The sequence below is a fragment of the Chanodichthys erythropterus genome, chromosome 13 (genome assembly GCF_024489055.1).
Source record: "Chanodichthys erythropterus isolate Z2021 chromosome 13, ASM2448905v1, whole genome shotgun sequence".
NCBI lineage: Eukaryota > Metazoa > Chordata > Actinopteri > Cypriniformes > Xenocyprididae > Chanodichthys > Chanodichthys erythropterus.
This window is the reverse complement of record NC_090233.1, coordinates 26,592,903-26,737,081: the sequence shown is the minus strand read 5'-3', so window position 1 is coordinate 26,737,081 and position 144,179 is coordinate 26,592,903. Positions and strand designations below refer to the sequence as shown.

The 144,179-nt window shown below is 37.2% G+C and overlaps 2 protein-coding genes across 4 annotated transcripts in view; both read left to right on the top strand.

The window, feature by feature from the left end:
• Window positions 1-37,877: 37,877 nt before the first annotated feature.
• On the top strand, window positions 37,878-128,581 carry lamc3 (laminin, gamma 3). The gene is made up of 28 exons (XM_067406359.1): window positions 37,878-38,564; window positions 48,986-49,290; window positions 74,120-74,250; window positions 75,035-75,201; window positions 84,739-84,927; window positions 85,580-85,697; window positions 87,979-88,077; window positions 88,543-88,679; window positions 90,131-90,247; window positions 97,580-97,778; window positions 99,744-99,847; window positions 103,856-104,089; window positions 117,177-117,374; window positions 117,603-117,854; window positions 118,409-118,562; window positions 119,777-119,919; window positions 120,363-120,541; window positions 120,944-121,136; window positions 122,059-122,300; window positions 122,402-122,478; window positions 122,565-122,699; window positions 122,802-123,054; window positions 124,963-125,106; window positions 125,343-125,445; window positions 126,228-126,430; window positions 126,750-126,893; window positions 127,163-127,262; window positions 127,694-128,581. The coding sequence occupies exons 1-28, from the start codon at window positions 38,195-38,197 to the stop codon at window positions 127,942-127,944; spliced, it is 4,941 nt and encodes a 1,646-aa protein (XP_067262460.1). The 5' UTR covers window positions 37,878-38,194; the 3' UTR covers window positions 127,945-128,581.
• A 1,121-nt stretch (window positions 128,582-129,702) lies between these two features.
• aif1l (allograft inflammatory factor 1-like) overlaps window positions 129,703-144,179 on the top strand; it is a 19,041-nt gene continuing 4,564 nt past the window's right edge. The window contains exons 1-5 of one of the 3 annotated variants that reach the window (XM_067407962.1): window positions 129,703-129,836; window positions 130,036-130,097; window positions 138,561-138,627; window positions 140,790-140,831; window positions 143,687-143,849. In XM_067407962.1, coding sequence (XP_067264063.1) covers window positions 129,812-129,836; window positions 130,036-130,097; window positions 138,561-138,627; window positions 140,790-140,831; window positions 143,687-143,849 — 359 coding nt within the window. In that variant the 5' untranslated portion in view covers window positions 129,703-129,811. Of the gene's footprint in view, window positions 129,837-130,035; window positions 130,098-133,090; window positions 133,101-138,560; window positions 138,628-140,789; window positions 140,832-143,686; window positions 143,850-144,179 lie in introns of those variants that run through there. The other 2 variants (XM_067407964.1, XM_067407963.1) reach the window with 2 other exon arrangements.

The window sequence follows — 144,179 nt, the reverse complement described above, 5'->3', positions numbered from 1 at the left end:
TATGTGTGTTAACACATATTTAGCCATTTTTTATTAACCTAGAGAAAGCTGTAAAAATGGGTCAGTCTCTTTCTGCATCTGTTGAAGTTGCTGAGATTAAAACATCTAATGTCTCTATATCCACTTTATTTAGCCCTCAGTCTTCATTTTAATCTGTTTTGGGGTTGATATTTCTGCAACATATTACGTTGTTTGTTGCACAGTTTGGAAATTAAGTGCCGTAAAAAGGTTAATTATGTAGCACCTACAATAAACCCAACCCAGGCTGATAGGGAGAACATGTCTGCGTGACATTTCTACAAAATTATATTGTGTTGCGTCTTGCATGTTTCGCAACACTTTGAGTGAAAGGTGCTAAAAACATGTAGCATTTTATCTGACAAAGATGAACGTGAATCTGGCAATGTTTTATAACTTTCTTATTCTTGTTTGTATGGTGGCAGTTCTTAATTAAAACACATTTGTTGAAGCAACTGTGCCATTTTAGCTCATTTCTACAAGTCTTGGATCTCTTTTGTCATGACTCGTGTTTTACAGTACATGTACATGAGCTCCCATAACTTTGTGTGAAAGGAATAAAAGTTTTACAGCCTCTAGTGTTCATTTCAGCTGGAAACTGCAGTGATTTGTACTGAATGTATTTATAAGTTTTTTGAGTTTTATAAAAATGTACGAAGAGGCACCAATTTTTCCAATGCAAGTGCTTCACATACTTTCAATTCTAAAGTTAAAAAATAAAAAATGAAGGCATATCTTAAACACTGATACAAGTACAGTTCAAACATGCACAACTTTCATCCAGATGCCCTCTCACTTTGGGACCATCATTTAACCTCAAATATTGATGTAGGCATACGAATTTAAATTGTGCATTGCAAGAAGAGCAGCACATCACTGAAGCGGAAGATCAGAAAGCTAGTGCGTGTCTCAGTTATTATGAGGAGACAAATGAAGAATATTGCTTTTGATCAAGTCGTGACGTGCATGCATACACACACATATGCGCCGCTCTAAGAGCACTTTAAATGCTTTGACCCATAAAGAGTGTTGCTTTCATCTGGGGGGCCGTCCAGCACTAAAGCCTCCTTGACCTGTATACAATTCAGACTGACATATCTTTCATGTGGGACGATATCGAAAACTATTTTTTCTCTGAAAATTCAAAGAGAAGCAGCTTGGCTTTTATCTGAGATTGAGTTCAGTATTTAAACCCCTCTCACCTTCAGACCTGCTCTTGCATGTTACTTTGATCTCTAACGAAGTTTCTCATATACATCCAGTTTCACCCGAGGCCGTTTGGAGAAGTGGACCTTTCATTCATTTCAGACTCAGCCAGCATGCTCTGGTTGAATAAGTAGAAGCAGATCAATTTGAATTGCTGCTTGTGTCCCTCAAGAGCTTCAGCTGTTAACTTTTCTGTATGTTTCTTAGCATTTACATTAGTACTTTTTTACTAAGGATTACATGTACTGGAGAAATAAAGGGTTACACAAAATATAAAACGGTATGATTCCAGGCATTGCATAACTATTGGAATGGTGGATAATGTGAAAGCTATTCCTTGCTGCACTCAAATCACTGAAAATCACTGCTGTAAATGTGAAATATGGCACTATTTTGTCTATAGACAAAGACAAAACAAAATAATGAACCAGTCTTGAAACTATACTATATAGGGAAGAAAGTGGTGACCGTTCTCTTGGCCCCCAGCTTTGAACTCATAACATAGGATTGTTATAATATACTACATATGTACATAATATACTATTGTGACAATAAATACACATTTCCTTAATACTTTTAGAAGGCACCTTATCTCATAATTATGTTTATATATATATATATATATATATATATATATATATATATATAAAAATATATATATATATAGATAGATAGATAGATAGATAGATATAGATATATATATATATATATATATATATATATATATATATATATATATATATATAATGAATAAAAAAGAATCTAATTCTGACCAATTATTCACTTAATTATTTTTCTTACATTAAATAAAACTGTCAAAGAAAATGACGATAATTTCACCAATCAAACTGCATGTTAGACTTTGATTGTTTGACAAAATAAAAAAAAATTAAAAACTGGTATTGTAACATTGAAAATGTTATATAAATGCGGACATCATCATTCTATGAAATAAACTCAGCTCAGAGCTTGTTCATTACAACACAATAATATATTTTTCTGTGAATGATTATAAGAAAAACACTGCTGATGGGCTACGATGCAATACTACTGGCGCTTAACATGCTTGGTTTGTTTACTTATTCCAATACATTATGCATCTCATTTATATTTTGCATTTTATGCAAAGTAAGCCCACCAATAGCACTCTAGCTATTCCAATTTTGCAGGCAAACTAACAGAAAAAGACAATGAAACTTTGAGGCTCTCTGGATATTTTTTTCCACTGTAGCCCTGAAGTGCAAAAAACTCCCCAAATCCCAAAACAAACCAGAAAATAAATCAATTCCACAAACAGAATACCAAATTTCATGTTCATATTTATTATGTTTAGCACTTAGGTACCACCATATGTTTTACTTACAGTGGTGTACAATCTTGCTCCTGTAGGGTCAGCGTCCTGCAGAGTCTGGCTCTGACCCTAATTAAAAACACACAAACAAGCTAATCAAGGTGTTTAGGGTTGCTAGAAACTTCCAGGCATGTGTGTTGGAGCAGGCTTAAGCTAAACTCTACAGGACCTTGGCCCTTCAGGAGCAAGATTGGACACCCTTGTTTTACTATGTCAAAACTAGCCAACCGTATAGCTACTTGTTAATATGCCTGACACTCCACATAATGGAAGAGTTCACTTCCACTATAATTGTGACCATGATAAAGCTTGAACAGTGCTGACTATTGAACGGTTTAATTGGAGTTAATCTATCAAAGTCTTCTCTACATCCGCTAAACTCTGTCACTAAAGTCCATATCACATGTTAATATTTTATAATGAACCCCATGGAGGTTTTAACTAGATTGGAGCTTTGAGGCACTGTGGCTTAGCTTTTCCTGTCACCTGCTGATTTATCTTGATCGCTCCATTCATGTTTATCTTCATTGTTTACAACTGACTCCTCGGTTCCTTTAGCTAATTATACGAGGAGGCCACTGATATCAGACTAATTATAGGAAGAGGATTATTGTCATTATTAGTTATTTAGTGTGTGTGTGTGTGTGTGTGTGTGTGTGTGTGTGTGTGTGTGTGCGCGCGCAATGTGTTGTCTGTGTCTGTGAAGGAAATGCCCTCATTCATTTTATGTTGATGTTAAAGACAAGCTTTAAGTGTGTCCTCTAGAGGGCGCACAGGACCTGGCTTCATTGAGGGAAGCTTGATCCATTCACATTTACATTAATTAATTAGCAAAAACCAATTTACAAAGAAGAAAATGACAACACAAGCGATTTATCCTATGGAGATGGTAACATGAGAAAAGCTGCAATGCAGGGTTCCATTTTGTTTTTAGTTAGTATGACCTAGTAAATTAGATCAAAGATGTAGATGTAACACTGTATGTAATATAGTAAAATAGTGGTGTTTTAAGTATTGTATTATTCCTTTTTAATATAATTGTTATGGCCCGATTTAATATTTTTTTACTTCCAAAATGTGACTTTTTGCCTCACACTTTGACCAGAATGCCTTAATAATAATAAGCTTCTCAGGTCTTAGCTGTCTCTCTGCTAAATGTAGGATGTTGTGTTTGTTGCCTATCATTCAATTAAATATTAAATATTGTTTTGATCATGTAAGCATTTCTTGCCTGTCTCCCATTTTTCAAGAGTTCTTCTGCCTATTTCAGATTGATTTTAGTAGGGTCTGAATGAGCTGGTCATCTTATTCATTCAAATATTTTGACACTTTTTATCTCTCCATTTTGGTGAGAAAGTATCAACCTCAGGGCTGTAGTTTTCTTTTGATGTTGACCTGACTCAAGACTACGTCAAAGATTAAAGAGGTTCTTTAAAGTTTCTTTCACCCCCTTAACCGTGGAGTCTGATTCTCTTAAAGGGATAGTTAATCTAAAAATGATAGGCATCATTTACTCACCCTGAAGTCGAACCTGTATGACTTTTTTTTTCTTCTGTGAAATTGTTTGGAATATATTTTAAGAGATGCCTCAGACTTTTTTTTTTTCCCCCCATACAATGAAAGTCATTGGTCACCAAAACTGTTTGGTTACCAACATTCTTCAAAATATCTTCTATGGCAGCTGCAATCCCATGTTACAGGTAAAAGAGCCAGTCAATTGTTTAGAACGTGCATAAAGGGATAGTTCACCCAAAAAAGAAAATTATCTCAGGATTTACTCACCTTGAAGCCAACCTAGCTCTATATGACTATCTTCTTTCAGGTGAACACAATCTGAAATATTTAAAAAAATATCCTGGCTCTTCAAAGCTTTATAATGGTAGTGTATGGGGGTGTGATTTTGAAGCCCAAAAAGATGCATACATCCATCATAAAATAATCCATACGGCTCCAGGGGGTTAAAAAAAAAAGGCGAAGTGATAGGTTTTTGTAAGAACGATATCCATATTTGAAACTTTATAAACTATAAAAACTACTATCCGGCAGACAGCCATGCGCATTGATTTGCCGCGGAAGAGTAACCCCTGACCTGACGTATGATGTAATGACGAACGCAGAAGTAAAGAGAGGAAAACAAAACACTAAAGTCTAAAAACAGACATGTTGCACAGCCCTATTTGTTTGATCTATGTGTCTATCGCATCAGGAGTTACTCTTGTGGTGCAAGGTGACTTGCGCAGTATGCGTACGGTCGTCTGCCGGAAGTTAGTTATTTTACTTTATAAAGTTTGAAATATGGGAATTTTCTTACAAAAACCCATCGCTTTGCTTCAGAAGGCCTTTATTAACCACCTGGAGTCGTATGGATTCTTTTTGTGATGGCTTCAAAATCATGCCCCCCATTCACTATAATTATAAAGCTCGGAAGAGCCAGGATATTTTTAAATATCACATCATATACACCTAGGATAGCTTGAGGGTGAGTAACTCATTGGATAATTTAAATTTTTGGATGAAGTAACCCTTTAAGCTGCCTTAAAAAAAAAAAAAAAAAAAAAAAAGAATTATATATATATATATATATATATATATATATATATATATATATATATATATATATATATATATATATATATATATATATATATATATATATGTTTGATACCAATGTTGATTTAATTTGATTTAGAATATCTTATGCATTTTAAAGAACATTGGTAACCAAACAGTTTTGTCATACAGTTAAGTTTTTCATTTTTGAGTGAACTATCCCTTTCAGTTAATGTTTGACTGAAGTTAATGTGCTAATTAAACATTTCTTCACATGATGTTGCTTCTCTATATTCATTTATCTGAGTGTATCTCACTTTACTCTCCCTTCATCATCCTTCTTGCATTCCATTTCCAGTGTTGAGTGTGCAGAATTACTTGAATGCAATAACATCAAACCAATTCTGGCTAAAACATTAGCATTATACCTACTCCTGTGTGCCACTTTACAAAATAATTCCTTTACTTGTCCATTGCAGTCACTGAAACATGTTAGATCCACAGGTGTACAATAAAATGGCTTTAAAGAATCTCAGAGGCATGACAGCCTACACTCATAGAAAAACAGGTTCATTAGGCATCTATATTGAACCATTTCTTCTAAGAGTGAAACATGAACCCTCCACCAAATTGAGGTGAGTAAAATGATTACGTATGTTAAATAAGATTAGGTATTTAATGCCCATGAACAGTCCTTGCAAAAGTGTGGAAAAAGCAAGTTATAAGCAGTCTCAGCACAAATGTAAGCTGGATGCACAGCCTCATAGAGGATGATGTGTCTCAGAGGTGGCTGGGAAGAGAGAAATGTTTGAATCAGAGACTGCAGAGTGTTCAGTAGGCTATACACTGTTTTCCAAATTATTATGCATGTGACATATCAGTAAGATTTCAGTAGAATAAACATTTAGATTTTAGTTTTTATAAGAAAATGTTTGTTTGTTTATTTCTCCATGTCTTTTTAGATAACTGGTATCAATCTCAGACAAAATCATTTGCCAGGTCTATGGAAACCCTACTTGGAGGTTGTTCCACATTATTAAGCAAGTCACAGTTCTCATGCAATATGGGGAGGAAGAAAGATCTTTTGAAGATGAAAAGCATGAAATGATGCAATTTTGTGCAAAAGGCATGAAAACAACTAATATTTTGGTAAAACTGAATGGAGATTATCAAATTATCATAAGATTTGTAAGTGATTTAGAGCACAACAGCAGAGATAAAGGCTTATTAATGAAAGTTCATGTCAAAAAAATGTATTGTAATAAAAGGGCAGCTATCATCAATTTTTAATTTTTGGGTGAACTATCTCAAGACTTGTTAACAACTGTAGTCTTAATATCTGTACTGTACTGGCAGATTTAATTTGCATTTAAGTTATATTTAAAACAAGTTACCTACAAATTTACTGGTTTTGACTCAATACCAAGAAATATGTGTCAACTGACAGAAAACACACAAACACACACACACACACACACACACACACACACACACACACACACACACACACACACACACACACACAAAAATTAGAGGAGCCTTATTTTATACCTTAATAAGAAACCTTATTTTATCAACACCAAAGACGATTGTTAAAGCTAAATATGCTAGTATGACAGTGACACTTCTTGCTAACCTAACAATGTAGAAATAACACAAAGAAGCAGAAACAGTATAACAGAGAAAGTTTAAAAGTAAACATATGAATGGATGAAAATATAATGCTCAATATGGTAGCTGCAATCCCACCTTACAGGTTAAAGTCTCACACAATCTAGGTAGGAGCTGCACCTAGAAATAGCAGCCATCATGAAAATGGCCGCAGAGTGAAGAGATTTGCCTTGAGCAACTTCAGAGTGAGTTACTGACCCATCATTGTCAAGCTCAGTGAAATTGTGAGAAATGTTCTCGTTATCTTCTACATTTCTTAACGGGAGCTAAATATCGTGCCTCATTCAGGGTCAGTTGAAATCAGCCGGTCATTAAGAAATGATTTACTCTTTAGTCGTTTGAAAAATGGGCAGTTGGTGAGTAGCTCATTTACTTTCCCTGTCAACGGGATATGTTGTTCTCTCTGTATGAATCCTGAAGGTGAATGATATATATAAATGTAGGTGGTTCTTGACAGCTCTATAAACGTAATAATCGTAAAACACCCGTAGAGCACTCGTTGGACCTCATTGAATGGTTTCATGGCCAAGAGTTCTTAATCTGTCCATGGGTGTTATTAAGCTACACATAAAGATTTACAGTATATCATGCCAGTCTAATGCACCTTGAGCCTTTTGCATATATACTACTCCTACACACCATGACAAATAATAATGAAAAAAATAAAAAATCATAGGTATACATAGATATATACCATTTTTTAATGTTTTGGAGGAAGTCTCTTATGCTCATCTGTGTTTATAAAAAAAAGTAAAAAACAGTAATATTGTGAAATATTATTATGATTTAAAAAAAAAGTTTTCTCATTTAATATTTTTCAATATGTAATTTTTGATCAATTTTTGATCAATTTAACTTTATATAATATATATATAAAGTATGATGAATATGTTAGTATTTTATCAAATAAAATTTGGAGTAAAATGTAGTTTTTATACACCAAAAACCAACTGTCCACATATGTGGACGTTATGCAGCAGTGGAGTCAGATTGCATAAAGTCTGATTTCCGTAACCTGCTAGTATATCTACTCTATTTTTTGAAAGATGTTGTGAATTGTCTTATATTGCAATAAAACAGATATTTAACAAATATATCAACATAAATAAAATGTAAAAAAAAATACATATTACAGCATTAAATGGAAACTTTACACATACATATGGAGACAAATTTGCATTTTGCCTTCCAAACAGGGACAGCATAGGTCAAGGACTCAGTACAGATATAATAGCCTAATATATAATCAGTTGCTACAATCAGCAGTGAATCTTTTCCATACTGGGTTTCTGCATATATATGTAACTACCGTTATAGTTCCTACAATATGTGTTTTATTGTTATTATATTGTAGTATTATTGTTTTAATAACTGATCTGATATACATAGTATAACATGCCATAAAAAAAACTCAATATTCCATATTATCAGTTGTGGCTTTATGTCACATTTTAATCCTTTGATGCATGGTGTCCACATACATGGACAGTTAAATTATTTTTAAATAAAACTGAATTTTGTAAAAATGAAAATGGATTTCAATTTTAGCATCATATTAAAGTAATGAAAAGAATCTTAGAAATATATATATAATTTATTCTATAATTCATGCATGAAATGGTTAATGCTGGGATAAATGTATTAAATTTTAAATTATAACAATGTAATAAATAATAAGAAATAATAATAATAAACATATATATATATATATATATATATATATATATATTATTTCTTATTATTATTATATATATATATATATATATATATATATATATATATATATATATATATATATATATATATATATATATATATACACAAAAACATTCTTTTCTGCCTTCTCATCTGGAAATTCAATTTTCCTTAAAAGTGCACACGTGGTATGTACACTCGTTTGATAAATGTTTAAATGCATCACAAAACAAGTATGTATTGACGTCTATATGGAAAATGTGTAAGTGAAGGTGTGTGGTTAACAGCAGTGCTGACTTGCAGTTGGAGATGGTATACATCTCATTTAGCATGCAGAGAGCCAGAGCGCTGACTATATAGTCGTGTTTCTCAGTCAGAGGTAATATAGGGCACATGGCACACAACCTTTTGAACCCGTACTGAAGTTTTTGTGAGTGTGTGAAGGGAAAAAAGTGTGGGGGAGAGATGAGTTTTGGCTGCCCTCAGGCTGTAATCTTCCTGCCTGGTCTTCTTCATTGAGTGTGCAGACGTTGCCAATGCAAAGGAACGTCAGACATGAATGCATTTAATTAATGTATGGCTACATCCCAAGAGGAGTGAGCTAAGGCAGAGAGTGCAAATACAATCTACTTTACTTACAACCACAATATTTACGGTCTAACACATGTTTATGATAAAAACAGACAGAGATAGGGTAAAAAACAATAGTAGAAGCACAATGTGGCAACAAACACCACAGAACCCCATGAGCCTGGTATTGACAGTCCACTTATTATTCTACAATTAACGCTCCTCTGGGGAATTAGGTGGAAATCTCATTACTACACAAAAACCATAACTCCACATGAGTGATGTTAAACAGTGCTCAGTGCTTAGGGAGAGCTGATGACAGCGACAGCTTCGCTTTTTCATTCCTTATTGACACGCTGCATGCTTCCTGCACAAGTCGTCTAATCGCAGCACACACCCCATAAATCATATTATGGTTTTTAAAGGCCCTCTGTCAATTGAGCATGTTTGATAACAGTGATTGAATTGAGGACTGGGTTATTTGCATAAAAGTTAGGCTGCATAATGGAAGACTGCTTTGCTATATTTTACAATTCGGACTGAAACTGAATCATGTGTGTTTGGTAGATGTTTGAGTTTTGAAAGGGCAGTGTGAACATCACTATTTTTCCATCCAAGTTGTGAGCAAGATGTTTTATTCAGTCTCGTGACTTTTTTTGAGAAATGTACACTCTAAAAATGCTGGGTTAAAAACAACCCAAGTTGGGTTAAAAATGAACAAACCCAGTGATTGGGTTGTTTTAACCCATTAATTGGGTAAAAATGATTGCCCAACATGCTGGGCAGTTTTATTTAACCCAACTATTGTTTAAAAATTACTATATGGCTGGCTTAAAATGATGATGAAATCAGACTTTAGCAACAATAATAATCGAAAGGTAAACATTTATTAATAAGCAATTTATTAAATGTTTAAAAACATTTAACCCAACCGCTGGGTTAAAAAAAACCTATTCGCAGAGTAAAAACAACCCAATCGCTGGGTTTTGCCATTTTCAACCCAACTTGGGTTGTTCCCTTTCGTTGGAACTATCGACCCTACATCGAATGACGTGATGGGAACCCTCTGCATTTTGTGTTCGTGAAGCACCTCTGTATCCAACCAATGAGGAAACGTTACGTCAGAGGCGGGTGACGTCACGGACCAGGAAACTATAAAGCATACCCAGAACAAAGAACGCTAGCTTCTGTTGTCTTCAGCAAGCGCTCTCTGTATCTTGTGTGTCTTATTTGGTGTTGTTTGTCTTATCACATATAAATAATCACGATCTCTTCGTCTGAGGACAAGAGTATCTCACACCAATCCATATATTTATATATAAAAAAGACACGTATTATGGCGAGAAACAGCAGTGAAATGGGAGTGAGTATGCCCAGGCAGCTCTCCAGGGAGCCGTCTGTGTGCACTGTAAAAACTCACTCTCAGGACACTGTGCTCCAGTGTTCCCCGCAGATCGGGTCTCGCTTCTGCTGAGGCAGGGCAGAGTTTTGTAGCTCCACTCCTGTTGGCTTTATTCTCGAGGGAATAAAAGTCTAATGCAAAGCTCGGATCTAGCGCTTGCCGAGGCAGCGCGTGGATTGGGTTTTCATTAAAGAATATATGGCTTGTATCTCGCATTGCCGAGGCAGCGCATATATCACGTGTCCGTAATTATGCATGTGTGTGTGTATTTATATAGAGTCTGGGAACGTGACGTCAGCAGCGCATTGCATTCTGGGACATTAGGTCACGGACAGTACAGTAGAGACTAGGAAATAGTGGAGGAAGATGTTAAAATTTATATTATACAGTTAAAAACATATTAGAATGGTGAACGCTGGCTGTGGTATGAACTATATGCATATACTGACCAGCGTGGAAAACGAATGTGAAATGGAGCGCCATTTTGTCCCATTTTCGAGACATTCTAAAAAGCTTAACGTGGCGTAATGCAAGTAAACATCATAATAATAGCCCAGAATTTGAACGCAACGCGTTTAATTTCACGTTAAACGTTTTCCTCCCATAGAAACTGTAAGTAACAGTTACAACAAAGCAGATATGAGCCTAGAATATGAACAGAACCCGTCTTATTACACGTCACTGTCCATTAACTGTTTTCTTTATGGGAGGAAAATGCCTGTGTTAAATGTGCGTTCATATTCTGGGCTCGTCTGCTTTTCTGTAGTAAACACCAAACTAATAAAGCATTAGCATTAGTAAATTAAGCCACGTTAAGCTTTTTCACGTTAAGCATGGTATAATGTCCCTCATTTTCTGCCTTCCGGCTTAGAAACACAAAGGTGAAAGTGAAATTTGACCAAAATTTGGCTTTGTCATTTGTATTTATTACAGATTAATAACTTCTGATCCGTTTGAATATGTACGTGCTCACGCCATGAATAATGTACGAAAACACGTTTAGAAATGTCATTGTGATATAGGCCAAGTTGCGATCACTCTCCGTGTTGATAAAGCAACACCTCTGATTCATTGTTCAGCTTGTCTCTGTAAGAAATCATGCATTTATTCCATTTAGGTCCAGTTAAACTTACTTGTTGTAGCGATTCCACAATATAATTAATTTCAGAGCTGCATTACAGAGGATAATGCTGTTATGTTATCCCTTAATGCTTTAACATGAAGAAATCAGGGCGATATGATGATATTCTGGCTGAGATCAATCTATATTGTGTTTATTTTTTTATCTGGCAGATATATCGGTGCCACTTAGTTATTAAAAACTGAAATGGAGAAATCTCTTTTGTCCTGTGTGTGGTCCGATAGAAGGCATCAGTATGATTTCTATGTGTGTATATATCGTGTCCTGGCCACACGACTGAGCGATCGAATGAACACAAGAGATTCAAATATTAGTCAATTTATTTTCAGTAAGTACAAGCAGCTCTTTAAAAAATGAACGTAAATAAAGTCGTTTTTTCATTTGGTGATTTGTATTTATTGTCATTGTACGCTCCTGAGCGTGACATAAAACATGGCGGCGACTACCCAGAATGCAACGCGCAGTGACGTAGTTTGCCAAGCTCTATATATATATATATATATATATATATATATATATATATATATATATATATATATATATATATATATATATAGGGATCTGAGCAGACGGGAGTTCCCTTTCTCTCTTTCCCTAAAATACCTTGCGAATTATTACGAGCTATAATTCTTTTTTGTATTCTAAATATATTCAGTCTGTTCAAAAATATATATTTATATAAGAACTGGCTGCATTTAATTTGAGGATTAAATGAAATATTGAATACATAAAATTCTGAGGAATTTAAAAGAAAATAAGGGAGACCGTTCTGCCAACCCTGCCACCTCGTGTGCTTCAGGGCGCAGTGGTTTCCAGTCTTCCTCCAAGAAAGAGGAGGATTGTAGAAAGGTCAGTTCAGATATTCCCTGCTGGTTCGCCGTTTCAGGGCACTGGTCTGACCGTTCATCCAAAGAAAGTGTCGCCCCCCTTGGTGGGGTAACACAGATCTGCGGACTGTAATTATCACCAAGAAGGCTTCAAAGAGGTCCTGATGCCAGTGGCGTGGGACATTGGAGCGCAGCCCCCTCCAGAGAGGGTTGGGTATTAAAATACTTGGTACCCATCCCTCTTTGGCACTATCAGGGGGCCGTTCTGCTAACCCTGCCACCCAGTGTGCTTCAGGGCGCAGCGGTCTCCACCGATCCTCTGAGGAGGGCCGGTCATCACTTGATTCGGCTGTTCCTTGCCGGTTCGCTGCTTTAGGGCGCCGAGTCAAGTGCTCAAAAAACACCAGAGGCCAGTCTCGAGAGACTGGTTCCCCTTTGTAAATAAGGCAGAATGGAAACTTCTCCCAAATATTTCAAAATGGATGCTGCTCACAATAGAAAAGGATTACAAATTCGGGTCTCGCCCGCCCCAGTTTAATGGGGTCCTTCCCACAGTGGTGGCCCCCGAGCAGTCTCTGGTAATGGAACAGGAGGTTATGACGCTCTTGCAAAAAGGAGCTATAAGGGGAGGCTCAATGCCAAAAAGAGTGTGCTGGTTCCGAGTCAGATTGCAAACTATCTAGGAGTAATCTGGGATCCTACCACGATGCAGGCGCGGCTGTCTCCTGCTCGTGTGAATTCCATTTTCGGTGCCATGAATGGGGTGAAGTTAGGCCAGTCACTCACTGTAAAACAGTTTCAGAGACTGTTGGGTCTGATGGCAGCTGAAACACTTCCTCCCAGACCTGAGGGGCCACCACGTGTTGGTCCGTACGGACAACACGACGGTGGTCTCTTATGACCAGTCACTCACTGTAAAACAGTTTCAGTGACTGTTGGGTCTTATGGCAGCTGCGTCCAATGTGATAACTTTTGGCCTTCTGCACATGAGACTCTTACAGTGGTGGCTCAGGACCAAGGGGTTTTCTCCGAGGGGAAATCCTTTTCGCAAGATCATAAGTGACGCAGCGATGCCTTCATGCTCTGGTCATGTGGAAAAAGCCTTGGTTCCTGTCCCAGAACCCATGTTGGGGACTTCTCGTCGTCGCATAATGCTTACGACGGATGCTTCCCTCACGGGCTGGGGGGCGATCATGAGTGGTCGCTCAGCTCAGGGTCTCTGGGAGTTCCTGGCACTTAAATTGTCTGGAAATGATGGTGGTATTTCTTGCAGTAAAATACTTCCTCCCAGACCTGAGGGCATTAAAATGTGGGAGCAGACGCCCTGTGGTGGCACTGAGGTGTGGAGCTCACTTTGGAAAACTTTGGTCGAGCTCAAATCGACCTATTTCGAGACGTTTTTAACCCAGCATTTTTTAGTAGGAATTCACTCTGTAAATGTAAATGTGTTTCCGTTATTGTTTATGCCCATTGCCCAAGACTAATTCTAGCTCAAGTGACCATATACGATTCTTAGAAACATATTGAAATTTATTCACAACTTGAATGTCAAATTTATTCACATCCATAAATAATACAAATTATTTTTATTTATTTATTTTTGCTAGTAGCCAATCCTGGCCACTAAAATACTATTATAGTTCCCTTTCAGTCGGTCACATTCAACGTATGTCAGTAGTGACCCACAAATTGGGATATCGCTAGAGAGCCCTATCACCTTCGAGTGTAAACTAAATGAGCCAATGGAAATTGGTGTGTGTGAGTAATAGCACCTGCTCCGTCCTGCAGTGCAGGTATAAGTACGGATGCAGATGCACACGCACTTTGTCTTTCGCTTTGGAGCCAAGCATTTGTTTTCCTGCAAGATCGCCTTTACTGTGTAAAGCTACAAGTCTTTTAGAGAGAAGAAAGCCTTCTTGTGAAGTCTGTGCTGGTGTAGCTGTGCTGCCACTTACAGCGGCGGCCGCGAGCTACAGAGCTCTCAGTTGCTGTTTTTACAGCAAAGCTGTCTTTGTCCGGTCAGTTTGCGATTTTGGGTACCAGTTCTTTCTCTGTGTGTGACTGTAGGTAATCAGTGTGTACCTGCAGTCACACCACGGTTGATCCCCTGTGTGCTTCAGCACAACACAAAGATCTGTCTCTTTCCCCCTCTAAAAGAGCTTCACAGACGGACAGTACTTCTTTTTCAAGATGTCATTCCGTCTGTGTGTTTCTGGAGGCAGTTGTTTCCTATCCTCACTGACGGCCACAATCACTTTCTCTCATGTCTGCTTAGCATGCTGAGACTGTGTTTGTGGGTGGTTCATGTTCTCTCATGAGAGCATGCCCACGTCAGCTCGTTGTTCATCTTGCCTTTTTCGTGAGGGCTTGAGCGCTCAGCGCGCTGTGTGCCATCGAGCTGCCGGCTGACAGCGTGGGTTGTCATGGCAACCCAGCGCGTTGTTCGGCGCTCTAGATGTGTGGTCGAGACTTGAGTGCCTCAAACGAGGTGGAGTCCCCTCATCTATTCCCCGATCTAGTTTCTTTTTCTGAATCAGAAAAGTGCTACTTTGGTGAATAAGCCAGGGTGACCTGAGGATCACAGTGGGGCAATACCCCACATATCTCCGTGGGCCCCCCACTACTCTAGCACATCACAAACATGTTGTGACTGTGTTCATGGGTCGTTAGATGGCCACGTTCACTGTCCCACATGGCTGGTAGCTTCTGGGGGGATTGCTGGTCCTTCTCATGGGGGACCTAGCGTTTCAGTCAGGGCTCCAGCAGAGGATCAGATGTCGATTGCTACACTGGAGAGAGGGTTGTTGGGCTCTGAAAATGAAGATGAGGCTGAGGGTGTGGTGTGCTCATGCTGAATCAGATTCACAGTTGACAATCATGCTTTCCTGGGCCCCTGGGGCATGGTGTGATGAGTACTCGCCTTGCCCCGCCCCCTTTTTTTAGCCTGGATGTACATTAAAAACTTGCCAGTATGGAAGCCTTTTGGTTCCAAATATGGAATGCCAAAAGGGCCATAATCTGCATTAAAAGTTTTTCCTCTCTCTCTACCCTTGATGGTGGGGTGGCAGTGCTACAGGCACACCACCTTCTCCCTGCATGTGTCTTGGCCCCCGATGAGTCTGTGGAAGGCCAAAGCCCTCATTGCATGTGGGTAGTTCTGAGTCAGGGTTGAGCTATGTGTGATGTCACAGCGCAGGCCCCTGGCCAGATGATGTCCACCATGGTGGTCATGAAACACCCCTGGCTAGCCTTGCAGAGGTGTGAGAGGTTGTCAAAGTGCACTTTCTCGATGCTCTTATCTCACAAGCTGGCCTAAAACCCAGCCTGCTCAGCCTGCAGCCAAGCCAGGTGGTTAGCGAGAAGCGGTCCGGAAACGGGCGACCTGGAGCAGAGGTAGACGGTTCTTCAGGAGACGATGTCCGCATTGCTCCCTCCCCGTGGATAGAACGCAGAGCTTTAGGACCTCAGATCAGCTCTTTGTCTGTTACGGAGGCCAGCAGAAGGGAAAGGCTGTCTCCAAGCAGAGGATGGCCCACTGGATAGTGGACACCATCACCTTGGCTTATCAGTCCCAAGGTGTGACTTGCCCGCTAGGGTTAAGAGCTCACTCCAGTAGAGGAGTTGCCTCTTCCTGGGCGCTGGCACACTGCGCCTCACTGACAGATATCTGTAGAGCCGCGGGCTGGGCGACACCCAACACATTCGCTAGATTCTATAGCCTTCATGTGGAACCGGTATCTTCCTGTGTACTTGCTTCCAGTAGCTGGTAATGCAAAGAACCCTGTGACGAGCAGGGCGGGCGAGAGCCGTGAGGGAACGGCGCGAGGCCGGTGACGCGAGTGATAATGAGCGTCACCTGCGAGGCGTGCCGGCCTCGAGTCTCTCACGGAGGAGCTCCGGAGGCATAAAAGGAGGAGCGACTACAATGAAAGACGAGAGAGGACCAGGCCTGGACTTTATTTTATGTTTTGTTATGTTTGTGTGGCCGGCAGACGTCCGCGAGGGTCTGCCGGCATTACTTTCGTTTTGTTCTTTGTTTATTTTACATTAAAAGTTACGTTCAATGTTCACCGGTTCCCGCCTCCTTCTTCCCATATCTACTAACCTCGTTACATTGGTGCCGAAACCCGGGAGGAAGGAGGGACATGCTGTCGGAGAGCCCTCGCTGCTGAGGGGGATCGCGGTGCTGCGGAGTTCGGGCAGCGCGGGAGTGAAGACCGCTCGAGGCTGCCCGAAGCGGTGGTGCTGGAGCCTTGTGAAAGGTGGGACGGAGAGCTCGAGGCCGTGCCCCTGGGACGAGGTGGGGTGGCTGCCGTCCAAGAGGGAGCGGAGGAGTCGCCGCCGTTCGCCGTGGGCCGGAGCCTGCTGCCGTCCGCCATAAAGGGGAGGAGCAGGGAACGGGGGACTCGCTGCCGGCTGCCCTCAGTCGGAGGAGCCATCGCCGGCCGCCAGGAGGCGGTCGAGGATCGGGCCGTCCACCGAGCGTCCAGTGCCACCGCATGGCACCGCGAAGAAGAGCCTCTCGGCAGGCTGAGGACCAAGCGGCAGTGTGTCGGGGAACCGGACCAAGAATTTTTTTTTTTTCTTTTTCCTCTCTCCCCTCTCTCGTCCTGTCGCTCCCCTTGCTTCCGTCTCCTTTCTCTCGTCTCGTCTGTCCTTACCCCCAGGTGCTGCGGCCGCCGAGACAGGCCCCGGGGGGGAGTAGAGCGCAGTCTCGGAGGTACCCCCCGGCCTGCGAGGGGCGTTGGGGGTATGTGACGAGCAGGGCGGGCGAGAGCGGTGAGGGAACGGCGCGAGGCCGGTGACGCGAGTGATAATGAGCGTCACCTGCGAGGCGTGCCGGCCTCGAGTCTCTCACGGAGGAGCTCCGGAGGCATAAAAGGAGGAGCGACTACAATGAAAGACGAGAGAGGACCAGGCCTGGACTTTATTTTATGTTTTGTTATGTTTGTGTGGCCGGCAGACGTCCGCGAGGGTCTGCCGGCATTACTTTCGTTTTGTTCTTTGTTTATTTTACATTAAAAGTTACGTTCAATGTTCGCCGGTTCCCGCCTCCTTCTTCCCATATCTACTAACCTCGTTACAAACCCGTTCTAGTGTCTGCTTGCTATGCCACTCCCGCCCCCTGGGCCGGATACGTGCATCCATTTGCTCCAGTCGAGTTCCCTGCTTGGCGAACCCTGTCGAGTTCCTCCACCACCCCTTGCGGCTTGGACACTGCGGAGTTTTTGATGCTAGGCCAAACATTCGTCACTGACATTGATGTTTGGATGGGTGCCATATGTGGTGACCCCTCTACGTGAGTGGTCCCATATGTCCACGGTTAAACTCTGTATGGTGAGCCCATGTCTTTCCCTTAGCAGAGTCAGCTCTGCTGTCACCTGTCAAATGAGTCTCCCCCTATCTCAAGGCTAGAGCCATCCCAAGGACTCCATATGCGTACTGCCCACGGCCAGTCCGTATGTGTATTCCCACGTAATTCCTCCCCTGCAGGGTAAGTTGTGGGTACGCTTCCCCAGTGTTGCCTAAGTCTTACTGTAGTAGGTCTTGCAGAACAGCATTAGACTGTCTAAGTGTAAGCACGCCCCCTTCTCAGCCGGGTGGCTGGAGCTTACGCTGGGCACTGGAAAGGGTCAGTAACTGTGGCGTTTTATTTTGGATCCCAATTCATCGGTTACTACTGACATATGTCGAACGTGACCAACTGAAAGGGAATGTCTTGGTTACGTATGTAACCCTCGTTCCCTGAAGGAGGGAACAGAGATGTACGTCCCGTTGCCACAGTTCCTGTGCCTTCGCTGTAGTGCAGACTCATGCTTGTCTCCTCAGTGAAAAAGAAAATGCATGTTTGCTGCATCCGTACTTATATCCGTGCTGCAGGATGGAGCAGGTGCTATTAATTACACACGGCAATTTCCATTGGCTTGTTTAGTTTACACTTGAAGGTGTAAAGGTCCCAACATTTCTTAAAAAATATATTAAAAAAATTGCCATCTAATATTTTATTTTGGCTTTATTTCAGTTACCAAAAACATTTTTGAATAGTTTTAGTTTTATCATCTCCCAGATAGAGAAACAAATTTGTTGATTGCCCTTTTTTATTTTTTATTTTTTTATTTTTTTATGCCATTTTATGACTTGGTATTCTGGAATACTTCGCTCTGATTGATAAGTTGCTGATATTTATAAGTTATTTTATTTTTGGTAAGTTATTTTTACTTATGCACAGTTGCTCTTTGCACACCGCTGAGATTGAAAACTTAAAGGACAACTGTTCAATTTTAAGTACTTAGAAAGAGAAACAATAAAAAGGAAAAGCAGACCGTGAGCATGAGCATTACTGAGTGTGTGAGAAGGTTACGTGTGTGAACGTGTTACTGTGTAAGAGAGTTACAGAGATGCAAACGTCCACCTGAGAAGGGGATAAAGATAGTCAGGAGAGACATATGGACGAGTGTGAGAAGTACAGCTCCTTCAGTCTGTGTCTTATCACAGAGAACGAGCTCTCTCTCTGATTGACTGACTAATCTCCACTTCTGATGGCAGAACACCAGTGCGTGCGTTTGTGTGTGCGGCAGAGAAATACATATAAAGGGCACAAAGGAGCAAACTGATGAATAAATGCACAATTGCCCGAGGCAGCTTGCCTCAGGGAGCGAGAAAGAGAGAGAGAAGTGAGAGTGAGAGAAGCATAGATGGAAAGAAGTGAGGAGAATGAATTCTGACAGCTCCTGAAGAGGAAGACACAGAGCTAAAACAAGGATTACAGAAGTCTGAGGAAAGATAAACACAAATGCAAGCACACACACTGTGAGCAAATAAATAAGGCAATGATTGTCCTGAGGTAAGACAAGGGGGTGGCGTACATAAGTTATGCCTGTTGTGAAAGGCCACATTTTTTGAAAGAACACATGCATAGTTGCAAAAATAAAGAGACAAAGGGAGATAAATAGTAAATAGAAGGGTTCCAAAGCATTTTTTTTAACTCTCAAAAGCAATAACTTTTGAGAGTTTGAAACTTAAAAACAGTGAAGAAACAGCAATACTGAACACCAGAATGGAAAAAAGCCATGAAAACATTTTAAGAAAGAAAGAGCGTGGCAGGTTTTCTCTTCTTTGAAACCCCCATTAACCCAGTGGTCATTAAATTAAGAGGTTTTCTTCTATGCCATACGTATTCATGACCCCATCATCATATTTGGGATGAAATATTAAACTAACAGTTTTGGGGTTAAGGGCATGAGGCTTCAGTATTTTACAGATTGCTAATGTATAAAGTGAAAAGAATCAAATAAATCGAATGAACACTAAAGCTGGGCTCAGACTTCAGGAGTTTTTAAATCCTAATCGATTATGAAATCTGGTTGCATCACACACTTAATTTTTACTGACTGTCTTTTCTCAAATCTCAAACATGCACACATTTACATGACATTGTCTGTTCTTCAGTGAGAGCTGGAGGTGAGATTTTTAACTGCCAAATGTAATATCTGTTAATAGCAGTATGCTATCTAGCATTAGCCTCAAGAGCTAAAATGTTTACCAATATTAGCTTTCTACACTCAACCAGTGTGTTAAAAACTGAGGTGATTTCTCCCCAGCATTTCTCTTTAGCTGTATGGTTGTGGTATATGGGCAGTCGTGTTGTTCCTCCATCTCTGCTCTCCAACAGAGCCGTACAGCAGCTTGTTTCATGGTCACTGTTTCAAAACTTATCCTTGTAGACTTGTCTCTCATTGGCTCTTGTGAAAATACTGATGTAATAGTCATAATCATCCCGGTTTGATATTCTAGGGGCGGCTTCAATGTGTCTGCAAGCAGATTGGAAGGTTTAGGATTTGATCCGTAAACGCCTCACATTACCAGATAATCTGGGCTGAACATTGCATCCGACCATGGTCATGGGCAAGATATATTCTCAGATTGTCGGCAGGGATAAATTGGACTAACGCCCCTGTAATCTGAGCCTGGCTTAAATGGACAGCCTCATGTGAACTATAGTAACTCTCAGTCAGTACCTTTCTGAGCAAAGACTGAATTCAACACTTTATTTCCATCTTGTTAGGCTCCATAATGTAACATTTCTCATCATCGGGGAGATCAAGTGACAGAACATATTTCTGAAAATCTGGTTTTCCCTTAAATATTTAGAAACAGAGAACAACGTGGACATATTCGTTTTTTTTTTTTTTAAGACCTCAAAATGTACTGCATAACAAGAATAACCCAGCAATCCACCTTACCACACCACTTTTACAGAGACACTTGTGCTCTCTCTCTAACTTGTCGCTTTATGCTGATGACATTGATTTTTTTTTACCGCTTGAACATCCACAAATTAATTCTGGGGTTAATACAATGCAGTGCTATTAATTATTCATTTAATTGCCATGCACTAACGCGTAGCAGCAAGCTGTCCATATTTCTATGAAATTTCTATTGCGGTCGGTTATGGTACAGTCATTACAGCACAGTTATTAATTTACCTTGAAGAACACAGTAGTAGCACAGAGAGCCAGACAAAAGCTGTTTTTAGCAGCAGGGCATGTAATATTCATTTAGAAGGTGGTTTTTAAAACAGCGATATTAGCCAAGATGGAGGTATGACGTTAGTAAAATGAGTAATTATTGAACTGCAGCTGGCCTAATTTACATTTATGCTCCTAGCAGACACTTACTTACCAAAGAAACTTATAATAAAGTGCGTAATATCACATTAGAGGAAATTAACAATCCAGAAGGCAAAAAGGTCAATACTCCAGACTGTGGAAAAATGACTAGGGAACCATTGGCTTCCATTGATTAAATGACTTTTTTTAGTTAAGCTTGTTCAGTTTAGTTTTAAGCTTGTTCAGTTTAGTTCCCATTTCAAGCTGTCATAATTATCCTGATTATTTGTGCCATAAATGGGCAAAATGTCAAACTAATTTGTAAGAATATGTCTACCTATTTTATCAAGAAGTCAAAATAAAGTGTCAGTCATCTTAGAGTTTTACTTGGAAACAGAAATTATTTTTGGTTCAATGAGGAAGTCAATTGCAAACTCACTAACTGAACAATTCACTGAGTGAGTCTGATTCACACTAATTGATGTGAAAGTTTGAATCCTTTTGACTGATGCGTTCATAAAAGTATGTTGTCCTTACTTGTTTTAGTGACATTTGTGACTTTATCACAGTCTGGAGACCTGAATGTACCATATTTTCTGGAGTATAAGTCACATTTTTGTTATCATAGGAAACAAACTGCACCTTATATTCCAAAGTGACTTACAAAATGCAGTTAACATGAAGCACACAAAACACATTTGGATTCATGCCGACTGAAAAAGGTAGGCTATGTGATCCCAGTTTACTTGTGTAGCACCTTTCCCACATGCCTTTTGCTTTTAATAAATTCGTTTAAACTAGGATTTATTATAAATGATGTTTGTGGACCCTTAAGAGCACTTCAGGAAGGAGACACCATTTTTAAAAGCATTCCAAATGAAAGTGAACAACTGAATCCTTTTATGAAGGGCCCTTCCACAAGTCTGTTAGTGAAGGGAACATGTGGTGGTTACTTCAAAAAAGTCATTTTATTGTTTATGGTCATGTGACCCAGAGTTCTCACAATTCATTTTGAAAGCAAAATGGCGGGAAAGTTCAACTTAATATATAAACAGAATAATTTAGGTTGTTTTGTTTTGTTCATTTTTGTCATACATTTCATTTGAAGTTTAAATAATTTTTATAGTTAAAGGGTTAGTTCACCCAAAAATGAAAATAATGTAATTTATTACTCACCCTCATGCCGTTCTACACCCGTAAGACCTTCGTTAATCTTCGGAACACAAATTAAGATATTTTTGTTGAAATCTGATGGCTCAGTGAGGCCTCCATAGCCAGCAATGACATTTCCTCTCTCAAGATCCATTAATGTACTAAAAACACATTTAAATCAGTTCATGTGAGTACAGTGGTTCAACAGTAATGTTATAAAGCAACGAGAATATTTTTGGTGCGCCAAAAAAACAAAATAACGACTTGGCCGATGGACGACTTCAAAACACTGCTTCAGGAATCTTCAGAGGTGTTATGAATCAGCGTGTCGAATCATGTTTCGGATCGCGTGTCAAACCGCCAAACTGCTGAAATCACGTGACTTTGGCGCTGCAAACAGCTGATTCGACACGCTGATTCGACACAACGCTGATTCATAACGCTCCGAAGCTTCCTGAAGCAGTGTTTTGAAATCGGCCATCACTATATAAGTCGTTATTTTGTTTTTTTGGCGCATCAAAAATATTCTCTTCGCTTTGTAATATTAATACTGAGCCACTGTACTCACATGAACTGATTTAGATGTGTTTTTAGTACCTTTATGGATCTTGAGAGACGAAATGACATTGCTGGCTATGCAGGCCTCACTGAGCCATCGGATTTCAACTAAAATATCTTAATTTGTGTTCCGAATATTAACAAAGGTCTTACGGGTGTGGAACGACATGAGGGTGAGAAAATAAATTACAGAATTTTCATTTTTGTGTGAACTAATCCTTTAAGAAATATGTTTAATAGTAGAAACATTAGGTAAATGTGACTACCTGCAGTGTCTAAAGAAGAGACAGGAGTTGAGAAACAACACACACACACACACACGTACATTTTAACAACATAATTATAAAATGTATATTTATTTGCAAAAAAAATACTTTAACAACAATATTAAGAATTCCACTTGTAAGAACAGCTAATGGGGTGATGCATGCTGTGCTGCATTGTCATGGTAACATTCCAGGTGAAGATAATGAGGAAATTACGTTGTCTTTCATTGTTCCCTTCGCCAAGTGTGTCCAAACATCTACATAATGAGACACAAATGTCCCCACTTCAAAGGCTCTGCTCTTCAAATTCCAGCTGGAATTTGGTCTTATAGCCAGGTGTGACTTATTTTTTGGAAAATATGATATAAAGAAACAGAATGACTTTCACAAGTATAAATGTGAGCAGGTGAATCTTAAAGAGATGTCTTGAGACTTGTCATTTTTTGGTGGCAATTAGCTCGCTAATGTAATTTGTCTCATCTGGCTCTGAAGGTCTTTTGAGATGACCATATGTAAATGTATAAATTTAGTCTCAACATCCTCATACAATTAGGTAAGTATTGGACTTACTCTCACGGGTGACGATAGACAAGACCACCAAAGCATAAAAAATGCACGTTGGCGTGGTGATTTGAATATTTAAAATAGTCAGCCATTTCATTAGCATGTATTGTGCATATCCAAGCTCTGAACTGTATGTCAAGAAAACTATACACGTATACATGTGGGATGGGGTCCAAAGTGGTCTCTTGAGCCTTGTGAAAAATCAGTTTCAAAATTAAGGATGGCAGCTATATACCAAATTCCGCTGGAGATGTGCATGTCTGTAATTTACAAAAATCAAATCAGTCAAATTCATATCTCTCTTAACCGCTCACAGATTTTCTAGTCTAAATCTGTCATTTATTGTGTGTAGTTTTTTCTGTCCATCATACTTCCCCTTTCTCCCTCCCTTTATTTATTTATTTATTTATTTATTTATTTATTTATTTTTCTCTCTCTCTTTCATCTGAGGGGTACAGGGTTGATGCTGTGGCTTCCTGCTGGGTCTTTTACTTTGTTTGAAAAATACCCCTGTATGGAGAGAAGACAGATGAAGAGAAAAGGGAGAAATAGGGGGAAGATGGCCTCCACCTCTCAGTCCACTTCTTTAAAGTTTAGCTTGTACCCCACAGAGACAGTGTGGTCAAGATGAACAATAATGACCTTTTGGATCTTGTAAAGGTCTCTCTCTCTCACACACACACACTCACACACTCTCTCTCTCTCACACACACACACACACACACACACACACTCATTTCATTATGAGGACATTCCATACGCATACAAACTGTACATTCTATCCCCCTACACTACCCCTACCCCTAAACTTATCCATCACAGAAAACTTTTTAATAAAACACTTTAATAAAACATTGTTTAGTATGTTTTTAGGTCATTTTAATTATGTGGACTCAGGAAATGTACTCATAAACCACATTTACGTTGTAATAACAGTGTAATACCCATGTCATTATATAAATCTGTGTCCTCATACATAAAAAAAGCACACACACACACCCTGAATTTAATACAAAGTAGTATGGATTTATACTTGCAAAAAAGTGGAAACAAGCAAACTCTACAGCCTGTGAATTTGCAAACCTTAAGATTACATTATACTACAGTATATTATATTATATTGTTAGTTATGATAATCAATATTATTATATTAAATAATTGATTCATAACTTAAAGGGTTAGTTCACCCAAAAATTACTCAGCCTCATGTTGTTCCACATCTGTAAGACCTTCGTCATCTTTGGAACACAAATTAAGATTTTTGATAAAATCTGAGGGTTTTTTTATCCTCCATAGAAAGCCATGTAATTATTACACTGAAGGTCCAGAAAAGTAGTTAAAACATTGTTAAAATAGTAGTGGTGGGCCGCTATCGGCGTTAGCGTGCTGCGTTAATGTGAGACTATTTTTGGGCGATAAAAGAAATATCGCCGTTAATCTATTCTCAAAGTTGTGTTGGGAGCTGGGTCTATACTACGCAAGCTATGATGACTTTCACCTTGATATTTTAGCGCGGATGTACAGTGGGTATGGAAAGTATTCAGACCCCCTTACATTTTTCACTCTTTGTTATATAGCAGCCATTTGCTAAAATCATTTAAGTTCATTTTTTCCCCTCATTAATGTACACACAGCACCCCATATTGACAGAAAAACACAGAATTGTTGACATTTTTGCAGATTTATTAAAAAAGAAAAACTGAAATATCACTAAGTATTCAGACCTTTTGCTGTGACACTCATATATTTAACTCAGGTGCTGTCCATTTCTTCTGATCATCCTTCAGATGGTTCTACACCTTCATTTGAGTCCAGCTGTGTTTGATTAGACTGACTGGACTTGATTAGGAAAGCCACACACCTGTCTATATAAGACCTTACAGCTCACAGTGCATGTCAGAGCAAATAAGAATCATGAGGTCAAAGGAACTGCCTGAAGAGCTCAGAGACAGAATTGTGGCAAGGCACAGATTTGGCCAAGGTTACAAAAAAAAAATACTGCTGCACTTAAGGTTCCTAAAAACACAGTGGCCTCCATAATCCTTAAACGGAAGACGTTTGGGATGACCAGAACCCTTCCTAGAGCTGGCCGTCCGGCCAAACTAAGTTATCAGGGGAGAAGAGCCTTGGTGAGAGAGGTAAAGAAGAACCCAAAGATCACTGTGGCTGAGCTCAAGAGATGCAGTCGGATGGGAGAAAGTTGTAGAAAGTCAACCATCACTGCAGCCCTCCATCAGTCAGGGCTTTATGGCAGAGTGACCCGACGGAAGCCTCTCCTCAGTGCAAGACACATGAAATCCCGGATGGAGTTTGCCAAGATGGTCTGATGAGACCAAGATAGAACTTTTTGGCCTTAATTCTAAGCGGTATGTGTGGAGAAAACCAGGCATTGCTCATCACCTGTCCAATACAGTCCCAACAGTGAAGCATGGTGGTGGCAGCATCATGCTGTGGGAGTGTTTTTCAGCTGCAGGGACAGGACGAATGATTGCAATCGAGGGAAAGATGAATGTGGCCAAGTACAGGAATATCCTGGACAAAAACCTTCTCCAGAGTGCTCAGGACCTCAGACTGGGCCGAAAGTTTACCTTCCAACAAGACAATGACCCTAAGCACACAGCTAAAATAATGAAGGAGTGGCTTCACAACAACTCCGTGACTGTTCTTGAATGGCCCAGCCAGAGCCCTGACTTAAACCCAATTGAGCATCTCTGGAGAGACCTAAAAATGGCTGTCCATCAACGTTTACCATCCAACCTGACAGAACTGGAGAGGATCTGCAAGGAGGAATGGCAGAGGATCCCCAAATCCAGGTGTGAAAAACTTGTTGCATCTTTCCCAAAAAGACTCATGGCTGTATTAGATCAAAAGGGTGCTTCTACTAAATACTGAGCAAAGGGTCTGAATACTTAGGACCATGTGATATTTCAGTTTTTCTTTTTTAATAAATCTGCAAAAATGTCAACAATTCTGTGTTTTTCTGTCAATATGGGCTGCTGTGTGTACATTAATGAGGGGGAAAAATTGAACTTAAATGATTTTAGCAAATGGCTGCAATATAACAAAGAGTGAAAAATTTAAGAGGGTCTGAATACTTTCCGTGACCACTGTATACCTAGCCGAATTGACCCTTCGTAAAGACCCGCCCCCCTTAGCTACTGTTGCTTTGTCAGACCAGCCCTGGCACTGTCACGACACACACAGTGAAAAATACATCGCAGAGCAAAGAGTATACTGACAACACGTCGACAGACAAGATAGAGCAGGTTACTTATGATATTAAACAAAGTCCCAGCTTTAAAACTGTGTAGTTTTTTTAAGAAATTCAAACAATAAAAACCGTTTTGTTGCTCTTTAATGTGTCGTGACCATGGTCGTGACAGGTTGCTGTAGCGCCTCAGCTCAAGAGGCTCGTGAACCAATCATCTCTTACTACAAGTCCATTTATAGCATCAAATAAACAGGAATGAACATGAGAATCAATGTTGTGTCAAACGCGGAAAGATGTCAATATACACAGTTTTTCAAGTTTAACTCCACCGAGGTTAATCTTCTAACTCCTGACTGCTTTGTCGGACAAAATGGCGGATTACTTTTAGTCATTATTTGGGTAGCACACATATTCTGAATGTATTCGGCAGAATTCAAATGAGCCATTTTAATCTAGATTAATCTATATTAACTCCAAGATTACAGTGAGATTAATCTAGATTAAAAAAATTAATCTATGCCCACCACTATAAAATAGTCAATGTGACTACAGTGGTTCAACCTTAATGTTATGAAGCGAGGAGAATACTTTTTGTGCACAAAAACAAAACAACAAAAAAAATTCCTTTATTCAACACTTTCTTCTCTACCCTGTCATTCTCCCACGCTATTTACGTTGCAGCACTTCCAGGTTCTACATCAGAACGCTGGCTCAATATTGGCAGATGCTGTTCACATGACGCAGGAGCCGGTCAATAATGAGCCAGCATTCTGACGTAGAACCTGGAAGCTCTGCACTGTGTTTACTATGTCAACAGTGCTGGAGAATGACAGGGGAGGGATAAAAAAAAAAGCTGAATAAAGTCGTTATTTTTGTTTGTTTTTTGCGCTCAAAAAGTATTCTCATCGATTCATAACATTAAGGTTTAACCACTGTAGTCACGTGAACTATTTTAGTGATCTTTCTAGACCTCGAATGTGGTAATCACATTGCTTTCTATGGGGGATCAGAAACCTCACAGATTTTATCAAAAATATCTTAATTTGTGTTCCAAATATGAAGGTCTGATGGGTGTGAAACGACATGAGGGTGAGTTATTAATAACAGAAATTTCATTTTTGGGTGAACTAACCCTTTAATATATATTTTATATACTAATCTAATGGACTATTCTAAAGTGACAACTCAACACAGTACCAATACTTTTTTACAAACAGAATTGTCCTTAAAATCAAACTTCATTTGGCACACAAAAACTAAAGATACAGGAAGCATAAACGTTTGTATGTTGTTGTTGTTGTTGTTGTTTTATTATTTTTTTGTATTTAGCATTATTTCCCCCATCTGTCTGTGACCCTATATCACTGATATATCAGTTGAGAATCAATGATACAGACCATCTTAAATATCTTTTCTTATACTCTTCCACATCCAACACACATGTAGACATTCATGCAAATGGTAATCTTTGAAAGAGACATGAACATCTTTCCTACTGAGAGCAGACACTGAGCTCTGAGTCAACAAGCCTCTTTTGAAACACTGTGAACTGAAAACCTATGCAGCTGTGATATCCCACCTTGAAAGAACAGAAATTAGTGAGAATGTTAAATGTATGAGCATCTATCTTAAGGATGCATTATGTATATCGGTACATTAGGACAAGTTCATTAATTAACTAAATGAATAATCTTTTAGATGATTTATGGCAACTGGTGCCTCAAGCCAGAAGTCACTAAAAGCTTTAGTTTTTTTTCTTCTGATTTTAATTGGTCTGTGAGGACAGTGAGAAGGAAAGGACTATGATGTTACTAGGGAAACCATGGGCCTGTACATGAAACATATTCAGCAGAATATTCACTGGGTTAAATGAAGTGTATTTGACATTTACTTGTTTGATACGTTCATTGACCATAAATCCATCGATACATAATGCAAGTTGAAACACTGGATTATCACAAATGATAAAATCTAAATAAAAAAAAAAAAACTTTTTCCTTCAAACTCTTTAATCGTCAACCTCTCTTTACTTTCTCAGTTGCTTTTACAGCCTCTTGCAATATATACATACAGCTAAATACTACAGTGGTTACGGAAAGTATTCAGACCCCCTTACTTTTTTCACTCTTTGTTATATTGCAGCCATTTGCTAAAATCATTTAAGTTCATTTTTTTTCCTCATTAATGTACACACAGCACCCCATATTGACAGAAAAACCCAGAATTGCTGACATTTTGGCAGATTTATTAAAAAAGAAAAACTGAAATATCACATGGTCCTAAGTATTCAGACCCTTTGCTATGACACTCATATATTTAACTCAGGTGCTGTCCATTTCTTCTGATCATCCTTGAGATGGTTCTACACCTTCATTTGAGTCCAGATGTGTTTGATTATACTGATTGGACTTGATTAGGAAAGCCACACACCTGTCTATATAAGACCTTACAGCTCACAGTGCATGTCAGAGCAAATGAGAATCATGAGGTCAAAGGAACTGCCTGAAGAGCTCAGAGACAGAATTGTGGCAAGGCACAGATCTAGCCAAGGTTACAAAGAAATGTTTGCTGCACTTAAGTTTCCTAAGAGCACAGTGAACATAAGCCCTTAAAGCACCCTGCACAAAATCCACTCCAATGTGCACCTCTATTAAACACAAGGATGGTTTCATTCTCACCTGTGTTTAAATGGAAGACGTTTGGGATGACCAGAACCCTTCCTAGAGCTGGCCGTCCGGCCAAACTGAGCTATCGGGGGAGAAGAGCCTTGGTGAGAGAGGTAAAGAAGAACCCAAAGATCACTGTGGCTGAGCTTAAGAGATGCAGTCGGGAGATGGGAGAAAGTTGTAGAAAGTCAACCATCACTGCAGCCCTCCACCAGTCGGGGCTTTATGGCAGAGTGACCCGACGGAAGCCTCTCCTCAGTGCAAGACACTTGAAATCCCGGATGGAGTTTGCCAAGATGGTCTGATGAGACCAAGATAGAACTTTTTGGCCTTAATTCTAAGCGGTATGTGTGGAGAAAACCAGGCACTGCTCATCACCTGTCCAATACAGTCCCAACAGTGAAGCATGGTGGTGGCAGCATCATGCTGTGGGGGTGTTTTTCAGCTGCAGGGACAGGACGACTGGTTGCAATCGAGGGAAAGATGAATGCGGCCAAGTACAGGGATATCCTGGACGAAAACCTTTCTCCAGAGTGCTCAGGACCTCAGACTGGGCCGAAGGTTTACCTTCCAACAAGACAATGACCCTAAGCACACAGCTAAAGCTAAATAGCTTCACAACAACTCCGTGACTGTTCTTGAATGGCCCAGCCAGAGCCCTTACTTAAACCCAATTGAGCATCTCTGGAGAGACCTAAAAATGTCTGTCCACCAACATTTACCATCCAACCTGACAGAACTGGAGAGGATCTGCAAGGAGGAATGGCAGAGGATCCCCAAATCCAGGTGTGAAAAACTTGTTGCATCTTTCCCAAAAAGACTCATGGCTGTATTAGATCAAAAGGGTGCTTCTACTAAATACTGAGCAAAGGGTCTGAATACTTAGGACCATGTGATATTTCAGTTTTTCTTTTTTAATAAATCTGCAAAAATGTCAACAATTCTGTGTTTTTCTGTCAATATGGGGTGCTGTGTGTGCATTAATGGGGGGGGGGGGGGGGGGGATTGACTTAAATGATTTTAGCAAATGGCTGCTATATAACAAAGAGTGAAAAATGTAAGGGGGTCTGAATACTTTCCGTACCCACTGTAAGTACATACAGATGACCTGCTTGAAAGTACAATAGTTTATTCTTCCGTCAAGATATACTGGAATGTGTTTTGCATCAGGCATGAAATGCGTTCCCTCCCTGGAATGAATTTGCAAGTCAGTCTCATGTGTATTATCATTTGAATGACTCTGTAGTATTCAGTATGCATTTTAAGATAATATAGTCATTGATCTTTCTAGAAACTGACTGAAATAGAAGACCTACATCTCCCAAACAGCCCTTTTCTTGGTCAGTCTCAAGATAAGCAGAAGGCAAAGTAAAAGCGCCCCCGTTTTATGAGTGCCACTGCTCTTAATTCTGGGTCTAATGGCAAAGCAGCCATGCCATTTATTTCCCTCAGCATTCTCAATTTGACCTTTACAGATGCTTATCGCTGACTGCAATCTGCTCTGCTACCTCTGTCTTTACAACTCTCTTTCACTGCCTCTGTTTCTCTTTCTATCCATCTCTCTTTCTCAGTTCAGTTTTGTTCAGCTTTATTGACATGACAATTTTGCCTCTTTCTTGCACTTTTTGTCAATACAATTTAATTCAGTTCTGATTGACATTATTATTACTGCATGCAGTATTGATATTGTAGAATTATTTATATGCAGTTTTAATAAGATACAATGCAATTTTTCTGTCTGTCTATGTATCTGTCTATCTGTGTGTATGTGTATCTGTTTGTCTGCAGTATCCATCCATCCAACCATGGCTGTATTGCTTAAATGTTGTACTCTCCTTGTCACTTTCCAGTTCAATTTTAGTAGTTAACTATCATTTGCTAAATGCTGAGATAATAATCACAATATATGCACTTTCTGCTTAGATAATCATGTCAGTTTAATTTGAACTCATTTAATTGTAATTTGTTTTATCACAACAACAATTTAAAAAAAAAAGCATTTTGTTCTTTATCAGTGTGTAAATGCATTTGAATGTGCGTCCATTTGTGAGCTGGGCATCATCTGAGTTTTCTCTGTTTTCTCCCAACTGACCAAAGGCCACAGTTCATTTTCTCTATATGAATTGTGCTCAAACTATAATCAAAACACAGGTGAGAATGAAACCATCCTTGTGTTTAATAGAGGTGCACATTGGAGTGGATTTTGTGCAGGGTGCTTTAAGGGCTTATTGAAAGTGGTCTATAACGGTATTCTCATTGTGTTTTTGGTACATTCAAGATTCATTAGAGTTCTATATGGAATGTTTTCACCTTAGAGTCTAGATGCACAGCATGATGCGATTCATCTTTTCTATATCTATATATCTATATATCTATATCTATATCTATATATATATATATATATATATATATATATATATTTCTTTTCTCTACTACCCCCATGCATCCATTATTGTTTTTTTTTTTCATCTTTAAGTCCATCTTCTATGTATCTGCTTCTATGTATCCACCCACCTTTTTTTTTTCACTTATCCACCACCTAATTGTCCTCTGTCTTGTTCTCATCATCTCATCACACTCTTCTTTTCTCATGTCAAATTTGTCTTTGCTCTGTTTCTCAGTCTCATTTGCCAGAAACTTCCTTGGTCTTGTTTGAGCCTCTTTTTCCATAATGTGACAGTCCAATGTACAATTAAAGCCTCCTGCACTCTCACACATGGGCACACATATACTCTCTGTCTCTCTCTCTTTCATCTAGATTAGTTCATTTTCTGTTCACCCCATGTAATTCTTAAATTGGCAGAAAAAAATCATCCATAAATCACAGACTACTCTTACTTTGTGTGTGCTGGTGACTGACTGAGCACCATGTTGAGATGCTCATGGCTCATTTCCTCTTAATAATATCAATTCATTTTTTTAAACACACAGTTAGGTTGGCCATTCATCTAAAAGAAAATCAGCTCCAAATGATTGTCTTGTCCTTTCTCAACTAGGGATGACATTTCTTATATATAGGCAACTTTGCAGGTTTACCTGCATGCATTGTGCATGTGTGCAAATAAAGCATATTTCTGGGCTATTATATATAAATTATGCATTTTAGAAAGGAAGGGCTGGTAAGTTTTCAATTCCCATTTGAACAGAAAAGCAATATACTGTATGCACAGCTTCACACCTGGATTATCTTTCTTAAACAAATCATAGATCAGTTTATTTATTTAATTTATTTATTTGAATTTAAATGAACTTTGATAATAAAATAAACCAATGCATAAAAGGAAATAAATTAAAATACAAAAGAGATATATATATATATATTTTATTATAATATATATATATTTTTTTAATAAATCATATTTTACAATTTGGAAAAAAAAATCGTATAATACCAGGCTCCAGCATCCCTATACGACCCTGTAGGAAAAAGCGGTTTGGAGAATGGATGGATGGATAAGTATAATACATTGTGTATTTTGTTGATATATAAGTTACCTTCACTATTTGATTGACATCAACAACAGCACCAGTCTGATTTAAAGGTGGGGTAAGTCTGATTCCAAAAATGCCGTTAGACATTTTTGATGTTTTAAATCAACCCAAACAACTCACCCCTCTCCATTGCTCCGCATCCAAAACCACCCTGCTCCGAGTCAGTCTCGAACCCAATTGCTGCTGGCAGACGAGGTGAGTGCACTAACAATGATGATAAACACCGCATTCTCTAACGGTTGTCAGTGCGCAGTGGTTTACCTGCACAACTCTAGCTGGCCTCTGTTACACATGCAATGTGAGAGTGGATGTCTGTTTATCACAACTGACACGCAGATGATATCTAAATAAAGCGCAGATGATGAACGAATGACAAGGAAGTACAAAAAATTAACGTACAGTTAGTTGCCAACAGCACAGCAGCTCCATACAATCAATGACACTCAAACCCAGTGTTACTCACGTGTTAAGCCCGGAACACACCAGGCCGACTAAGTTTTCTCAGTGTGTTCCGCAACGTCAGCTGAAGTTGGTCCTCGTTGGCTTTTTTTTCCGGCTGATTCAACATGTTGAATGGCTGTAGGGCCACCGGAGAGAGAGAGAACTCTGATTGGCTGTTCAGCTTAGCAAATGAGTCAGTTCACGAGAATGTAAGCAAAAGTTATGAAAGCAAGCAAATAAGTCACAACGGCACAGATAGAAGTTTGTTCTAATTTTACGTCATCTTACCTGAGCACTCGAATGCACAAATATTTTCATAATAACATGAGCGGAGTGGAATAAAGAACGTGATCAGCATGATCGATATTCAAAACGGTAAGTAAGCGCTGCTTTGTTTATGGTTTGTATACATGCAGTCTTAGTTTCGTTTTCCCTTTTTGAAGGATGAATACAGACAAATATATCTGCTTAAATAGACAGTTATCTCCCTTATACACAGGCGCAGAACACGCGTGCTAGTTGACAGTCGGCTTAAGTTCTTTCGGTGTGTTCAAGCACATCCCTGACAGCAACAAAGTGTCGGCCCAGATTCGGCCCACATCTGATCCGCATGTTATCCACATGTACCAAATGTGGGCCGGATCTGGGCCACACTATGTTGCTGTCTGGGATATTTTTTCCCAGACGCAGCCGCTAGTTCTTTGACATCAGGTTGGTGTGTCCCGGCATTTAAGTGGAATCAAAGCAGCCTCCGCATCAGTTTTAAGGCCAGCCACATGGAGCCTCTCTCCAGCTTTTCTAATATTAGTCCTAAAGTCCTTGCCCAGTCATAAACCTTCATTTCAGTGATATTATTTTGAGCTCTTTTGTATTGTGTCCCATCTCTCTACAGTCTTTTGTTCAAATCTCCCTTTTGCTCGTTCTGTGTGCTCTGCTGTCATACGACTCCTAATGCTGATTGGCTGATTGGTTTATTGTTGGTGTCAGCCCAACTATCTTCCAAACAGTGTTTTTGAAAAAATGGCTTACCCCACTTTTAAACATATATCTCATTAAAGGGATAATAACCATCAGAATTTAGTAACCTCAAATTACGTCATAATGTCATTATAATTGAAAAAGCGATCTTAAATTATACAACATTACATTCAAATACAAGGAACAGAAGAACTTACTTTGGCACGTCATGTTGAATTAGAATTAGACAGATGAAGGAAGGTGAAAAGACAAAGGCCGGCCCACCACCCACCACACACGCAGTCATCACCTGTTTTTTCCCCCCACTAATCTGTTTCACACTCCAGTACTGTAGGTGGCAGCAATGCACCTTTAAGTTGGATGCCAGCTTCACTGGCTGTGGCCGCCAAGTAAGGAAAAGAAGAAGTGGAAGAGTAGGAAGAAACCAACAGCAAAGACGTTAGATAGCATAGAAGCATAGTAACAAATAAACAATATGCATAACGCGGAGGCGGGTAAAAAAACCCGAAAGAATAGGGTGGGGCTGAGAAGGCGATAGAAAAAAAAATGCGGAATTTAGATACTGAAGCCGCTATATGAGTATTCAAGTTAATCTAGAATAATATGCTTTTAACACAACATCTAGTCAACATCAGTGCTATTGATATAATTTGGATGGTATAGTATCATGAGCCACAATTAAAGTCTTGTGACACTCATGCCAGGCGTTATTGTTGTTGTTGTCGAGTTTCCGCGCGCCGATTGCTTTGGGCCGGGCCTAGTCAAAGTCCAGCCGTTTTTTAGTCCCAGTCCGTCCCTGCCTTGGAACCTCTTACCTAATAACTTTTCTTCTCAGGCCTTAATCTCATTTTTTGAAGTCACGTAAGGCATCTGCTAAATGAAGAAATGTGAAAGTAGGCCTGTATGTCCTTACCAGTTTGTGAGGTTTTGGTACACTTACAAAGGTACAAAAGTGTTTAAACACTTCGTAATAAGAGTAGCAAATGATGAATGAATATCTGGTCCCCCACCCTTGCACTTTTCTCTCCTCCAAATGTTTATTAGGTCCTCCAAGTGAAGTGTGCTCATTCATCTTGATAAAGTAATGATGGGCCATTTTTACAGCAGCAATACAACAGCCTCTGAGGAGCTGCCCGGTGGTATGGTACTATAAAGCACCCTGCATACTTCCAGACAAGCCAATCAGATGTCGGTTTACCAGAACAGTTTCAATTGTAGACATGGGAGAGTGTTTCTGAATTTATGAAATGCAGGCATTACAGAGAAACAACGTAAATTTCAATATACTCATGTTTTCATTTGTCACCTGCATCTTGCAGTCTGATATTATGCTACAATGAAAAGCAAAACTGTATTTTCATTAAAATGTATGGTGATTTGCTTTTTAAACAATAAAATGCAGAAATTCCTGTCAGAATGAAAAACATTCACACCTTGAAATATAATCCACTTATCCAGCTATATTGCAAGCATGACGCTTTACACTTGGCAAGTTAAATATGAGGCAGATCATTGCATATGCCTGAATGATGCCGTCTTTTGCATTGCAGTGGAAATTGTGCTGCAACGAAATTGAATTACTGTCCAATCACAGTCCTGTCAATGAAAAGCAATGTCATGAGTTGGTTGCATTTATTCCTCATGTTCCTCTGTAATGACTGCATTTCCGTGCGGTGTGAATTCTCCTTCATATAAAAGGTTCACAGAAAAGAAAATCAATCACTCTATTCTTTTTACTCCATGCTGTGTCCTTCAAACAAATGAATATGTTGTTGCTTGAGATTACCTAGACTTAATGAGTGCACACAATCAAATTACATTCAACTCAACTGAAATTAAGTTACATTGTCATTTACCAGAATCACTGTAAGACCGTCAATTTGTTTCCCTGAAGGAGTCAAGCAGCAGTGATTGCTTCAAATATTTATGTTTACATAGAAAACTTCAGGTAATTTGCATATGTAAATATTAATTTACTGTTATGTGAAAAAATGTGCCTCCACAGTTTTTGTTGTCACTGGTTGTTATTTTCAAGAAGATCTATAACACTTGGAGAATGTTGTATATTAAAATTCCTGTCTCAATGGCCCTTTCTCAGCTGGCAAGTTTTTGTTTTGCAAAAGATGTTGCAAATTTAAAAAGTGAAGTGATATGGGAAGATGTCCCCCTTAACAACAGTGCACTGAGTGTATTTACTTCTAAATCGTAACATGTTCAGAAATGACTTTAACATGTAAAGGATGAAGATTTAAATTCAAATAAACTGAATTTTATGAAAAGGGACTTTTTTGGGTAAGACACCCCCCTACCTGGCGGCAAGTATTCCTGTTCTGATTTTTGCAGAAAATAATAGTTATAATAATAATAAAAAAAAAATTTAAAAATCTGATATTTTTTATTGATTTAATTAATTTTTGAAAAAAAGTACACTAAAAAAATGCTGGGTTAAAAACAACCCAAGTTGGGTTGAAAAAGGAAAAACCCAGCATTTAGGTTAAATGTTTTTAACATTTAATAATGTGTTTAATAAATGAACATTTATTAATAAGTTTAATGAATAATAATTACACACATAAACATGTATTAAATCGCTTATTAATAATTGTTCACCTTTTGATTATTATTTTATGATTGTTGCCACTTGTAATTATGTGTCTGATTTTTAATTTCCAACCTATTTTAGGTTCATTTTAAGCCAGCCATATAGTCATTTTTAAACAATAGTTGGGTTAAATAAAACTACCCAGCACATTGGACAAACATTTAACATTAACACTAGGTTAAAATAACCAAATCGCTTGGTTTGTCCATTTTCAACCCATCTTGGGTTGTTTTTAACCCAGCATTTTTTTAGAGTGTATCATTGATAAAAATTACAAAATTAAAAATCCTGTGTAAATGTGTGTAACAATTTTGTTCATTTGTTAATCAATTCAATAACTGAATAATGACATGAATTTTATATTCTATGAATTATTATTCTGTAGATTATATATAGGCCTGAATTTTAAATGAAGGAATTCAGTTTAAAAGATTTTTATAATCTTTGCTTTTTTATTAAAATGTAAAAATACTTATATACTATACCTTTGTACATTCTCAAATCAAGCATTTATTTAATTTATTTATTTATTGTTTGTTTTTGTGCTATGTGTTGTAGTTATGGCCATCAACCAGCAGGGGCTATCGGGGTCATGCTAACCAACCAAGCCTTGACCCCTCAGTTTTTCAATGAAATACATATGCTAACAGCAGTTCCTATCTCTCCTTACAAAAGAGGGCGCCTCTCTTCCAAACTTTCTCACTCCTCTATACTTTTTTTATCCGTTCTCACATGAAGCCCCTCCCTCTATTTACCTAATTATTGGTCAACTCCAGTCGACTCCCCTTCAACCCTTTCTCTTTCTTTCTCTGTCTGTCTGCGAATTTCTATGAGAGAGGAAGACAGTCTGTGTCCTATGCTTCTTAGAGTGGAAACACATGCTGATAGAAAGAAAACTGAGGAAAAAGACTGAGGATGGAGGAATATTCCAGTTTCACCTTTCCTGCTTAGCTGAATGTATGTGTTCATACAACTTGTATATTATATAAAAATTTATTGCTGCATGCAAAGAATTGTTTCTGCATCACACAAAATGTGTGTATCTGCATGTGTGTTTGCTATATCACATACTTCATTATGCTTGCCTTTGAACACTGAACTGCTGAACTTCCCTTGAAGTTTTTCCCTGTAGCATGTGGTTCTGATTTGGATTATTTGCTAGACTTGTTTTCGAGCTCTCTGCTCTTTTGAAGTTGTTTCTGTTATAGGCCATTGTGCAGAAGGATGGATTTCTCTGCACTTCACTCTCTTTTACTTCTGCTTTTCACCACATTCTCCTATGTTCTTGCTGGAATGGACTCTTGTTACAATGAGGAGGGCGTCCCGAGCCGCTGTTTGCCTAAATTCGAAAATGCGGCCTTCAATCGCTCCGTTATTGTTTCAAACGTGTGCGGTATTCCACCTGAGGACTATTGCATGCAGACGGGATCCACACGCTCATGTCACCACTGTGATGCCTCGGACTGGGAACTGAATCGCAATGCCACTTACCTGACTGACTTCCACACGGATGAAGAGCCCACCTGGTGGCAGAGCCAGTCCATGTTCTATGGAGTTCAGTATCCTAATTCAGTCAACATCACACTGCATCTTGGTAAGTCACCAGTTGTGCTTTAATATCTATGAAACAGTAGGAAAATACTCCCCATTGAATGTGCAAAAACAAAATGTGTAATGAAATTTGTACAAATCAGTGTTAAAGTGTTAGTTCATCCAAAAATGAAAATTCTGTCATTAATTACTCACCCTCATGTCGTTCCACACCCGTAAGACCTTTGTTCAAACACAAATTAAGATATTTTTGATAAAAGTGAGGCCTGCATTACCAACAACACAATTAACACTTTCAATGCCCAGAAAGCTACTAAAGATGTATTTAAAACAGTTCACGTAAGTACAGTGGTTTAACCTTAATGTTATGAAGTGACGAGAATACTTTATGTGTGCCAAAAAAACTAAATAATGACCTTATTCAATATATCTAATGATGGGCGATTTCAAAACACTGCTTCATGAAGCTTCGAAGCTTTACGAATCTATCATTTTGAATCAGTGGTTTGGAGCATGTATCAAACTGGCAGCTGTGTTAACTTCCGTGGATGACCTGGATGTCTCTGTGTGTCTCTTGCTGATCTTCTTGTAGCCTTCACCTTTCCGGTGTAAAGAAATTATTTTCTTTCTCAGGTCTTGTGACATTTCTCTTCCATGTGGTGCCATTGCTGACAGCATGAAATGGGAAGGGGTTTTAACACCCTTTTATAGTCAACTGTCTGCTGGACACCTGTGTAATGAATAATTAGACTCACCTGTGCTTGAATTCTTGTTAAATTAAACATTTGTAGTCTAAAATTTAGCTTTGCTCCAGAGACTTTCAGTGGGGTGTACTCATTTTTGCATCACCCTAATTTGAGTAAAACTGAAAAAGTTAAACAGATGTTATATAAAACTTAGTTTTGTCAAAATTTTGGAAATTGTTTTTGTGTTCATTGAGATATTGTTTAAAATGTTACTGTTCAAAGGGGTGTATTCATTTACGCTGAGCACTGTAAGTCTTAAAATAAAATATGAATATTAGATGAAAACCTTAAAAGAAAATTAGAAATGTCCCTGGAAACTAGTTGAAATAAATAAGTTTAAGTTTAAGTATTAAAATTACTAAAACTGAAATAAATATAAAGCTATATATATATACAATATATATATAAAAGAAATAACAATACAAATGACAAAAGTACAACAAAATGATTAAAACAAACTAAAATTAAAAAGAAAACTAAAAAAAAATATATATATATATATATATATATATATATATATATATATATATATATATATATATATATATATATATAATTACACTCAACCCAGCATTCTTTGCTGCGAATCTGCTAGTCACAATGTGTTTCCTCCACAGTGTAAACATCTGAGAAATCTAATGTCATTTTGGTATCCTATCAGATTAGATGACTCTGATATCTCAGCTGGTTTCTAGTTCTATTACATTATTGCCCTGCAGACTTTAAGCTACAGTGTTTTCAATCATAAGCATTCCCATATGTCTGCAAGAATGTAACTATCTTGAAACTATTTTTTGTTATTTGTATTAAGCTGTAAGGTGAAATTTTGCTCTTTTCTTTCTTCCTTAACCCTCAGAGACCCAGTGTAACAGAAAGCAATTCAAAATAACAAATGTTCACTAAATATGGGTAAAGACTACACATAACAGTAGCTGATACAACAACAGCTTTTATTATTAGCATATTAACTGCCACAGCTTGCTAAAGGAACTCAAAATGACTGCAACCAGCTGACACAATATATAACACTTTTGGAACAAATTTACAAAGTAATTGACATATGAACTACAAATACACATAATTATTTTACAATATGCTGTGATATGAATGTTTACTACAGTACTTAATTAGGTTTTTATAAAAAAAATAGTCATGGTTCATGGATTAAATTTATATTCCAGTGCAAGTTGCTTTCAGTTAAAGGATTAGTTCACTTCTGAGCTTTTTGAAGAATACGGAAAGTTGAGTGGCGGAAGCACTTGCAAGGCGATCATTTGTGTTTATAAAGTATATACATTTGTATTTTTTTTTTTAGAAAATGACTGATCATTTCGCTAGATAAGACCCTTATTCCTCCTCTGGTATCGTTTAAAGCCATTTGAAGCTGCACTGAAACTGTAATTTTGACCTTCAACCATCTGGAGGCCATTGAAGTCCACTATAAGCTGAATAATTCTGGAATGTTTTCATCAAAAACCTTCATTTCTTTTCGACTGAAGAAAGAAAGACATGAACATCTTGGATGACATGGGGGTGAGTAAATTATCAGGAAAAAATTTTTTGAAAGTGAACTAATCCTTTAAAACACCTCAAACAAACATTTTAGTCTGGGACAAGGCTTAATCTTTGTCTGTGAAACCGGGCATTGAAGTTTTAAAATCAGTGTGAAAAGCAACACAAACTGTGGATGGTCTCCTTACAAATGGTTTCATCCTGTCTCAGCGGGCGGTTCTAAGTTGCAGTGTGAACCAAATGTGGTTGTAGTCAAAGGATTGGCTAAATGAAGACTATACACTACAGTTATATTTCAGTATTGAGCATGTCTTTGCTCCTTTTTCTTGTCATTCCCAAGGGCTGTCAATATCAAAACAGTTGATTCATAATTTCTTAGCACAAACAGACTTCTGTCTTTTTGATTCTCTTCTTATCTTGCTGCTAGCTGAATTGTACCACCTTTCAATTTCTTCACATCAAAAGTGTAGATATAATTTGATGATTTTCTTGGGAGCACATTTAGTGAAAGAGGGAAAAATGGGAGATGAAAGAGCACTAAAATTGTTTCAACAGGCTAATCAGGGATAAAACATAAAGTGTATGTTCTTGCGTTTGCTCTGATTCAAAGATCCCTTGCAGTTGGGTGTCTGTGAAAGGCCTTCTCACATTTCCAAACCAAACAGAATGCATCCTGGGGAGGCCTTCACACACATATATACACACACACACACAGACACACACACAGCAGAGAGAGAGAGATGGGGGTGGCACAGAAAACACTACAAAGAATAAGACAAACACAGAAAGCAGCAGAGGTCCAGAGGCAGGTCGGGTCTTTCCCATACACACACGTAAACATACATAAACACACACATGCAGACTTCTAAGGAATGTTTCCACATCTGGTTTCCATTGGGGTTTTCATTCAAAGATGTTCAAAGGACCAATATGAGATACAGATGTTTGCTGCAAAATACTGAACTGAACATTAAAAACCATTGTGCGCAAATCATACTGTTTTAACAAAGCTTGTTTAGACCAAGGGCAAACACTTAGAAATATCATATACTGTATGTAAATATTGAAAAAATACAGTTCGTAGCTAAACGCTTTACAGTCGGTCTGTAAACTCTGTGCTTATCTTCAAGTTCAAGTCATTTATAGTGCAATGAAAATGGCAAATGTTAACATGATTTTGTTTTACTTTCATTTTATAGTGTTTACAATCTTGTTTAATTCCGTGATCTTAATAAAAGAAAAACAAAATCAGTTTACCATACACAGACATGATTACATGCAGCTCTTTATAGTTTATAAATATTGAGTCTGGTCAGGTTCAGTTGAGTTCAGACACTAACACACCCACACAGATAAGTTTAGTCTACTCATTCTTTCCAGGATAACAGCTGTTGCTCTATATTGATGTGAATTTGTCTAAAGGTATGAACATACTGTATGAAAGGAATAATTGACGACGGGCCGTTGAATTCTTAGAAAATAATGCGCACCTGAGGTGGTAATGCGGTCACATCGTGAAGCGGAGCATTATTTTCTAAGAATTCAACGGCCCGGAGTCAATTATTCCGCTTATACTACGGTTACCACACCTCAAGACACTGTTCCAATGTTGTATTTCAAGACATTTGTCAGGTTTTTGTCCTTTAAACACTCTTGTGTGTGGGACTAATTTCTTACGCATGTCATCCCAAGCCTCAGATGCTAATTCCAAAACGTGATTTCAGAACTAGTAACGGAGGCTTGAGCCTTGATAGCAGACTAATACAGTTGGTACAGTTATTAACATGGTTAAGAAAGAGAGAGAATAAGCATAAGTGAATAAGCCTACCTGAGTCTGTGCATCTCTAATGGCAGCAGTGTGTCTACTAATAGCGAATCTATAACGTTTGTCTAACGTTACCTCAAGAACCGCACTGTTACCTAGCTGGTGAGAAATGCCGCGCTGACAAAACGTTTCTGTGTGAGTGTGTGTCCGTACTATACAGAGCATGTGTACGTTTGAAAGAGAGAGAGAGTGAGCTGGAGAAAGTATGAGCTTTCAGGACACAATAAAACGTATTTTGTGGCAAAAACTATGACAATAATTTGTTGTTTTCATCCTATTGTTTACTATATTTATTTGATTGCTCGGTGTTGTGGGTTTTGTTTCCTTTGCGGTTGTAGGCTATAGGACACAACTACTTTAGCCGTGCATTTCCCTGACAATAAATGCACACCTTAGAACGGTGGTCAACCAATCAGATTTGAGCATTCAGCAAGGGGCGGATCTAGAAAATTATTTATAGGGTGGCAAAGGGGTGGCATGAGGTCTATGAGGGGTGGCAACACCAAAGCAAGCGCGCATGCATAGTTTTTGGAGATTTATGGCCTGACATACACGATTGTGTTCACAAACATTGCATTACCAAAATAAATAACATTTCAATATCCATCATGGCAACAAGTAAAGGCACTATATGAAAAACATCAACCGATTTAAAATGAGTCTGACTTTGTATCACTAAAGGAGATGAGCAGTTTTATTAATATTACACAGGTTACTTCGGTCGCATAAAACATATTTTAGTGCAAGTTAAAGAACAACAAAAACTTGTTTTTTGCAAACAATTTTTGAGTTTCTGTTATTAACAGAGGTGGGAATGTCTGTGTGAGTTCACTTAGAACCCCAATCAACTATAATCTAGCAAAACCCCAGCAATTGCAGCAAGAGCCTAGCAACCACCCAGAATCTCCTAGCAACCACCTAGCAACACTTTAGCAATCACCCAGAACATCTATATTCTGGCCTAACTGACCAAAAAATTTGTTTTTTAAACAAGATTTTACTTTGGCTTTATGACATGCCAGCAAAAATTTGTCTTTCAAACTTTTAATCTAGTTGAAATGAAACGATTCAACATTTTCTTACAACTATAAACACAATCTCAAAACTATGCACCAACTTGTACAAACCTCAAACTTCCAGGTCAAACTAAAATGTTTTAGTCAAAAACTTATTCTTGTCTGACAAAATCAAACTTTGGCCTCAGATGACACACAAAACTTAACAAATACACAGACTACTGCACTGCCCAGTGAACACTAGTGAGACCAATTCATATAACACTGTAACAAAAATACCTCTTACTAGGATTCAGGAATTATTTTGCAGCTCACTGTCTATACAAAAATAAATTTACAGATACAGTAAAATACAGCAGTGATTTTTTTCTTTCTTTTTTTCATTTTACTATTGTAAATTGATCTGGCAGTAGATATGTATGAACTTGGTATGCACCACAATACAGTATACTGTCAATTACAGTAAAACTAAATTCAGCATCCTCTGCACATTTGGCCAAATTTTATTACAGTAGTATATAAGGTAGGCTACTACCAGTGTATTGGTCTTCTGACACAAGACAGTCATTTCTCAGTTCTGCAAAATACAGTATAACAAATGGCTACAGAGAAAGCTGAGTTTGAGGGTGTACAACGTGATACAGTTTACTGTACATAGTGAAATTTCCCTCATCTAAAGTATTGGTACTGTTTAAGTTTAAAACCCTGTATGTAAATTATTCATTCAACTCTCTTTCAGATTTTGACTGGTGTGTGTCATCAGTTTTGCTACCTAATGTAACTTAGTCATTGTTAATACATTTACATACATAGCCAATACATTTAGATTCTTACCTAACTAGTTTTTTGTGATCGGGATTTTGTTATTGATTTCATGTTACCGTTTCGTCAGATGGCAAAAAGTCCTTTATCCATGATGAAAGTGGAGCGGGCGGTCGGTGAATCAGCTCGCAAAAAATTACGAAAATTCGAGGACTTCTGAGTTAGCCGAGAAGCAGTAATTTTCCGATTCACGAACAAATGGAAAACAATTCGCAAATGAACTTGGCTGCGCTGTGTTTTTGACTCCCAAAGAACCGGTTCATAAGAGTAATTTGTTAATGAAGCGGACTACCGCTGCATGCTCGTGTAACTGTCATGCAGCTTATTGAAAGACGTGTTTTCTTGCCATTATTTTGCAATACGCTGTCTTTTTTATGTCATCACATTGAAGCGCCGCTGCTGAAAAGCAGTAGTACTTGAAACACTGCTAACATTTATATTTTATTCTCTGATAATTTTGGGGTGGCAGACGGGGTGGCAAAGCTTTTTCTTAGGGTGGCGGTTGCCACCTCGGTAGATCCGCCCCTGCATTCAGCAGCCCTGTAGTATAAGAACATATTATATATATATATAACTTCATAAGTATAACTTAAACTTTTATAACTTAATTATTTATTGTTGTTTTTACAAACATTTAACCACATTATTTTATTTGAAAGTGTGCTCATAGGCAGTTATAAGCTTTTGATATAGATATTAGTCAGTCTCAATATTTTTTATTCAGTGCTTTCATATTCTTTTTAACTGCAAAGATAATATAAAATAAATACACACTTATCATAAAAGATGTCCTGTAAGCGCTCAGTAGAAACCAGACAGACTATCAGTTTGCCACTGGTGTACCAACGGTGGTCCAGCAGCGGCAAACCGCTGGTGGCGTGCCACCCAAAAAACTCTGGCAGACCGACAGCATTTTCAGATTGGTCGGCTTGCCGATGGTGTGCTGACGGTGGTCCGACCGTGTCTAGCCGCTGACTTTGTGCCGCCCAAAAAACGCTGGTGGACCGCCAGGCACTGGCGTAGGAACCGGGGGGGACGGGGGGGACGTGTCCCCCTCAATATTGGAAAATTCTGCATGTGTCCCACCCAAAAATTAGCCTATACACCGCAGGAACAAAAACTGTACATTTTGAACTTTTATTTTGAATACGCGACGAAGAAGATATTCGGTTTTGTCAGTCAAACCCAGAGTGATTTCATTCATGTTTGAATAATCACCATTCGCCAATCACCAGCTTCATATTCTTCACTTTTCACCTATAGTCGGACTCGGAGCATCTGATTGGTAGAGAGAAGTCAACATTACACTACGAACATTCAAATACGTTATTGGTGCGCACCAGCTTTGAACGACTCGACTTTGTATGAGGTAAATTAGTCTCAGTCAAGCGGTTTAAATTAACAAGCTTTTTAAAACTGAATTATGGATACGAGGCATGACATTATAAACTTTTTAATAGAAAAGTAAAATGTTATTGATATAGATAATAATGATAGTTCTAGTTCCAAGTGCCTATATCCAAAGCCGTATGTGACTGTTGTGTTTTTGTATTTTTTTGGGGTTACAAATCAAATATTTGCCTTGTAAAGTGCCCCTTTCCTTTCTGCCCGCAATTGCAGGGGGGCTTGTACACTTTTATGTTTCCCAACTTCAATATTTGTGTAATAATAAATAGATAAATTAAACAGATGAACAGATGATAAACAGATGATTTTGTTTATTTATTTTGCTGTTATTTCATATATTTCGTACCACGTGACGTCACCATACTGTATGTTACTATTATGGTGGCGAGATGGACGTTGATTCATAATGGCCAAAATGTCCCCCCCAATGTCAAAGTGGTTCCTACGCCCCTGCCGCCAGGTCATTGTTAGCTGATTAATTCTGCGTTCCAGGCAGGTTTTTGAGCCCGTAAGTCACAACTTTAAATCAAGACTCACAACTTTGTAGCGTTCCAGGAAAGTCACGCCAAACTGCGTAAAAGTGTAAACAAACCAACATGGTGGACCGTACGGGGCTTATGCTCATTAACAATGATTTCTGTCGCCAAAGGTGCTTCCTTGCTTATTTGAGGGAAACAGATGAGGAAAACGGCGCATAAGGCAAAAGAAGCTGTTATACCTTTTATTTTACGTTATTTTAACGTGCACTTGCATAAACACTGCATCCGTAGGGGCTGCCATTGTTGTTTTGTGGGCTATGTGACGTCAGAACCCGTAACTGGGTGTACATCGATCTAGTACGAGTTCACGGGTGGGAAGTGCCGTTTGACTGCCGTTCCAGTGCACTTTCACGGGTAGAAGGTTGGAAAAACACGGGTTACGGGTTGCCTGGACAAACACATTTTATAGTAGGCCTATAACGTACATATTCAAATTCAAGTCCTGCAGACTGATTAATTGTTTTTCTCCTGCACCATTTCTTCTCTTGTTTGTTTTTTTTTTCTAGCCAAGATAATCTTCTCACATGCAGAGGTGAAATTATGCGTAAATGATTTCAACATGGCAACCTCCATGGTGTGGGTGAGCATGTCTGTGTATACGAAAGAAAGATTAAAAAAAAAAAAAAGAATAATGATTTTTTTATTTTTGTGGTGGAGACTCTTTCTGCAGATAATATTGTTTAGCCTGTATGGTGACAAATAACTTCTGTCTTTATGTGTGAGACATTGACTAAAGGGTTAGTTCACCCAAAAATTAAAATTTTGTCATTAATTACTCACCCTCATGTCATTCCAAACCCGCAAGACGTTCGTTCATATTTTGAACACAAAATAATCTGAGAGCTTTCTTTCCCTCCATTGACAGCCTATACAACTACTGTACCAGTTTCAAGCCTCAGAAATGTAATAAAGACATATTAAAGTAATCCATGTGACTCCATTGGTTTACCCTCAGTTTTATGAAGTGACGTGAGTGCTTTGAGTAAAAAAAAAAAAAAAACCTTTTCATGGGTTTGTATGCTCATTCTCTGTGTGTGTGTGTGTGTGTGTGTGTGTGTGTGTGTGTGTGTGTGTGTGTGTGTGTGTGTGTGTGTGTGTGTGTGTGTGTGTGTGTGTGTGTGTGTGTGTGTGTGTGGCCGGTCTTGCATTGTCAGCGTTGCCTAGTTACAGCACACCTGACAAGTCAATCTAGCGGTCACAGGTGTACCTCATCTGCACTGGCTTTATCTGGCTGGCGTTTCTATGGACTGTTGTCGGATCGTTGTTGTTCATGTCATGTCCTTGTTCTCTGTGTAGTCTTCCTAGTTCCTGTGTCTCTACACCTGGAAACCGTTCTCTTCTGGATCGCTTGGACTGGTTATTTTCCTGCCTGAACTAGAGACTATGCGCCGTTGGATTATACTGCACCTGCTACAGTTCTTCTGCTATTGTCTTGTTGCAGTGATTTAAATAAAGACTGTTCACTTGCATTTGGATCTTGTGTTTCTGTTTCATGACAACTTTTTTACAAAATATTAATCTCCAATACGTGGTTTAAAAACACTTATTCAGACACCTTTGCTCAGAGACGCACATAATTGAGAATGCTTTGACTTTATCTGGACATGTTTTCGTCTGGCGGGGCAAAAATAGACAAAATAACTGGTAATATTGTGGCTGAAACGTATACTCAATATTAACTTCTTGTTTATTGAATTGTTGTGTACAATATCACACTGCAATCATGCAGTTTGTTTGTATCAGTACAGTTGTGTGATTATTGCTTATTTAGACCTCATACAGACATTTGCCAGCTGTGGGATTTATTAGTGGACTCTGTGATCTTTTGGCTGCAACACTGGTAATAAGTATATTAGTTTTACAGAGATGGTAGCCAATCTCAAAACACAGCTGAACAACAACAACAACAACAACTTTATTTTGACTAAATTTAAAAGGGTTTAAACAAAATAACTCTGTGTTATTAGTTATATCTCTTCCAGTACACTGGCTGCAGGAACAGGCCCTTCTGGAGCAACCCAAGGTTAAAGACATCTCAGGAACTCTCCAGTTCATTTGAACAATTAGATTCAAGCAGCAATTAAACTGACAAAGTACCACAAAGTATGCCATTTTCTCAAGACACAAACTCCACATATTCTCTACAGATACACAAGAAAGCTGTTTTTCTCTCTAAAGTGTCCTTGTCCTTTTTTCCTTTTTCATCCTTAATTTTCTATTGGCTTTATCCTACACTTGTGCACTCTTGATGTTGGCCCATTATAGATGAAGGACATGAAACCTGCAAATATTACCTAAAGAGCGATTTGTACTATATTTATTCCATAAAATTATTTTTGTCGGTATAAAGTAATGTTTTTAAAATGGTTGATTCAGGGACATTAAATAATATTTGGATAAGGATAAACCAGTTAATTTAAATGTCACATTTTTTTTCAGTGTAGATGCATATCTTACATTAACTCAGTTTACAGGTCACATTAATTATGACCTGGACTTTATGAGGCTACTGTAACTATGAAGGTACTGAATTTTGCGAGATCTGTCCAGATTAGCACTAATAATTGTAATTACTTTAATGTTGTTGTTTTTCCAAGGCAAGGCCTTTGAGATCACATATGTCCGTTTGAAGTTCTACACCAGCCGACCAGAGAGCTTTGTCATCTACAAGCGTACGGAGGAGAATGGACCATGGCAGCCATACCAATATTACAGTGCTTCCTGTCGCAAGACGTACGGGAGGGACAATAAGGGCTTCATACGTCCAGGCGATAAGGAAAGGATGGCACTCTGCACGGATGAGTTTAGTGACATCTCTCCACTAACCGGCGGAAATGTGGCCTTCTCCACATTGGAAGGACGACCTAGTGCCTACAACTTTGACCAGAGTCCTGTGTTACAGGTATGTCATGTTATTTTACAATTTGAGAGTTTGGCTGTCAAGTAATGCAATAGTATGATTTTATATTTAACCCATCTGGATACATCTTTTAGTATGCCAAATTTAAACATGAACCATTTCTAATGTAAACCCAAGGGATTTACAGTGTACATACATAAATATTTACCTTCATGGCTTGTTGACAGTAACTTGAGGATAAGTTTTAGTTAGCAGCTCATCTCCTCAGCCTTTAGATATGTAGATGGTTGTGCTTTGTTGTTTCAGAAGAAAGCTTTAAGGAAAATATACCTCACTGTCAAGCTACTCTAACTTTCAAACTTTCACAGCAGAATCGTATGGCTAAACATGAGTGTGCTCAGCATGCCGTGCTACTAAATACAGCCTGCAACCTTTTCCAAAGAGTTCTAGGGAGCTTCTTTCATACAGAGATACAGTCACAGCCATCAGATGAAGTTCAGAAAATCAAAGGTGACAGGCAGCTGCCAGAGCTCATCCAACTGTTTAATACAGTATGAATACTCACATATATGGGTGTTTTTACAACTTTGGGCATTTTGGTCCTGTAGACCTTTAGAAAATAAACACTTGATTCACACTCTCACTAGTTTATTTGTCTAACAATTTCCAATTGTGTTTATACATATATGACAGAAAAATTATTTTATTTTTATCAGTCATGAACATTTCCACTGCAGTGTCACTTCCAAAACCTATGGAAGCTTGTTTCCGCCACAGAATAAAGCAATTTAAAAGGATAGTTCACACAAAACATGAAAATTATCCCATGATTTACTCACCCTCAAGCCATCCTTGGGGTATATGACTATCTGCTTTCAGACAAACACAAATGGAGTTATATTAAAACATCCTTGCTCTTCCAAGCTTTATAATGGTAGTGAATGGAGCTCCTGATTTTGAAGTCCAAAAAAAGTGCATCCATCCATCCATCCATCATAAAAGTATCTATACGACTCCAGGGGGTTAATAAAGGCCTTCTGAAGCGAAGCGATGGGCCAAACTCAAGCTCCTCGTATCTTATATCAAAATCCTTTGATATTTCTCTTTAAAAATTCTAATTATAGACTTCTAATTCGTGGCCAGTGTTTTGTTTTGCTCTGTCTACTGCGCTTCCGCGTTCGTAGGTGCGTCATGTGTCAGGCCAGAGATTGCTTTTTTTGAGTAAGTCAATTGGCGTAGGCTGTCTGCCAGAAGCTTGTTATTTTAATTTATAAATTTAATTTTTGCTTTGCTTCAGAAGGCCTTTATTAGCCACCTAGTTCTCAGTGTTTTGTAGAGTTTTGAGTTTGTTTGAATAGAGAAGTTGATGTATCAAGATTCTGACTATATTCATTTATGCTGCAACCAGCATCCCTGACACTACCATTATAAAGCTTGAAAGAGCTGAGATATTTTATAATATTACTCTGATTGTGTTTGTCTGAAAAAAGATAGTCATATACACCTAGGATGGCTTGAGGGTGAGTAAATTTTCATTTTTGGGTGAACTATCCATTTAAAACATAATTGTGACTATTTTTTCTCACAATTCTGACTTTTTCTTGCAGTTGCAAGTTTATATCTCTCATTTCTGACTTCTTTTCTTAGAATTGTGAGATATAAACTTGCAATTGCGAGTTATAATGTCCAATTCTCCAATTCAATTCAATCCAATTTCTCAGAATTGCAAGTTTATATCTCACAATTCTGACTTTATGACTTGCAATCATTAGCTATTAAGTCAAAAAAAAAAAGTTTTTAAAAAAAAGTCAGTTTATAAAAGTCAGTTGAGTTTATATCTTGCAATTCTGACTTTATAACTTGCAATTGCGAGTTTATATCATGGAATTCTGAGAAAAAAAAGTCAGAATTGTGAGAGAGTTTTTTTTTTTTTTTTTCACAGTGGTGGAAACAAGCTTCCATACCATACAGTTTTAATGTGACCTTCACAAAAAATTTTAAAAAATCTGCCATTTTTAATAAATATAAAGTCCTCTCTGGAACATTAAAGTGTGCAAAGTTGTAGAATGCCCATATATTGAAATAGGTATAGCCTAAATCAAACCAGATATGACAGGATATTAGATGGTGAGTACCTGCAAAAAGATCATGGAGAATGGGATCTCACCGCCTCCACATCTATTTTGGTGACAAGAAAATGAATTGAAGGAAAAGTGTTATAACAGAAAGGTCATACCAATTCAAACTGATGTGCACATGCCACTCAGATTTGTAAGGCAAGTTGATTTTGAATGCAGCTTCCCAGAAAAGTATCTTCAATAATAATTAAATTGCATGATTTTTGTAGATAAGATTAAAATAATGACTTTATTTTTTCCTTTTCATAGTACCAGGAGTGATTCTAGTGTACTGACAGTTCTCGTATTAACTGTCGGTACTTTATTCTGTTCTTGCTGTAGAGATATTGAAACTGAAACTGCTAATTCACTTGCAATCTTGCACGCCAAGTCTCTCTTTCTTTAGTGCACAGTTGTAAATATTTAGACATATAAAGCAATAGTGCAGTGTTATTACAATACTCATAGACAGTGTCAGCATTTCTCTGTCCCCCATTCAAGTTTTTAGGGCTGGTGTTACATTGCATGTTGTAGTGATGGTAGGAGTTAGGGTTAGAATTAAGGTTAGAATGACAACAGCACCCACTACAGTCACAGGATTCAGTGTGCCACATTGAAGTGGGGCTTGCCCGGAACCCACACATGATCCATTTTGGTGGAAAAGCACTAATATTTGAGGGCCTGTTTGCATCTGTATTTAGCGCTGATCCAATCGCAAATGAATAAATGTTAATGGTGTACATAGGGTCCTTGCCATGCAGTTGTTGAACAGGCATAAATATATTTTACTGACCTACTAAGATTTGTTGTGGATGTATGAAAAGGCCAATTTTAGGTAAAATCTTTTTCACTTTCAATCTTTTCATCATCCTCCTTTCTCTCACTGTTTCAAAGAAAAACAACTAGCCTGTCTGTTTACAAAGATGAGAGCCACTAGAGGACAACCAGAGAAGGAGCAACAGAAAAGAAGGGATGTCATTTTATTTAAGAGCAGAGATAACAGTTTGGCTTCTTGTGATTTAGGCTTGTAGCCGAAAGTGTGAAATAGAATCTCCCTATCACACAGGAGATGAATTGGGTTTTTAAAATGAGGATGTAAGAGGACTCTAGTGGCCCCACAAAAAAAAAAAAGACGGAACTGGAAGAGAGTGCTTGAGTTGATGTAGTCCAGCTGTTGGGCTTAGGGGTAGATAGTAATCAGCACGTGTATACACGCACACACACGCACACGCACACGCACACACACACACACACACACACACACACACACACACACACACACACACACACACACACACACACACACACACACACACCTATATGTCTACCACTATAGACCTGGATCCTCAAGGCTAAACAATAACCACTTTATTTAGTGGAGCTTGTTTTTGTTCAACCTGTTTTAATGACTAATATCTCAGAATCCATTTCTCACATACATCTGCATTGCTTCTCATAATGGGCTCTCTGCAAGTGGAAATGGATAAGAACTAAGATTCTCCAATTACCCAAATGTCACCTTGTTGCTGGCCTAGTTATTTTAATTCATTTACTTGATTTCCTGTGATCGACATGAGGGTATGCAGAGAACAAGAATGATGGGAATAAATGAGATAAGCTCTGAAAATAACGTTAAATTGCTGGTTTTGTTAAATCATGCAAAACATGTTTATAGTACATTCGACACTAAAGTAGTATGGACTATAGGAAATGTTTTTACAAAAATAAATAATGAATGCATTACGCATAGTGTAAATCACGCATTTAAACAAACTCAGTGATAAATGATTTAAAGCTTTTTAACGGTAATGATAACTGTATTAGCATTCACACTAACAGATGATAATGTTATTTTCATGTTATAGTTCACAATTTATTTATGTTCTTTGAATGTAATTGCAGTGCATGTGTCAAACTCAGATAGATTTGGATTGGCTCTCATTGTTTTTATCATTTATCAGCTACAAAAAAAAAAAAGTTCTGAAAGTGCCAATGATAGAGTTGTGGTGTGGACAGGGATGTGCAAAATACAGATTTGAAGAATTGGTTCCCTTTCAAATCAGTTTGAATTTTCTTTGAATTTGCCACACTTTGCAGGAAATTGAATTGAAATGACAGGAAGTAGAATTTACTGAATTACAATTCAGAGAAATTTAACAGGCTGGGAAATGTGTCCATAAATTTGTAAAATATAAATGCGTGTTTATATATAGTGCAAAATTCTGTAGATGACATTTCTTTTTTCTTTTTTTTTTCTTTTTTTGTAATACTATTTTTATTGCATTTTCTTGAACACTTACACAACAATGTACATCACATATCTGTAATTACACATAATGTACAGAAACAAAAACAAAACAAACAAACAAACACCGGGGCTCATTTTACATAAAAAGTATAATAGCACAAACAAACATTGGGTAATACAATACTTTTGTCAGAGTTAACAATAGATTGCATATAATAACCAAAAATATAAGCAATAAAGTAGGGTTAGTATAGTCCATTAAAGTATATTTTCATATGAATATAATTAATATGAATATAATATAATAATTATAATTAATTATTAAGCAGTTTGTTCCTCCTCCATTATATTGTTAATATCTCTGTGTTCAATAAATTGTAAAAAGGGACTCCAGACACTCTTAAATATGAATTATTTACCCTTAATAATATAGGTTATTTTTTCCATTGCAATGCATGAAGATATTTCTCTTAACCATCGGGATATAGTAGGCCTTTCTGTTTTGTTTTGTTTTGTTTTGTTTTTCCCAGTAAATGACTATGAGCCTTATGGCATGCAGTATACACATGTCTATCAATACTTGTGTATCATTCTTAAAGGGATAGTTGACCCAAAAATGAAAATTTGATGTTTATCTGCTTACCCCCAGTACATCCAAGATGTAGGTGACTTTGTTTCTTCAGTAGAACACATATTATGATTTTTAACTGCAACCGTTGCCGTCTGTCAGTCAAATAATGCGAGTGAATGGGAACTCGATCAGTAAGAGTCGAAAAAACTTGCATAGACAAATCCAAATTAAACCCTGCGGCTCATGACGACACATTGATATCCTAAGACACGAAACGATTGGTTTGTGCGAGAAACCGAACAGTATTTATATCATTTTTTACCTCTAATACACCACTATGTCCAACTGCGTTCAGCACTCGCTTAGTGAGGTCTGATCTCGCTCTGACAATTGCAGTAATGTCTAGCACTCATTGAAGTATAAGAACTATCCCTTTAATATTCCAATTGGTAATCTCACTGAGACTATATGCCATATCATATTACTAATTTCTTTCCAAAACTCTTTAATTCTATCACATTCCCACATACAATGAATAAATGTGCCTTTTTCATTGTTACATTTCAAACAAGTATCTGGTTTGTTGCTATAAATTTTATTTAATTTTACCGGAGTTATATAAGTACGTATTAGCCAATTGTACTGTAACAGTTTAAGTCTGCTATTGACAGTCTGTGTTTGGGCCTTTACACATTTTTGCTCCCATTTATCCTTGTCTATCTTCAATCCAAGGTCTTGTTCTCACATAGCTAATCTGGATGCAGATGATTCCTGAGAACCTGATAATAGCATATTGTATAAAAGAGATATGTGTCCTCCACCTTGGCTTGATTTAGATATACATTTCTCCAAATTTGTTAGTTCTGGCTCATCAAGTCCTTGACCCCGGGCAGTACGTATGAAGTTCCTAATCTGCAAATATTTTTAATAATGTTTTTTAGGGATTTTGAAATTGTCGGTAATATCAGCAAATGACATTAGAACACCATCTTTGTATAGGTCTTTAATTTTAAGCACACCATTCTCAGCCCAAAGTTGAAAGCCTAAATCCTTTCGACCAGGTATAAAATTATCATTTCCCCATATTGGGCTAAATACAGATAAAGAGGTGCCTCTATTTACTTTGAAAGGCTTAGAAATAGTTCCTTTGGTCAGAACCTCTGCTGTAGGGTATGTATACAACAACTTAATCCATGAGCAAAATACATCCCCAAAACCAAACTTTTGTAGAATGTCCCAGAGATAAGGCCATTCCACCCTATCAAAGGCCTTCTCTGCATCTAAAGATAAAATCGCTGTATCTGGACAATCCTTTTTACAATGTAAAATATGAAACAACATCCGGACGTTGTGAAAACCCTTACGGCCTTTCACAAATCCATTCTGATCCCGGTCCACTATATTTGGTAAGACATTTTGTAGTCTTTTTGCCAATATCTTACTAAGTATTTTTGCATCAGAGTTTAATAATGAAATTGTACGGTAGGATTCACACTTTGTTTTTAATTTGTTGGGTTTAATAAGGAGCATAATCAGTGCACCTCTTAAAGATGGTGGGAGTACACCTTGTTGGTATGACTATATTCAAAATAGGAGTGACTAATTTTTTCTTAAACTTCTTATAAAAATCAATAGGAATTCCATCTGGTCCAGGGGATCGGCTCGCTCTCAAATTCTCAATTGCACTCAAAAATTCCTCTTCTGATACATCTGCTTCAAGATTGTCTTTTACCTCATTAGAGATCTTAGGAATTTTAACCTCATTTAAAAAAGTTTCTTGTTGTTTCCTATCTTCTGTATATTCTGAGCTGTATAAAGAACTAAAAAATTCTTTAAACACATTATCTATTTTGACAGGATTTGTTGTAATATCTCCCCATCTTCCTGAATAGAATTAATAGCACTTTCTGACTGCAACTGTTTGATTCTCCATGCTAAAAGTTTCCCTGGCTTTTCTCCTTGATCATAATAGCTTTGCTTCAATTTCATCATACTACTTGCCACTCTAGAGGCGGACATCTCTTCATACTGGGCTCTAAGAGATAAGATTTCCTGATTGATTTTTGTATCATTAATTTGGTTTTGAGATTGTCTTTTTTCTAAGTCTTTCAATTTAGAATCCAGAAGATTAAACTTTTCATTAAATAATTTTGATTTTGCTTTAGTGAAACTAATTATTTGTCCTCTAATAAAGGCTTAAAAGCTTCCCACCTAATACTAGCTGATGTCTCTGAAGTATTCATAGTCAATTCTTGAGTGAGTCTTGTGCATAGTTGAGTAACATGAGAATTGTATATCTGTGGGCTTTTGGTTTCTCCATACATCAATTAAATTTTATTAATTTATAAAATTATTTAGAACTTTTCTTGTTTGATTGTGTGACCGATCCACTCCAGAAGATCGATCTTTACTCGTATCTAGGGTGCAATTAAAGTCACCTCCCATTATATAGTAACCATGTTGTGAGGAAATAGTTAAGAATAGGTTGATAAAGAATGCAGCATTATCTATATTGGGACCGTATATTTTAATTAAGTTCAGTGTTTCTGACAAAAGGGTTCCTTTTACAATTACATATCTTCCCATATTATCATATTTTACCTCAGACATCTGAAATGGAATAGATTTATGAACTTATATGATTACACCTCTTGCTTGACTACTATAAGATGCAGAAAAAAAACGTGTCCAGGCCATCTCTTTCTAACCCTTATTATATCTTCAGATCTTAGATGTATTTCTTGTAAGAACACTATCTTGCACTGCAATTGTTTAAGTCGGAGCATGACCTGCTTAAGTTTTGTAAAATTGTTAAGACCCCTACAGTTCCAGGATGTTATTTTAAGCTTTACTTCTCTAGACATTGTTATTAATTATATGCAATACACCATCTTTCTCTATTCAATACTTGCAAGAGTACCGTCTTCGATAGCAAGTCGAACATATATGTCTGTCATTGGCTATCAATGCACAGGAGCATTTAAAAGCACACGGAAGTGTTTGAATTTGAAAGCGGGAGCATTTGAAAGTGGTCCGCTGATAGACGCCTGCTTTCAAATGCTCCCGTGTGTATCTGTAAGCACTCGGTGAAGAGTGCTTTTTGAAGCGCTGATCATTGTAGCCAATCACAGACATATCTGATGATGTTTACAAATCTGCTCAACAGCACTCAAAGCATCACATTTTTAAAATTTCAGTACCGACTTGGTACCGAAGTCTGTACTTTTGACAACACTAGCCTGTAAGGCCTATTATATAAGACCTTTTCAAGTTAAAAATTAGTCATTGCATGAATGTCTTCTTTGTCTTCTAAAATTTGAATTGCAATTCTGTACACTAATACGAATTTCCGTTAAATTCAAAACATATAACATAAACATGTCAACATAATACATGCATATAATCACGATTGATAAATTACAAATACTTCATAGTATTCTGTCATGATTTACGTGCTAATTTGAAGCGAGGGTTTTGCATACATGAGCACTTAATGTTTTACTGTTTCTTCTCAGCCCCACACAAACACACATACTTGAACTCCTGCCTCCATTTATCTCCCTTTGCACTCATTACTTTAATCACTAATTCTTTCACTCTGTAATTAGAAAGTGGAAGTAGTGATTTACACACTCTGTGAAACAGAGGGGAAGTCAAGTGTCTTTCATTTTCTTGCCTCACCTCTTTTCTAATGTCTGGACCCCTGAATTTTCCACTGCCACCAGGTTTCTTTTACAGCGCAGCTTCATTTATGGCAGCTGCAGTCTGACCGCTGTGATCACATGCTTCTAGGGGAATAATTCTGACCCTGTGTCCACAAGGAACCGCTTACCTAGAGTTTTTAATTGTGTGTGTGTGTGTGTGTGTGTGTGTGTGTGTGTGTGTGTGTGTGTGTGTGTGTGTGTGTGTGTGTGTGTGTGTGTGTGTGTGTGTGTGTGTGCTTTTGTTTATATTACATTGTGGGGACCAAATGTCCCCATGATGTAATATAAACCTGAGTTCACCTACATCGTGGGGACCAGCCAGCGGTCCCCACAATGTAAATGGGTTTATAAATCATATAGAATGAGTTTTTGTGAAAAAGTAAAAGTTTGCACAGTTTCCTGTGAGGGTTAGGTTTAGGGGTAGGGGCAGGGTAGGGGGATAGAATGTACAGTTTGTTCAGTGTAAAATGCATTGAAGTCTATGGAAAGTCCCCACAATTCACAAAAACAAACATGTGTGTGTGTGTGTGTGTGTAATTAATGTTTCCTTCCAAAAAAGCTATCAGTGACCAATCAATGACAAAAATGGCTTTTGCTCATAGCTGTTGCTCTAAACAAAACAGTTGTAATATTCAGTTGTATTTGAAGGATTGATTTTAAATGCTTGCTTTCTTTGTTAGCTTTGTTTCATAGTTTTAAAATAATTGGTAACACTTTACTTGAAGGGGTGTGCATAGGACTGACATGACACCTTCATAATCATGACATGACATGTCATGAATATGAAGGAGGTTTTATGAATGTTTATGACAACTGTCATTAAGTGTCATTCGCTCAATTATGTCATTTTTAATGCAAAGATGACATTGTTTGAGATGTCCGAGTTATGACAACTTGACATAAACCAACACATCACAACTTGTCAGTGTCTTTGTCATGACAACTTGACATCATTTAGCTTTATGGGTTAACATTACATTAAACTGTCATGTGGCTGGTTTTGACATTGGCTGTCATGAGGCCATTATAATAGTGTCATGAATATGTATCTTGAGCTCAAGTACAGTGGTACAAATTGAACTTGTCATTAAAATGTGACAATACTCTGACAAATAATTTTAAAAAAGCGTCATGACTATTTTTCATTTCATGTTTTTTTTTTTTTTTTACGTTTCCTCCAACAGGTCAGATAATAGACAATTTTAAATTTCGTAAAAAAGATGACACTGTTATAAAATAATGGTAACACTTTATTTTAGGGTTTTTTAACTAGTTGCTTATTACTATTAGCATTCATATGGCTAAAATATTGGCTATTTATTAGTAATTAATAAGCACATATTAATGCCTTATTCTGCATGATCTTATTCTACATTCTTAATCCCAATACCTAAACCAAACAATTAACTATAATAAGCAGTAAATTAAGAGTTTATTGAGGGAAAAGTCATAGTTAATCGTTTATATATGTGTTCCCTATACTGAAGTGTTACCAAAATAATGTAATGTAATGTTAACCCATAAGGCTAAGTAGTTTTTTAGGTTTGATAATTAATCTGCTATGTCATGTTTATGACAGGTTATGATGTTTTGCTAATGTCAAGTTGTCATGACAAAGACACTGACAGGTTGTGATGTGTTGGTTTATGTCAAGTTGTTGTAACAAAGACATCTCAAACAATGTCATTTTTGCATTAAAAATGACATAATTGAGCGAATAACATTTAATGACAGTTGTCATAAACATGCATAAAACCTCCTTCATATTCATGACACGTGTCATGTTAAGATTATGAAGGTGTCATGTCAGTCTTATGCACACCCCTTCAAGTAAAGTGTTACCAAATAATTTTGTTAAACTTTCTAGCAGGGTATGAGTAGTATTTCTTTTGAATGTTGGTATGTTTTTAGTTATATGCATATGCATGTGACTGTAGGCAGCAACAATGTAATGTAATGTAAACTGTAATTCATCTGGGCACTGACACTTATATTACATGCAGTCACTTGTTGGAAAGCATCTGACCAGGAAGTAAATGTATATAGTGTTGTATTCACATTGAGCTATTATTTTCTGTTACCACCCAAGCTTTCATAATATTTCTGAAGGTTTTGAGGCAGTGCAGTGCTGCATTTTTGTGATCGTTAACAAGAATGATGGCACAGCACGCTTCCCATTTCCCCTCTCCGTCACTTCTTTGATGATTGATCATTTTTAGCTTTCAAAACTCTGTCAGATTTTTAATAGTGAAGCTTTCCCTAATGGCCTAGTTGCCCATAGATTTCTGCTCAGTGAGGCGTACATCGACATGCTGATTATAAAGCTACCCCTGATCAATACCTAAGCCAGTTTACATGGAGGTTGTGACAAATCTTAGTGACAAATCAGTATCTTTTATTTTTTGTTTGCTTGTCCACTTGGAGCACTCTTATCTTTTTTCTTGTTCTCTCATTCTTTGTATTTCTCCATCTTCACACGCCTCCTTATTTTAACAAGAAAACGAGTGCGAATTCACTTCTAATCTGAATCAATAAAGTCAAACCCTTTCATTACCACACACATCTCGCTCTCCGTCTTATTTCTCTCACTGACATATTGTTAAATTAAAATGTGAAAAGGAGCAGCCTGAATTTTCATGGAGATGAGCTGAATTCTGTGAGCCGACCTTTGTATGTCTGGCAGACATGACTTGTGAAGCATGTTCTTCATTATAGCAACTTACCGTTTTCAGTCTAGACAGATACCATTTTAAAAACCTTCCTCAGCCCCCCAAAAAAACAAAACCTTCCACAGTGAGCCTTAAATCAAAACAAAACAAAAAGCCAGAAGACTTTGCCACAGCAAAAAAGCAAACATGGATATGCACATTTATTTTGCTTTGTGTGTCAACAACAGGTAGACGATATATTTTTCCCCTTAATCCTCAAAGAAACAGGCATTAACACTTTCATTTCGGAAAACACTTTCATTTCACATTCAGCACGGAACAGCTACAACTTTTCATCATGTCAACTTGTCATCATTACAAAGGCAAACATTTTTATTACTACTTTGATAGTACACTTTTCAATGAATATAATTCATTTTAGTGTATTTGGGTTTATAATGGGTCTGGATCTCCCCTTACTGATGAACAGGAATTGTAGTTTGCAAGTAAAGCTGCAAATTTTTCCATTAATTTCAACTGCCCTCGTAATAATGCTCTGATACATGCAAGTGAAAATCTATTAGGCAGTATCTTAGCAAAAGTGCTTTTCTTCCTGTTTTCTTCCATACAAAAAGTTGCATCGTATATGACATAAGCATGCTCCGGCCTGGAACGTTAAATGCAATGTGAGTGCAGGCCAGCGGGGGAGTGGGGAGGGCGGACAATCACGCTCGGGCTTGGTTCAAAGCAACCGTGCCTAGTGTGAGTACACCATTATGAGGAACATCACAAGAATTTTTCATACAAGAGCTGACAAGTCACATACCGCTATGCAGCATTTCAAGAGTAAACTGGAGAAATACAATTAGAGCAGAAAAAAGCAGAAGAGTGCAGAAAGAACAAAAGTTTCCGTGTGTGCATGTGCGTGTAAAAAAAAAAAAAAAAAGTAATGTTGTTTTATTATTTTATTTTTTTTTTTTTAATTGTAAGAATGCAGATTTTCTGAACTTTGTCTAATTGACAGGTTTTATTTTTTCTTATATGTTGCTTTTAATTGGCTACGAATCAAATACGCTTCTGAACAAAAAACAGTTATTTGTATTCTATAATATTTTTCCTATATTTTACTAATGCCAATTTTATTGATTGGTTAATGTACTACAAACATGTGCAGTGAGTCATCATGGATTTTATACAATGTAAAAATAATGCAATTTTTATCACAGAATAAAGCAGAAAATATATATTTTTATAGTTTCTATAAAATGTAAATATTTGCCTTTGTCCATAGACGAGATTTCCTGAAAGTTCACAAGTTATATGAGTCTGCTTTGGACTTTCTGAGAGAGAGCATCCTCTAGCTTCAAGTATGAATGAAATATACATTACATGAGTGTGTTTAGCACTTCATAATGCTTACAGCGCCTCATTTTGGATAAGAATAAAACATCAGGTCATGTGTAGAATATCTTGTCTCTTTGAATTTAAATCTGGATTTATTCACAATGGCCCTTGAAAACCTCTCAGTGAACTCACATTTGGGAAACAAAATTACATTTTATTAAAAGTCCCCCGCATTCCTCACATATTCAAAGGCCGTGCTTGGCAGGTTTCGATTTAAACAAACTCTATAGTGCGATTGCTCTGTTAGTCCAGCTCATTTGAATAATTGTGAATGCTGCCATCCAAACCATGGTGCACACCAAACAAGTGGACTGAGACACCTGAAAAGGTTGGTCTCAGTCCACTTCCAAACAAACTCTAGTGTAGTTCGACTGAAATATGAACGCAAAATGGACCAAAGACATCTAAACGAACCAAACACAGGACTTAATGTCACAAGATGCCACTTCAAAGTGCCTCAATCATGCCTGTTTTTTCTTGTCATAGTTGCAATGTTGTCCATTACATGACACTGTTTAGACTCTATTACATGATTTCTTAACTCTTTGCGAGTTCTCAGCTGGTAAAATCACCATCATATGTAGGCACATACTAAGAGGGCATTAGTCCACTTTTAAACAAACTTTTCCTGATAATTTACTCACCCCCATGTCATCCAAGATGTCCATGTCTTTCTTTCTTCAGTCGAAAAGAATTTAAAGTTTTTGATGAAAACATTCCTGGATTTTTCTCCATATAGTGGACTTCAATGGGCACCAAACAGTTGAAGGTCAAAATTAGTTTCACTGCAGCTTCAAATTGTTGTACACGATCCCAGATGAGAAATAAGGGTCTTATCTAGTGAAACCATCGCTCATTTTCTGAAAGAAATTGAAAATTATATAAGTTTTAATCATAAATGCTCATCTTGAACTAGCTCTCTTCTTCTCTTCTATTAGAATTCCAGCAGTGTAGACACTGCTAAGCGTATTACTGCCCTCCACAGGTCAGAGTTTGAACTAATTGTTATATACTATTGAACTAGCATATTGCATATAAAAATTAGTTCAAAACATTGACCTGTGGAGGGCAGTAATACACTTAGCAGGGTCTACACTGCTGGAATTCTAATAGAGGAGAAGAAGAGAGCTAGTTCAAGATGAGCATTTATGATTAAAACTTATATAATTTTCAATTTTTTTTCTGAAAATGAGCGATGGTTTCTCTAGATAAGACCCTTATTCCTCGTCTGGGATCGTGTACAACAATTTGAAGCTGCAGTGAAACTAATTTTGACCTTCAACAGTTTGGTGCCCATTGAAGTCCACTATATGGAGAAAAATCCTGAAATGTTTTCATCAAAAACTTTAATTTCTTTTCGACTGAAGAAAGAAAGACATGGACATCTTGGATGACATAGGGGTGAGTAAATTATCAGGAAAAGTTTATTTAAAAGTGAACTAATCCTTTAAGCCCAGCACAAAGCACTGTTTTGGAAGTTAAAGTTCCATTGCGAATTGTACATCATAAAAGTTTTGTTTTTAAAATCTTTGGGTGCTGTTAAAAATGACACTAAATGAACCAGGACTAAATGTATCATATTTTTTTTGGTTTGGACCGAACTACAAAGTATGAACACACCCTAAATTATTGAATCGATTGACAGCACTTGTTTCATCGGTGGCCTGGGGCTGTTTATTTTTTGCCTAAGGTTTTGATTTGAATTTAGCTTTACCAGAGGCTGGTATTGTACCAAAGCCAAAAGTTTTCTACTGATCAATCCTAACCTATAGGACAGGCATAATAAATAACTACTACTATAAACATCTTTTCTTATGCTATCTAGTTGTGTAATTGAGAAATGAACATGCTATCACTATTAACATACTGTACTAATATTGTAAGATTAATTACAGTTTTAAAAAAGGCATACCCTGACACATGGTTGACCCTTATTGTCTCCTCTGCACAACCATATTTCATCAGGTTTGATGGCTACAGACGGCATCCTGCCTTTGATATTAGCATTAAAATCCTAGAGTGTCTCCTACTGTGCTTTCTGTTGAAAGAATTTAACAGACAACCTTTTCCATTCTTAAACCTCTCAGAAGGAAAAAATGAGAGAAAAGGAAGGAAGTTTGAACTTCAAATCAGATGACAGAGACAAGAGGCCCCCTGGGTTATATTTCAATTCTGAGAATATTTTCAGAGAATAGGAAAAAAGCTCAAAGAGGAAAAGAACTGCAGATTAACTGTATGCCTATACAGTCTGCTATACTAAGCCCTTTTCCCCCCTTTTTTTAAATGAAAGTTGTAGAAAATCTTTAAATGTAGGTGTTCTGTGATCTTCTTTTTTGTTTTGTTTTGTTTTGTTTTTAATTTGAGACAATTTAATGACTAGCACTCTTTTTTAAGTAGGTGAGACCGGGGGCAATTGTAACATCTCAAATTGCACCAGTCAGAAATGAAACAGAACCATGAAACTCATTCTGATGTTTTGAAATCCCTCTCTGCATGCCAAAGGACAAGCTTATAAATCATACTTGGTAACGTTTTTTCTAAAAGACTCATTTTTAAGTTTATCTGCAGTATTTTCCTCATACTGTCTTAACCATTAAAGGGCACCTATTATGCAAAATTCATTTTTACATGCTGTTTGACCATAAATGTGTGTTGGCAGTGTGTGAGCAAAACCACCCTAGAATGAGAAAAATCCACCCAGTGGTTTTTTTACAATCTCAATAATTCATAAGCACTGTCTCAGAACGCCCTTTTCTAAGATTGCTCTCACTGTGACGTAGAATTGCGCTAAGCCCCACCCACGTGGTTTGATTGACAATCTGGTTTTGGCATAGACCCCGCCGTCGGTGATCTGTCAACCATCCTCCATTGTTTCAACGACAGCCGGTAATGTCTCCTAAGAAGCATAAGTGTTCTGTTGTGGGATGTAATAATGAACATAGTAGTTTTCACTTACTTCCGACATCAGAGCCACTGAAAACGCAGTGGATGGATTTTATTTACGAAGGAAAGGCGCCACTCAAAATTCCAAAATACGTTTATGTTTGCGCAAATCATTTTTTGACTGACTGTTTTGAGAACGAGGGTCAATTCAAAGCAGGTCTTGCTTCAAAGTTAATCCTCAAGTGTGGATCGTTGCCTACTGTTCGCGATCCAACGTCACCTCCAGAAGAAGTAAGTGTATTTAATGTTTTTTGAGCAAATAGTCATTTCAGTCGATGTCAGCCAATTCAATAACAAATGCATCTAAAGTTGTTGTCGTCGTCGTAGAATGTCTGTGTATATAATTTAAACCTTGTTTGTATAGTGTGTATCTAACTTACTTAGCAAACGATATCACAGTATTTGTGTTTGTAGTTTCAAAAAATTGCGCGAACGTTATCACAGTGTGTGTGTGTGTGTGTGTGTGTTGCACATCCATAATTGCAAAGGGGACGCGATTAAAACTCTACATAAATGTATCAAATAACCATTCAGAGACGTCCTGCTCCATTCTCAATTGTGTTTCTTCTGCCGGAGTCTCTTCATCATCTGGGTCTGATTCCGGTTCAAACATGTACGGCTGAATGCCATACAAAACAGCGAGTCTCTCATTCTCAGCCATTCTGCTTCTACCGACTGTTTATTGCCATAGGTATGCAAGTTACGCCCTCATCCAAAGGCAGGGTGGGGATATGCAGCTCATTTATATTTAAGGTACATACCAAAACAGCTCTTTTTAAAACAGGCCCCAAAAATGACATTTTCAAATGGTTATAATAAATTAACTGTGGGGTATTTTGTGCTGAAACTGCACAAATACATTCTGGCGACACCCAAGACCAATATTACATCTTGTAAAAAGGGGCATAATAGGTGCCCTTTAATGTCTATGAACCTAAGTCTGTCATGTTTTGATGACCATTCTGTTATCTAACATTTGATATCTTTGTCAAATATTAGTTTCATCATTTCTAGCTAGCAAGGTATCTTGTCACCGGGTGGTACAGCCGGGTGCTATTGTAACACTGCGTTACAATTGTCCCTGACACCATCAAAATAGTGTCCAGCTTAGTAAGGACATCAAAATAGATTATTTTTTCCAATAATTTAAGAAAAGTGTTTTTGCCAATCTGGGGATCCATTTTCCTGAGTAGGCTCTGTACACTCTCTGTTCGCAGCATGCCGAGGTTCAGACCAAGGAAATCAATATTGTGACTCTAACATTGTAAAAACTTAACAAGTAGAACACAGATATTACTGACATAAATAAGTTACCGACATAAAACATTTGAGTAATGATGACAAAATTTGTTACAATTGCCCTCGTTCTCCCCTAATGGGTCTGTTTGTTTATTTATTTATTTATTTTATAAACTACTATTCAGAAGTTTGGATCTATAAGACTTTTTAAAATAAATTAATACTTGTATTTAAAAGGATGCATTTATCAAATCCTGAAAAAAGTATCATGGTTTCCACAAAAATAATAAGCAGCACAACTGTTTTCAACATTGATTATAAAAAGAAATATTTCTTGTGCACCAAATCAGCATATTAGAATTAGTTAAGACCCATACCAAAAAAACACATATTTTTGAAGCAATTATGTTTTTTTTTTTTTTTTCTCGAAAACATGTTTCTAATACGTAACTAGATAACAGTTTGGGGTGTGAGTGTGTGCAGTTTAAGTTGTAGAATAAAATGTCAAAGTGTTGTCAATTTACTTACCACAGGCTTTACTCATAAATTTAAAAACCCTATTATAAAACCCAATATGAACATCACAACAGAACCAGCGGCGAATTAGTCTTCCGGGTTCTGATATCATCCCTGCGCTGGCCTATTTCTGCACTTATTCCGACATTGTTTATCTGGTTGGGGGAGGAGCCTGATGTTGATCCGTTAATGTATGCATGCTTTTCCTTTTTCATCATTACTAAGCAAATGGGCTGTTATAAAAAAACACACCTTGTAACTGGATACTTGATAGTTTTCTGCAAAGAAACGGATTATTTCAAAGAGGGATATTTGTATGTTTTTTTTTTTTTTTAGTTTGAAAGGCATTATTATATTTTTCCCCCACCAACAAAATCCACTGAAGATCAAAGTTGTCCTATGAATTCAAATTTAATTTGTTCAGTCATCCATTAAATCGGCGTGCATGCTTTCTCTCTCTCTCTCTCTCTCTCTCTCTCTCTCTGGTTGAGGCTGAGAGCTGGCTGTTAAATTGGAACACCAGCTCTGAATGAGAATGAGAGATAGAGCACATACAGTGAGCAGCACAGTGAACTTAAGCAATCAAATTAAAAAAAAGTTATTCAGGTTGAAATGAGGGACAAGCCACTTCCTGATGCATTCTAATCATGAAGACCCTCCTGGCTGAGACCCACATAAGAGGGGAGGAGAATAAGATAGCAGAAGGATGGAGAGAGCTTGCAAAAGGGTGATGCAAAACCGCATGACACGAAAACAGCGAATGCAATTGAGAGGTGAATGGCCGAGGGCGGGGGTGAATAATTTACAGAAATGCTGTACAAAAAGTAAAAAATGTGACTCTAAACTCTTCAAAGAAGAAAAAGAAATTAAAACAGACAGGTGATTGAGAACGGAGAGACTATTTCTCTATTTTCACTTAAAAGCTTTGTTCTTAGTCAGCAGGTTTTTATGAACTCATCAGCCAAACTGGTTGAAGCAAATGAAGACTAATTAAGTGCTTGCTGCCGTTTGCGCAAAGAACCACCAATAAATGATCTAATAATTAACCTTTCAAAGATTACTTCCATCCTGCCATGTAAGTAATATCTCAAAGAGCAACTCGCTCGAGACAATTAGCCATAGTTCAGCGGCATTATTAACGAAAAAATGGAAGGGATTTTATTTATTTATTTGATTTTTTCCATTACAATCTGCATTTACTTTAAATGTCACTGCCATGGATTACTGGATTATTTGTGTCAGAGTAGTAACCCTTTAAGCTTTTTTAATGGAAATTTGAATGCTTGTTCTATAAAAAGTTATTTATTTTTTAATCAGTCTCGGTTTTTAAAATTAACTTGATTTATAGGCATATTCTGGGGCCATATTTGCAGTTATAGATTAGCAACCCTTTTGATAGCCGCCTCATGGCATTTCATGTGCTTTTAATACTTAATTTTGGGACTTTCTTTCATGGTACAGGGTTTGAGCCAGTAATCTAAGCTATGAAGTGGCAATATGATTAATTATGGCAAAAATGCAGTGAGATGACAAAACAGTTGCTAACACAATTCTGATGGATCTCTTTGCTTTTCTGTTGGCTCATACCAGCCTACCTTTGGTAACAGATCACTATCCTCAATGAATTAGTCTTCATCTTACTTAAAAAAGCCAGTGTAGAGTTCTGAGTGGACATTTTAGGCTAGTAGTTGTGTTATTGTACTGACAGCAAGAGAAACGTTGTTATATCTAAAATGCTCTGCCATTACTCATTTTAAAAGCAGCTTAATGTTTTTAGGTCAATAATTAAATAACTTGCTGTTTGCTATTCCTAATGTCAGAGATGTGAACTATAGCTTCTACAGCTTCCTTCAATAAATAAGAGAAATGACAAATGTCAATTGAGGACCTGTGTGACACCCGTGCTTAAATTAAACCCTACATGCTTATTTTAAAAGATCAGACACTGAGGATCATTGTATAGCCTACTAGTAGAGCTCTCTACAGTAAATAGCCTATTAGTATAGAGTCAAAGCAAACCAACTAACCTTTCTATTGTTCTGTTCCAATAACTAGTGAGCTGCCTACAGTACATAAGCAGCCTACTTACTGAATTGTAACACTTATAAGTCACTAACATTGCACAAAATGTTTGAGGTCAGTAAGATTTGTTTTTTATGTTTTTAAAAGAAGTCACGTATGGTTCCCAAGGCTGCATTTATTTGGTTAAAAATACAGTACAAATAGTAGTAATGTGAAATATTATTATACATTTTTTTTATTCATATATATATATAATTTTTTAATTTTTTTAAGTGTTGTCTATTTTAATATATTTTAATATGTAATTGATACCTGTGATGGTAAAACTGATTTCTCAGCATCATTATTCCAGTCTTCAGTGTCACATGATTCTTCAGAAATCATTCTAATAGGCTGAATTGCTGCTCAAGAAACATGTCTGATTATTATCAGTTGAAAACAGTTGTGCTGCTTAAAGGGATAGTTCACCCAAAAATGAAAATCATAATTTGCAGTTAAAAATCATAATTTGCGTTCGACTGAAGAAAAAAAGTCCTCTACATCTTGGATGCACTGGGGGTAAGCAGATAAACATCAAATTTTCATTTTTGGGTGAACTATCCCTTTAATATTGTATTTATTTATTTATTTATTTATTTTATCATGATACATCTTTTGTATGGGATTTCAAAAGAACAGCATTGATTAGACATATGTTACATTTTTTTAATAAATGTAAACATTTTTACTGTCACTTTTGATCAGTTTAATGCAACATTGCTGACTAAATGTATTAATTACTTAATAGAAAAAAAAAAAAAAAACTTACTGGCCCTAAACTTTTCAAAGGTATTGTAGATAGAAAGTCTATAGCTGTGTGTCATACAAATAGTTGGTGATCTGGCTCACAATTGATTTCAATAGGCAATGTAACAGGAATGACGCAATACTTTAATAAGCAAAAATATACATAGCACACACAATTTGGTGTAAAATAGTCAATTTTGAATTATTTATTACTTTAGTTTTAATACTTTTATTGTGGGTTCAGTACTGAATGAGGTTATACAGTATGTATATTTGGTAACATTAATTTTACAGTGTCCTTTGTTATACATATTAGGCTACATTTAGCAGAGGTGGGATCAAATCATTGTTTTGTAAGTCACAAGTCAGTCTCGAGTCTTTGCATTCAAGTCCCGAGTCAAGACAGGCAAGTCCAAGTCAAGTTGCAAGTCCTCAACTTTAAGCTTCAAGTCTTAAACTGAAAGTCATTAGTGCTCTTTACCCAAATTAATCTTTAATTGTGGTTGAGGTTTATTATTGCCGCACATCTGTGTGAGTGTGTGTGTGTGTTTTCCAAATTATAAATGGTTTGCTAGTAGTTATGTGTCTAAAAACTAAAATAAACATGTGATTGAGAACACAGAACTGTTGTGATATATGACATGCTCTCATTGAGCAAGTCCCTCTCTGGCTCAGTGCCAAGCAAAGTGCGAAAGCCACTCTAATTATACAAGTGTGATCATACGATCCAGTGACCGGCCTACAGTGATCATTCTCTGATCTGTGGTTTTAGAAGGTAGGCCCTAAAGACTTTCCAAGTCGGAGGGATCAAGTCGGGGTCAGGTCGCGAGGCATTGTTCTCAAAGTCTAAGTCGAGTCGCAAATCACCAAATTTGAGACTCGAGTCCAAGTAATGCTACTCAGGTCCACAACCCTGGTAGTTAAAATAGTAACAACTACAAATTATGCATAATTACATGCAACTAACCCTAAACCAAACCCTAATCATAAACCTATAGTATGTACATGTAGTTAATTATTATTACTCGGCACTTAAATGTATGCTATAATTAGCAGAGACACATTAAAATACACCTTAATGTAACTTTATATTATATTATATTATATTATATTATATTATATTATATTATATTATATTATATTATATTATATTATATTATATTATATTATATTATATTATATTATATTATATTAATATCATTATTATATTTTATATCATGTTATTGTCACGATCACCGTCTGCCCCTGTCAAGTTCCGGACTACATTTCCCATCATCCCCCCTGTCAATCACATGCACTCACTCCACCTATCACCTGTTGCCACATCCACCCTAGCACACCACACTGATCACCACACCCAGCTGCAGCTCATTATCAGGACTATAAAGGACTCACACACACACTACCTCTTTGCGAGGTCTTGTGTCAATTCTGAGCGTCTGCCTGTCTGTTATTGATCCCTGCCTTTTTCCGGTTTATGATTCTCTGCCTTCTGCCTTTGGACTGTTTATTGTTATCTGGACTGTGAACGATATCTGCCTGCCCTGATCTACTGCCTGTACCCTGACTACGATTCTGCCTGTCCCTTGCTGTTCCTGTTTGTTCCTGATTGACCCTGCCTGTACGACCACGCTTACTTTAATAAAGCTTGCAAATGGATCTCTGTCCGAGTCCCGGTTTGTTACAGTTATATTATATTGCATTATATTACATTACATTATATTACATTATTTTATAATGCGCTGGCAGTAATTTGCTAAAAGAAGATATCTTAGACGGCAGCACAATTAAATTGCCTGCTTTTTGGCTCAGATTTTCACATCAGCAGTGTGACTGTGATGCCTTAAAATGCTGCCTACAGAGGCAGCTCATTAGGTTGTATAATACAACTTGTATCTCTCTCTATAGCTACCTCTCACTCTGTAGTATTGGAGCTGTTATTGTTTATGATTCATTGCACATAGTTTCGCCCCCAAAATAAGTCCTTTTCTACATGGTGCACAAGTACTGCAAAAACAAAAACAAGGGAGGCACAGGAGAGAGAGTTGAAAAAGGAAAGTAGTCATAATAAACTGTGCAGAGCTGTGGATGGGAAAGAGAAAAGAGAGACACGCCAGGGGGAAGATAAAGAATATTGTACACAGAGAGGTGGAAGCAGAAGAAAAGAGTGACATATATAATAAAAACAGAAGCAGAGTCAGAGGAGCATCGTTAGAGAGACAAAGAGACATGGAGGGGTTATTTGTTTCTTTCTTTTGTTTACTCATCTGCTCTGAATAGGAACGGACTTTACCATCCCTCAGAGAGGAGGCTTGGATGTGCTTGCAGGGACGTGCTGGCCAGCTCCGCTCCTTTTTTATCTTGTTCCCCCAGAATGAAAGATGTATGCTCTCACCTCCACACGCCAGGCCGTCACACTGGGCTCAAAACCCATTAACACGGACAGAACAGGGGTCAACAGGCCAGCCACTGATAAGGATGACCAAACTCTATTGCTTTCACACAAACACATGATCAAACCAGAACACACACTTGACCAGACACACAGCTGCACATATACACACAAAAAAAAAAAAAAAAAAATGAGGAAGGCTCTATTTCTTCCTCCTATCTCATTATTTCTGCTTTTGTCTGGATCACATACACATGAATACACAGAGGTGCAAGCTCTGTTTTCCTTGAAGTTTACTTCAACACAAGTTTTGGTATCTATTGTGCTCTATTTTGCATGACCTCAGAACAACCTCTTACTTTAACTACATCTGTTTTCAAACTTGCTTCTAAACTGTTAATAAAGTACATTCTGAAATTATTAATGTGTGAAGTATGCATATGATCTAGACATGTAAATCCTGCACGTTGTACTGTTCTCCACCATTAACGACTTTTGGGAAAGTAAATTACAATTTGGGAAATAAAGGAGGTAGTAAAAGTTATATTAAATATGTATAACATAATCATTTTTAAAGGTGCCATAGAATGTCTTTTTAAAAGATGTTATATAAGTCTAAGGTGTCCCCTGAATGTGTCTGTGACGTTTCAGCTCAAAATACCCCATATATTTTTTTTCATTAATTTTTTTAACTGCCTATTTTGAGGCATCATTAAATATGAGCCGATTTAGGCTGCGGCCCCTTTAAATGCTCACGCTCCCTGCCCACGGAGCTCACGCTTGCCTTTAACAGCATAAACAAAGTTCACACAGCTAATATAACCCTCAAATGGATCTTTACAAAGTGTTCATCATGCAGCATGTCTAATCGCGTAAGTATGGTATTTATTTGGATGTTTACATTTGATTCTGAATGAGTTTGATTGTGCTTCGTGGCTAACGGCTAATGCTACACTGCTGGAGAGATTTTGGAAGTTGTGTTTATGAATTATACAGACTGCAAGTGTTTAAAAATTTAAAATAACGACAGTCTTGTCTCCGTGAATACAGTAAGAATCGATGGTAACTTTAACCACATTTAACAGTACATTAGCAACATGCTAACGAAACATTTAGAAAGACAATTTACAAATATCACTCAAAATATCATGTAATCATGGATCATGTCAGTTTTTCGCTATTGTCCTTAATTGCTTACCTAGTCTGATGATTCAGCTGTGCACATCCAGACGTCCTGCCCTTGTCTAATGCCTTGAACATGAGCTGGCATATGCAAATATTGGGGGCGTACATATTAATGATCCCGGCTGTTACGTAACAGTTAGTGTTATGTTGAGATTCGCCTGTTCGTCGGAGGCCTTTTAAACAAATGAGATTTATATAAGAAGGAGGAAACAATGGAGTTTGAGACTCACTGTATGTCATTCCCATGTACTGAACTCTTGTTATTTAACTATGCCAAGATAAATTCAATTTTTAATTCTAATGCACCTTTACAGAATGTTATGGTAATATATGAAGTTCTGAGCTCAATAATAATGATTTCATTTTATACAACCCTAGTTTTAAGCAATAAGTTGTCAGATAATATTTTAATTTGTTTTAATACATTGATAACATAAAAGCCAATTATTTAATTTTAGAAACATGTTTTTATATCACATTATTTTTTCTCACACCGTATAAATGGGTCTTTATACATGAACAAAAACTCTACCTTGAGGTCGGTGAGGTAAAATGTTTTTGTCTTGTGCTCACAAAAATACAGTAAAAACAGTAATATTGTGAAATATTATTACAGTTTTAAACTCTTTTCTATTTCAGTATACTTTAAAAGATAATTTATTCCTGTGATGGTAACGCTGAATTTTCAGCATCATTACTCCAGTCTTCAGTGTCACATGATCTTTCAGAAATCATGCTGATTTGGTGCTCAAAAGTGCTGCTTAAAGGGTTAGTTCACCCAAAAAATGCAGTCTTACGGGTGAGGGTGAGTAATTAATGACAGAAATTTCATTTTTGGATGAACTAACACTTTAATGTTTTGGTCGAAATCATTATACATTTTTCCAGGATTCTTTAAAGAATAGAGGGTTCAAAAGAACAGAATTTATTTAAAATAAAAATGCTAAATTCTTTACTCTCACTTTTGATCAATTTAATGTGTCCTTGATGAATAAAAATATTAATCTAATCTTTAAAAAAAAAAGTTTGTGTAGTAGACTGAGCAGATATAGCATGCAATTTCTCTCTCATTTTACTTCTCTCTTTCTCTCCGTAGGACTGGGTGACGGCCACGGATATTCTCATCTCTCTGGACAGACTGAACACATTTGGAGACGAGTTCTTCAAAGATGCCAAAGTGCTTCGCTCATATTTTTATGCCATATCTGATTTCTCCGTGGGGGGCAGGTGAAAAAAACACAACTACGTAAATTTGTTGCATGTGTTTTAGCTGTCATGGATGTTTCACTGGCAGATGTATACTGACAAAGAGAAAGGGAGAAAATTACGGCAAAATGGCAAGTGAGTGATGAACAGGACAATTAGAAAGAGAAAAAGTTCTAAATATCAAGAGGAACTGTGCTTCAGTGAGAGAGAGAAAGTTTTCCCAACCATTTGATCTGTGTTCCACATCTTAAGTGTATTAGTAGTATAAACAGGATGTGGAAGAGACAGTGTTTGTTTATTTTTGTGTTTTTCACCATCTGTATATTGTTTGTGTCTGTGTCTGAGTTTGTGCATGTCTGATTTTTTCATCATCAGCTCACACTGTATATCAAATTGTCTTTTTGCCTGATTATTTGATTTGTTTTCTTTATAATGAAGTGCACAAATATGTTAATGCTAGTTATCAGTGTGAAAATACACAACCTTTGCTAAGCTGTTGTTTCTGCCAAACAAATAGCAAATGCTGTGGTCATAATGTGTTTCTAGTACTATTAAGTATTTTTGATATTGATCAACTCTGCCAATTCATTTTCTCTGTTAAGTTCCCTGTAGCATATAAAAATTTGTTTTGTGTTTTGGTGTCATTTGGTTTTAAATTCAACCATCTGGCTCATTTGTTACTCTTGTCTCAGTATGCCACATCCTGAGTTTATTCTTTTAGGCCAAGTGAATTGTTTTATGAGTGTCCACAGAAAACAATGAGCCTTGAAAGTATGCTAATAATGTGCTTTCAACTATATTGCAGATGCAAGTGTAATGGCCATGCCAGTGACTGCATGACCAATGAGGAGGGACGTCTGGTGTGTGCGTGTGAGCACAACACTGCAGGGGTCGACTGTCAGCACTGTGCCCCCTTCTACCAGGACCGGCCATGGGCACGGGCCACCGCTGATTCAGCCAACCAGTGTGTGAGTGAGTACGCCCTGATTCTGTGTCTATTTGGAGTAGATACACCATGAACCTGAAAATTCTACACTCAAATTTGATTGAGACAATGGCGATAATTTAAAAAAAAAAAAAAAAAGACCTGGCAACCAGCCCCGGAAAAAAAAAAAAAAAAACATTGCCAAGAAAATTCATGGACAGTTTCTTACGTATGGCAAGAGATGGCCAAAGAATCACAGTTGGATAAGGCTGAAATTGTAATATACATAGATAGATATATTTATTAGGTCTACACATTGTTTTTATGATCGTATAAAAAGCTTGAAGTTAATCCTGTTTAAAGATAATCCTGCACCTGGTTCATTAATTTTGTGACACTGCAACCCACTGAGATTTTGATCAAGAAAAAGTGCTGAGAAAATGAATTTTGCCCCAAGTAAATATTACATTACATGATTAATTTTAACAATGTTTTTCATAATCAATTTTCTATGTTTTGAATTAACATATGTAAATTTAAATCAATCAGAAGAAACTGAAGTTATAGCTGAGGGCCAATCTGTGTGTTTAAAGTATCTTAGAAATGAAAATTAACTAACAGCGAATTCAGCATCTAATTAAATCTCCACATCTGCATCATATTTATAAATGCTTTAAAATTAATTTAACATGGAAATCAGATTGCAGAGTTTTACTTTCTCAAATTAACTTTCAAATGAAGTTGTTTAAAAAGTTAATTTGTTGCCTCTTAAATATTGGTTGTGGTTGAATATGCTTACTTTACTCAGTGCTATTGAACTGATTTAATTAAAAAAATAATGAAAACATGCTAATAACTGAGTGCCCTATCTGAAATGTACTGTAGATCAGTTTTGTGCAACCACTTACCTTAAAGAATTGGTAACACTTCAGTATAGGGAACACATATTTACTATTAACTATGTCTTTTCCCTCAATAAACCCCTAATGTACTGCTTATTAGTAGTTAGTAAGGTAGTTGTTAAGTTTAGGTATAGGGTAGGATTAAAAATGTGGAATAAGGTCATGCAAAATAAGGCATTAATATGCGCTTAATAAGTAGGCTACTAATAAACAGCCAATATTCTAGTATATGCACGCTAATAAGTTAGTTAGAACTAGTTAAAAGACCCTAAAATAAAGTGTTACCGAAGAATTTTGTAAGATCAACAATGTCTCCTTCAGCATTAAGTTGCAGGTTTTATTAGGATTTGCTGTAAATTTTTTAGCAATGTCTTGGGAAGATCATGTTTCTTTCATTGACCTTAGCTGCACTGTGTTTCCAGCACAGTCTTACATTTACACAGGCCCGGCGCCACGAGGGGGCAAAAGGGGGCATTGCCCCCTCAGATCTGATTTGTGCCCCCTCAGTTTCCCCCTCAATTGTTTTAATGCGTGCGATCGCACCGGTGTGATTAAACTTTCAGTGCATCACTGCTAAATCCAGCGCTGCTGGCATTGAGCCAGAGATGGACGCTGTCACGATCACGTCTGTTCCTGTCACATCCCGGACTACATCTCCCATCATCCTCTCTGCCACTCACCTGCACACACTTCACACTAATCACTAATCACCACACCCAGCTGCAGCTCATTACACGGACTATAAAAGACTCTTACACACACCACCTCACTGCTAGGTCTTGTTTTCCCTGTGTTGCATTACCAAGCGTTATATCCTGTCTGCCTGTCCTGTGTTACCGTTCCTGCCTGTTTCCTGTTTGTTGACCCGTTGCTACCTGTCCTGACCATCGCCTGCACCCTGACTACGATTCTGCCTGTTCCTTGTTGTTCCCGTTTGCTCCCGTTTGACCTTGCCTGTATGACAACGCTCACTGTAAATAAAGCTTTGCATTTGGATCCCTACCTGAGTCCCGCCTTCGTTACAGACGCACTCTGTGCTTTTCATATTTTACAACTATTCAGTGTTTTCAACCACAAAATTTATTTGAAGTTTCAGACATTTAAATAGACATTTAAATTAAGTACTAGCCTATAGCCTATATAAAAAAGACATTTATAGTTTGTTAAATGCAAACACCAAACTGATATGGAAGCTGAAATAATCCTTTCTATTATAATTTGTTATTTTTTTTTTTCTTTTTAATTTATATCAGATACATCTTTTCGGTCAGTTCACGTACGTTAATGTATTTCGGGAAAAACTGATGAATTTAGGCTACGTGATGTAAATCCGACTGATCCTCTGTTTTATCAACATGATCATTATAAACAACAAAACACATTCACTTCCAAATATTTGACAATCAGAATATATCAATAATTCATGATATAGTTAACAAGTTTGTGAATATTTAAAATAAAAGTAATATACATGTCGTATGTGGCTGCATGATGCGTCCCCAATGCATACGCTTAACGTGAAAAAAAGCTTAACATGACTTGAAGCAGTGATATTAACAGACCAAACTCACTAAACATCGTACTAATTAAATACTATGTACTATGTAATGCTATGGAGTCCTGAATGATCTCAACGCGTTCAATAACACGTTAAGCCTTTTCCTCCCATAGAATATCGTTATAGAAAATGCTGAAAGTGGCTTAATGTAGCCTATTAAGAAGTGATATTAACAGACCAAACTCACTAAACATCATAATAAATTAGCCTAGCCTAGAGAAAAGCAGTTGAGCCCAGAATTTGAACGCGAGAATTTGAGCGTTTTCCTCATAGAAAACTTATAAAGAAAACGTTTAACGTCGCTCAATGTAGCATAAGTGACATTAAAAGATCAAATTCGACACAAACCAATTTTTCTGTATATTATGCTTTGATATAGTGTTTACTATGTTTGGTACTTTTAATGGCACTGTCTTTTTACGGGAGGAAAACAATCAAAGGTGTTACGTTCATATTCTGGTTTTCTGTCCGTATGGTGTTTACGTTTGGTTCGTTAATAACACACTGCGGGGGAATTTAAAATAATGCTCTAAAACAGAGCTTCCCAAACTTCAGAGTGGTAAGGCCCCCCAAAAAACATAGCAAAAGCTCCACGACCCCCCGCCCCCGCCCATTATAAACAAATATATAGATCAATATTATATATATATATATATATATATATATATATATATTTGTATATTAGATATATTTAAATTCTCTTTGCACAAAATTATCAACATTTATTAACCAGTTTGTAAGAATTTCTTGTGAATTATGAGAACTACCATAAAATGTAATATTTTTATATTCCTGTGAAAGATGACGTAAACATTCTTTACAAATATATTTGAAGAGTTCATTTGCAAAAACAATTTTAAGAATTTTTTTTTTTTTTTAAGTTTTAGCAAAAGCAGATAGCTCCACATTTCATGTTTCAGAGTTAAACAAAACCAATTAATTTTAAACACACTCAAACACACATGTGCACACAAACACGCTAACATCGGCACACATACACGCATCCACGCACTTTTGCATACACGCGCGCATGCGCACACCCACATACACAAACGCAAAAGGACAAACAAGGGTCCAGCATGTAAGTCTTGTATGGTGTACAAGGAGTTTTGAGTTCAGAACGTGCTATATGTGGAGAATAACGCACACGCACAGCAGTCAGTTATTTATTTATTTATTTTAAAGTGGCGTTTATCGGTTTTTGCAAATGAACTTATCAGATTCATACAGGATACAGGTACTCCTCGCTGTACTTACGAGTTTTTCATTTACTTGAAGTGCAGGTCTGTTACTGGGTTATTGTCATCCTCTGCTCTTCTGACGTCAGTTTGAAATAAGTAAAGTATCTCACCTCGTTATAATGTGAAAAAATAATGTTTTTTATATGTTTTATGTTTGTGTAATAAGGAGGGAAGAAATCACATTTCAGAACAATTAGAATATTTTAATTTTTTTAATTATTTTAATATCTTGATTTAGCCTATCCACGGCCCCCCTGCAATACCGCGACGGCCCACAGTTTGGGAAGCACTGCTCTAAAATAATGATCACCTTAATATAGTATATAATATTTTCTATATATACCAATGCCCCCCACCCCCCAATTTTGATTTTGATGGATGCAACCCTAGTAAAACCTGTAGCTATACCTAAATCTAAACTATTTTTTTCATAGGTTTCAAATACATTTTAGTACTCTTTTCACTAGGAAACACTCCAAAAAAGCTGGAACCGAGGCAAAAGTGACAAAAAGTGAAAAGATTATAGAATATCCAAGTTAAACAGTTTTGAAACAGTCCAGGTGAGGGTTTTATGATAGGGTAAAAGGAGCATCTCAGTCTTTGCAAGCAAAGATGGGTCATGGCTCAGCACTTAGTGCCAAATATCATGAGAGAATTTTCAAACAATTCACAAATCACATTTCTCAATGCAAGATTGCAAAGAATTTAGGTCTTTCACCATCTACCGTACAAATATTGTGGAAAGATTCAGGGAAGATGCAGAGGCTGTGTAGGGCAAGGCAGGAAACCTCTGTTGAATGTGCTTCACCTTCACGTCCTCAGATGGCATTGCATGAGAAACTGTCATACTGTGTTAAATATAGCTACATAGGTTCAGGACAGGAGTACTTAACACGGTCTACCACTGCATCAATAAATAAAGCTTGAATCTCTGTTACCCAAGAAGAATGGGTGTTGAGCGGTTTGTATCAGGGCAAAAAAAAAATAAAACAAATAATACTCCAAGATTTAGTATCCTTGAATTCTCAAAAGTGTAAAAGTGATGTGACTCTTTGGTAAACATGCCTCTGTTCCAACTTTTTTTGCAGTGTGTTGCAACCATCAAAATTAAAATTTGTTTACAAAATAGAATTAAGTTAGTTAGTAAAACATTGGAAATCTTCTTAATTTTGTCAGTTAAAATAAAGGTTAAAGAGAATACCACTGGTTATTGATTTTATTGCATTTTACAAACTGTCCCGACTTTTCTGGAAACGGGGTTGTAGATGCTCACACCAGTCAGTAATTCAATCAAACAACACATCATTTAGCCTTTTAGCACAATAACTAAAAAGTTTCATTTGTGTAATGTGTTGTGTGTTTGTGTGCTGTCATGTGTCTCTGGTAAATGCTTTAGGGGGATGCTGTAATTGGCTATTCTGACAAACCCATAAGCTGAAAAAGCCATGTTAATTATTTTCATTCTGTATTCCACTAAGCTCCACGTTCCTTTAATTAACTTTCAGTGGTCAACAGATGGGTTTCTGTTGGTAATTGTTGTCCCTTCTCATCAAAGTGGATTTAATGAATAAATACGTTTTTGGTTGCAAAAGCAGCACTATGTGTTGGTGAGGAGGTGGGATCAACTGCAGATGCATTCCATGCATGGTCACTTTGCAAAGTTCTTCGTCAGAGACTGTGCCAAGTTTATCATTTGCATGGCAGACTCTCAGAGCTGCCACCATATGCCTCTCTCGTAATGCTTCAAACAGATATGTTAATTGAATAAGGACGTCTTTTTTACCCTCCAGTCTGAAAGTGGAGAGGAACCGTATAAGAAAAGATGAAAATCAAGCTTGCAAACAGCAACAAAAATGCTCAATTTTTTGACTGTTACCACAGATTTCTTTATATCTGCAATATAAATGGTTTGTTAAATTGCAATATTCTTCTTTGCTTGCATCCACCAAAGTTTTGAAGAGTAATTAGAGCAACCTAGAAATATTTATTCATCACATCTTTTACACAAGCATGTTTACTTAAATATGTATAAGTACATGTTGCAACGATGTGAAACACGCCATTTTAACTAACCAGAAAATACTATCAATTTTTTCTAGGTTTGTTCCCAGTTCTTCTGTTTTGGCTGGGCTTTGCTGTCATTGAACACAATAGTTTACAGTAATACATGTTTTATTTAAAGGTAAAGGTAAACTGCCTTTCATTGTTCAAAAAAAAACAAAAAAACAAAACAAAACATTTAGTCCTGCCCCACATTCACGTTGTTGGTTAAATCAATAAGTATGTACATGCGCACATGTACATGGAGCTCCAGCAGGTTTTTAGGTAGTTGATTTACAGTCTTCATCCTTCTGTCCATAAATGACACAATGTGCAGTTTGAATATTTGAAGGATTAAATACTCATTGCATGTCATCTCTGTCTTTTGAATCATGCACTCAATGTTATGGTCAATTGTAGTATGATTAAAATGTTTACACGATGGACGAAGCCAAGCTACAATCACATTACCTAAATCTGTTAGTCCCAAAAACCTGATTTCAGTCAGACTAAAACATTAACATGACAAAAAAAACAAACAAACAAAAAAATACTGTTTTATTTCAATTAAAATCGAATGTTTTTAAAGTCATATATTGTTGCTTAACGTTGCTGTTTTGGGCCAGGTCTTCAAAAAACAGTGTTTCAATAGTGCCTAAAAGCCTTGTACACTCATGGAGAAAAAATTGGCCCAAAATAGCTAAGATTGTCTTAACCACAAATTATTGGTCAGGAAATTAGCTAAATTTAAAAACATCAAAGACAGAATGAAGAATATGGGAATATGGGTTTGATTCAGAGTGGTTCAGCAGAGTTGTGTGGAGTGATGAATCATAATGATGATGCTCTAGAGCAGTGTCTTTGAAAATCTGGTGAGAAATATAATAATAAATGCATGTCTACCACAGTGAAGCATGGAGGGAGAGGTGTTAGCTGCTGGTGTTGGTGAGCTACTTCACTGAGAAATGTCATTTAATGCTTTGGAGTACATGAGAATTATTGCAAAATGACTTGCTTTCCACAACTGAAAAGTTATGTAAAGAGGAATGATCAGATGAAATTTTTTTTAAATGTCAATGCTCCTGCCCAAATTACAAAGACAACTAAGAAGTGGCTTGAGAACAAGTCCATCAGGCTCGCGTTTTGGCCTTGGTCAGAGTCCAGATTTGAACCATATTGTGAATATTTGGTCTTACTCAAATGAACTAGGAAACATTTTACAACTACACGTTAACTGTTTGAAGCCATTAATAACACTCTTCTTCCTGTAAAATAAAACTGTCTGCAAGTTGGGCAAGTTACTTTACGGTATTTGTGCAATTCTTGCTAATGTCCTGACTAGTGATTTGTGATTAAAATGGTTAAGACCATTAAAAGACCACTACATATTTTGCCATTTTTGGCTTTGGCTTGGCCCTTTGTTTTTCTTTATTTCTGTTTTCTTTATATGTGTGTGTGTGTGTGTGTGTGTGTGTGTGTGTGTACAGTCAAACCAAAAATTATTCAGACACTAGATATCTATTTTTTTTCTATATCTTTTACTAGTGGGTGCAGCTATATATATTTTTTTCATTACCATGTAATATCATTGCACTGCTGCAGCCATGATACGGCAGCAAAGTTCCTTGATTATTACGCCTGAATGAGAGTATAGTTCCTAGCCATATCAGCCTACAAAATCGCAACTTTTCATTTTTTGTCGGTCTTAGTACACGATTTAACTACAGAAGAGTCAAGTTTTAAATAGGAAAAATATCAAAACTCTTTGGTCATTTTTAAGTGCGATGCTAACGGTCTAATCAGATTCAATGAACTATGCTAAGCTATGCTAAAAGTGGTACCGGCAGAACCGGAGATCGGCTAAATGGATTCAAAAACGGAAAAACTCAACTGTTTAACTCTAGGGGAGTTGGAAAATGAGCCTATTTTCAAAAAAAGTGGAGTGTTCCTTTAAGTATGTAAGCATTGTATATCGACATGAAATATTAATTCAAAATCAAATACATGCACAATAGCTTCATATTTATACTTGTGAACAGGGACGTGCACAGGAATTTTGAGGGGCAGTTGCTCTGACCTAAAAAAAGGGCACTCCCCCCCCCCCCCCCTATATGAAGGACTGAGAATAACAGGGTCTTTATTAAAATATATAGCCTATACACAAAGAAGTAAAACACTGAAATACAGCACTCAATCACCTTAACTACTACTAATAATAACATAGAAAATCCCTTCATCAATATCCCTACTTTGCTCTATGAAAGACATTGACAAAGACGAAAACTAAGGACATTTAATCTATAATTTTGTTTTATTTTAGTTAGTTTTTCCAAACACACATTACAGTTTTGGTTAGTTATCGTTTTTTTGTAATGCCTCGTTTTTTTTTTTATTTCAGTTAACGACGATGTTTTTTCCCACCTAGTTTTCGTTTTTTCGTTCGTTTTCGTAAACGATTATAACCTTACTCACCTTTCCGACAACCGCGACAATCTCCTTCTAGTGCCGCTCATGCAGGCTCAGCTCAGGTGCCGGTCGCGTGCAGCGCTGCAGCCACCTAAACAGAGTTTGCCCTTCCCCTACTGACTTTCACTTTTGGACGGGTGCCCGAATATGGAAGTGCGATTTTTTTTTTTTTCGAGGGCTACGTGAAATTCTGCATCCATTGTACGATTTTTTTATTTATTTTTTTCCACCTCGGAAGGGCAACATGAGTCGAGAAGGGCATATGGGCAGTTGCCCGGGAAACCTAAGCAACCCCCCTGTGCACGTCCCTGCTTGTGAATGATTTGACGCGATACCACGGCGTATGATGAAGGGAACATCCACCAATTCCACCAAGTGGTTAAAACGTATAATTTGTATTCATTACAATGACTTTAACATTTAAAAACAGACATGTTCAAATTCCAAAGCTTGTTAGTTCCTGTTGGTAAGACTGACAAGCTTTGGAATTTGAACATGTCTGTTTTTAAATGTTATAAGTAATTTTAATTAATACAAATTATACGTTTTAACCACTTGGTGGAATTGGCAGACGTTCCCTTCACCATGTACAGTGGTAGCGCGTCAAGGTCAAATCATTCACAAGTATAAATATGAAGCTATTTTGCACGTAGGTGTTTTTGAATTAATATTTCATGTCGATATAGGGTGGTTACGTACTGTTAAAACTAATTGTGGTATTGATATTACTGCCAACTCAAGGAAAACTAACTTTTCCAAGCTCTGAGAGCCCCCTAATGGCCAGGAGCATTTCCGTTGTGTTGTGGCTTGATTTCGTTGTGTTGTGAACTTATGTTTGCTTTTTTAATTTCGTTGTGTTGTGAACTACTGGGCCACCGTAATACGGAAAAAAACAGCTTTTATTTGAAATAGAAATTGATTTAAAATTGAACATTTTGCATAGCATTGGTCATTTTAATGTAAAAAAAATAATAATAACTATACATTTCCTTTTAAGCATTTCCTATCTGTTGCACGTCTACACGTTTGTGTAATGGTATATAATCCTTTCTTCAGTGGCAGCTCAAGAAACTGTGTCCCATTAGAGAGTGATAATGTGATGGTTATTGCAGAGTCAATAGACTGACGGAACTGTAATAAAGCGAGTAATGTCCCACAATACCCCCCTAGGTGGCGGGTGCATAAAAAGCTGACTTTGTGCTTTTTGGTTGGGTGATGTGTTGAGAAGAAGAGTCCTGTGGCAGGGGAGCTTATTAGGTTGTGTGTGTGATCTAAGGCCTATTGAAACTGAACAAGCTGGTTTAAATGAATGTCCACTGCTATTTTTAACCAGTTTCATCCATATCTGTTCCTCCACTTCTTTCTCTTACTTCTCAGAGTGTAACTGCAGTGGTCTTGCTGATGAATGCATGTTTGATGCTGAGCAGTACCGCAGCACAGGAAGTGGGGGGCGCTGTGTTGGCTGCAGGGAAAACACAGCTGGCCCTCACTGTGAGCGATGCAGGGAGAACTTCTTTAGATCATTCCCGCAGCAGCCCTGCCATGACTGCAACTGTAATGAAATGGGTAAGTTACGTGCACACACACTTGACAACAAAGCAATTGTGTACCAGTCACACTCATGCACACTTTCACTAGTATCTTATATTAACCCATGTATTCTGACTTAAATGCTCTCTATCTCATACACTCATGCAAATGTACATATATACATACACAATTATACAGCTCTGAAGTAACTACAGTGGAAAAAAATAAGTCACAAATACACAAGCGTACACATAAATTCAAACAGGGATTTTCTTTGTCTTTTAATGTACATGTGAAGACTACATGTGATAAATGTGGAAACACGTTTTTTATTTATTTAAAAATGTCCGGTATGCTGTCTGTAGGTGTGATGTTTTAAAATTCCCATAATGCAGGGGGGGGAAACTGAGTACTTTTAGAATTATTTGTCACTGTTTAATTACACGTTAATCGTGTTCATATTGTATCTAAAATATCTGATTTTGCTTCAGGTGGCAGAATGTGTGTATAAGATGTTAAAATGTTAAAATCCATGTTAAAATTAGCATTTATTATCCTTTATTGGATGATTTTTTTAGACAAGGAAATGATTCTTTAATGCAACTGAAACTATCCATGTACTCATTAAAAGACCCAAGGCTATAAAAGTCTGTCATAACTTGTCTTCTCTCTTTCTGTCTCTCTCCAGGCTCTGTGAGTTTGCAGTGTGATGCAGAGGGAGTGTGTGTGTGCTGGCCAGATGTGTCTGGTGTGAAGTGTGACATTTGCAAGTCCGGCTTCCATTCTCTCGGCCCTGGTGGATGCAGGTAATGAGAGCAAGAATATTGGTGTGTTCAAGTTATGTCGGAAAGATCGTATTTACGAGCAGAACTGACATGAACGCCACCACAATGTCGTAAATACCAGTGGGAAGCTCGTAATTTTCTTTAAGCTCCGATCTGTACGAGTTGGGGACGTGTCAGTCAGAAACATAGTGAAATACCACAATACTTACAGGTATTTAGCAGTGACATTGTCAGACTTTTCTATACAACGAAGTAAGCTGATTCCCAGCAAAAAATACAATAGCATCACAATATAAAAATGTAATATGTAACAATAAAGTTTACAATAGCTTCATAAATTAATTAAAAAACATAAAAAAGCAACATAGCAAAAGCAACATTATTTGCTCTACATTTTCTAGAAGCAGCAGTGTTGTTATTTTGTGTAATTAATTTAGTGAAGGCACACCTCCATCATACTCCGACGAAAGTGAATTGAACGCACCTACCGTCGTACATACGACTTCCCACATCGTACATACGATCTTCCCAGGAGGAATTGAGCGCACCATATCTTTACCAAGAATTTGTCAAATGAGAAAAACATTCGATTCTTGGATGCGGAATTCTGCTAAAATGTCTAACTAATACATTGGAAACCATTAAATAACTCATGCAGAGCAGAATTCAGCCAATATACATTAATTATAAAAAACTCCATCACACTAATCTCTGGAAAAGAACAAAAATGTAAAACTAATTTGATTAATTCAAATTACACCACAAATGAAACATAATTATATCACCTTTTTAGAAAACTTTTTAGGGATAAAATACTACACCTTTGCACATTAACTGTACACAATGAAAGATTCAAAAATGGTGAACAACCTTGACAAGATGCCAGCAGACGCAGGAAAACATGGCTTCCACAAAAGGAAAGACTGTGTCTGAAAACACTTTAATTTAGGGTCCAGTTCTCACTATTAACTAGTTGCTTATAGCATGTATATAAATAGGATATTGGCTGTTTATTAGTATATTTTGTATTAGCAAATGATGACTTCAGATGCAAAAGCCTCTAAGTGCCATTTGAAATTTTCTTATAAAATGAGCATTTTTATCAAGCTTGTATGTTTATGTTTAGTTATTTCACTTTAATGGCAATGAAAAGGACCTATTAATTGCCATTAAAGTGAAATTACTGAACCTAAACATAGAAGTTTGATAAAAATGCTCTTTTTATAAGAAAAATTTCAGATGGCACTTAGAGGCTTTTGCATCTGAAATCTTCAAATATTAATGCCTTATTCTGCATGACCATATCCTACAACTCCATACCCAATGCCTATTAATAAGCTGTAGTTAAGAGTTTATTGAGACAAAAGTCATAATTAATAGTTAGTTAATAGAGAGAATCTAATCTAATCTAAAGTGTGACCAAAATTGTACTATGATACCATATTCACATAAAGATAAATAAATAAATTTAAATTTAATTTAATTTTACATATATATATATATATATATATATATATATATATATATATGTAATTTATTCTTGATATGGATCAGCTTTGCTGAATCTTCAGCATCATTACTCACTCTTCAGTGTCACATGATGCTTTAGATATCATTCTAATATGCTGATTTGCATCCTTGCTGAATAAAAGTTTTAATTTCTTTGAGAAAAAAAATCTTACTGACCCTAAAATTTCAGTGTGTGTTGTTTAATTCAAACATTTTTGTTAAATATAGTAATTATTATAAGCAAGAAAGAACGAAAGAAAGAAAGAAAAAGAGAAAGAAAAATAAAGAAAGCAATAAAGAAAGATTTCAGTATTGAGCTGCATACAGATTATATTCACCTGATGAGATTTGCACATTTCATATGCACACTCAATGACGCAAATAATAGTGTAATGCAAAAGAAAACACAGGAGAAAGGCAAACATCAAAAATTTTATACCCCACTGCACTTTCATGTGGCCCATGTGGGTCAATGTTTTTGGGTGCAAATTAGTTGGTTCACTGGAGCGAAATGGGAAAGAAAAGATATGAAAAGAGAGAGAAAGAGAGGAGGGAGGTTACTTGTCAGGTAGGAGAATTATGGGTAATGATAAGCCAAGTAAAACTGTGGTTTCAGGCCATGTAACAGATCAAGGTGAGAAAAAAAAATAAATAAAGAAAAGAAAAAAGTTTTACACCCGACAGAACAGCTCTGACCTGAGGCCGTCAGCCAACTGACCTGCACACTACTGGCACATCAGTGGTGGCTCATTCATCTGTTTATATCTGTGTATGTGCATGTGTGTTCAAACAGGTTGTGTGAGTGTGATGACAGGGGCAGTGTAGGAGTGTGTTCAGCTGAAGATGGGCACTGCTATTGCAAGATGAATGTAGAGGGACAGTCCTGCAACAGGTGACCTTCTATTCCTCACCCTTGCATACCATCTCTTCTCTCTTTATTTCTCATCTGCAACATTTGGCATTCATTTCACAATTGGCATGTGCACAATAAGAGTAAGAGACATTCATATTATTATATTTAGCAAAGAGAAGATCTGTGACACAAATCACTTTTTTTTTTTTTTTTTGATTGCCAAATACTCCAGAAACCAGTCATTTATATAAATTGGGCAGTATTTTGCCTTGGTTATAATACCTTTTATTTTGTTTGCTTAATAGGCCTCCTAGCATGTCCACATCATACACAAATACCTCCATTTACCATAAATCAATGGAGAAATGCTCATTTCCACTCCTCTCTGCACATAACTAAATAAGCACCACATTTTCCAGAACTTCACATAAATTGTTTTGATAAATATGAGGAAAAACTAAACACTCTATACCAGTACTTTATGTGTCTTTGTGTGTATTATAGGTGTAAACCAGGCTCCTTCAACCTCCAGTTGGATAACCCAGATGGCTGTAAGAAATGTTTTTGCTTTGGACACTCCGTTGCCTGTTCATCCTCCAATCAGTACATGGCTTTTAATATTACGTCAGACTTCCTAGAAGGTAATTTATCAACTACACTGATTTTACATGATTTACATACTGAATATCGGTGTTCACTGCTTTTTATGTAATTAACATGTGTTTTAAATATCCTTAAGTGAATATATAGTAGGGTTCAAAAGAACTGGGACCACATTAAAAATGTATTTTAAATCCCATTTTAACAAAGTTTTGAGATTTTCAATATTTCAAATCAAAGAAAAATGTATGATGTCAGATTGATTAGGACTATTTCAGATTTCCGCAAGTATTTCATAATTCAAATTGAGTGATCAAATATCTGACATTAATCATGTGACTATATGCACGACTATGTCGTTCACATGGTCTTGCTTCCATTGAAGCACAAGACATTCTTTGGATCATCTAAAATCATTTTGGAGTGCTGCTTCCATTAAAGGGATAGTTCAAAAATGAAAATTATCCCATCATTTACTCATCCTCAAGCCATCCTAGGTGTATATGACTTTCTTCTTTTAGCAAAACATAAAGTTATATTTAAAAATATCTTGGCTCTTGTAAGCTTTATATAATGGGAGTGAAAAGAGATTTTTTTTTTTTTTTGAAGCCAAAAAAAAGCACATCCATTCATCCATCATAAAAGTAATCCATACAGCTCAAGTGGGTTAATGAATGCCTTCTGAAGTGAAGCCATGCGTTTTTGTAAGAAAAATATCCATATATATAACTTGATAATCTAAATAACTGGCTTCCGGTAACAGCTGGATGCGAATCTAGTTTTGGTTGAAGAGTTACCTCTAACCTGACGCAAGACGTATTGATAAACAGAGAATAGAGCAAAACAAAATGCCGGTCATGAATTAGAAGTCTACAACGAGAATTTTTAAAGAGAAAGGTCAGAGGAGCTTGAGTTTGTTTCCCAGCCTTATTTGTTTAAACTATGAGAGGAGTCTACTCTCACCTAAGCACACTACACCTACATCCTACTCCAGAACTCGACTCTCTCAGGAATGCTTGAATGGCCATTAATGGAAGCTAGTGATTACAGTTTATGTTGTAATGATGGATATTTTTCTTACAAAAACGCATCACTTCACTTCAGAAAGCCTTTATTATCCCCCTGGAGTCGTATGGATTACTTTTATGATGGATGGATGTGCTTTCTTGGGCTTCAAAAAAAAATAGCACCATTCACTTCCATTATAAAGCTTGGAAGAGCCAGGATATTTTTAATATAACTCTGATTGTGTTTGGCTGAAAGAAGATGATATACATCTAGGATGTCTTGAGGGTGAGTGAATTGTTTTTGGGTGAACTATCCCTTTAAAGCAAAAGAGAGACAAACCACACTTAAACATTTTGAAATGTACAGAAATTTGTTATGCTGATTATTCAATTTGTAAAAACATTTTTGTATAGAATAAAAGAATGGGAAATGGAAGCATTTTCACCAGGGATCTTAGAGTTTGTTGTGTGTACTCTGTGTTCAGATCCAGATGGCTGGAAGGGTGTGTTCTCCGAAGGGCACGAACAATCCCTCATCTGGAAGGAGGGAGAAGTCTATCTGTTGCCCTACAGAGAAGAGAATGGCTTCTACAAAGCACCTGGTAGGACAGCAAGTATAAACTTCCCCTTGTGTTGGTAGGAGTTGGCCTGCCTGGAAATTACTCTAGACTAATTAACAGATTTACAATCACAATGAATGAGTTGTTATATAGTTATGAAATTTTAGAAATTTAAACCAATATCTACAATTAAGACCAATACAATTGATTTATACAATTTACATTGTTTAATTCTGTTCTTTTCTGAACAACTGTACAAAGCAGAACCGTATCTTAGTTTGACTTTGTTTAGTAGTCTCATTTATTTATTATAAGCTTTCTTTATTTTATTATTCAAAAACAGTGGGCTAGAATTAGCATGCTTGGCCATAAATAGTATTTCATATAGCAGACTTTGAAGATAAACCAGCTGTACAGGCCAGTTCGGAGGATACTTTTAGTTCAGTTCCCCTGAGTGTAGTGAGGAGGCTGAGGGGTTTTACTCTTGTCTACACAGCAATTTACCGCCACGGGAGACACTTAGCCAGACCAACTTGGCTGCTCACTCAGGAAGAAATCCTGTTTAACATCACGTCTTCATGCCTCAAACATTTTCTCAAGGATGACGGACTGTACATAGACAAATATACACCAACACAATGTCTTGGGACTGAATACCTTTAAAAAAAAGTAATTTTTGTGATGTAGAAATTGAATAGTAAGGTTTCTTACATATCCACAACGCCCTAATGTGCTTGTTTAGTCTCATCCATCTTTGTTTTCCCACCATCGACTGGCTGCAGAGATGCAGTGTTGCCCTTTTTGGTGCCGTTTCTCTTATCACAGCGGTGCAGGGCTTGTTTGTGCTGTTCTGGCCACTCGGCTAAAATGCGCAGAGATCTATTGCTCCCTCGATGCGTTTAACGATCTCATTTGCTTTCCTTCCCTCCCTGTTTCCCTGTTCGCTCACGTCTCCTCATCCATGTGCATTTAGAGTACAGCCACCCTGACAACTGCAATGGCACCCAAGGACTTTTTAGATTATCTTTTTATAAACGTCGTGATCTCTTTTATTTGGATCTTTAATGCTTTTCACACATCACCAGTCTCAGCAGAGAGGACATTTCTATGTGAAGGAGGAACGTTTCCCTGATTAAGTCTGTCTTGAGTATTGGAAGGAGTTTAATAGATACTATGGATGTGTGTGTTTGTGTGCGAATGATTCTTCAGTTGAATAGCTCATCTAGCTGGGCACAGCTTTGGGCTTTTGACACCACTAAGGCTGCCATGTCAACAGAGGGGTGACAAGATACCATAGCCAAGCAGCCAAGCCAAGAGTTTAGCTGGCTGACTGAGCCAGACTGTGTGTATATGTTTGTGTGTGTGTGTGTGTGTTTGTTGTGCGATCTCCCCAGAGGTACATCTGCTCCATGGTGAGAGAACAGAGTGGAACATTTATCATAGCTTTGAGGAGAAAACAACATGTCACATACACACACACATAAACACACATACACACCTCCAAAAAGCTGGTTGCAAGCTGTCTCGGAGTCACAAACACAGATGGAGAGAAGCGGAGGTCGCCGAGAGATTAGAGTTTGAGATGGATGGGGGTTGGATGGAGATCTAAACGTCCCCATCCTCAGAGAGTCGTGTCCAGATACCACATTGTGTCCATGAGCAACTTGGCCAGTGCACCCTGACAGCCAACCATATGCCTGGAATAAATCTCTCCGGCAATCATGGCTCCTGGCGAGACGTATCAGATGTGATCAACTGAGACAAGTGGCACAAATTATGCTCAATCCTTTAATCACTGAGATTGATGTTTAAAGCCAGGGTTTAGTTGTAATATTTCTCCCAACTTCTCTCCTCCCCTTTGTAATGTTGTGTTGATTTTAAAATGCAGAAATATCAATAGATCTGCAGCAATAAGGCTAATTACATTCATGAACAGACACCTCTGTTAAAAGGTCTGATATATGCCGCATTGATGCTGTTACGGTGTTCTTAATACAGTGGGTAGTGTGGGATCATACCGGGAAAAAGTGCACCTCACTGTGGTTGCAGTGAGAAGCTCAAAGATAAATATTGAATAAATACCTGATTTATAAGCCTGTCCACCTTCACTGACTGATCTTCCTCGCTTCTGAATAATAGAACAGGATCTTCACTGTTGCTTTAACACATAACATGGGGTGAGTTAATGATGACAGAACTGTGATTATTTGGAGAATATATATATATATATATATATATATATATATATATATATATATATATATATATATATATATATATTTGTATAGAAATATAAGATCTTTTTCTTAAATATATACATGTATGTGTGTATATTTATATATACATAATAATTATACACAAAACAAACACACATATTTTACGTAAACACAGACTCTTATTTTGTACACGATAACCACGGTTATCGTTGAACAGCCCTAGTGTGTATGCATGTATTTATGACATTTTTCTTTGGAATATGAAATAGTTGAGAAATGTCTGTTTTGTTTTGGAGTTGTATGTGTGTGTGTGTGTGTGTTTCGTACAGTGGAAGTCACTGTCCACCTTCTTTTTTGTTGTGCATAAGAAAGAAAGCTAGTATATGATAAAAGAATTTTCATTTTTGGTGAACTATTTCTGAAGTACCTTTGAAACGTACAGCATTATTTATTGTGTTGACATAATTTTTTTAAAATAGTCGATAGCGTTTTGTTTATACCACGGTTCGTCCAGAGTCAGTGTTGCCAAGTCTGCTGTTTTCCCCCACAGAATTGGGCTACCCCAATGGAAAGCGTATTTACACTGTCTGAATCATTCTCTATCCCCTATATAGTGCACTTTGTGTCACTTATCATGTAGAAAATAGTAAATGTGTGAACAAATGACCAATATTAGCCATGTAGCTTCAGCGTCTATTTATAATGTAGGGGACGGGGTGCTTTAGATTCTAGAGAGCATTTCATTGGACAGAAAATCTAATGAGAAGCTGTGGTGCAGAAGAAGTGCAGTGCGATGTTATCAAAATCGTTGATCCATATTGATCCGTATATAAGTTTTGAACACTTATATCTTCTAAATGTGAATTTTATCATTGTTCTGGAGCACACTAGCTTATAGATAACACAGTAAGACTAACACATTCATTGCCTGGCAAGTCCAGAATGATATATCTTCTACAAGATATATCAGTCTGGTCAGTCTGCCCTCCGTCGCAATTTGAGTCAACTCCAAACCGTACTGTGCAATCAGATTCGTTTATTTCAGTGACGCAAACAGCTTTTATTTCTAGTGTGGCGAAAGTTCCTTCAATATCAACAAATGCGCACGGGAGACCCAAGAGTTTGTTCTATTCAGCCGTGGATTCAGTTTTAAATGACCAAAAACACATTAATTTTGATTTCATGGCAACTTTAAAGGTAGTAGTAAATGGGCTTGAACTCACAGTCTTGCTTTCACTGTCTTACCCTGACTTGGGTTTATTTCAGCTGTTTACACATTGAATGTTAAAAATAAAATCTAAATAAAAATCTTCCCATTTTGCCCATTAAAGTACAAACTCAAAACCCCAGAAAGATGTAGAAAATGTATTTCAGCCGGCCTCTCCCTATAAAAACGACCCAGATGCTCAATCCATCCCCTCAGAGGGATTGTTTGTGTGAAGCTGAGGAAATTTAATTGAGGCTCAGTGGGTTTAATTGAGTCAGGGAAAAGTTAAAGCCTGGATTGATTGTTAAGTTTGATGGCGGCTCGCTAAATGTCACCAGGCTTTGTCGTCGTGGTGACGATTAATTTGTTTGTCTGAGAGAGGGTTAAAACCTCCATTTAATCAAATCTGATCTTAAAGAGATAGGAGTTAAACTAGTAGTGCTGGAAGCTACAAGGGATACTGTATTCTTTTGCACCTCTAACACTATTTTTTTTTTTTTTTCGTTTATAGCTTCAGTTTTTCCACCAGGTTTCCAACAGATTGTCGAGTGTTTCTGGTGAGTCTGTTTCGGGTGTTGGGGAAAAAAACACCAGCTGTAAAAAAAAAAAAAAAAAAAGTTAAAGTTTGCCTCAGCATCCCTACAGGTGTTGTAGTTTGTGAATAAGCTTTCATGGGGAAGGTTTCAGTGTGCTGTCAGACCTGAAAACAACAGGAATCCAACAGGTACAGAACATTTTAGCCTCCTTTTGTTGAAGTTGACTGCATGTGGAACAGCAGGGGGGCAGAGAAGAAAACACACTCCCGCTAAGTATCTAACAAGCTTTCAGGTTGTCGGGGCTTAGAATGTTTTGCGGCTCTTTGTTTCAGGTGAAGCATGTGGTGCTGTGCATGTATTTTAGGGCTCAGTTCGATGGTGAAGAGATGATGGGAACAAGAGACTCTCAGGGGTGCCACTTAATGGTCCAATGAGAGATTCAAACCCACAGAGTGACCAATGCTTTCGATAACAGGAAAGATTATCATTTTGCTATGATTTGTTTGCCACAGTATGCCCAGAATTTGAGCCACCACAACTACAAGACCAAAATTATGCAAATAAATGGTTTTGAATGCCTGTGCTTGAAATGCTGTAACCATTAATATTTACTGTAACTTTACAAATATTATATCTCATAACTTTTGTATGACCTGATGTTTTGGTTATCAAAGGAGCTCGTAGATGGGTAACTAATGAGTATGGGTCCTTTCACATGAAAGCGTTCTTGAGTTTAAAAAATATGAAGGGGAAGTTGAAAAAACCCCCACAATGTTTAGAGGCATACATTTTTAGAGTTTGAACTTGTCATCTGCGAGATACTGCAAAAGAGGCAAGCGGAGTGGTCAAGGTCTGTCTAGTGCATGTTTACATTGAAAAACAATGGAGAAGCAATGCTGTGGAATGCAAAAACGAGTTGTGTGTTAGAAGTATTGAGAGAAAGAGAAAGGGAAGGATTGACATCATTGAATCACTTTCATAGTACAACAACTATCCTTAAGCAGAGCATCTAATCACCGCCAGCAGGTGTAGGCATTTGTCTCAAAGTCCCAATACAATAAAACAATTTTTCTATAACCACTGGCTATTCTATGTCTGGACATATTTTTTCCAGTCCGCCTTTTCCCTTAGCTCACCCTCTTCATCCTATTTTGTCACATTTTTCTCAGGTATTACTTTCACTGTATGTCCTCAGTGTAACTCATCTCTGGAAAATGTTCTGAAGCAAGCATTAACTTCTGTGAGGAGTAAAATCTAACCGCCTACAGACACAGTGGCCCCAAGGACGAATTATGGTCCTGCGAGGCCCCGGGGCACCAGCCGCTTGGAGGCACCCCATCAAAAACAAATTATTATACACACACACCTTATAAGGGATAGAAGTGCAAGCTTTGTTTAAAAGGGTGTACAGTATGATAACATACAAACTACAATAAATTAGTAGCCTAAGAGTTAAATAGGATAAAATAAGATGTTATGGTATGTTTTTTGAGTCAGGGACTTGGAATTTTGCCTCATATTTGTGACTTTTATTATTTTTTTCTACTAGGTTCACCCAAAAATAAAACTTCTGTCATCATTTACTCACCCTCATGTCATTCCAAACCTGTAAGACTTTTGTTCATCTTTGAAACACAAATGAAGATATTTTTAATGAAATTGAGAGATTTCTGTCCCTCCATTGACAGCTATGCAACTACCACTGTGACCCATCAAAAAGTTAGTAAAGAGATCATAAAACTAAATCCAATTAAATTGAGTGGTGTCCAAAATTTCTGAAGAGACACGATTGCTTTATATGATGAACAGATCTAATTTATGCTTTTATTCACATACTGTGTAACCATTCATCAACGCACAGATCAGTTATGGTTAACGGAAACTCAAGCATGTTGCTTGACGTGCGAGAACCAATGAGGTTCATTCTTGTTTTATGCAGCACGTTTTTAGTTTCTGCAAGGACCAATGACGTTCATTCTTGTGTTTTACGCGCACATTTGAGCTTTGCGTTCTCGTGCGTCAAGGGAGTACGGATGAGCTTCTGTTTATGTTCACTGATCTTTGTTTATATGTGAATAAAAGCTTAAATTTAATCAGTTCATCATATAAAGCAATCAAGTCACATCAGAAAATTTAAACTAAACCACTTAATTCTCTTTATGAACTTTTTGAAGCATCAAAGTGGTAGTTGTATTAGCTGTCAATGAAGGGACAAAAATCTCTCAGATTTCATTAAAAATATCTTCATTTGTGTTTCGAAGATGAACAAAAGTCTTATGGGTTTTGAACGGCATGAGGGTGAGTAAATGATGAGAGAATTTTCATTTTTGGGTGAACTAACCCTTTAATATCATATTTCAAGACTTCTTCTTCATGTATAAAATAATAGGATGGCCTAACACTTGTGATACTCAAACAATGAAGCAATGTTTTAAGTCATCCAAATTAATTGAAAAAAGTATTGATTTTTTTTTATTATTACATAAAGTCACTTAAAAAAAAAAAAAAAAAAAAGTAACCTTGGAAAACAGGTTCTGTACATAAACATATTACAAGAACACCAGGCCTGTGCTTTTGAAGTTAGAAATGAGATTCAATAACACCTACTGCTGCATTCTCCACCAGTATTGTAAATATTGCTGCTGCAAAAACAGTGTAATAGAGCTAATGGCAAGCTTGAATGTCACTGCTATTTAAAATGTGCCAGCTACTTAACATCCACTCTGGCTTTTTTATAATACATAGGTTAAAAAAAAGAAGACATTTCTTAATTTCTCTCTCTCTCTCTCTCTCTCTCTCTCTCTCTCTCTCTCTCTCTCTCTGTTTAATATACATATATATATATATATATATATATATATATATATATATATATATATATATATATATATATATATATATATATATATATATATATATATATATATCTCACTCAGCATGGGGTTCTTTGAAGTCTTGTTAAAGCTCTTTAATGAGGCAGGAGGATATGAGTGGCAATTACGATTGTCCTCTCACACTCTCTTGCATATAGAGATGTACAGACACAATGAGATCCAACATTCTTTTCTCCAAACCAGAAAAATCCACTTCCTTCTGTGAACAGAACATTTTGCCCTCCTGTTATATTTTTACAGTTGTTATTTGTCACGGTCACACATTCTTCATTGTGCAGGTGTTTATCTTTGGTAATCGGGTCGTTGCAGCTCAGTAGCTGGTGTAATGTGCTGGTAATCTGCAGGTTTTGAGTTTGTGCTCCAGAAAAATCTGGGCTGCCCTTAAGCAAACCATTTAACTCAATTCACAGCCTAGCTGTTGCTACCAGATAGATCTTACACTCATGTTTGCTTAATCACATGGTGATATACAAATTAGAATATGCATGGGAATTGTTAAATGTTTTATCTTTATGTTGCAGATAAATATCTGGGGAACATGTTGCTAAGTTACGGACGGACCCTTAGCGTGTCATTTACGGCTGAGCTGGAGGAACTCTTGCCCAGAAGTGTGACTGTGATGCTGGAGGGCTCTGGAATATTGGTTTCTGCTGATTTGTACTCTAAGCAGGATCCTTATTCCTCACTGGAGAAGACACCCATCAACACCTTCACTCTCAGGTGTGTGATTCTCTCACACGTGGCCAGATTATTAGTGTTCAAACTGAAATGTTTTCAAGTTTTAGCAGCAGTTTTAGACACAATATGAATATATTAGGGCTGTCAAGTGATTACAATTTTAATCTAATTAATTACATGAATCGCAAATTAATCGCACATCGAATTTGGCTGAGAAATTACACCCAAAAGGTAATTTAAAGTCATTATTGTGTTAAAAGCATCAAATAGACATTACAAAACATAGCTGTAGAAAGAAATATTTTATTTGATTCAACATAGAATTTATTACGCATAAACTTTTAGGCTACAATGGCCTTTTTTTCTTTTTTTTTTTTTTTTGTCAGAAGCTGTGTCTGAATGGGTATTTAGATATGTTCACAGACAAAAACAGTTTGGTTACCAACATTTTTCAAAATATCTTCTTTATGTTCCGCAAAAGAAAGAAAGTAAGAAAGTCATACAGGTTTGAAACAACACGATGGTGAGTAAAAGTAAATAAACTAAATTTTCATATGTAGGCAAACAATCCCCAAAATATATATATTTTTTTATGAAATGATACTCTAAGTAATAAACTAAAACTGCCAGTAGGTGGCAGTAAATGTTACATAAGTAAGTCATTCGTTCGTTCATTCATTCAATTTGTTCAAAGGGCATTCAGAAATGAAGTAAATGGCTCTCTTTATGAATGGGCTACTGAATCATTGGTTCACCCGATTGATTCACTCAAATGCGGATTCTGCTGTGTTTTCCTCAGAGACACACGACAGTTCTGCTCTGACATCATACAGTAGGTAATATTTTCACTGGCAAAACTGAGCAAAAACAGAAAATACTGTGTCTAAAACATAAGACAATATTATCTTATTTAACTTTTGTATAAAATCAATATAACATTTGCACTCTATATAACAATAGCACTTGAATCGCTTTGTTGTATTTCTCATTTGTAAGTCTGTATCTGTAAATATGATTGTACAGTTAAAAAGGCATGTAACATTTTGCACATATCAGATAAGAAAACAACCAAGAAAATGCAAAGGCTTGCCAAAAACCAACTGGATTAGGTGGAGTTGAACATGAAACCATACACGTGTGGTAAACAACAAAATACATAGTAAAATAAACATAGTGGTCTTTGGGGATGTTTTCAGCCTGACAGGTTCACTTCAAGTCAAGATTCAGCCGATAATAATGCTGTTCAAGTTGATAAGGAGGATGTTTATTGTACAAATGTGATGAGTGAAACAATGCGATTCATCACAGCACTGAACTTCATGTTTAAAAATATATTGTAGTTGTTCCCATGGAATTGTAAGAGTTATAATTTTTCTTGCAGCAGTGCTAAAAGCTGGATATTACACCAATTACACCAACAACCTGTGAATTGATCACCAAAAAAAAAAAAAAAAAGCATCTTAATACCAAGGGCTATAGGGAAAATATGCTTAGATTGCTTAAAACAGGTGTTCTTTTGTGTTTTCAGAGGAAAGTATTTCAGTTTCCATGGCAGACTGAAACATTTGTCCACTGAGACCACATGGCTTATTGTTAAGTATACTTGTAATTGAGTAAATAACATGAATAAACATTAGAAAACATTTGTGGTTTCAAACTTGAAATCTGTGTGCATGTGACATTATGTTTTTGTGTTTCAGCATATGACACTTTTACTTGGAAGTGTTTTCTGCTAACCTGAATGTTTTTTTGGAAGCTTTTAACTTTTGCATTTATTGTTTTGACAGGTACTTTCCTGCCATAGTGACAAGAAAATAGATATATTTTCCCATGACACATCCATAAAAAGACATTTCTTATTGAGTTAACTTAAATTGACTAGACCATAGTGTGCCTTAATGAAGAGCCTCAGTTTTACGTAAAATAACGTTTTCTCTAGAAAAAGACTACCATACTTATTATAGCAGACACAGTCACATTTCTATCTATTATGTTTCTGCTTTCCAGGTTAACAGAGAAGGACGTAAATCCATCTATAGCCCCATTTGAGTTTCTCCGAATGCTTTACAATCTAACTGCTCTACACATCAGTAATGCAGGGGGCCAGAACTGTAAGTTATTGTTTATATGAATATATGTGCATGTTTTGGCACTGGAATTAATCTAAAATGCAATCAATTACAAACTAAAAGAAATCGATTTAAAGCAGCGAAAGGAACAAGCATTTTAAACTTGGTAGTATGGACTGGACTGTAATCAGAGATCAATTAAAAGTCTAGCGACCTTTATTTTTAGTCATATCCCCCAATTTTTTCCTGTCTTGTGATTCTTTAGTGATGGCATTTCATTGTGATATGATTTCTGAGCTGTTTAAGATTGAATTGATAAAGGGCACCATTGAAATATGCCCAGTGATGTACCTAATTAGTTTTCCAATTAGAAAGCACCACATAGTGGAATACACAGTATAGCTGAGTGAATTATCGGTACAGTGGTTACGGAAAGTATTCAGACCCTCTTAAATTTTTCACTCTTTGTTATATTGCAGCCATTTGCTAAAATCTTTTAAGTTCATTTTTTTCCCCTCATTAATGCACACACAGCACCCCATATTGACAGAAAAACACAGAATTGTTGACATTTTTGCAGATTTATTAAAAAAGAAAAACTGAAATATCACATGGTCCTAAGTATTCAGACCCTTTGCTCAGTATTTAGTAGAAGCACCCTTTTGATCTAATACAGCCATGGGTCTTTTTGGGAAAGGTGCAACAAGTTTTTCACCCCTGGATTTGGGGATCCTCTGCCATTTCTCCTTGCAGATCCTCTCCAGTTCTGTCAGGTTGGATGGTAAACGTTGGTGGACAGCCTTTTTTAGGTCTCTCCAGAGATGCTCAATTGGGTTTAAGTCAGGGCTCTGGCTGGGCCATTCAAGAACAGTCACGGAGTTGTTGTGAAGCCACTCCTTCATTATTTTAGCTGTGTGCTTAGGGTCATTGTCTTGTTGGAAGGTAAACCTTCGGCCCAGTCTGAGGTCCTGAGCACTCTGGAAAAGGTTTTCGTCCAGGATATCCCTGTACTTGGCCGCATTCATCTTTCCCTCGATTGAAACCAGTCGTCCTGTCCCTGCAGCTGATAAACACCCCCACAGCATGATGCTGCCACCACCATGCTTCACTGTTGGGACTGTATTGGACAGGTGATGAGCAGTGCCTGGTTTTCTCCACACATACCGCTTAGAATTAAGGCCAAAAAGTTCTATCTTGGTATCACCAGAGAATCTTATTTCTCACCATCTTGGAGTCCTTCAGGCAGGCTTTCATGTGTCTTGCACTAAGGAGAGGCTTCCGTCGGGCCTCTCTGCCATAAAGCCCCGACTGGTGGAGGGCTGCAGTGATGGTTGACTTTCTACAACTTTCTCCCATCTCCCAACTGCATCTCTTGAGCTCAGCCACAGTGATCTTTGGGTTCTTCTTTACCTCTCTCACCAAGGCTCTTCTCCCCCGATAGCTCAGTTTGGCCGGACGGCCAGCTCTAGGAAGGGTTCTGGACGTCCCAAGCATCTTCCATTTAAGGATTATGGAGGCCACTGTGCTCTTAGGAACCTTACGTGCAGGAGAAATTTTTTTGTAACATAGGCCAGATCTGTGCCCTGCCACAATTCTGTCTCTGAGCTCTTCAGGCAGTTCCTTTGACCTCATGATTCTCATTTGCTCTGACATGCACTGTGAGCTGTAAGGTCTTATATAGACAGGTGTGTGGCTTTCCTAATCAAGTCCAGTCAGTCTAATCAAACACAGCTGGACTCAAATGAAGGTGTAGAACCATCTGAAGGATGATCAGAAGAAATGGACAGCACCTGAGTTAAATATATGAGTTTCACAGCAAAGGGTCTGAATACTTAGTGATATTTCAGTTTTTCTTTTTTAATAAATCTGCAAAAATGTCAACAATTCTGTGTTTTTCTGTCAAAATGGGGTGCTGTGCGTACATTAATGAAGGAAAAAAATTAACTTAAATGATTTTAGCAAATGGCTGCAATATAACAAAAAATTAATTGGGTCTGAATACTTACCATACCCACTGTATGGTTGTTTTTCATTACGGAATGAATTTATTGTTTTATTTTTTTTATATATATATTTTTTTTATTTTAAATCATCATATGTTGTTTTCCTTTTAACAGATTGGCATGAGAAAATAATGTAATGATGCTTTTGCTTTTCATTCTGGAACATTTTACAAAAGTAGCTAACAAAAAGTAATGTCATGAGTGGTTTACATTTAACATTGCTTTGTGTAATGATTATGCTTCAGTGTAGCATACAGTTTGTGTTTTGGCATGTATTATATTTATTTTTGGTTTTAGTAAAAAAAAAATTGTTTTCGAGGGTTAAGATAGGTGCCAAGACAATTTCATCATTCACAATATTCTTCTTATTATTAATAACAATAATAATGCTTATTAAAAAATATTGTTAAATATTAAATTGTTAAATTCCAATGTTAAATTGGAATTTAACATATGTATATGTGTGTGTGTGTATATATATATATATATATATATATTAAAATCACATAAAAAAAAGTCAAAGAGATGCAATAAAACTGCCATTTAAATAAATAAGTTAAATAATTTGAAGTCCAATTTCAGACAGGAGCAGAACAGAAAGCAGCATACACTCAGGAAAAATGTAAGGAGCTGTAGAAAAACAGAAACCTAAACTGCATATTTATCTGCCAATATACACTTACTAATACATCAAACATCAATACTGCAATATTTGAGTCTTGAGACAAACAGTTTGATTTTGTATGATTCTACGGAGGAACACTACTTTGAATACATTTTCTCTCACACAATCTCTGTCTCTCTCACGTCTGTTTGCGTTCAAAAGAAGTAAATTACAGCTTACCAAAGAGCATAATTATTCCTCTACCACATCTTGCACTGACAGGTCCTCTTATTGATTCTTGGAAACTGGTGTGCTGAAATATGTGCGTGTGTTTGAACTGCTCTCCCTTTCTTCTACAGTGTACACAACATGATAATCAGTTTGTATATGAACACACACATGCAACTGCCAGTGTCTCTCAAAAGCACACATAAACATTGGTCTTCCTGGCCATGTCCTGATAGGACAATAGGACTCTGAGACTCTGGAGAAAAAGAGAGATGAGGTGAGAGAAACTTGATCTGTGTACAGCCTCCCTCCATCACTATTTATTAGGCGGTATGGATCCCTGAGAGAAACAAAGACCCACTCACCTTCAACATGTTCCACCTCTCTCCGCTCAGCCCTTATTGATTAATTCATTCCTTGTTCATTTATTCATATGGTGATCAAAGATTCTATCTGCTTGCACCCAGTGGTCCTGATGTCTGTCTGTGTGTAAGCAAAGGTGAGGGAGAGGCAGAGGGGAGCTTTAGCAGGCAGGCTATGCAAGCTGCATCGTGAGGGCAATTACAAGTGGACAGGACACTGTGATTTCACATTCAGTGTACCTCCATGGTGGAATGCTCTTCCCAAATCCATCAGAATGACTAAACCCTTTTTTACTCTCTCTCAAAAAAAAACAAAAAAACTCTTCCATGAGCGCTTTACTTATAACAGTTACAACAGTTAAAAAACATGTTTCTTACTAAAAAACTTTTTTAAGTTTCTTAAAAAAAAAAGTTATTTTTTTTCTATTTTAATATATTTTAAAATGTAATGTATTCTTTTGATGGAAAAGCAGAATTTTCAGCATTACTCCAGTTTTCGGTGTCACATGATCTTCAGAAATCATTCTAATATGCTGATTTGGTGCTCAAGAAACATTTTTATTATTATCAATGTTGAAAACAGTTGGGCTCTTTAAAATTTTTGTGGAAACCATTATACATTTCTTCAGGAATCTTTGATGGATGGAAAGTTCAAAAGAAAACATTTATTTTATTTATTTTTGTTACAATGTAAAATTCTTTACTGTCACTTTTCATTCAATTTATCAATTTAATGACTTAATTTCTTTACAAAAATAAACTTTCTGACCACAAACATTCAAATAGTAGTGTATTTATTTATTATGTAATTTATTCGTAGGATGTAATGCATATATTTTTTTCTTGTTTACAGACACCTCTCAACTCTCCAGGGTAACCCTTGAATCTGCAGTTCAGACAACCTACCATCCTGATGTGTTTCCACATGCTTCGTGGGTGGAGGTGTGTACATGTCCCGCAGGATTCACCGGGCAGTTCTGTGAACTCTGTGCTCCTGGATTCACCAGGGAGACCCCTAATGGTGGACCCTTCTCCTCATGTGTACCTTGCAACTGCAATCAACATGGGACCTGCCATCCTGAGACAGGTTGGGAGTGTGTTTGTTTATAAGCATGCAGTCTGTCATGCATGGTATCTTCCAATGATACATCATACTGTTTCCCCACCATAGCAATGTTCCTTGAAGTGGTTGTGGCAGCCATCTTGGTTTCGCCTCTGAGCAGTTAATTTCTATGTAGATACACTAACATTCAGCAGTTTGAAACACTAAGACATTTTCTGTTGTTGTTTTTTGAAAGAAACTGGCACTTATTCATCCAGGATACTAATTTCTAATCATTTATCATGCAAGTGTCAGCTTTTTCTTTGAGCTCTTTCTAAAAGCCAGCAGTATCTTCTATTGACTGTGGCAGATAAAGCTGGTGTGCTGTTCAATGAATCTTCAAGCACCAGGGTCCTCCTTCTCAAACTACAGACTTTTATTTTGTTGTGCATCTAGGCTGTCCATTTCTCTCCCTGTGCTGCTTAGATCGTGTTTGCTTTGTTCGTATGTATGGAACAGCCTTCATCTCTCAAAAGAACAATATAATGACAGGAGAAAAATGTGTTTGTGTTGGGCCATTTATAAAACAGAAATTTTGCTTGAAATTGTACAGTGACTTACAAGAAATGTGTGTGTATTCCTATTGTTAACAAGTGAAAAAAGACAAGGTTCTGCTGTTTCCACTGTTCATTAAGCAGCACATCCATTTTCATATAAGCTAATAATAAGAAAAGACTCTTGAATACCAAATCAGCACATTATGAGGATTATATAACACAAGGTTTTCCAGTAGACTGGAGTAATAACTGCTGAAAATGGGGCTTTGCAGTCATCGCCAACAAAATATCTACACAAAAATTTGGGGCTAGTAAGATTTTTAAATGTTTTTGAAAGCAGTATTTTATGCTCACAATCGCTGCATTTATTTGATCAAAAGTGATATTCAGTGATTTTTTTTTTTTTATATTTAAACTTGCAATTTATTGCTGGGATGGCAAGCAGTTATCACTCCATTCTTCAGTGTCACATGATCAGAATTATGTAAATGCCGATTTGGTGCTCAAGAAACATTTCCTGTTATTATCAATGTTGAAAACAGTTGTGCTGACTAATATTTTATTAATATTTTTTTCTTTGAAAGTTCAAAAGGACAGCATTTATTTGAATAGAAATCTTTATAAATGCCTTTACTCTCCCTTTTTTATTTTAACAGTTTAATGTAGCCTTGCCAAATAAAAGTAAAAAACCACTGATACCATGTAAGTATCAGTTCTTTGCAATAAGAGTAAATAATAATTAGATGCCATCTATACTTTATATTGGCAGATACTATTTGCATAGATGCAATAATATCATAGAATGTGAACGATTATATTTATTAAAATTATTAAATGGATGCTGCCTTATTGGGAGAATAAAAACCCACCATACAACTTCCCCTAACCCTACCCAATACACTCTTTTAATATTAAATGTAAAACTTAAAAATAAATAATAAAGTTAATGGGATTCGAACCGCCATCAATCGCGTAAAAGCACCATTTTTTCACCCAAAAATGAAAATTATCCCATGATTTACTCACCCTCAAGCCATCCTTCGTGTATATGACATTCTTCTTTCAGACGAATACAGTCAGAGTTATATTAAATGATGTCCAGGCTAATCCATGCTTTATAATGGAAGTGGATGGTGGCCCAAATTCTAAAGACAGAAAAATCAACAAAGCTAAAGTCTTGTGATTATGTGCACTGACATCAAAGGGAGATGCACCATTTCACAAATTACCTGTAAAGGATCCTGGACGATTGAAGCTATGGATGTTCGCTATTCGCTGGGATGTAAGTACACCCATGGAAAAATTCTATAAAAGCATGCTGTGCAGTCAACATTACCGCTCCGAGGATTACAAGGCAGAGAAGAGTGGAAGTATATGACGACTTCTGAAATAGCCAGCTGTGATATATTCATCAAATACTGTAATATGATTGCTATAAGAAGTTCCTAAGTAATCGCTTATTTAACTGTTGTGAAGTTTTTTTTAAAAATTGTTTTAATCTCTACATGCAATTTAATATTTAAAACTAACACAACTCAGTATGCCACCAACCTGACAGTAAAACAAATGCATAGAGTGAATACAGCTAGTCTACACCTAACAACATAATATTTACACACAAAAAAAATACTTACTCCACAGACTGTGTACCACCAGGTCCAACAGGCCTTGGTCGATGCCTCCAGTTCATACGAGATAAGGAGAATACTCAACAAAGGCAGAAAGCCTTCACATTGTGTTACACAGCAGCTCTCAATCCTCTCACCGGCAGCATCAAAAACGTCTAAAGGTGGCATCCAATCACCTACTCATGGCAGCAAACACTCTCAACCTCTGTTGGTATTTGCATGTCCCACATGAGCACCACCATGGCGGCGCGGCTACTGGAGCTGATCCGCTGCCACTCTAGTCAATGCTTGTGTTTACACCAACCGCAGCGCTTCACTAAAGATGGGTGGCAAGTCTACTTTTGACAGAGGTAAATAAGGGGTCATGAGCTCTCCGTCTCCTCAGTTCTGTTGTTTGTACCACTGCTCCTGCAGCCTCCTCCATCTCCCCGAGTTCCTGGTCGGTATTCCGGTTCAAACAAATATGGCTGGGCAAAAAACTCAGTCTCCTCTTGGCTTATATCGAAATCCTCCAACATTTTTCTTTACAAATCCTAGTTTTGTACTTTTAATTTGTGACCGGTATTTAGTTTTGCTCTCTCCTCTGTGCTTCCGTGTTCGTCACCGGAGCTCACACTGCGCCTACGTCCTTCGTCATAAACTGGGACGCCACTCTCTCGTGAACGTGCGTATGATGATATAAAGTTTTAAATATGGATATTTTTCTTACACAAACACATTGTTTTGGTTCAGAAGGCCTTTGTTAATGGATGGGTGCAATTTTGCAATTGGACCTTAAATTTTGGGCCACCATCCACTCCCATTAGAAATCATGGATTACCTTGGACATTATTTAATATAACTCCGAATGTATTTGTCTGAAAGAAGAATGTCATATACACCTAGGATGGCTTGAGGGTGAGTAAATCATGGGGTAATTTTAATTTTTGGGTGAACTATCCTTTTAAAAGCCAGGTTTGCGAGCCTTACTCGCTACTGCTACGCCACTGAAGACATTGAATTCTGTGCATCTTTCTTAAAACTTGAGTGGCCTAACCAACCACTGGTGGGTGGAGCTAGTGTAAATAGCGTTTGCCAACAAGGGACAGTATTTTCACTTAGTGTAAATAGACACTCCGTTATTGGCAAAAGCAATTATTCTAAACTGTAAACAAGTTTTTTGATTGTATTTTGATTAATTTAATGCTACATTTGAACATAATGAAAACTTAAAAAAAAACAAAAAAAAAAACAATGTCTTAAGTGTTTCAAATGTCAAACTTTTGAATGGCTGTGTAATAGATGTATGTACAAGTACAACTCCTATCTCTTCTAGATAAAAAAACAGGCAATCCCTCTATCAAAAATATGATTTGCTCTTTTATCTAAAAGATAGAACGTCTATTCCTACAGCCACCACATTGACTGCTGCAATTTCTCCCATTCATTTAAGTGGTCTGCTTATACTGTCTCTGACTATAGGCTTCCAAATACAATTTTATACATCCAGCACAATCACTCAAATGTTCCTCTCACAATCTTCTTCTTGTTCCTGTCATTTCCAGTACTGCTTCTCCTTGTTCCTCTCTCACTTTTTCATTCTTCCTCTTGTTCTTTCAGTGACCCCATTAGCAGCTAGAATGGCAGGCTGTCTTTCTGTACAGGGTAGATAGAGTTCACACTCGCTACTCTTTCCTCTATTAGACCTGCAAGCCAACCACCGACTAATTAATTGTAATGTCGATTGCACAACAAAGAGTGTTTATTTGTGTCTGTCTCCTTTCAGCAATGACTCCTGGCATGGATTTGAACATTTGTCCTCCCATCTTTCTTTCTCTCGCTTTGTCTGTCTCTCTTTCACACTGATGAGTAATTTCACTCTCTTAATATGCGGCAAATTAAACCTCCATCATTCTTATTATGAGCGTAATGTGTGATTAGTGTGGTACAAGTCTTTAACATTACAAATTAATGTCAGACATGACTTTATCTACCACTCGGGGTAGGCAAAAGGACGACCCAGAATTAGAGATTCACAAGTATGCAAGAAAAAGGGAGGGAATGGAAGGAAGAGGGAAAGAGGGAATCAAAGCAATAGGAGCTCAAGCGGGGGGCGAAAGATCGTACGAATGTATGCTCAGGAAATCTCCACCTCCCAGGAGAATAGGGAGGAGCCCACTCCTTTTATTTATTTATGAACCTGTTTAACTTCAAAGCAGATTTCGCCCTAGTCACAGCGGGTGCTGTTCATTGCCATTTAGCTGCTTAAATATTTTCCAGGTTCGTAAATAGAACTAGGCCCGCAAGGTCCCTGCTGAAAACCAGCACGCTCATCATTAGCATATGCATACGTCACTCTTCATTTTTCTCCGCACCAAAAACTCAGTGTGTTTTAATCTCATTTTCTATTCGTAAGCCTAATTATGTTTTGTTAGTCCTTTGATGAGCATTAATTCGATCTCATTTCTGCTTCAGGAATGGTTAGACAGGCCACGCCCCTTTGATTTATTATTTCCAAGCAAGAGGGTGTTTCTCACGGTAATGTAATATGGTTGTAATTGGCTGTTAATAGGTTATTAGTCTTGTCACTCAGCACAGGTGTTGTTTGTTTGGTCAGAGATAAGAGAGGAGGGAAGCTCACCTCTTCAGTCTGAATCCAGTGGTGCTTCGTAATTGTGATTTATTTAAAGTCTGCCCGTTTGTGTCATTTCTATTTTCCTGCAAGCAATACAACAGATTGGAAAATGTTAATATTTGTGGTGGAAAAATGGAACTGTGGCACAGTGTTGCACTGGAGGGCTAATGAAGTCAAGCATATGTCCTTCGGATGCACATATATTTTGCGTGCGTGTGTGTTTCCGGGTTTCTTTCTTGAGTGCTTTTCCCGAGTGTTAATTTAAGGGATCCCATCCATAAAATTAGGTGGGTTTGTATTTGTCTGGGAAGAATAAAGGAAAGAATAGAGAGAGCAGCAGAAAAAGAGAGGCTTTCTGAGAAAGGGGTTTTTATATAAATGTGTATACATTAACTGGAACAGTCACAGAGAGTGTGATAGCATTCATATCTCACCCTAGTCCATTGTGTCTTTTTTATTCTCTCTTCCTTTCACTTTCTTTCTCTCCACATCCTTTGCGAAGTAGATGTGCATTCATTTTAGATCAGTAAATATAGCAAAATAATTAATTTACAATGCATAAAACACCTAGCAAAGGATGTTTGTCTGGATATTTACTTAATTAAAACCAGCAAATAAAGAAAAACGGCACAGAGTCCCACAAATGAATGGTCACCACAGAATTATATTAAAATATATTCTTAGATCTTCGTGTTATATGATGTCCAGTGTTCACATAGGTTTTAAAATGTGTTTTTTTAAGGGTGAGTCATTGATTTAAAAGACTGTTTTTCTGCATGTTCTATTCTGAAATGTTCTCTCTCTGTTCCTACTGTCATCATTGTTCCTATAGTGAAGCAGACCTTAAAAAGGAGGTTGAAAAAGATAATGAAAGGACAAGGGCAAATAACTGGAATATATTCTTTAGTAAGATATTCTCTGCAGTAGTGAGCATACATCTTCAAGTGAAAGATTGAATGAATAGAGTTTTCAATCTTCTTAGTTTCTGTTTTTAGAAATACCACCATACACAGATAATACAAGTGAGTATCAGGTAGGGCTGGGACAATACATTGATTTTCGATTCAATTAAACTGGATCGATGTTGATATGTTCTCTCTCGAATCGATTTGGAGCTTAATTTTTAACAGCAGATGGCGCTCTAGGCTAGTTTTTAACCGCACACTCAAATGATCATGAAGAAGACAGCTGGAGAACATCATAAGTGGTTAAATATACTTGTACCAGTGTTGCCAAGTCCGTGGTTTTCTCATGTCCGCTGGTTGAAGCGACCCCAAATAACATGATGTTTAGGCCCTGGAATGCGGGAAATTGCCAAACCCTGCCAAAAATGCTGATTTCACCCCTCGGAAAGGTCTCTTATGCACATTTAAGGCTGCATTTATTTGATCAAAAATGAAGTAAAAACTGTAATATTATAAAACATTTATTACAATTTAAAATAACTGTTTTAAAATGTAACTTGTGATGACAAAGCTGAATTGTCAGCATCATTACTCCAGTCTTCAGTGTCACATGATCCATCAGAAATCTTTCTAATATGCTGATTTGGTGCTCAAGAAATTATCATCAATGTCGATATTTTTATGGAAACTGTAATACTTTTTTTCCCAGGATACTTTGATGAATAGAAAGGTTAGAAGAATAGCAATTGCTTGAAATAAAATGTTTTGTAACCTTCATAATGGTCTTTACTGACACTTTCGATCAATTTAATGTGTCCTTGCTGAATAAAAGAAACACTTAAAGGTGCCCTAGATTCAAAAATTGAATTTATCTTGGCATAGTCAAATAACAAGAGTTCAGTACATGGAAATGACATACATTGAGTCTCAAACTCCATTGCTTCCTCCTTCTTATATAAATCTCATTTGTTTAAAAGACCTCCAACAATAACTCAACATAACACCGACTGTTACGTAACAGTCGGGATCATAAATATGTACGGCCCCAATATTTGCATATGCCAGCTCATGTTCAAGGCATTACACAAGGGCAGAACCTCTGGATCTGTGCACAGCTGAATCATCAGACTAGGTAAGCAAGCAAGGACAATAGCAAAAAATGGCAGATGGAGCAATAATAACTGACATGATCCATGATATCATGATATTTTTAGTGATATTTGTAAATTGTCTTTCTAAATGTTCCATTAGCATGTTGCTAATGTACTGTTAAATGTGGTTAAAGTTACCATCGTTTCTTACTGTATTCACGGAGACAAAACACTTGCAGTCTGTATAATTCATAAACACAACTTCATTATTTATAAATCTCTCCAACAGTGTAGCATTAGCCGTTAGCCACGGAGCATAGCCTCAAACTCATTCAGAATCAATGTAAACTTCAAAATAAACATTGTACTTAAGCGATTAGACATGCTGCATGACGAACACGCCATCCATTTTGAGGGTCATATTAGCTGTTTGAACTTTTTTTATGTTGTTTAAGGCAAGCACGTGCTCTTTGGGCGTGGAGCAGGAGAATTAAAGGGCCACACACCCTGAATCGGCGTATTTCTAATTATGCCCCAAAATAGGCAGTTAAAAAAATGAATTAAAAAAATATATGGGGTATTTTGAGCTGAAACTTCACAGACACATTCCGGGACACCTTAGACTTATATTACATCTTTTAAAAAAAAGTTCTAGGGCACCTTTAAAAAGATTTTAAAACAAAAAATTCTTACAGACCCCAAACTTTTGAATAGTAACGATTGCATAAGACAGTAAAACAAAGCATAAATAAAGAAACATACAAACTCTTAAATAAATCTTTTTTGCTTCATTATTTCCAAATATTTATTCCATCTGATGTCATTGCAAAAAAAAAAAAAAAAAAAAGTATCTGGCTAACCATCTGGAGCCTCATAAATGAAAATGCTAGTCTAATTAGCTCTTTAATGTATTGTAGACCAAACTGTAATGAATATTCTAAAGAGATCGACCACGTTATGACGGATGTATTCCGACAGGTCAAGAGTGCCCTTTTCCCAAAAGACAGCCGCAGGGATGGGTCTTTTTCATGCCTCTGTTTTTGGAAAGAGAGGGACGCCTTTATTTTTACTCCTCTAAAAGAGTCAGGAAGGGCCCATGTGGAGGTGCTGACATTTAGCCACCCTAAAGCAGTGAATAATTCAGAAAGAAGCGAGGTACAAATGTCAGGCGCTGGGAATAAACTTGCCTGAAGAGATGCAAGATTTCAAATAAAGACATTGATATGATAATCCCAGCAGACCTCAGGCCATGGATATCATCCTGTTTTGCATAGCACAGCTGAGTCTGTGAATATTTAGGTTTCTGATTTGAATATAAAATGAACCCGGGCTCTTTTGTGACCATTAGTTGGACAGCATGTAATATTAACTTGATTAATCTTGATTGATTAGCCAAAAAATAAGGGCTGTCTGTGAGAGAATGTTAAACTGATATCACTGACATCAGTGTCAGTCGTGAAGCAGTTTGAGGGAATAAGGAGGCTTTTGTTTCAAAATGCAAATGAATGCAACTTCCAAGTCAGCAGCTTTTGATCTGTGCACAGAGAAGTGGTTGCTTCTGTGTGTGTGTGTGTGTGTGTGTGTGTGTGTGTGTGTGTGTGTGTGTGTGTGTGTGTGTGTGTGTGTGTGTGTGTGTGTGTGTGTGTGTGTGTGTGTGTGTGTGTGTGTGTGTGTGTGCGTGTGTGGGGCATCTGCCAGTCAATAGCTGCCACATCTGTCTCATATTACCATAAGGGCAACTTTAACATCCGCTGAGGCCGACAGACAGATGGTAGCCAGCATTTCTTTTACACTCAAACAGAATTAAATGTAACCTCTCTCACCTTCCTGTTCTCCCTCCTGTTTCTCTCTTTATACCTTTGTGACCAGGTGTAACTGGCTCTTCGTGCTGAAAATCGTCATGTGATTAATCATTTCAGCTGTATTGCACACATTCTCATCACCAGTTGCAGTGTTGACAGGAATGTCATCTGTCATATTCAAACTCTCAGTTATGATTTGAATGAATCTGGTCCAAATTTTTCCATCAGCCTGTTGCCTTTGGATTGCAACATGACTAGGGCAATGAAATGAAATGAATTTGGTCACAAAAATATATGTAATGCTGTCACAGTTGATGAGGTTGAATCTAGTGTTTGAAAATCTTAAATTTTGTTCACTCAAAAATAAAGATAGCGTCATTTCTCATCCTCATATTCTTTCTTCATTTTAACCATAAAAATCACAAAATCTTTTCCTTGCGATTAAAATAAATGAAGACTGAAATTTTCAAATAGCAAAAAAAGGCTTCATAAAAAGACCAATTTTTTTTTGTCCAAGGTATAGCAAAGTATACACAAAGGTATAGCATAGTGTTGTTGTATTGTGTTATTGCTGTGTGTTTGCTGTTTTGTTGTGTAAGAGAGTGATATTGATCTTTCTTAGAGTTCAGGTTTGTCTTGGTGAAGTGATATATATAGGGCAGTGGTTCTTTTAGTAAGACTTTTGGAGTTAATTTTGTTTCCTCCAGGTCAGACCGACACAGACATATATGCCTACGCAGTACGCACACACACTGTGTTCCCAGACCTCCCAAAGACTGAAAATAAAATGCCTCCTAAATCTAATTCAGCAGAACAAACAAACTGAGGAAGAGGAACACGGCCGAACCCAGCTGCTTATAAAATCAGACAGAAAAAAAAGACACCCCTACCGTCTTTCTTTAAAGACTCCAGACTTCCTTATGAACTAAGGTGCTTTTCATTGAAGTTATCACTCACTGGTTCCCGTTATTGATCTCTCAGTCCATCTGTCTGTTACTTTCTTCCTCTTACTTTCTTTCTCTGTCTCTGATTTGGATCCTCTAATGGCAGTCAAAATCTCTTAAATCACAGTGATGACACACTGGCTTATAAGGCAGTATGTGTTCTGTGATTGAGGTGTGTGTGCAGTACTGTACATACAATTCATATTATTCACAAATATAACACATTCGAATTATTCTTTGTTATATTGGTGCAAAGTATGTTTTTCATTTAGAGTTTACTGTTAATGGCTTTTAATGAATATACTGTAAATAATTAGTGGTTATTACGATCTGCCCAATATAATTTTCTATATCAGTGCATCTTTACCAGTGTTGGAAATAATGCGAGTTATGTAATCAGAGTACTTTTTCCAAGTAACTAGTAAAGTAACACATTACAATATTTGAGTTACTTTTTCAAAAAAAGTAATCCAAGTTACTTGGATTTTTTGTTCTTTGTTTAAGTCAGGGACACACTTAACCATCAGAAGTACAACTTCATTTTCAAGTCATTATTTTGTTTTTTTGTTGCACCAAAAATATTCTCGTCGCTTTATAATATTAATATTGAACCACTGTACTCGCATGAACTGATTTAAATATGTTTTTAGTACCTTTATGGATCTTGAGAGAGGAAATGTCATTGCTGGCTATGCAGGCCTCACTGAGCCATCGGATTTCAACAAAAATATCTTAATTTGTGTTCCGAAGATGAATGAAGGTGTTATGGGTGTGGAACGGCATGAGGGTAAGAAATAAATGACATTATTTTCAGTTTTGGTTGAACTAACCCTTTAACGTCTCTTAATGTAGCCTACTAAGTGATATTAAAAGATCAAATTCTGCACAAACTAATAAAGCATACTATGTAAGGAAAAGCAGATGAGCCAATAATATGAACGCAACATGTTTAATTAAGCATTTTTCTCCCATAAAGAAAATGCTTAAAGTAGCTTAATGTATTAAGACAGTGACATTAAAAGACCAAACTTAGTAAACAATATACTAATAAAGCATACTATACAGAAAAACACCTGTAGAAGATTGTAACGTTAATCAACCATTGTAATTAACGTAGATTTCGCATTGTTTGTAAATTCTTGTTGACTCTATAATAAACTGCCATTTCAGAGTTGGATCTGTTTGTTTGTGTTTCATTTGCATATTAATATAACATTAAGTAAAACGTTAGCTAACAACAGTTGACTAGTAGGCTAAGTTATAACGTTAGTCAGGTCTCTGAATGAAATTGTCCAATTAAGTTGGCTAATCATAAAATCCTGACATACCCTCTGAATTTATGAACTTACCTGGTTGTTGAGCCTTTCTATCCTAAATTTTTACGACAAGGCTACACACAACCCCCCACATTTGAAAGAAATTTGATACTGTAAACATACTGTACAAGACATGAGACGTTGTGACAGCTAGCTAGGCGTGTGACAGTTACGAAATGGCTAGCATCAATTACTTTGGAAGCCAAGGTAGCGCGGACTTTGCCGATTATATTAAGAAATGAACTTTTTTTTATCAGAATGTATTTTCTGCCCCCTAGTTGCGCGGGCATCTCTGTGATGACGTTGCACAGGAACCCATCTATTCTTCTGCAGTCCAGAATAGCAGCATAGCTGTAAGGTTTGTTTGAGCTGCGCCCTCTACTTTACAGGCATGAATTTGCAGTTTCTTCAGCCTGAGGTTTATTCATTTCACTTTTGGAGTGAAAGGGCCTTTACATTTGCCGAAAACTTTTGTTTTTTTGTTGTTAAAAAGCAAACATTCAAGCCATAAAAACTAAGTAACCCAATTAGTTACTTCTTTAGGGAGTAACGCAATATTGTAATGCATTACTTTTAAAATTAATTTTCCCCAACACTGATTGCTACACAGTTCTAAAGTTGTGTTATTTCTATCTCTTTCTCTCTTTGCACTAAAGCACCCAACTACCTCTCTCAGTGAAACCTTATTAAATCTATTAGTGTTAACCTTACAAATTTTCTCATTTAGTGCTTTTGAGGGACAGCAGGAGTCTAAAGTCTTTGTCCTTAAATGTTAATGAAGTGATTACCTGATTGATAGGTGTAAATTAGCAATCACACAGAGTGCCAGTTTCTCCGCATGACCTCACTGACAGACAGACACAGTTGTTTTTCACCATCAACTTGTACTGCACACAATATTGTGCTTTTATCTAAACCATCTGAATGTTTAAATCATTTTTTTTTCACATGTTTCTGAAGGCATCTTTTGCATTGATCGGTTGCTTTAAGCACAGAGCTTTTTTAACACTAGGTTTTTGTTTTTTTTATCATTGATGTCTTTCTGTTTTTGTTATGCTGGTGACTTGTCTCTTCCCTGTCAATAGGGAACTCCAGCACTAGGGCTAATATTCAATTTAGTAATTTTAGAGGGTTTTTTTCCTGGAATGCATGTTAAGCGTTTTAGAGTGTGTTATTTATGGTGTTATTGTCTTTGATCTTTCTGGATACCTGTCCTTCATGAAGATGCTTTACGATTCATCTCGTGTGCTATACATATTTCATACACACACAGGTCAAGCATGAGGTTCTTTTAACCAAAATACTTATATATTATAAATTAAAAGTCCTTTGCCCAATAATCTGATAGAACATATATCTGGAGATTTTGTTTGAACTTTATTTTCTTATTGGTAAAAAATAATAAATTACATTTGAATTGCGTTCTTACCACTGAAATATAATCAAAAATATTTCAAAGACAGATACATATGGACAGTCTTCAGTAGCTTCAGAAACGTGGTTTTAGAGCAAATACAGTCAAGCTACATAGTTACCAACTGGTCACAATCTCTCTCTCTCTCTTTCTCTCTCACCCACACACACACACACACACACACACACACACACACACACACACATTATATGTAATGGTATATTGCCATCTGCTGTTTTAGAGGGGTAGTGCACTGCTTTTCCTTGATAACAGTCGAGAGGAGTGTGTGTGATATATATATATATATATATATATATATATATATATATATATATATATATATATATTATACAAAAAGTATGTATAATTTTATATATTGTTTGTATCATTTTTATATATATATATATTTATAATACTTCTGATTTATGTGTTCATGTTCATATTTATTAATTTTTGTTATTTATATAAATATGTATTTTTCTTTATTTAGTATTTGTGTTTAGTAAATCTCCACTTAACTGTTCTCACTATCTCTTTGAAAACAGGGCAGGTCGACAGAATCCAAATGGAGCCCAGCATTTTGCCCAATGGCATATTTTGGCTTGTTTTCTTGCTGACACTGACAGCGTTGAACTGCGTGTCTGAGCCGATAAGTTGACACGTGATGCTCACACCCTGGTGTTTCTGCAGTGAACCAGTGTTTGCTTTTTTAGAAGCTCATATTGTATTCATTGAGTTTCAATGTGTTGGTGTGCAAGGTTCAATGAATCTGATGAATGAATGTGCTTTTAATCAAAAGAGGATTGTAATTTTATTTGTGTGCATGTTGTATATGCTTTCTTTGTGTGTATTTTATTGCAGGTGTGTGTGACTGCAGAGACTTCACCACCGGCTGTTATTGTGAGCATTGTGAAGATGGTTACTATGGCAATGCACTCATAGCACTGACTGGCAGCCCAGGCGTCTGCTTACCTTGTCCTTGTCCAGATCGCACCACCTGCGCCCAGGTGCCAAAGATGGGGGATGTGGTTTGTACCAACTGTCCATCAGGCCAACGGGGTCAGTTGCAGTCAGTTTATGTGCACAAATTATTTGCATAATTCTGACATACAAATACTCAGTTCAGAATTAATAAGTAAATACATTAGTAGTTAAAGTACATTATGCACTCACTATAGATAAATGTACATTTAGTCATTTAGCAGATGCTTGTGTCCAATTCACAAACGCAAAGAGCAGCAATAAATATTATATAAATTCTGTTAATGGATTTTAATGGATTCCCAGGTTTACGGTGTGAATTGTGTGACGATGGTTTCTATGGCAACCCTCTGGGCTGGGGTGGCACAGTGCAGCCTTGTGTGATGTGTGAGTGTAATGGGAACGTGGATCCCAACGCTGTGGGCGTGTGCGATCACATGACTGGACGCTGTCTGAAATGCCTGGGACATACGACTGGGGACCATTGTGAAAAATGCAGATCAGGTTACTATGGCAACGCTTTGGCCAATGAACCCAACCCAGAGCGAAAGTGCAAACGTGAGTGTCATTTAAAACATGAATGTTGCACAGAATGAAGACATTTGATTATCTACAGGTCAGGATGCTACAGGAAGTATTAATGTGTATCATGAGGTTTTGCCTACATTGACCCCAAAAGTAAAGTAAAATCTGAAATTACCTACAATGTGGAAGCCAGTTAATGAAAAATGGCTTAATATGTATACTGTATATATATATGTATACTTAATGCAAATGCGAAGGCGTAGGAGACAGAAAATATCATTAGCTCAGTATAAAAACAACAGAACAACAGCATCAGATTCAGTGGTGCTTTGACACTTCAAAACTGAGATGACATTTTTTTTAGATGTTCAGCAACATTAAGCATTTTATCCTTCTTCAAGAACTTACTTTGTTTCATGCCTCATTAGAATGTAGACATTAAAAAACATTTTATGCGTGAGCTATACAACATTTATCATCATGTGGGTGAGAAGATTTTTCTGAAATTCTTTGTAACTCGTAAAAAAATTGTTGGCATAACTTTCTGGGTATTTTGCATTGTAAGGTTGTGGATTTCTCTTTCTCAGCTTGTGCCTGTAATGTGGCTGGGACATCAGGTTCCCTGAATGAATGCCACCCGGATACAGGAAATTGTGTTTGCCTGAGTCATGTGGCAGGAAGAGACTGTGGACAGTGCGAAACTGGCTACTTCAACTTGCAGCCAGGCTTGGGCTGTGAGATGTAAGTTTTGGGATGTGTCTGTCTGCTTGCCTTCCGTCTGCCTGCCTCTCTGTCCGTCTGTCTGTCCATCTGTCTGCCTGAATCTCTGTCTGTCTGTCTCTCTATCTGTCTGTCTGTCCACCTGACTGCCAGTCCGTCTGTCTGTCTCTCTGTCTGCCTGTCCATCAGCCAGCCTGTTGTCTGTCTGTCTGTCTGCCCATCTATCATTCTGTATGCCTTTCTGACTGTCTGTCCTTCTGTCTCTGTCTCTCTCTCTGTCTGCTTGTTATCTGCCAGTCCGTCTGTCTGTCCATCTGTCTGTCTGCCTGCCTGTCCGTCTGTCTGCCTGCCACTCTGTCTGTCCATCTGCCTGCCTGCCTCTCTCTCTGTCTGTCTGTCTCTCTATCTCTCTATCTGCCTGTATGTTTGCCTGTCTATCTTTCTGTATGCCTTTCTGACTGTCTGTCCATCTGTCTCTGTCTGTCTGTCTGTCTCTCTGTCTGCTTGTTATCTGCCTGTCCGTCTGCCTCTCTCTCTTTATCTGTCTGCCTGTCTGTCCACCTACCTGCCAGTCCATCTGTCTGTCTGTCTCCCTGTCCATCAGCCTGCCTGTCTATCTTTCTGTATGCCTTTCTGACTGTCTGTCCATCTGTCTCTGTCTGTCTGTCTCTCTGTCTGCTTGTTATCTGCCTGTCCGTCTGCCTCTCTCTCTTTATCTGTCTGCCTGTCTGTCCGCCTACCTGCCAGTCCATCTGTCTGTCTGTCTCCCTGTCCATCAGCCTGCCTGTCTATCTTTCTGTATGCCTTTCTGACTGTCTGTCCATCTGTCTCTGTCTGTCTGTCTCTCTGTCTGCTTGTTATCTGCCTGTCCGTCTGTCTCTCTCTCTTTATCTGTCTGCCTGTCTGTCTGTCCATCTGTCTGCCTGCCTCTCTCTCTTTATCTGTCTGTCTGTCCGCCTGACTGCCAGTCCATCTGTCTGTCTGTCTCCCTGTCCATCAGCCTGCCTGTCTATCTTTCTGTATGCCTTTCTGACTGTCTGTCCATCTGTCTCTGTCTGTCTGTCTGTCTGTCTGTCTGTCTGCCTGTTATCTGCCTGTCCGTCTGTCTGCCTCCCTACCTGCCTGTCGGTCTGTCCGCTTGCCTGCCAGTCCGTCTGTCTGTCTGTCTTCCTGTCTGTCTATCAGCCTAAGGACTAAATTGCATTAATACTGCACTCTCTTTTTCTTTTCTATAGGTGTAACTGCAATCCTATTGGGTCCTCCTCTTCAGCATGTCACCCAGTCACAGGACAGTGCATGTGTCGAACAGGTGTGGAGGGGATGTCATGTGACACTTGTCGAATGGGATTCTTCGGTTTCTCCTCTAGAGGTTGCAGAGGTATTAAATGTCACTGAACACTCAATTTTCAAGTCAGATTTGCCCTTTTAAAAACAGTCTTACTTTAATATTTAAATTTTAATTTTATTTTTATTTTACTTTTTTACATTTTTAAATATTTTTTTGAATATTAACATAATACTAATATTAAATTTAAATATTAAACTAACTTTAATCACTATTTTGTAATTAAAATTGTTTAATTTACTACGTAATAATCAACATCTTGTAGTCAACTGTTAATTGAAAAAAGTAAATTAACAGCTCAGTAAACTTACAACTATAATACTTTGTTTTGATCCATTCTAGAAGTATTAAATCAAAATGTATAGAAATTAATACATATTTAATATTGCATACATAATTTTGTCCATTGTGTCTTTCAAATAGCTATTTAAATGTTGGAAAGTCATTGTTTCTCTTTGTCAATCTCCCACCTATAGCATGTAATTGTGACCCCATGGGCTCAACCTCAATGCAGTGCCATGACAATGGGACATGTTCTTGTCGCCATGGGTTTGTCGGTTATAAGTGTGACAAGTGTAAACTGAACTACTACCAGAACCGCCTGACCCACCAATGTGAGGAGTGCCCTGTGTGCTACAGTCTCATCAGAGACCAGGTGGGTGAGAGAGAGAGATGAAGTATGCGAAATGATCTGTTTATGTAATGGTTGCCCAGCAGATTAAAAGGTTCCCAATTACTTGTTATCTCACCCACTTATTACGTTCCTTTGCTCAGACACCGAAGGCTCCCCTGACCCATATCTTCCTGGTTTTTCATAATGAGCATGAATGAGTGGTAATGCAAGCCTGATTTTAGCTCTGCTCTTTAAATGATTGTACAAAGCTCTGTGGGGTTCAATAATAAGACGTGATGATTAAACCTATATTTACTGCTGTAAATGTTTTTACTGCTTGATTTTTCCATTTTTTTATGACTACTTTTACACATTGTCTCTAAATTCTCATTTCATGTGTTTTGGTTATTTTTTATTTATTTTTTTACACTGTTATGTGTACAGGCCAGTAAACTGAAAGCCAGACTGCAGGAGTTGGAGACGCTGCTCAGCAGTTATGACTGTAATAGACACAGCAGACAGTATCGTGGGCGCCAGCAGCACAGACACCAACATAATGACCTGGACAATTACATACAGAAGGACCAGGTTGAAGACTATTTGCCCAATGCCCTGGAGGACCTTCTTGCTATTCAAGGTGAAAAGACTTATGGGATAGTTCACCCAAAAATGTAAAATCTGTCATCATTTACTCACCCTCAATTTGTTCCAAACATGTTTGAATTTCTTTCTTCTGCTGAACTAATTCAGGTTTGAACCAACTTGAGGGTGAGTAAAAGATGACAGAATTTTCATTTTTGAGTGAACCATCCCTTTAACCTCTTTTGTTCTTAAAATTTACAATGTTTAGTTATAAATATATTTTAAATGGCATTAAATGATAAAATACCTATAAGGGCTGAACTATTCTAATAATATACTATAACTTGACCCATCGAAAGGGGTCAGTAAGATTTTTTAGAAAATAAACTAAACTTTTATTCAGAAAAGATGGATTCAACTGATCAAAGGTGATAGTAAAACTTTTACACTGATACAAAAAAAGTATATTTCAAATAAATGCTGTTCTTTGAATCTTTCTGTTTATCAAAGAATCCTAAAAGCATATTGAGCATCACAACTGTTTTCAACATTGATAAAAATAAGACATGTTTCTTGAGCACCAAATGAACATATTAGAATGATTTCTGAAAGATCACGTGACACTGAAGTTTAAAAAAAAAAAAAAAAGAAATTTAAAATAGATTTTAAATTGTAACAATATTTCACAATATTCTGATCAAACAACATAAGAAAATCTTACTGACCCCAAACTTTTGAGCGGTAATGCAAATCTTATCTAAAACAAATTTGTCCAGTATGGTTTGGACAGTCACAATTTAACATACTTTATTAAAGACAAATGTTGAACATATCAACAAAGTGGGATTTTATTGTTGTATGCACATGCAAATTTGTGCCATGTTTCAGCTTTGTTGCTTCTGCCAGTGACAGTCGTTTTGTTGGAAACTCACTGCTGATGCAACACTGATGTTCTGATGTTTGATGTTCTGATGCAGAGGCTCGTGAGGCCTTCATTAAGCAGTTCTCACAGCTGGAAACATCTGCCCAGACCTTACAGCTGCAGCTGCGTAGCATCGCAACAGCGCTAAACTGCAATTTGACAGACAGTGGAAAAGAATCAGAGGAAGGAAAGACTCTAAAGGATGAAAATGAGTGTCAAGAGCTTGTTGACACTTTATCCACTGCTCTAAATATGCAGGACCAGCTTCAGAAGATGACTCTTGACCTTAACAGCATGGTGAGTCTGCACAGATCAATTAAATGAGTGTCTAATCCATCTGACCAGAGAACGTGTTTTAATGGAGGCTTTTTATGTCTCTGTGCTTCTCTTATTCTCAGGTAATCCCTTCAGTAATCCCTAAAGAATCAAACAAATGGAATGTCATAGTGAACGAATCTGGGGTGCTAGTGAAAAGGTTAGCAGAAATGTTGACTAAAAATCTGTCTTAATGTAGGTATAATTTTTAGATGTGACATGGTTTACAATGTTTTCTTTTAACAGTCACAAAGAGATGGCAGCTCATATAGAGCAGACCGCAGAAGAGGCCTTTAAAATGGCTAACAGAACCTATTCACAGCTGATAACTCTACTAGAAGACAACACCACAGAGTCTCATGTACTAGATCTCACAGAGAAGTGAGTTACATTATGTTTGTGTCTGTATTCATCAAGCGCATTTTGCAGTTCTTTAGGTATTGGCCCTTAATAACTTATTTCATATCTATTTTTGTCTGAAAGGCTAGAGGAGATGCAGCAGTTGAAGGAGAATCTGACTCTTGAGGTTAATGAGACTTTAGTGACACACCTGTCACTTCAAAAGCACAACTCTGAGATAGCCGCCATTTTAGAGAACATCACCGCTTCACTATCAGAACTACGCAGAACGGATGGCAATTTCACCCGGACAGTAGAGGAATCCAATATAACATCTTTCTCACAGATGCTTAATCAAACAGATGTCACAGCAACCCAGGATCCTGAATTCACAGAGGTTTGTCTATGTAGTCTCGATAGAGATTGTGGTACTGCTATCGATGCCAAAGGGTTAGTTCACCCAAAAATAAAAATTCTGCCAATTACTCACCCTCATGTCGTTCCAAACCTAAGTCTTTCGATTATCTTCGGAACACAAATGAAGATCTTTTTGATGAAATCTGAGAGCTTTCTGTCCCTCCATAGACTGCATATGCAACTGAAACTTACGTGTGAATATAAGCCTAAATTCAATCTGTTCATCATATAAAGTGATCATGTCTCTTCAGAAAATTACCACTCAATTCATATGGATTAGTTTTACAATCTATTTATGAACATTTTGAAGCATCAAAGTTTCAGTTGCATAGGCAGTCTATGGAGGGTGAGAAAGCTCTCAGATTTTATCAGAAAGATCTTCATTTGCATTCCAAAGATGAACGAAAGTCTTACAGGTTTGGAACGATATGAGGGTGAGTAATTAATGACAGAATTTCTTGTCGCTTTGTTGTCATCATTTGACACCACAACATGACAAACGGCAATAGTCTTCAGAAGCATTCAAAACATTATTATATTGTCAAACCGTGTGTTTTGTAAGGAAAATAAGTGATCTTAGCATAATCTAACGAAAATATTTAAATGTCTTCTTGTGTCTTTTAATGCTAATAGGCAATGTTTTTAAAAAGTTTTTACAAGGTTTTATATATATATATATATATATATATATATATATATATATATATATATATATTTTTATATTATATATATATTTATATAAAAAATTATATTATGTATACAGTACAGTCCAAAAGTTTGGAACCACTAAGATTTTTAATGTTTTTAAAAGAAGTTTCGTCTGCTCACCAAGGCTACATTTATTTAATTAAAAATACAGTAAAAAAACAGTAATATTGTAAAATATTATTACAATTTAAAATAACTGTTTTCTATTTGAATATATTTCACAAAGTAATTTATTCCTGTGATGCAAAGCTGAATTTTCAGCATCAGTACTCCAGTCTTCAGTGTCACATGATCCTTCAGAAATCATTCTAATATGCTGATCTGCTGCTCAAGAAACATTTAATGTGTACAATTGTACAAAATATTTGTGTACAATATTTTTTTAGGATTATTTGATGAATAGAAAGTTCAAAAGAACACTGTTTATCTGAAATCTAATCTTTTGTAACATTATAAATGTCTTTACTGCCACTTTTGATTGATTTAATGCATCCTTGCTGAATAAAAGTATTCATTTCTTTAATTTCTTTTCAAAAAAATAAAAATAAAAATTCTTACTGACCCCAAACTTTTGAACGGTAGTGTATAATGCTACAGAAGCTTTGTATTTCAGATAAATGCTGTTCTTTTGAACTTTCTATTCATCAAGGAATCCTGAAAAAAAAAGTACACAACTGTTTTCAACATTGGAAACAATCATAAATGTTTATTGAGCAGCAAATCAGCATATTAGAATGATTTCTGAAGGATCATGTGACACTGAAGACTGGAGTAACAATGCTGAAAATTCAGCTTTGCATCACAGGAATAAATTACTTTGTCAAATATATTTAAATAGTACACAGTTATTTTAAATTGTAATAATATTTCACAATATTACTGTTTTTTACTGTATTTTTAATTAAATAAATGTAGCCTTGGTGAGCAGACGAAACTTCTTTTAAAAACATTAAAAATCTTAGTGGTTCCAAACTTTTGGACTGTACTGTGTATATCTTTTGATATGATATATATATATATATATATATATATATATATATATATATATATATATATATATATATATAATATATATATATATCATATCATATCATATCAAAAGATCTTTGTCCATTGTTTGTATCTTTTGTTGTAAAATATTTTGAAAAAATATATGATGATGTGAATATATTCTTTTCAGCACGAGGACCTCATGAACAGGACAACTGAGTTGGAAGTTTCTGTTCAGTCCAAAGAGCATATGGTAAATAAGACCAGGGAGGAAATTCAGCCTCATGTGGACAGTGCTGAAAAACACCTGAAAACTATGCAAGAGTTCAAAGAGGTAAAGCCTCACTGCACTAACAATGAAGTATAAAAAATGTCCTAGTAATTAGAGGTCTAGCAGTTCTTTCATCCTGTGAATTTTAGCACCTCCTGCCAGTGAGTCTGGTGGGAAATGTTAAAGCATGAGAGAAAAAACAACAGTGATGTGTTTTCAGCTCAAAGCAAATTCAAATATGACAATTTCCTGCCAAAAGACAGTGTAATGAGATGCATCTTTTGTCTTTTTATCTGAAGCTGACGGCTGTGGCTGAGGGATTTAAGGTGTCAGCCGTCTCCTCTGTGGTGACAGGGAAAGAGGTTGAGGCGGAGATCCTATCTCTACAGAAGGATCTGGAAGGTAACCGTTTCTGCTTTATACTTCTTTCATATTTTTGCTGTTGATACATGGACTCCTTTTTTCAAAGTATGACAATTGACAGAAGTGAATATTTTTAAGTTGTAAAGTATAATAAACCATACTGCAATGGAGGTAATTGAAATGAAAGTTAAGCATTTATAATGAACAAATGAGAGAAATTTAGAGGTATAAAGACTAATATGGTAGAGTCAAGGACTGAGAAATACAGCAATTTAATTTAAAAGCATTAAATTGATCAAAATTGACAGTAAAAGCATTTATAGTGTCATAAATATTTCTGTTTCAAATAAATGCTGTTCTTTTGAACTTTCTTTTCATCAAAGAATCCAGATCCTGATAAGGTATCGTGGTTGTTGCAAAGATATTAAAGCAGCAAACTGTTTTCAACATTGATAATAATAATAATAAATATTTCTTAAGCATCAAATCAGCATATTAGAATGATTTCTGAAGGATCATGTGCCACTGAAGACTGAAGTAATGATGCTGAGAATTCAAATTTGCTATCACAGGAATAAATGACATATTAAAATATGTTAAAATCGAACAGTTATTTTCAATAATAACAGTATTTCCCAGTATTACTATTTTACTGTATTTGTGATCAAATAAATGACGCCTTAGTGAACAAGGAGACTTGAGACTTCTTTTTACATTACAAAATCCTACCAAACTTTTAAATTATAGTGTACAATGGTAGAAAGAACATGTGAAGATGTTAAAATAATGTACTTACATTGTAATAATGTTCTCTGCTGTAGACATGGAACAAGACTGGCCTCAGCTGCCTACACTCAGCAAAGGGTATCTGAAGAGAGAGAAGATGCTGAAAGAAAAGACCTTGGAGGACGTGAAAAAAAGAGTTAAGCAGACAGAGAAAATGATCAAACCTGCAGTGGAGAACGCTACGGCTGCGAGCAGCACAGCTAAACAAGCCAAGGAGTCTGCAGATGCAGTGGCTAAAGTAGGCTATGCTGAAGTACACTTGCATTCAACAAACACTTAAACAGTTATATTTGTCAGTCATGTTTAGCTAAAGTCTCTGTCCAGATAACAAACAAGCAAGCAAGGCATTCAGTCAAAGTATTAGCTGATAACATTTTTATGCTATAGATAATTCTGTTAATCACATTGTGGTTATAGAAGTTGTGTAAAAGGCAATTTAATCAAATCAAGTCCCTAAACCTCAAGATGTGTATAAACACTGCATTGCCTCGAGGAAACTGGACTGAAACAAGAACTGATGAGAACTGAAAGACCCGTTATGCTTTTATTCATGACAGGATGCCAAAGCGTCACTCACACAGGGGAAACGGGCAAAACATGCATCTGGACAGTTGCGTTCAGCTGCGGACACCACCCTGGAGCGCTTGACTGAGCTGGAAAGCCAAGCTGCGCTGAAACAGGAAACCATGGAGGCAGAGGAGGTAAACAATTTGGCTTTAACTTGATAGTGGAATTGCCAATGTTTGTCCAGTTGGCTAGAACCTCAATGTCATTATTATTAGAACAAGGACTTCTGCAGGACATTCAGTACTGCTGGTCTGTCTAGGGGGTTTGAGACACTGCAGTACATGCCAGAGAAAAACTATACCATAAAAGTATTAAACATGATATTGATAAGCAAAGTCCAGATTAGGTGACTGAGGAGGTTGTATTTGCATTGCCATGATGTTGATGTGCCATTTCTCCTCAGGACATGCTTTCCTCAAGGAATATGATAAACAACATGGAGACAGCCAAGAGTCAGCTAGAGTCCTTTACAAACACACTAACTCTGCTTCTTAAACAACTGGGTAAATTCACAATCCTAAAAAAAATTTTTTATCCTCGCAACCCTACATACACGCTGTTTGGATGATGAATTTTATTTGTTTTGTTTTATTTTTGTTTTGTTTTGTATTTTATTTGTTTTATTATTTTGTTTTGTTTATTTTTTATTTCTTTTTTTATTATTATTTTTTTATTCCCATAACCCTATATAGGGAAAGCTATTTGAAGGATGGATTTTGTTTGTTTTGTTTTGTTCTGTTTTTTTTTTTGTTGTTGTTTTTTGCTTTGTTCTGCTGTTTTATTTATTTTCAATGTGTTTTTATGTATATATTTTGTTTTGATTTGCTTTGTTTTATCTTTATTTTTATTTATTTTTTCTAAAAAGATGAAAAAAAAGTAATCTTCCAATAAATTAATAATCTCAATCATACTCTTCTCCCATTTCTGTTGGCAGAAGCTAATGTAGTGCTGGAGAACTATGACCGTATCCTGAATGAGACGGCAGCCCGTCTTCATGTTCTTCGGGGTGCTGTGGAGAGTCCGTCTCTCACCGGAAAGATCCAGAGGCTTCGCAGTGCTGCACATGATCAAGAGAAACAACTGCAAAATCTCAAACAGAACCTGCAGGACATACGAGAAGAAAGAGACAGTCTGACTGACATTGCCCAAAACTTGCCCAAAGCATGCCCACAAAAAGGACACTGAGCTGGTGGGAGGAAGAAGTCTATCAGTTATCTAGTCTTTTAGAGGGACAGTGAAGTAGCTCAAGTTAGTCACCTCAGAAAATCTAAAACATGGAAAGTAATAGAAATCAAGGAAAGGAACAACCCTCTACATTCCTCTTTCATCTGTGTCTAATATAAAAGCAAAACTGAACATATAAATAACACATTCAAATGTAAATTGTCTTTATAAACATTCATTTGTTGGGAAGACAGAGTGGCTTTATTTACTCTAGTGGTAAAAAGTCCAAAATGCAGGTGATGGCATTTATACACTAGCACTTTGAATTAAATCATCAGTAGTCAAGCATAATGCCAGCGTGATCATTAACTGTGCTTCTATATAGAATAACTTTGAAATTAGGCTTGAATATTGATGTTTTGCAGACTTGATATTATGAAGTTTGCATGCAATGTACTGTAGTAATATACAATTTTCCCATACATTAACCTACATTAACTAATGGCCATTCCTGTAAAGATATGGTCCTTTTTTTGGCCACTTGGGGGTGCCATCCACACAAATTAATCTGGTTGCTGTACACTGTGCTGATCATGAGTTTGAAAACTGGGAATTTGTTTTTAAAGCCAGTAAATCAAGATCAAATAAACATTGTGTGTCACGCTGCTTTCAATACATTGAACATCATTTTGTTTACTTGTGAGTCTGTTGACATGCAACCTATTACTTATTTAATATCTAACATGGCATATTAAATATTTATTTTTGTGCTTATTATCCATCTGTTCATTAATTCTAGTTACAAAAGGAATAGCTACAATTTTCCATTATTTGGAATATATTATCAACATGGAGCCAGCGTGGCTATTGTTTGCTTACTTTCATTTTTGATGTATTGTGGCTTATTGTATTAGCTGCTTCCTGTGAAGACTGAGCTTTTCATCTCTTATCTGACCCATTCACTGAGCTAATACGGTTTAACTGTTCTTAACCCCACTGAACCGAAGACTATGGACACTTGGCTTATCTTCTATTTCAATACAAAGGGAACTGTTTGTCAAAAACAGAAAACCAGAATTAACAGTTCCCACTATAACACACATCCATATTGCATCACAAAATCAAACCTGCATTCATTTGTACAGATAATTATTAGTGATCAGTTACAGAGCTACATATGTTTAATGTTGATACACAAGTTTTAACACAAAATACAATACTTAAAGCTGTTGAGAACAGCTGTCGAACCAGATGTTGTAGGTTGCTTGGAAGCAACAATATTAAAATCTGTCTATAGAAACCCACCCTGGTAACAGCATGAAATTAAATGTTTCTGACCGCAGGTCAGAGCAAAGATAAAATGACAGATATAAGCTGATAACATCATGATGACAAAGAAGAGAAAAGAAAAATACTATAAATATGCATTTTAACAAGAGCATGAAAGTAAATAAAAAAGTGCAATATTTGCAGCTGCTGAATACAATACAATATTTGCAATATTTACTAAATATTAAAGCACTGCATTTACTATATGGTGGTGCTGAGCACGGTTCAGATTATTTTATATTAATATATACATTTAAAGTGATAAAACAGTAGGTTGATAGCGAAATGTGTCATTTATATATATAATGAAATCATATTGGGGGTAGTTATAGTTATACCACTGTTTCCCTGTTCAGTCATTTCAGCCTGCATTACCTCTCTTCACCACACGATGGCGTTTTAAGCTGAATTCCTGGCGGGCAGTGAGCGCATCACAGGGAGACCTGCGCCTCTAACCAGCGTGAGATTCCCTCTCTCCCACATAACCGACACGAGCGCTCATCTATCACCAGTGTCTCTCCTCTCTCTACCTTCATTACCACCTCTCGACCATACCAGCATGCCTTCCAACCTGGATTTACAAGGTATATCGTTGTCGCCAATCTATATTTAGTAAACTGATGCTTTATTCACCGTTACACGGACGAAGCCTGTTTTTGTTCTTTGCGCGTGTGTGTGCGTTGCTAGCGGCCGATTGTCCTTATCTCATGCCTGCAAGTGCACCAGACAACCTGGATAAAACATCCAGGCGTGTGTATAACGGTCGCTATGTCTCATTTTCAGGCGGGAAAGCCTTCGGGTTGCTCAAAGCTCAGCAGAGGGAGAAGCTGGAAGAAGTAAATAAGGTAAATAAGCTAACGTTGATGGATTATTTTTTGTTTCAATCGGGAAACGAGATTATTGAACCGCCTCCATTCACTCTTGTGTTCCCAACCGCTTTGTCTGTAAATATAAGTGGGTTTTTTACTTTACTTCCCTTCTTCATCGTGGTCTCTTTGATGTTAAATGTTATTTTGGACAGCAGCGGAATTGTTAAGCTCGATTTTACAGCAGCAATGACCTAATTTAGTTAGACAGCTCGACCACATTAAGCCGCAAATCATTTCACAATCCAGAGCAAGGCTGTGTCTCAAAACCTACTGAGCTGCCTACGGAGACTGGATTTTAAATGATACTGTGAATGAGACACTGAAAATGATCAAAAAAAAATCGCTGTGTTGGTGCTAATTAGGTTTTGAAAGCCCCGTTCAACCCGCGCATGAGTCACCCACAGCTGCGTTAAATGCTCAAGGTTTCACCCAATAGTTTGGCCGTCATCCATTGGTCGGACAAACAGATAACTGATGCTGCCTTCACGTGCTTTAGGAATTATTGTAAATACAAGTTTTCCAAACTGCAACCCATTTTGAAACTTTAATGCGATGAACTCGTAATCACGACTTCAGAAGTGGGAATTATCAAATTTCCGATAGCACATGAAGGCAGCATTAGTTCAAATCCATTGGTTGAGCCAGTGTTGGGCGGGGCCAGGATGTTCAAACCACCAACATAGCATGTTTACAGGTTTTTGGGGAATAAATAAATAGGTACTATAAGCATATTAAATGTATCTTAAAGGGTTAGTTCACCCAAAAAATGACTTACCATCATGTCGTTTCACACCCATAAGTCCTTTCTTAATCTTTGGGACACACATTAAGATATTTTAGTTGAAATCCGATGGCTCAGTGAGGCCTTCATAGGGAGCAATGACATTTCCTCTCTCAAGATCCATAAAGGTACTAAAAACATATTTAAATCAGTTCATGTGAGTACAGTGGTTCAATATTAATATTATAAAGCGACGAGAATATTTTTGGAGCCCCAAAAAAACAAAATAATGACTTATTTAGTGATGGCCGATTTCAAAACACTGCTTCATGAAGATTCGGAGCACAAATGAATCAGTGTATTGAATATGCTGTTTTCGGAGCGCCAAAGTCACGTGATTTCAGCCGTTGGCAGTTTTGACACGTGATCTGAATCATGATTCGACACACTGATTCATTTGTGCTACGATGCTTCACGAAGCAGTGTTTTGAAATCGGCCATCACTAAATAAGTCATTATTTATTTGTTTTGTTTTTTTTGGCGCTCCAAAAATATTCTCGTCACTTTATAATATTAATATTGAACCACTGTACTCACATGAACTGATTTAAATATGTTTTTAGTGCATTAATGGATCTTGAGAGAGGAAATGTCATTGCTCCCTATGGAGGCCTCATGGAGCCATCGGATTTCAACTAAAATTTCTTAATTTGTGTTCCGAAGATTAATAAAGGTCTTACAGGTGTGGAACGGCAAGAGGGTGAGTAATAAATTACAGAATTTTCATTTTTGGGTGAACTAACTCTTTAATGTCACCATGAAAACAAAATTGACCATTGATATTTTTCATGTAAAATTGCATTATCTATTAGAAATGATTTATCCATGCACATCATTATTTGTGTGCCCCCGTAATCTTTAATCAAAATAACTTCCCTTCCTCTTGCAACAACATCTCTTCTCTGATGACATGTTTACCAGCCCGAAGGCGGGACAACCTGTCACTCACATCAGATCGGAGCATAAAGAAACCCCAATCAATCAATCAATCAATCAATCAATCAATCAATCAATCAATCAATCAATCAATCCCTAATAGACAAATCAAGTCCCATCCTATATTTTTCTTCCAGAAGCACTTTCACTTGAATATATACGTCACAATGGGGAAGAAAAGACTTTTGCAACTTCCATTTTATACCAACTTTAACCTTGAAAAAAATGACTTGACCTTTAAGCAAAAGAGGTGACCTGGTCTTGGGCGTTTCAAACAATCCCAGACCTTTACGAAAATCCCAAGAGGCTTGTTTTCTTGACTCGTGTTATTTTAAAGCTAATATTTAAAATCAGCCCTCTTTGAAGTGATAAGAGGCAGTGTGTCCCTCCGCAGCCGGCTGTCTCTGTGCTCTCAGACGGGAAACAGGTGTCTGTGATCCAGCATGAATGGACCCATTATGTGGGAGAGGGATGGAGGAGTGGGCAGCAGTGGCATTTGAGCTGCAGTCTCAGCGGCTGTTCTCTCTCTCTCTCTCTCTCATGTGGACTGCGGATGCTGGTGGGAGTGACAGCTTGGTTTGGTCACATGGACATTTAGAAATGATGAGAAAATCAGGTCATGTTCTGGCCTACTAGAGACATCTGGAGCACTTACCTGCGCATAGTGCAGAGGTGAATCTCTGGAAATGGGTCAAGAGCATGTTACATTTCACATAAGATGTTAAATTATAGTCCTAATGCATTTGAAGTCAATTTAGCACCATTATGTTTTTTTTTAATTGTTACATCGTTTTCATGACAGCATGTGTCAGCATTAAAGGTACAATTTGTGATATTTTTTTCCGCTAGAGGTCGCTAGAAGCCTATTCAAAACAAAGGCGTAGTTTGATGACGTAAAGTTTTAGAGTGGAAACTTGGGACATGTGGTCTCCATCTCAACGGACGGTGCAAAAGAATAGGGATTGGAGTCTGGAAGAACTCATGTTCGTGGATGCGATTATTAACGTTACTGTAGTATGAAGCAGAGCAGGACCGAGTGTTGTGGGAGCTGAACGAGGAGCTGGAGCGATTGATCAACACACGCCTCACAAGCAGCGGGACTTTTATTATGACACAGTCGCCGGCGCCGCTTCCGCTTTTCCGGTCATGAGTTTACGGGAGCTGTCCTTGTCGACAGAACCAGCGGCAGATGGTAAACAGTAATTATGTTCCATAAATAATTAACACAATCCACCATAAAACGTGCAAGAAGTAAATAAGGAACTGCTTGAAGCAAGCTAGTGGTTTGCTGGACGCTAGACTCTACTTCCGCATTTGTCCACGGCACTGTTGTCATGTGATTTCTACGTCAGTAAAGGCGGTAACAAAGGTAACTGCGTCATTGATAGGCGACTGCACTGCCCCGTGTCACTGTTTAGAATGGGAATTTTCTCATGATTTACAAGTAGTTGAAAACATTATAGATATTGTTAGTAATCAACTGGACAAAATATATAACATTAGCCTAGTGGTTTTTGGATATTTTACTGCAAAAATTTTACAAATTGTACCTTTAAATGGAAATTCACTATGAATTTTTTAAATACCGTTTTAATACCTGTTAATGATTCATCAATGAATATGTTTCTTTTTATATTTTTTATGGCAGTAATTCTTTATCAAAATGTCATAACTCCATCTACTGGTGAAACAGCAGGCTTCTCTGTGATGTATGCCAGACTTCTACAATCATTTGGTCTGCTTTTCTTACAATCACCCTCAAGCTCACATTCAGATCTGCCTCCATCCAATCAACAACCGATGAAACCAAGTACCCTCCCTACATTATTATTACTATTTTTTTTTTTTTTTTTGTCCTGTATTGTGTGTTGAATACAGGAAAAAATATATTTCAGTGCTTCTGTTACATTGTGACTTAACACATTTCCCACCCAATTATCCTAAATATTATTCTTATTACTAAAATGTGTTAATCACATTATTTTATTATAAAAATGAAAATAATCCTGTTAGGACAATCTTTTTTTTTAAATTAAATTAATAAATTATGGTATGGCATATTATGTGCTTAATATTAAATAGCATGTTTGTTTTTTTCTTTATACAGTAATGACAATTATCTGGTTGCTTGCCTAATGGTAATAATAAATTAAGGGAAATGTGCTTAATTGTTATGAAAATAATGCAGAAAGTTTTAGCGACACCAAAATAAGTTTCCATTTCTTTCTGTAAAATATAGGCTAATTTTTTATGTGTTCTTGACAGAAAGAATACTTATGTGTGGTATTATTACCACAATAAAAAAGTGTGGCATTACATTGGAAAATGTATCTGATGTGTCAATTTTGCATGTTTTGTTTGCCTCAGTCTGAGGTGTTTAGGGCTGTCGCAATAACCACAATATTGTAATACTGCGATACTGACAAGCAAACCGCAGACAGAGGATGGCAAGCAACCAACACTTTTTTTTTTTTTTTTTTTGAGGCTGTGCCCTTCTTGTTTTATACTTCATGCAGTTGTATTAAATGTTAAATAATAAGTTTATAATGATAAGTTATTAAATAAGTTAATAATGATAACAAGAGTAATTTTTTTTTTACTTAAAGGGTTAGTTCACCCAAAAATGAAAATTATGTCATTTATTACTATGAAAATTATATCATTAAATACTCACCCTCATGTCCTTCCACACAGGCAAGATCTTTGTTCATCTTCGGAACACAAATTAAGATATTTTTGATCAAATCCGATGGCTCAGTAAGGCCTGCATCGCCAGCAATAACACTCCCTTTTTTAATGGCCAGAAAGCTACGAAAAACATATTTAAATCAGTTCATGTGACTACAAAAATAACAAAATAGCAATTTTATTCCACAATATCTAGTGAAGGGTGATTTCAAAACACTGCTTCATGAAGCTTAGAATCTTTATGAATCATTTGTTTAGAATCAGTGGTTCAGAGCGCCAAAATCACATGATTTCAGTAAACGAGGCTTCGTTATGTCATAAGTGTTTTGAAACTTCAATAGATTTCAAGTGACTTTGGCAGTTTGATACACGCTCCGAACCACTGATTCAAAACAAAAGATTTGTAAAGCTTGGAAGCTTCATGAAGCAGTGTTTTGAAATCGCCCTTTACTAGATATAGTGGAATAAAGTTGCTATTTTGTTTTTTTTGGTGCACAAAAAGTATTCTCGTTGCTTTATGTTTTAAATATGTTTTTAGTAGCTTTCTGGGCATTGAAAAGGGGAGTGTTATTGCTGGCGATGCAGGCCTCACTGAGCCATCGGATTTGATCAAAATGATCTTAATTTGTGTTTCGAAGATCAACAAAGGTCTTGCCTGTGTGGAAGGACATGTGGGTGAATATTTAATGATATCATTTTAATTTTTGGGAGAATTAATCCTTTAAATAAGACTTTGTCACCATTATGATTCATACAGAGGCTTTGTAGATTTGCACCAAATGGACAGAAAGAAAGATAGAGAGAGATCGACTGTGCTCGCGTCTGTCCTTCTTCAGGTCATGTCATATATTCATGAAAAAAATTGTTCACCATGTCCAAAGAGGAAAGCGATATCTTTGTCGCAGCATCTTTTCAATGTTTAAGGTTGTTTCCCATTAATGGCATCAGTGCTGGTCACTGCTCGAATCAATACCATTGGTCTCTATGATGTGAAGCATCAGCTTCAGTATTATCCCAGCAACACTTTGCTCATCAATTGAGCCTTGTAAAGTGGCACTCATTTAAAATAATTCCAACATCTTGTTTCATTTATGAATGAAATGCGTTTTTGAACGTATTAGTTGAATAAATGGTTTAATGACTCACTCAAAGACAGTCCCTTGCAACCACCTACTGGCTTAGCAGTGTATCCTGCACTGACTGACAGCCTGTCGGAGATGCGCAGAGACAAATGTTCAAATTTGTTCTATTTCCTTAAGTTCCTGTTTCCCTGCTCTGTTTAGTTTCAGTTCCATTGGTTACTGATTATGTGCATTTGTTTTTTGTTGCATATTAGTTTCACCTGTGTCTAATTTAGTTTCCTTTTGCTCTACCTCTTTATTTATAGCCCTGTGTTTCAGTTGTTCTTGGTCAGTTCTCGTTTATGCGTTGTGTGATTTGTGTTATTCTCTTGCGTGTTCATTTAGATTGTTTGGATGGTTATTAAAGTCTGTTAAAGGGGAAAAAAATGACAATAATATTGCAATATTGAGCCACTCAAAAATACCACAAGGGGAAAGTCTGTTACCATGACAGCCCTAGATGTGTTGATCTGATAAGAAGTCTGTGAGATGCTGCAGACCAGTGAAAAGCAAACAGTGTGTATCAAATGAAACAAACTCAGTTTCGAATTTTGTTGTGAAGGAATATTGATGTGTAGTCGAGACTGAGGTAGAAGGCGGCACTCAAGCTCTTTCATCTCTCAGCGTGACTCAGAGGGCTCACAGCATAGTTTTCATCATACTGATGAGTCATAATTAAATGTTCAAGGTTTCTTGATGCTCCTCGGACACATATAGATCCACACACACATGCTGTTTGCTTTTACAGCACATTCTTTCACTTAGTCAGCAGCATCTCACGCCAACCATAATTAAAATCCACTCACAAACGCACCCACTCGCGCTTTGTGTAATTGCCCCAATACACATACACGTATTCACTGATAGTGAAGTCTCATATCACACATGTGGATCTTTGATTTATGGGCCTCAGTCAGAGTTTTGTCATGTCATAGATCATTAACAAAGATGTTAGAATTTAACAGCAAGTGTTGTGTTGTTCTGCACTGTTCAGTGTTCCTGGTAACAGGAGGACTGTGGAAGCCCTTTTTGTTTTGTTATTGCTGTTTACACTAACTAGTTGCCTGCGTTTGTGAAGCATGCTTATCTTCTGACTGACACTAATTCTCTTACGATTTTGGCCAGTCTGTTATACAGTTAAAGCCCCGATTTATTCTCATGGCAGTGAGTAAGTTCGAAATACCAGAGCAGCGACATACTGTTAGTGAACATTGCATACTCTCCTCTCAATAACAGAATAAACACACAACTAAAATGACAGTGGTGAGAAAAGAGCAGTTAAGAAAGCAGCTGTTCATAGAAATGTGGACATGTTTGCACTAGCTCTGCAATTCGACCCTCCTGTCAAATCATATCACATTAACTTGTATAGGAAATTATACAACCGATTGCTTGAAAGTAAGCAGCTTTTCAGTATTAAACATGAAAAAACACATTACATCAATTTCTGCTATAAAGCAGCTCTCCAGTGTGTTCATGTCTGATCTCGACAAACTGAACAGAAGAAATGATTTCCACGTCAAAGAAGGTGGAGCCTCAGAGCACGCCTGCCCATTACGTAATTGCCACTTTACAGTGGTAGTTTGAAGGTGTTTAAAAGGGAAAGGAAAAAGCCGGAGTGAGCTTTTCTGGAATGATGGTTTTGGAAACCTGTTTTGAACTCCCAAAATGAACTTTGTTTTGGCCTGATTATCTCTGAAATTATATTGCACCAGTTCATTCTTTGATTTAGTTGTAGGGGGCAAAAATTGACAAACGGAAAGGCATCCCACAAAGCCTAGGCATATCAGAGAATTGTCTGAAAATGTTAATAAAATCTGAACAAATTTCTATGGGTAATGGCTCTAAAATATTTAACCAGCTTGTTCTGTTGTGATATTTAAAAAGTCATTAAATAGTTATAAAGACTGAAAAAGGTCATACAGGTTCATTGGCTGAAATTTTTTGGGACCTTTTGTAATTCACTTATAGGAGCTTGTGCACTGGGTGGATATAGGAACTAAGTTATAGGAACTAGGGCAGTCCCCCAAGGACTACATTTTCCTGGTTGCATTTGCACCACCAGTTTGAAGGGATGCAAGCCGTTGCTTATGTCCTGCTGCTCTGGTTGTTGTGCGGGACTTCAGTTTTGATGGCAATGAGAACAGCTTTGCCAGAGCCTAAGCACACAGCGCTCACATTCTCCATCTTACATTCTGTTTAACAGCCCTATCTTATACGTTATTGGATACAACTGTTAAACAAAGAAAGTATACGGTTTAAGGTTTATGGCGTTTGCCATGTAGTTGATGCCTAGTGACGCTAGCTGAGCAGAAATGCATAATCATGTTTACGTAATCATCCATCACCACGTTTATGGAGCAAATATATAGGCTATAAACTGCACGGCTTTTTAAAAATGGCGGGTGCCAGTGTTTTGCATGCATTAAGCCAATCAGTGCACTCACTGGTAGTTCCTATTGTGTTGGGTTAGACACTACTCTGAAGTAGAACTAATTATGTTCCCCTCAAAAGACATTCCTAGAACTAAAACCATTCCCAGTTCCTGCGGTACAAACATGCCAAAAAGCAGCACCATTAGTTATAGGAACTATGAAGAAGGTTCTCTGGTGCAAAAGCCCGTAATGAAATGATCAATTGTTTTACATGTAGCCGCAGACTCATATGGGTCTTATACATGACAATATATAGCTGTCTTTATGTTTTATTTAGGTGATTATATTTGGGTGTCCATCAAAAAGTTTTAAAAGCACTGTCGTAGAAAATAAAACTGCATGGTGGAGAAATGGCGCTCTGTTCATTCTCTGGGCTTCTGCCATGAGGAAGAACAACCATAATCATTTATAATCATTTATCCAACCGGTCTGTTCCAGTTAGAGATCATGCTCTCTCTTTCATTCTCTCTATTTGCAGGAGTTTATGGAAGATCAGAAGTACCGGGATGAGGAGGATTTACAAGAGAAGTTGGATTCTTTTAAAAGTAAGAGTTCCAAACGAAAGGATAGTTGAAATATTTTAAACACACATTCTCTCTAGTGTTTATATGCACATGTTTAGGTCTGTTTGTTTGTGGCGTGAATGCTAAGAGAGCTTGTGTGGGTGTTTGCGCATGTGTGATTGACTTGCTTTCTCCATATGGTCTAGCAGGAATGTGCTGGTCTTGCCCCCTTGTTGTTTTAGTGCTAAGGGTTTTGGACATGTGCTTCTTGTGGGAGGGGAGAATAACGGTTTGTGTGTGTGTGTGTGTGTGTGTGTGTGTGTGTGTGGGAAAGGACAACTGGAATGTAAACGAACAGTCCTCTGAGCCTTTTGGTCAAAGCTTAAATGTGGTTTTGCTTTTCTCTGTGAAAACCCTCATGCACACTTCAGCCACCTGAATCCTGAAGTCATTTTCCTGCTCTTTCTAATGTTAACCCTTCTCAAAAGATGACCTATGAGGTTTGAAGTAAATATTGACCCTATTTACTTTTTTGACACAAGTTCCAAGTAGTGTTGTTCCAAGTAAAAAATGTTTTTCTTTTTAATCATTAATAATAACTTGATTCTAAAAAAGGAAGGGATGCTTGGAAAAAAATGTGTATGTGTGTGTATATATACATATAAGCATGCATAACTCTATAGGGAGAGGTAAACAAAAACTCTGTTTTGAGCAGGGTTGAGCAGATTCTTAAACACCTCTGATTGGCTGTTGCATTCACACACTCAACAGATATGTCTGTGATTGGCTACAATGATCAACGCTTAAAAAAAATCAACCTTTGATGCATTTCACAGATCACTTGCACAGATACACATGGGAGCAGAGCAAGTGTTTTCAATTAATTTTTATGGAAGTTGAGCTTCCATAGGAATGAATTGAAAATGGTCTGAGCCAGTAGACACGCACCGAATGAATGCTCGTATGGCCTTGCGCATTTTACTTTCACTTTCAAATTAGCACCAATTCGGGGGTGGCTTTTCAACCCCTCCCCACTAACCACCTGTCTCCATTTTGCTACGTAATGCCCACTTGTCAAGTCCTGCTCTACTTTTTTCCGCCCTTTCTCTCTCATTCCTGTTTTAGTCAGAAATACGTCAGATTGCAGAATAAAATGGGTTGCGAGGCATGTTTCATGTTAACTTTAGACCCAAGGGACTCTAAATTATTTACTACCAGCCGTCCACAGTGTGTACATTTGGGTTTGTAGGTCATTATCAAGAGGGAGTGATCAGGTTAAAGGGGTTAAGTGGCTCTGCATGTTACAATGTTTTTTTGTTAAACAAAAAGTAAAAAAAACAGAGGAAAGGACAGAAGTCAGGCACAATGGACAGGAGTAGTGCTCAACCCTTGAGATTGCTCTTGACACTGTTGAAATGAAGGCGCACGCTCTCACACACACACAAGCACACAGTCAGAGCACTTGCCGCAGTGTTTGACCCACTAATGTCAGTGTGTGTATGCTGCTGCCCTATAACCAGAAATGAAATGAGACAGTTTGGTGAAAAGAATACAGTTGAGAATAAGAGGGGACACTATCCAAAAAAAGAACCATTTAGAGAGATAGTGATTCAGTGAGTGAAAATTGTGAGTTAAATTTAGGCAGCGTCAGTGCATTTCGATAAAAGACCTCTCTTGCCAGCTCTGTTTCACACGCGCTCATTCAGCTCGGGGCTGAACAGGCTGCGTTTGTGTTCATAGGGGGCCATTGTAACCCTCTCCTTCCCATCAGACTCCTCTCACGGTGACTCCGTTACACTTTCAATGCGTCCACTCCAACAGAAGCCTCATTGTGAGATTGAAACAACACAGAATGTATAAGATGGAGGGAAGAGAGAGGAAATACTCTGGAACTAGAATAATCTAGCAAAATCAAATAGGACAAGGATTCAAATCTGGTACTAGCTGTCCTCATTTACAGATATAGCTAGCCATCCTTTGTGAAATAGGCCTCATTACAATTAAAAACACAGAGAAATGCAGGGCTTTCCAAACTTCCTCTCTGTTGTTTCCCTCTTAACCGCAGCTGTCACATGCTTGACCTCTAGATGCTGCCACTGTCAGATGCTGCTGGCAGTTGTGTGTGTGTTTATGCTTTGTACATTTGCATTGTTCTTGCTGACCTATTAAAAATGTTGCTTGTTTTGTTTTTTTCCAATCCACAGATAAATATGCAGAGTTTGACCTGAACGATCAGGGGGAGATCGGTAAGTGTGTGTGTCTGTGTGCATGTGTAGTTAAGACTGTGAGTGTTAGTGAGGAAGGCCTCTTTTGTCATGCCCACAGCACATGATACCATGCTTGACAGATGGGAAACATGAGAACTCACCTGCAACCAACTTAAAGGTTACTGTAATAATATTCAGGAACACCATATGAAAACATTCATTTTAATTTTTGACTGGCAGTTCACACTGTAGTCTTACAATTTGAATATTTTTTGGACACTCCTTTTTCTTTACATTAAACTTCATGATTTCAAAAGTTTTAAGAGCTGAACGCTTACTTTAAATCTTCCTAGAGAGCCACCGCTCTAAAAGAGTAAAGTTGCTGTGGGGAAAAATAAAATTTGCATTGTAGAACATGTTTCAGTTTCATTGTCAAAACAACATGAAATAAAGACATTCAAGAGAATCAAGCAAGAGAATCTACACATTGGCAACACATTATTGCGACACATTAAGTGCTTGCATTTCTATTTGCGTAAAGTGTGTTTTGTTGAGCATGATTCATCAGTGAATGTTATTTTGAATATTTAATCTAAATATAATCAACTAAAACATCTAGTACAACTTTGTGTTGTGGCTGGTTTAACCACAATGTAGGTGGGGATAAATAACATTAACAATAATATTAATACAATATTTAGTAACATATATTAATATATGATAAATAATAACACAGCTCAAGCTCACTTTGGACTATTTTCTACTGTATTGGTTTGTAGCATTGATCAGCGGTTTGCAGAAGCAGCAATGGCATCGAGCGATTTTTGCAGGTTGTGCAAAAAAAAAAAAAACATGAAAGTGAGTTGTATTTACACCCACTCGAGCGATTTGTTTGCTAAACTAAAGAAGTCATTCAGCATCGTCGAGAGGTTAAAAGGAATTGGATTGACGGTTGTGCTTGCCGTCGCTTCTCTATCGTCATCGTGTTATACCCGCCAATAGAGAGCAAGGTGGATAAGCCAGTCTGTGATTGGTTCCTGCAAAAGTGTAACAGAAGCAGTAGAAATGAATGTACTGGTTTCCAGACTGAGTTGCCGGGCGAAATCAAATCGCCGGCAGATCAGGCTGGGTTTACCCAGTCTAATAGGCCCTCATTCCTGATTGTAAATCTAAACAGCTGAAGTTTGTGGCAAGGAGATGAGGGCACTTCAGTGGATGATTCATGGTATACTTGCACAAATGTGTGGTTTGTGATAGCAAGTATGTTTATATGAGTGAGAGGCGTACTGTATAATGTCGGACACAAAAACTGAATTCACAGTGAGGGTAAAATAAGTTTTTGAAATCTTTCCACTAATGCAAATTATGTGGGAAGATGAACAGTGACAGCTCTGTGTAGCTCTACTTACTATAGCAGCATGTTTGGTCTTGTATTATCAGCCCTGTGGCTGTTTACACACCCAGCACAGATCACACATATGTGTTGTTGTCTTCAGGATGCTATCACATGTTCATTGCTAAAGTTTAAATGCATGAGTGTTAGAGTTGTGCTAAACTACATAACTAGTCTGTTTTAAAGGATTAGTTCATTTCGGAATTGAAATTTCCTGATAATTTACTCACCCCCATGTCATGCAAGATGTTTATATCTGTCTTTCTTTAATATTGGACTTTTTTTTTAGGTCCAAATTGCAGTTTTAATGCAGCTTCAAAGGGCTCTACACGATACCAACGAGGAATAAGGGTCTTTTCTAGAGAAACGATTGGTCATTTTTCTAAAAAAGAAATTAAAATTGATATACTTTTTAAAATGCTCATCTTGCACTACTCTGCGATGCACCACGCATTATGTAATTATTTTCTCCTCCAACTTCAAAATCGTCTGACATCGTTGTTTTCCCTTTTTTTGTAAAGGCCGTTTGACTTAGTCTTTGCATGGTTGATTTGTAGACACTGGATTAGTACTTCTGTGAAGTGAAAGATGAGCATTTGTGGTTGAAGAGTTTTTTTTTTTTTTTTTAAATAACATCGTTTCATTACAAAAGACCCTTATTCCTTGGCTGGGATCATGTAGAGCCCCTTGAAACTGCACTGAAACTGCAATTTGGATCTTGAACCCATTGTATCCCAGTGAAATCCACTATATAGAGAAAAATCCTGGAATGTTTTCCTCAAAATCCTTAATTTCTTTTCAACTGAAGAAAGACAAACATCTTGGATGACATGGGGGTGAGTAAATTATCAGGAAATTTTAATTCTGAAGTGAACTAATCCTTTAAAAGTGCTACAGAGGATGTTTTGTTTTATACATTTTTGCAATATTACTTGAAACTGTCTTTACTAACTGATAAAAGAATATTTATTAGGTGCACTGTAAGGAATAATATTAATGTACATCATCTGTGCATGAGGTAGGGCCTTAAAAACATCAGCCAATCGTTGGCCCTCTGGCTTGTCAATCACTGCCATGACGTTCCTTGTGAGAGACGAGCGCAGATGCGCGCTCCAGTAACTTTCCACAGGTGCCGCATGCAATGTTTTTGTCAGGAGTAACAACTGCAGATTATGAGTTACCTGCGGTGAGTCCGACATAATGAATCCACTAACACGACAGAGCGAATGCCGGTGGTAAACACTCGTGTTCCAATACTCGTGCACGAGTTTTGGGAGGCGTTCCCTCGAAATGAGCTGTGAAGGAGGGGGGGTTGTTCTTACGCATGCACTAATTTAAAAAACTCAGTAACAGTCTTTGGTTTCTCAGTCGACGAAAACAACATCCTCTTTATCACATTTAAGTAAACCAAATAGGATGATTTTTGGATCATGTAAATCTATAAATCTCTGTTGGCATGATGAAAGTGTTTGTGTGATAGCTGTCTGTGTTTCCTTTGCAGACATGATGGGCATGAAGCGAATGATGGAGAAGTTGGGTGTGCCAAAGACTCATCTGGAGATGAAGAAAATGATCTCCGAGGTGACAGGGGGCTGCAGCGACACCATCAACTACAGGGACTTTGTGAAAATGATGCTTGGCAAGCGATCAGCTGTTCTCAAACTGTAAGTGTGTTTAAACATGTTTCTGTGATTCTTTGTGCATGTTCTCTCTTTATCTTGTTTTTAATTTTGGCAAATACCATTATGCTCAATTGTCGGACTATCTCCTGCTGTGACTGAGTCCAGCTATTTTTAGATATGTCGACGTGTGTGTGTTTAATCTTGTCAGCACATCCTGTGCAGGATCGGCATATCTTTGCCATTATCTCTCAGTGGGAGAGGAATCTGCTGTGACAGGTGATGTCATCACCATGAGACACTAGGGATTGGATCAATACCAGAAATTTGGCTCTGGTACAGTACAAGCCTCTGGTACCTCAATATCAATACTAA

Bases quoted from the DNA above. Each gene is read 5' to 3' on its own strand.
- lamc3 (XM_067406359.1), top strand. From the start codon at position 38,195: ATGGATTTCTCTGCACTTCACTCTCTTTTACTTCTGCTTTTCACCACA. The intron at 90,248-97,579 runs GTAGGACAGCAA...TTTATGTTGCAG, and splicing joins TGGCTTCTACAAAGCACCTG to ATAAATATCTGGGGAACATG. The intron at 99,848-103,855 runs GTAAGTTATTGT...TCTTGTTTACAG, and splicing joins TAATGCAGGGGGCCAGAACT to ACACCTCTCAACTCTCCAGG.